Consider the following 123,490-nt stretch of genomic DNA (forward strand, 5'->3'; position numbering starts at 1 on the left):
AGACTATGCTTCTAACTGTACAACGCAATTATGAACAAGGAAGAACCGGAGCAGAATGGTACAGCATTTGCCTTGCATTCATTCAAGCTCCACGGAGAGCTGGGAACGAACGTCAGTGAGCTCTATGCACTGTTGGTCTGATTTAGTGTAAGGCAGCTTCCTATGTACATGAGGACATAAGAACATTACTAAATATGGCCAATGGCCCATCTAGTCCAGCCTCCTGTTTTCACAGCGGCTGACCAGATGCTCCAATGGGAAACCCGCAAGCAAGATGCAAGCACAAGAGCAGCTCTCCTCTCCTGCGGCTTCCAGCAACAGGTAATTCAGAAGCATTTCTCCCTCTGACTGTGGAAGAAGAGCAGAGCCATTGTGGCTGGTAGTTGCTTCTCTCATATCTTACAGATTAAATGCCCTCCAGTGCATCCAAATAAAATAAATAAGGCGCCAGACACTTTGGGCAATTCCACTTTTCTGTCTTCTGCTTCCGAGGTTGTGAAACTAGATCTAACCACTACAACTCTTCTTTTGGATTCCTCATCATCATCTTGTTATTGACTTTTTCTCTCCTCCTACCTGGTATCTGTTGCCTTGCCTGTAATTATAGTATGAGAGCATCCTGGGGGAATGGATCTGGTGCCTGAAGCCTTGCTGCCAGAGACCCTTGTGGGAGTCAGTCTAGAGGATAGGGGAGAGAAGGAAAATGAACTAATTCCCTCTCACTATCATACAGTATATATTAAGGCTTAAGCACATAACAGAATCTTTGGTGGAAGATTCAGGACACATAAAGTACTTAACATAGCACATAGTTAAACTATGGAACTCATTTCCACAGAAGGTAGTGATGGCCACCAACTCAGATGGCTTTAAAAGAAGATTGTGGAGGCAGTGCATAGCCAGTAGTAGTAGCCTTCAATAGCCCTTTCTTCCATGAATTTGTCTAATCCATTTTTAAAGCCACCTTGGTTGGTGGCTACTATTGCCTCCAGTGGGAGTTCCAGGCCATGTGTGAAAGTGTGGAATTACGCACTGTGGCAATCCTGTTAAAAAAAAAAAACAGATCTCTGCATCAAATTGTTACCGGTTTACTAGAAGTATGTAGGGTCTTTGTGGTATGAACAAAGCCTGCAGTGTTATTTATTTACCCTCCGGCTGCCTAATCATTCCCAGTTCATTTGTGTTCTGACACAGAGCCGCCCAAATTGATACAAGCCATCTTGTTAGCTGCCACTACTTCTGTATTTATAAATAGGCAGCTGGAAAGCACTCTTGTAAAAAGAGCTTTTTTAAAAAAAATTACTCTGGTAGCATCAGCCAAGGTTGTAGTATGAGTGGGTGAAGAGTGAATCACCTACAAGGCACAAGGTTGTAATTACAAGGTAAAGCTGAATGGAAATCAGTGTTTGCATAGCATTATAAGGGAATAAAAAGGAGGAAAACTACAAAATATTAAACCCATATATGCATGTGTATACATAGCATGCATATACCAGGGACTGATCCTTTCGCTGCTCACCCCACCCTTCCCTTCAGAGAGGGCTTTTCTGCAGCAAAGTTTAACATCACAGAGCAGTTTGACATACCGCTCTGTGAAGCACCCCCACATTAAACAGCTTGCCTGGGTTGCCCCCTGCCCCGCGCTGCTTGTTTGCCTCTCTGCCATCAAGCTGCAGTGGCCAGCTTCACGTTTGCAATAAGTCAGAAGGTCTGTGCCCCTCGGCAGCAGCAATGTATTGCACCCATGTTTTAATCAACTGCTACTGTGGGTAAAAGCCTCAGTGCCTAGAACTTGCCGATCGAAAGGTCGGCGGTTCGAATCCCCGCGGCGGGGTGCACTCCCGTCTTTCGGTCCCAGCACCTGCCAACCTAGCAGTTCGAAAGCACCCCCGGGTGCAAGTAGATAAATAGGGACCGCTTACTGGCGGGAAGGTAAACGGCATTTCCGTGCGCTGCGCTGGCTCGCCAGATGCAGTTTTGTCACGTTGGCCACGTGACCCGGAAGTGTCTCCGGACAGCGCTGGCCCCCGGCCTCTTAAGTGAGATGGGCACACAACCCTAGAGTCGGACACGACTGGCCCGTACGGGCAGGGGTACCTTTACCTTTACTAAAGTTTATATACATTTAAAAAACAAGAAGGGGGTTCCCAATACAAGTAACAAAACAAAACCACAGGAATGAAATTAGTAAATATGTCTTTAAGTATAAACAGGGACGCGGGTGGCACTGTGGGTTAAACCACAGAGCCCAGGGCTTGCCGATCAGGTCAGTGGTTAGAATCCCCGCGACGGGGTGAGCTCCTGTTGCTCAGTCCCTGTTCCTGCCCACCTAGCAGTTCAAAAGCACGTCAAAGTGCAAGTAGATACCATATTTTTCGCTCTATAGGACACACTTTTCCCCCTCCAAAAATGAAGAGGAAATGTGTGTGCGTCTTATGGAGCGAATGCTGACTCGTTGGCTTCAGCAATAGCAACACGAAGCCTCCGAAGTGCAGAGGGAGAGCACCCCCCGTGCTCCGGAGGCTTCGCGTTGCTTTCGCTGAAGCCCCCGGCGCGCAGCGCGAACTCCTGCTGTGCTCTGGGGGCTTCAGGCAGCTATCCACAAGCCTTCAGAGCGCAGCAGGAGTTCCCACTGTGCTCCGAAGGCTTGAGGGTAGCCACCTGAAGCCTGGAGAGCGAGAGGGGTCGGTGCACACCAATCCCTCTTGCTCTCCAGGCTTCGCTTCGCTGGAGAGGCGCTGCACAGTTTTCCCTCTCTGTGCAGCGCCCCTTCAGCGAAGCGGGAGGAGAAATGGAAGGGGCTCCGTTTCTCCTGCCACTTCGCTGAAGGGGCGCTGAGCAGAGAGGGGAGAATTCCCCCCTCAACTGTTCTCCTGCTCCTATGGTCTGGTGCATCCTTTAGAGTGAAAAATACAGTAAATAGGTACCGCTCCAGCAGGAAGGTAAACAGCGTTTCCGTGTGCTGCGCTGGTTCACCAGAAGCGGCTTAATCATGCTGGCCACATGACCCGGGAGCTGTCTGCAAACAAACGCCAGCTCCCTCGGCCTATAGAGCGAGATGAGCGCACAACCCCAGAGTCAGCCACGACTGGACCTAATGGTCAGGGGTCCCTTTACCTTTACCTTTATAAGCAAACAACAAAGTCACTATTAAGTAGTGGGTTGACAAAGCAGACGACACAGAGATTTCTCCAATTGGTTCTTTATAGTAAGCTGGAACGGAACTGAACTGAACAGCTCAGCTAGCCTGCTTTTATAGGCAGCTGGCTGTCAACACTGTAACAACAACACCCCAGGGTTTCTTGCCTAAATTAACTGACATGGACCTGAGTGAAAACTATATGCACAATACCCCTGGTGGCCAGGGTGAGAACTTCAATACATAACAGTCACAGTATGTAATTATATACCTGGGCGGTCCAACTTTTCATGCCAAGTGAACCGCAAAAGTACTTTGACATGGAACCTGTGGTCTGCACAATGCCTTGTTGCATGTGAGGGGTGGGGAGAGGCCAAAGTTTGACAATCCCCATAGCCCTTGTGCTGCCTTCCAAAAGCTGACCAAGTGAGGCACTGGGCTTTGGGAAGGAGGTGTGAATCTCTGACAGGGTCCTAGTCTTCCCTCCTCCTTTCCAAAGCTGGGAAAGCACTAACTAGCTTTTGGGAAGGAGAGAGGAGAATTCCAGGAGCCAGTCAGAGCCCTCCCTCATGCCGTAATCACAAAGCAGCGGGAGGGCTGAGGGTGTGGTTAGTTGTCAAGGGCCACTGAAAAAGGCTTTGAGAGCAGTTGAAACACCCTGTTATATACAAATATGTAATTTACTACTGGGTGAGTGTATAAAAGAGTGCTTGCTGGTGAAAATTGACTATTATTGGACCACAGTAATTGGAAATCACAATATTCATAGCACCTTCATTATACAGCTTTCAGTAAATGCTGAATACCCACCTGTCTTTTGACACTTGAGAGGTATATTTTTTTGGACCCACCAGATTTTTGTAATTTTAAGTTGCTTTAAACAGTTTTTAATATTGTGTGATATCGTATCTTAATATTCATGTTGTTTTATTTGCTATAACCTGCCCTGGGACCTTAGGGTGAAGGGAAGATAATACATTGTAACAACAACAACAACAACAACAGGCATCAGAGCATCCAATAGAACTCAGCAGGGTTTGACATTCTCCTGAAAGATGGGGAAAATACTAGAAAACTGAGGGAAAAAGGAGTCTTTAGCTGTCATTCATACACATTTTCTATTGGTTGAAAAAATATGAAGAGTTTTAATGATGGAGAATTTGTCTTATCATCTGGAGAATAGTTTTGTTTACTTGCCTTGCGCTGTTTGAATCATTTCAGTTTATTGTATACAATGAACTTTTTTAAATCACATGGTGACCATGACTGGTCTTTCTTTCTTTCTTTCTTTCTTTCTTTCTCTCTCTGCTACATTCATTGCATTATGTTTATGTATGATGACAGTATCTTTGGCTTTTTCTAAGGTGGATATATAAACACCTGGGTTGTATCTTTATTTATTTATGGAATATCCATCATTACAGGGGAACAGTCAATTCAGGACCATCTTGAAGCTGGTGCAACGCATCTTTTGACAAGGCTGCTGACACCAATAGAACTTGCAAATCCTGGTTTATTTCTGGGCAGAACTATCAGTTTTCCCACAATAAACTGACCCTATGGGGAAATCCAACTTTAAAAACTGGGGGAAATTGTATTATGGAAAAAAATATTATCCTTAGATCAATTAGTAGATGAGAATGATTTTTAGTTTTACACGTTACCTTAATACAGTATAAAAGTATTGCTTAGCGGGAATAGCACAGTAGCAATGTTTATAATTGCAACACATGCTAACATATTGGGACTGGCAGCTTTTATAGCATCCAAGAAACTGGACATACTCAAACACTTGAACCTTAGAGGCTAAAAAACCAGCTATTACTTTGTATAGATATTTGGTATCTTTTCATCAATTTTTTATTGAATGCTTGCAGATAGGATTGCCAATGCTACATTCTGTACAGTATTGATAGTTATGCCCTGTATTTCAGGTTTTTTTCTTTCTGACAAATTAGGGATCCTCTCCAAATGCATGTGTATGAAAGGGTGTCTGAAACATCATGTATTGAAGCTGTGGATAACCAAGCACCAATTTAAATATTTATGTGTCTGTGTCAGTGTTCGAAACTTTAACTGTTTTAGGCACTTTTTGTGACAGGTATTTCATTAGTGTGAGCAGTTTCTGAGCTCTGAGCGCAGTACCAAAGATTTCAGATTAAAACTGCAGTGGAAGGAAGGAGGACCTTGTTCTGCCTCCCCACTTCCATCTACTCTCTGAAGACTGAAGAGACCCTCTTAAGAATATTAGGAGGGTGGGCAGGGGAAGGACTAGAGTAGACCATGTGAAAAATGAACATATTTTAGCTGCAGTTCATTCATTTTCAGCTTTGTAGTCTTGCTATTAAAAAGGACGTCTAGACATTCCGTTGTTGCGCCCACAACCTGGCTTTAAGTGCCATTTAGCTCCTAGCTTTTATATCTCGGTTTCTATTCTAACATTGGTCTGTGTTGTACGCGACAAATTCCAGAGAGGCCATCCTGTTAGGCTGCATTAAACTGTAATGGGTTGCTTTGAAGCCACTTCAGTGCCAGATGGAAAAAAATCGCCCCCCAACAGCCCCCCCCCCCAGTATTTTGCGAGAACAAAGGTGGCAACCCAGTTGCAGAAGACCGCCCCCCCCTTCAAACCCTGTCAGGGTGGAGAACTCTGTCTCAGCTCCATTCCTTTAGCGCCCCTTAGTTGTACGGTGGAGAAGCCCCCCCCCCTTTTGAGTAACGATAATACCCACAATACACCTCACTCACTCAAGTCGCTCTCTAGCCCGCCATCCACCCTCTAAGACCTGATTGGCTCAGACGGGGGAGGAGTCGGAGAGAGGATTGGCGAGAAGGGCCAGCCAATCCCCGGGCGCCGCCACGCCCCCGCTTCCTCTGCCATTGGCCATCTCTTCTACCTGGGCCCCGCCGAGGATTGGACTTGTGGAAGTTCCCCCTCCCCAACTCGTTCTCGCGCTTCAGAGCGGGGTGGGCGGGGCTGCTGTACGTTGCGGTGCCCGCGGATTGGCCAGTGCCTCACCTGCGGGGCACGGCTATTGGCCGTGCGCGTCTCCCCCTCAGCCCACTCCCATTTGCCGCCCCGCCCCGTGTGTGCCGCCCGATTGGTTGTGGCGGCCCGGCCCGGTATCTGGGTAAGATGGCCGCGGTAGGAGAGTGCTCGGTCTCTGTTCCGTGGAAGTCGGTTTCCCTCACTCACGTCGAGTACCCAGAAGGTAAAGCCTCCAGCCTCCGGCGCTTCGCGGAGCCTGTTTTCTTCTCTCAGCTGTGGGTGGGCCTTTCGCCCTACGCCCAATTCATATCCGTGAAAAAAGGCGAGGTTTGGGCTTCGGGGAGTTCCTGAGGGGATCGGGTGGGAGCTGCCAAATAGTGAGCCATTGACTAGCAGCGCTGTGAAGCCGGGCGGCGGCGCATGCGCGCTTCGGCTGCCGCTCTTTGCGAGATAGTGTACTTCGGAGGCTGCAGTGCGCATGCGCGGCACCCTTTCTGCTTTGGATTTCTCGTCCCAAAAGTGCAGAGTTTGGGGGAGGGGGGGAAATCACCTTTACATTTATTGTATTTATTATGGTCCCGCTTCCGATCCCCTATTGGCACCTGCCTCTTCCTGGCCGGTTCCATCTAGATCTATTCTGTTTTATTGGAGTTAAGTTTTCTTTTGACATGCCTCTTTGTCACACCAGTTACCAGATGCTACTTTTGCAGGATCACAGACCCATTCCTGGAGAGATCCTTTTCCTAACACACTTGGAACACAGAACGCTGCCTAATATTGGGCCAGACCTTTGTTCTTTCTAGGGCAGTGCTGTCCACACTGACGGGCAGCAGCTCTACAGTGTTTCAGGTGTGGAGGGGGGCAGAAATGTATTTTCCCGAACACTACTTTGAGATGCTGTTAAGGATTGAAGCCAAGACCTTACACATGCAAAGCAGGTGCTCCTACCACTGAGCCAAATGCCCTTCCTCCGAAATAAAATAAGATTATAGTCTTTGTGCTTTTAAATAAAGGGTGGGATTCAACACAATGCTAAGGTGATTGTTTTCACAATGCAGGGGGAGGTGCAGAGGAGGGGGAACCTAGCTAGCAAGAGTCCTTGCACTGATTTCCACTAGTGCAGTAGTTCTTAAAGGGTGTGGCGTGCCATACTGGTGTGACAGGAGAGGGTGGCAAGTGTGGCAGGAAGATTCAATGACAATCAAATAAACATTTAAGCATTTCAGTGTAGAATATTTAAGTATAGTATCGTATAATATAGCATCAAAATGTTTTTTTAGATATACAACCAGAGACAGTATCCATGCCTCTTTCCAAGAGCATTGGCTATTCATCTACCATTTTCCACAACATATTGTTGTGAACGGGGATTTTCAACTGACAGATAAGAAACAGCAGAAAAGAGAAAGGTTTCTTTATGTTGATGAGATGAGAGTTTATTTGTCTCAAATTAGACATAATATAAATGAGATTACTTGGCAAAAGCAAGCTCGTACCTCTCATTGAATTTGTATAAATATGTAAGGTACATATTAAAAGGCTTGTTTATAATTATATTTTGGGAATTATTTCTGTTCTTATGTAGTTGCATTTTATAATACTTTCTGGATGTCCCACAATCAAATTATAAAGTAGTTGTGTTGTATGTTTTAATCAAGCATTGCTAGGACTCGTTTCTTTTTGTTTTCCAATGTATTTCTTATCAATAAAAATATTGGTGTAGCACAAGCAAATTTTTATTCTGAAAGTATGACCCAGAGAAAAAAGTTTGAGAAACACTGGAGGAGCAGAACAGAGTAGTTGAATCTGGTCCAAAGGGGTGATTGAAATAATAACTCAGATCATTGTCTTGTCTAGCTCAGAACTGTCTACACTGACTAGGAGAAGTTTTTGAGGGTTTCAGCCAGGGACTCTTCTCCCAGCACTAACTAAAGGTGCTGCATGTGGGAACCTGGCACCTTCTGCATGCTAAAGATGTGCTCTGCTACTGAGTTGTGTCCCTTCCAAATAACATGCAAAGCTGTGTTATTCAGAGTCAGACCCTTGATCCATCTAGCTCAGTATATTGCTCATACTGAGTTGAGGAACCTCTCCTGATTTTGAAAGAGGGCTCATACCTGGAATTGTCTGCATGCTAAGCATGTGCTCTGTTATGCTTTTTTTCTAGGAAGCTTGCAGGCATGATGCCTCCCATCATGTGACCGTGCAGCCATTGGCATTTAGAAGCAAACTATCTCTGAATAATGGGTTTCTAAATGATCAACAGGATAAACCCTAATGGTGCAAAATTGTATTAGGGTCAGTGGCTGAGGAAGGGGGTCGCAGTGGGTGCAGGCCGCCCCGGGTGTCATCACTGAGGGGGGTGACAGAAATATGAGATAAAGAAAGGACTCACGAAACTTTTTAGTTCAGTCAAGAAACTTAATGAAACATGGGCTGGCACTAACCACGGGGCCTGCAGCATGCCCAAGTGACACGTTTCTTCTGGGAGTGACATGGTGGCTTGGGTGCCTGCAGTCTCCACACTGCCTGAAATGGCAGCTTCAGGCAGCGTGGGGCTTACATCTGCCCACTGCCTCTCCCTCAGCCGCCATACAGCTGAGGGGAAGGTGGTGGAGAGACTCCGTGCAGCTTGCCCTACTTCCATGGGCAGATCGCCCCAACCCTGGCTGCAGGACGCATGCACCATACCAGGTGCCCAAGTGGCTAGCTACACCAATGATTAGGGTTTGGTGTTTTGTTTTGTTTACATTTTTTCCACATATCTTTTTCAAGGAACTCAAGACAGCATACATGAATCTTTTCCATCCTATCAATTTTGCCCTCAGAACAACTCTGCATTGTTGTCGTTTGACTGAAAGATAATGACTGGCCCACGGTCACCCAGTGAGATCCCAACACTCTTAACCACTGCTATGAACACCTGGATGTCTCTAGAGAGCACTTGAATAGGAACATAGGGAGCTACCTTATACTGAGTCAAATCATTGGTCTAGTATTGTCTATACCACCCTTTCTCAACCATGGGTTCCCAGATGTTGTTGGACTAACAACACTCATCATCCCTAACCACTAGTTCTACTAGCTAGGGAAGATGGGAGTTGTAGTCCAACTGAGGACCCAGGGTTGAGAAATGCTGGTCTATACTGACTAGAAGCTACTCTCCAGGATTTCAGGCAAGGAATCTTTCACAGCCCTACCTGGGAATACTGCTGAGGATTGAACTTGGGACCTTCTGCATGCAAAGGAGACTCCCCACTGATTTTGTAATGTATCTGTAAAGCTTCATTTGACTGTACATTTTATTGGGATTGTCCTGCTGATTTCAGGAGACTTGTTTAAGGAATAATTTATATGGCTGTATTAGTGTGCATGTCGCTTTTCAAAACAAAGCCTAAAATGTTTCTGCTTTACAAGTTCTGTGATCCATCTCTTGCCTGGCATTTAATTTTTAAACTTTAAAAGCAGCTACAGAATGTTCTGATTTTGATCAGAACTGGGATGATGAAAGGAATGTGTTAGTTAGTTTCCTTGATCTAAATCCCCTCCTCACAAAAAAACTGCTATTCATCCTGATGAGCAAAATAAAAATACAGGCAACTGTATCACCACCACCACCACAATGGGGGCATGATAGCATATTTTTTAAAGTGAAGGGAAAGGGTTAAATTCAACTGCTTTAAAGTAACAAAATGACAGGATGACCAGTAAGAAATCTGCATCATACACACCAAGGGGTAGGGGGAGGAATCCCTGCCCCAAGCCACTTGCAGTCTAAACTTCCACTTTACATGTACCAGCAAAATGTACCAAAGGACAGATGGGAGTGAATGGAGGGGAATGCCAGGGGAAGCTTTGCATCTCCAGATGTTGCCTTACTAAAGTTCCCATCAGCACCAGCCGCCAATGCCAGGGATTATGAGAATTTCGTTCAGTAGCATCTGGAGGGCCACAGGTTCCTCACACCTGACTTAGACTATGTGTGTGTTGTCTCAGCTTAGGGAAGAGGTGACTTTGAGAAGGAGGAGGAGGGAGGCATTCTGGGAGTGAGTTCCAGGCATAGGGAACAGCAATGTAGGATGGGAGGGTTTTTAAGAGAGCAGTAGAAGATCATTGGGTGGCAGAGTTAGGATCAGCTTGTACGTTTGTAACTGGATCTTCCAACCTTGCTAGCCTGTGGCCTATTTATTTATTCATTTGAACTCTGAATATTTCAGTAACTCAGGGCTTTAAATTCTGACATGACACAGTGCTGCCATTTGCTCTCTTAAGTGCCAGAGCCCAACCCTAAAATAGTGGAAAGTGCTTCTGAGAAGGTTTGGAGTGCATTTCCCCCGAGTAACCAACCAAAAGAGGTCTCTTTGTGTCCAGGCTTCCATACTAGGGTGTGGTATTTCCAGGCAGACCTGCAACTTGGTATTCTTGTTTTTTTCATTTCCAGACACTAAGCACTGTGGGAGTTAGACGCATTGTGGTAATGGGGGGGGGGGGGAAATCACATGTATTATTTATCTCTCTTTCTGATACTTGGCTCCCTTACCTTGTGCTTCCTGCATTAAACTGGGATTTCTTTCCGCCTGGCAAGCTGACTGTAGAGGAGTATTCTAGAGTTGTGTGCGTGCTGCTGAGAAAGCCCACTCAATTCCCATGATTTTGGCACGGGGGTGGGGAGAGGCAGAGCTTCTGAGTGAGAGAATGTATGGCTTTCAGGCCAGCCCAAACTCATCCTTTGATTCCCCCACGCACTCACACGCACACACATCCATTAACTAATGGAATTATTGGATTCAGTTTTTATAAAGATTGCATGCTGGAAGACAGGGCAGGAGATAAAAATCTCCAAAGCCGCACCTTATGTACTCTGAAAAGCATAGTTCGGCAGTAGAGCAGCTGCTTTGCATGCAGAAGGTCCCAGGTTCAATCCCACCCTGGGGATGCTGTGATGACATGCTGCCAGCTTGTGTAAGCCATAGTGAACTAGTTGGACCAATGTTAATGCCTTGGTTGAGGCCACTTCCTAAAAGCAGGTGAGATATCGGGCTGTTCCTTATATACAAAGAAAATGGAAGTAAATGATCATAGGCAGCATCCTCTTCATATTTCTAACCCAGGGTATATAACGCCAGTGGGAGCCAGTAAGCTGCTGAATGCTTCTTAATGGAAACTGCAAGAAGGGTGAGTTGTGGTTGTGCTTATGGCATTCCCATGGGGCATCTGTTTGGCCACTGTGAAAACAGGATGTTGGACTAGATGGGCGCCGGCAATATTTAGCAGGGTTCTCATCAATGCCAGCCAGCATTGCCAATGGTCAGAAATGACAGTTGCTGCCAGCCATCCCTTGATCCCATATCTCTAATGAACAGATTGATCAGCTGCAGATTTACCCCAGTCTGAGTAAGGAGAGCCACATAGGTAAGCAGGTTTTCATGCTATTTGCTGCACCAAGGACTACAGAATGAATTGGATGAGCACAGCTGATCCAAACTTTTTTTTTTGCGTACATCCTTAGGATATGCCTCCCACACCACATCCAGTGCATTTTGCATTCACACCCACTTAAGAGTCATGCAGCATGGATATATAGCATCTGTGCTCTGAAAGGCATTCTGATTTATATGAGTGGCGACCCAACAAGTGATCCAGTTAACCCCCAAAAAAATTCTTTTCCTGGATCAAAGTGAAAAATGGCTTAAGGCCAGATTTGCACCAAGATCCAATTACAAGCCTTTTTGTGAGTGGAAGTAATATGGCATGTGCTTGGCCACATCTGCTTGTTTCCTCCTTGAATGCTAGTGCACGTGAGAGTAAGAGAAGCTGGTAACTGTATCTGGAGAGCTTCTGGTTTCTTTGATACTATTTCTAATTCAAAGAATAGGTCAATGAAAATAGTGAACACACAGCATGTCTGTGGTGTTTTAAAGTTCTGAGGCACCAGGCTGGCAAAGTTTGAAATGGAACCTGCCTTTTATTCAGGTAGGTCAGTGATGGTGAGTCCATGACCCTCCAAATATTGTTGGACTCCCACCTTCCACCAGCCCCAGCTAATGCAACAGTCAGTCTAGGGATAATGGGGGTTGGAATTTCACATCATTTGGAGGGTCACAGGTTCCTCACTCCTGAGTTAAGAAGCAGAATTCCCTACTGTGTTTAAGAGATGGAATAAGCCTCTTATGTACAGTTCTGGTCCTGGTTGCCTTGCCTCAGAAAAGGGCTACCAAAATGATCAAGTGACTCCTCTATTAAGATATTAAACTAAAAAGTTGAGTAAGAGGAGACATGAAAGAAGTTTATAAAATTATGCATAGCATGGAGAAAGTGGATAGAGAAACCACAGGAAGGGAGAGTGCTCGAATCCTTTTTCCAGGTGTCCCACAGACACTATGAGAACAGGTTGCTAGACTTGCTAGGCCATTGGCCTGATCGAACCGACTCTTACGTTGTGTTAGAAGAGTCATTCCCCATAAAACGGGAAATAATGCCACTTCTTAGGCTGGGGTGGAGAACTTGTGGCTCTCAGGTTGTTGTTGCACTCCAACTCTCATCTGCCCCTTAGTCAGCATGGCCAGTGGTCCAAGCATGATGGGAGTTGTAGTCCACTAACAGCTGGATGACCACAGGTTTTAACCACCCCTGCTTTACACCACCCAAACTCTTTGCCTATATTAGCAATCATAAACAGCTGCCTTGTAAGGGAAATCAGCTTTAAGACACACAAGGATTAGGATTAAGGGAGAAGGGAGGGGTTCATTTTAAGGCTGTCTATGGAATTTGTAGCTGAATAAATTCTTAGTTGACAGCTCCATCCCTTGGCCACTGAGCTACATGCCTGGGAAAGCCAGACCCCTCTTTAAGCACATCAGAGTTCAGATGCTGATGAACTGATTGAAGCCGAGTCAGGATGATGAAAAACTGACTTTGTACTTTCTACACCAAATCTATGCCTAATGAAGGCACCAGTCAAGCCTCCCTGGGAAGAGCATTCCAGAAAATGGGAGCCACTGCAGAAAAGGCCAATTCTCATCTTTCTACCCTCACATGAAGAAGGGCCTCAAATGATGAACGCAGAGTCTTTGACAGTTTATAGGGGGAGAGGCGGTCCTTGAAGTATTGCAGTCCTGAGCTGTTTAAGACTTTTATACGTCAGCCAGTGCAGTCAGGTCAGGATCAGTGTAATATGCTCAAACCATCTTGCCCCACTGAGCAACTTGGCTGCTGAATTCTGCACCAGCTTAAACTTCCAAACCATCTTCAGAGGCAGCCCTATGTGTAATGTGTTGCAGTAATCCAGCCTAGAGGTTATTAAATTATTTTTTTTTTGCAACCCTCCCCCTCATTAAGATGTTACCTCAGCCAGTTCCATCAGAGCTCGTTGTACTTTCAGTCAGTCAAAAAAAATATGAAAAAAATGAATGGTTTGTAAAAGATGAAAAATCCTGACATCTGAAAAAAGAACACAAGCAAATGAGTTTAATAGCATTAATTATTATTATTTTTGAACAATCTTAAATTTAAGTAACAGAAGTGGCATTGAATTTTGTGGCTTAAGTATCTTAACTTTCACCCAAGGTTCCAGCTCTCATGCCAGTGGAGAGCCTTGAGAGTAAGTACACCTGCTGACATTTCTAAAGCCTCTCCAGAGAGGAGGGGTCTCTTGGAGGTCTCTGGGGAGCTCTGAAGGTGAGAGGTTTAGACTGCCTTCACCAACATGGTGCCATCTAGATATTTTGGACTTCCATCAGCCCTAGCCAGCAACTAAAGAATATAAGAATGTAAGAAGAACCGTGCTGGATGAGACCAAAAGCCCATCCAGTGCAAATCTTCTGGAAGTCAGCAGGTTAACAAAGGCTAAGAAGTGGCTTACAGTGGAATTCTTCAAATCAAGCACCAGATCACAATCTGTGGTAAGATTCATTTAGACTGCGTACATACCGTACACCATCTCCCCCACCCCCAAAAAGAGTCCTGGGAAATTTAGCTTACCCTCCCACAAAGCTACAGTTCCCAGCACTCTTTACAAACTACAGTTCCTGGGATTCATTGGAGAAAAAGCAAATGTGCTTTTAATTCATGGCATGTGTCCAAACCATGATATGGCTTACATGGTTCCCCTCTCTAGCCACCTTCCCTGAGAACCCCCAGAGGCCCATCCCAAACAGCAGGTTCTGAGGGTGTAACAGCATCCCAAACCACAATTCATCTTCTCAGATGTAGCACCAAGCCACAGCTTACTGTACTGTGCAAACCAGCTTCATTTGCTATATTTAGGCATAATTATTGTCCTAAGGGATAGAAACTTGTCCCTAGTGTTAACAAAAACCTATGTTTTTTTGATGTTGTGTTCTGCGCTCAGTATGCACTTTGTAGATGGGAAGCATTGACCCCATGTTTGTCCATATATGTGTACATAGGTTCTGCATTATGCAAACACCTAAGGGCAGGAGGAGGCATCTATGGGGTCATCCCCCAGGATAGCAATTAGCAAGCAGAGACCTTAGGAGTGTTTCTTGGGGCCAGAGTCTGCCTGTAGGCCACCTGTTGTATCCTGGAGCTGCAGCATGAATCTTCTGCTCTGGCTCGCTAAATTAATTGGTCCCTGCTGCGGAGCCATCTGCGCCAGCTTCCTTGTACGGAAATTATGGTGTGTGTCTGTGTGTTTTCACTGAGACTCATGTTCTGTTTATGCTGCTGCATGGGCAAATGAAAACCCTCTCGATCCCATGCCTGTTGTCTGGTTCTGGTGCTGAAAACATTTTTAGCTAGCTCTGTAAGACCCACGGCCTGTTGTACATTCTAGAGCCCCTAGAGTAGACAGGCATGATCCATGAAAACAAAATAAAGATCATTGGTCCATCTAGCTTTGGATCCAGCTTTGTATTACCTGCACTGACTGGCAGTGGCTCTCCAGGGTTTCAAACAGTCTCTCTGTTGAATATTGAGATGCTGTTGAATATTGAACCTAGGACCTTCTGCATGCAAAGCATGAGTTTTAAGATATAGATATGTCTCTTCCCCTAGAAATAAAAGTATCCTGATGATTATGGATAAAAGGGATTTTTGTGTGTCAGAGGGGGGCATAGGAATATAAACAGGGACATAGGAAGTTGCCATATACCGTGTCAGACCATTGGTCCATCTAGCTCAGTATTGTCTACACTTACTGGCAGCACCTCTCCAAATGTTTCAGACAGAGAGCATGATGTAATAGATATCCTTAAAATATCAAATTACTTTATTTGAGTCCACAATGCATTTGATGACATGCCTGGGATTCCCTTCTAGTCTGTTTCCTGCTGATGTTCAAACTTGGACCACTCCTCACAAATTTTTAAAAAAGCAGAGGTGAGAGGGTGGCCGTTAGAAAGTCTCGTGCAGTTGGACAGCCCCCCCCCCCGTGCTTTGGACAACAACTCACATCAGCCCCAGGCTCCCATTAGTTGAATGGTAAGCTATCAAAACTGTAATGTGAGTATCTTCCTGGGTCAGCCTTTACCAACCAGGTGCCCTCCATATTATAAGACTGCTGCTGGGAGAATGGCTGTGCTGGCTGGGGATGATGGGCCAATGGCTTCAAGTTACAAGAAAGGAGATTCCAACTAAACATCAGGAATAACTTTCTGACAGTTCTGCCAGATGACCCGTTGAGGTACTTTCAGTTCTACAGTTCTGTGATTCTATGAATGTACGAAAACAATACTTTCTGGGGAGAAATAAAGCACTAGGCAATTTCCCCAAAATTTTTCCATCCTTGGCCAACCTGGAACCCTTTAGATTTTTGTCTTACAACTCATAAGCTCATAGAATAGAGTTGAAAGGGACCCTGAGGGTCATCTGGTCCAACCCCATGCAATGCAGAAATCTCAACTAAAGCATCTGTGATAGATGGCCGTCTCACCTCTGCTTAAAAACTTCCAGTGAAGACGTCCAACACCTGTCAAACAGATCTTACTGTCAGAAAGTTCTTCTTAATGTTTAGGAATCTCCTTTCTTGTCATTTGTTCATTAGTAGCAACAAACAGATGTTTGCAAATGAAACATCAGGCCAGGCTTGGCAAATTTCAAAGTTTTTAGTTTTGTTTACCAAATGCTGATAAAATAAAACATGCTAAATTAGATTATTCTCTAGGAGAGGGATGGGGAACATCTGTGGCTCTCCATATGTCATTGGAGCCCAATTCCCTGACTAGGTAAAATTCACTTTCATTGCTCCACCCACTTTTGCCTCTGGCCCCGCCCAACGCTGGAATATGGCCCTCAGAAGGTTGCACAGAAGAGAATGTGTCATTCAAACTGAAAAAGACTCCCCATCCCTATGGTTTAGACCAGAGCTTTCCAGACGTTTCATGTTGGTGCCACACTTTTTAGACATGCATAATCTCGCAACACAGTAATTCAGTTTTACTAGCAAACCGGAGGTTAAACTAACCCCTTTCCAGCCCCAGGAGGAGCACGGGGAGCGTTCACGTGAGATACCTACACACTGCTGGCAACACACTAACGTGTCACAACACACAGTTTGGAAAGCTCTGGTTAACACAATACTGGACAAGATGGACCAATGGTCTCATGCTGTACTAGACAGCTTCCTCTATTCCTTTGATGCATTTAAGAGGTGTTTCTACTCAAAAGTAGTTCCCATTGAGTTTAGGTGGACCTAACTTCCAGGTACTTGTATGAGTATATCTCAGAGGTGCAGAAAATTTGGCACTCCAGATGTCATTCAACTCCCAATTCACACCAGCCCCAGCCAGCAATGGCCAACAGTTGGGGATGTTGGGAGTTGTAGTCCACCATCATCTGGAGGGTAATAGATTCCTCATTACTGGTGTATAAGAATGCAGCTACAGCAATCTTCATGTGTTGGCCAAGCTTCCATATCTTTACAACAGCCCTGTAAGGCAGGCCAGCTTTACAGTTTTAATGTAGCAAGCAGGTGACAAGGTGGAGGGAGGCTGAGGATGGGAAGGGGGAGAGGACGGCTTTCAGGGCCTCCCCAAAAGCCTTTTGCCAGGGCGAGTTTCAAACCGGCAGCCTTATGTTCCTCTGTGAATGGAAAGCTTTGTACTGATGACCCTGAGATCATTGCCCTTTAAAGCAACTGATATCCTGTACCAAGTTATCATGCAACCAAAGGTTTTGCCACAAGCAGACATCCAACAGGAAATGGTGGCAGCCGGGTGTCTGGGTAAGAAGGATGTGGTTTGGGTGCTGTTCATCTATAGGCTCTGTTTTTCATATTTAGACTATGCTGCTGCGGTAAACCTCATAGTTTCCTCTGGAGTTGGAAGGAACCTGTTCATTAGGGCTCCCTCTCTTTTGTTCTCTCTCGCTCTTTTTTAATTGCCTTATTCATAAAGTACAGTGTTACTAAGTTTTTAATCCTCGCAGCATCCCTGTGAGGTAGGTCAGGGTGGAGGGAATGCAGCACTGGTGCAAAGTCACCAAAGAAGCTTCAAGTCTTGTGTGGGGATTTGAACTCAAGTCCCCCTTAGTTCAAGTCCAGGGTCCTTGGGCCTTTCTCCCCTCAAAGCACAACTCCTATTACATAGTTGTCTAAAGACGGTTAAACTTAGTGGCCTGTAGCACACCTGCTTGTGGTTAGTTCCATAAGTTGCACACGTACTTGAAAGTAAAAAAACCCCCAACCTTTACAGCCAGGCAAGATTACCTTTTGGGCAAGTTTTATCTCTTTTTGTCTACTACCCCAGGTGACTTCACCGGATTTATTCTCGCCCAAGCAAGCCTGAGCCCAATTTTCATCATATTCGGATTCATCACACTCATCGTTTTCAAGAGAGAGCTTCACACGGTGAGTCCTGCTCCTGCTTCTCTGCCCCCCTCCCCAAATCTGGGTCTAGCCTTTTGTGTTCCTGAACTCACATCTCCTGCTGGGGCCTGGTAGCATCTGCTTTCCTTTCTCTCGTTTCCCCTTTCCTGAAATTGTCCCCATCACTCCCTTCACCTTGACCATCCCATGACTTTCCTTTCTCTTACATCTGTAATTATAACTATTATTAATTCAATTTCTTACCTGACTGTCACCATCAGGTCCCAAGATGGGTTGCAGCAGTTTAACATTTGGAATGAAAAACAGTTTAAAACAAAATTACAGGCACAGAAATAGGGTGGGTCCTTAAAATATGCCTCTTGTCAAAGGCCACGTTGAAGAGGCTCACCTTCAGCATGTAACAGAAACTGTATTGTGACGGTGCCAGAAGCACCTCTGCAGGGAAGGAGTTCCACAATTTAGGGGCTGCCACAGACAAGGGCCTCTCCTGGGCTGCCAAAAGGGTGGAGGAACTACCAAGAGGGCCTCCTCTGGCAATCTCAATACCCTAGAGGCTCTCTAGGGAAAGAGGTGGTATTGACAATACCTTGTCAGTTGTGCCCAGTAACTGAATAGAATAATAGAATTGTAGAGTTGGAAGAGACCCAGTTCCTGTCGTGCTGGAATCTAAATAAAGCATCCATTACAGATGGCCACCCAACTTCTGCTTTAAAACCTCTAAGGAAGGAGAGTCCACAACCTTCCGAGGGAGTCCATTCCACAGTTGACTCTTTTGACAGAAAATTCTTTTTGATGTTAATCGGAATGTCCTTTCTTGTAATTTGAATCCATTGGTTCAGGTCCTACCCTCCAGAGGAGAAGACAAGCATGCTCCATCTTTCATGGGACAGCCCTTTAGATATTTAAAGATAGCTATCATATCTCCTCTTTCCCAGGCTACACATACCCAGCTCCTTCAACCATTCCTTATAAGAGTTGGTTTCTAGAGCCTTGATCATCTTGGTTGCCCTCCTCTGCGCTCATTCCAGATTAACATGACCTTCTCCCTGCAACTGTTGGCTACTCATGTATACATCAGGGATTTCCTTTGTGATTTTCTCTTTCTTCCATTTCTTATGCATGCCCTTCTTAAATATCAGCTCACCTGTAAGCTTATGCACACTGGTTTCTTTAAATGCCTCCCACTTTTCTGTTTTGTTGGAGTTGTCTTCATAGATGAGTTCCAGAAGGATAGATGCCTTTAGTTCTATTGCAGCAGAAAGAGGAAAGACCCTTTGACACTATGAGGCAGGGGTGGGAAAACCTCAGCTCTGGGAGCCACACCTCTCCTCAATTTTTTTTAAAGCCTGACTGGAATGGAAGAGGAGGGAAGAAACTTCAACCTGTGTTTTTTACAGTGAGGCCAAAGGTTCAAGCAGTGCAAGAGAGAGAGCCATAGGTATGTTGCCATCCAGTGGGCAGCCATTCAACCTGGAGCACCAACCTGCTCCTTTATAGCAGCTAGTGGTGAACAGTCATAGTTATCCATAACCATCAATTGTCTAAATAGACCCAATGAGATAGCAGTACGTATGTTGCAGCAACATGGCAAGCCAACGGAATAAGAGCAAGAACCAGCTGACATGTTCGTGCATGCGTGACCTGGTCCTGGCTGTCGGCCAGAAGTGAGGAACAGGCATAACAAGAACAATTGTAGAAACCAGGTACAGGGAACTTTTGTCCCTCCAGATTTTGGGGTTGAGCTCCCAACTCCTGTCAGCATGGATCTCATTGTGCCTTGGCACCAGCAGGACTTGCTCTCAGTGCCCATCAACCAATCAAATGCTGACAGCTACCCCTGGTGCTATTGGGAGTCATTTATTCCAGTGGGTCTGCTTTGAATAGGACAAACATTGGATAGAGCACAAGGTTTCTGAACGGCTCCCTGTTCTATATGTGCCTGCTCACCTTTGGAGGTCATCATCTTTAGTTGCCCCTGGCTTTGAAGGTTGGGCAGGTGGTGAGAGGGTTTCTTCTCCTGTGTTGGCGCTCTGGTTCCAGAATCCCAGGGACATTGGCCACCTTGGTGAGTCTCAGATGCAAGGTTAAAAACAATTTGATGCCTTTGGGAGTTGTTTATTGGCCAAGAGAACATGTCAAAAGAAACCTTGATGGGACTTTGGGGCATATTAAATGAAATTAATATTCACAAATCATATCATATCAATCATTCATATCATTCAATCGTATCATAGCATATCACATATCATATAATTGAATCAACCAATTGTTTAGAATTCATTGCATTTCCAATTTAACCACTTGCAGTTAGAGAAATATGCAGTTCACCCTTTGAAGTCACATTAGCTGAATATTTGAGAAGGCAGAGATCACTTTACATCAACATTCTGAATCGAGTTACCGTATTTTTCGCCCCATAGGACGCACCGGCCCATAGGACATACCTAGTTTTTTTGGGGGGAAATAAAGGGGGGGAAATTATTTTTCCCCCCCCAGGTGCGGGGCTGGGGCGGGGGAAGCCCGAGCTTCCCCCAACCCCAGCCCCCAGAACAGGCTGCTGTCCGCTAGCCGTGGGAGAGCTGCGCGAAGTCGCGCGGCTCTCCCATGGCTAGCGGAGCGCTGCGCGAAGCCCAAAGCTTGGGGCGTGCTGAGCTCAGCGCGCCCCGAGCTTCTGGGTGCAGGCAAGCTCTCCGCTAGCCGTGGGAGAGCTGCGTCTCCCACGGCTAGCGGATAGCTTCCTGAAGCCTGGAGAGCGAGAGAGGTCGGTGTGCACCGAAATCCCAAAAGCAGGAAGATATTTGCCCATCTATTTCACAGGAATTTTTTTTAACAACAACAACAAAACAGTTGCTGCTGAACTTTATATATAATGTTTTTATGTTATTTAATCAAATTATTTGGTATTGGACTCTATTATGATGCTTATAGAGCTTATTTTAAACCAGAAGTAGCCTAATGAATTTGATTTTTCGCTTTTAATGGAAAGGTGGGATGATAATGCTTTCTAAATCCCTAGAAGAGTCAAAATAAACAAATTATCCTCTGTGCAACAACCAGTTGATCTCAAAAATCACACATCCCTTTTTGTCCTTTTGCAGATCTCTTTCTTGGGGGGCCTCTTGCTCAATGAAGGTGTGAATTGGCTAATAAAGAATATTATCCAGGAGCCTCGTCCTTGTGCAGGTGGAGTATTGCTGGCAGGGAAAGGGCGCAACTGACTACAGACCTGGGCATTGTTAATGAGGGTAGCAGTTGTCATCCACTGCCTTTGCTTATGGAACGATAAAATAACTCTACATTTTGTTTTTGCTTTTTTAAAAAACGTTTATATTTTTCACATTACAGTCAACAGCAAAATTCAGTAATGAAAGCAGCCAGCTAACAACCAGCTGACTGGGAAACTTTGAGAAAAATCATTGGTGTGGGCTTGCAGATAGCAGCACATCAATCACCAAAGCAGACTTTATTATACAATGAAATGCTGCTGCTGCTTCTCTGCCATCAGATTGCATTGAGTGCGTCATCCATCTTCCCTGTAGTAACAGAGTATAAAAGTGGATCTATTTCCAAATATTTACATTTTTATTTATTCATTTATTTACTGTATTTAATAAGATTTATACACCACTTGTATTGTTAACAAACACACCTCAAAGTGGCCTAAAAAGAGATAAAACAGTAGAATCATAAAAATTATAATAATTTAAGACTTTTGTAAAAAAACATTTTTTTAAAAAAACCAAAACGTGCATTGACTTTCTGAATATCTGGGTAGGCTTGTCTAAACAAAAATGGAGCTGCTGCCAGAAGCAGTACAGTGAAGGAGCCTGCCTGATATCTCCAGGCAGGGAGTTCCAAAGTGTGGGCGCCGCCACGCTAAAAGATTGAATTCTTACAAATGCAGAATAGGTCTTATGCAGTGCCTGTAACTGTGGCAGTTCCGCTGATCATTTTTAACTGTTCAAGTTGCTTTAGTGTAAAACGTCTTTACCGCTTCAACTGCTTTGGGGGCAGCTGGGAGAGCACTTCCTTCAAGGGGTTGGGGCTTTCTATAGCCAGCAGGTAAGAGGTAGCATCTTCCTCCACATCCTCTGGCAACATTTAACCCAAACATATACTCTTGGGGAGTTGGGCCCTTCTTGATCGCAGGGGAGGAGAGCCAAGCAATGCTCCTACAGTCCAACTAACATTTGTGCTTCTTCTTCCTCCTCCTCAGAAATCCACACATCGGTTTTTTCCAAGTACGCCATGCCTTCCAGCCATTCCCAGTTCATCTGGTTCTTCTCCATTTACTCTTTTCTCTTCCTCTATTTAAGGTGAATAATCCCTTTTTCTTTTGATGCTGGTGGATAGGGTGTTCCAGCCTTGCTTTTAATCTTATGTAGAGCTCAGAAAAGGGGGCTCCATTTACAGTGGCCTCTTCCTTTTTCCATTCAGTTAGGTTAGGCTCCCTTTGTCCCTGACCACTGGCCATGCTGGCTGCAGGGGCTGATGCGAGTTGGGCGATATCTGGAGAGCTGCAAGTTCCCCATCCCTGATCTAAGAAGAGGCACCCTCCTTCCTCTCGTGAGGGAATGCCGCTTCTACCTAGAGGCATCCTTCCATCTCTTGCATGCAGCCACGAATGCTGCTTCTCAGATCAAGGATATGGAACCTGCAGCCCTTCAGATGTTTGTTGGATTATAGCTTCCATCATCCCTCACCTTTGGTCTCGCTGGCTGGGGATAATGGGAGTTGGAATGGCATCGTAAAAGCAACAAAAAGCTGGATTTATGGTGTGAAATCAGTATGTTTTAAATGAACAGGGGGAATCTTTGTGAAGCTTTAAGTGGATTATTTTTATTTTTATTTTTGCTCTGCCTTTGATTAAAGTGTTTTAAGAAATTGATCCAGCAAGCACAGAGTCTGCTGACTTTTTTTGGGGGGGGGGGGGAATCCATCAAAGTTTCTAGTCCTTAAAAAGGTGAGAGAATCTTGAAACACATTAAGGTATATCTGTATGATGCATGCACTTGCCGCACAGGCACACATTGAGATCTTAGACATTTACCTTAAGGTACCATTTTAGGTGTAAAAATAAAAGATATTTATATGTGAACAGGTCTTGAAACTTAGGATTTTTTTTCTGTGTTGCATAAAATCAAGTATCAGGCTCCTTGGGGGTTTTTTTAAATGAAGGATACAGGGCGGAAGTGTGATAAGCTTTTTCTTTTTTAAAAGTGCAAGCTCTAAAGTATCTATGTGGGCTTGAGCTTGCTGGATTGTGATTTGGACGTCTTGCTTGTTTAGTGAGAGGTCATTTCAGTTAAATATTTTTGTCTCCCAGAATGCATCAAACGAACAATGCAAGGTTCCTGGACTTATTGTGGAGACATATCCTCTCCCTCTGCCTCTTAACCGTGGCCTTTCTCGTCTCCTATAGTAGGTAGGTCAGTTCCATTTTGTTGGATGCTTTCTTGGGGCAGCTCTTGGTTTTGCTATTGGGACTGATGCATTCATTATTAATGGTTTAAAAGCTTCAGTTGTTCCTGGAAGCAATGCAAGAACTCTTTATTCAAATAAATGTTTCAGTAAATATGCAGCTGGGTATTTTGATGGTGGGTGGGTGGCATTTTAAAATTATATTTATTTCTAATCTCTTCTCTTAGCATGAGAAGAGCCCTGCTGGATCAAGCCAATAGCACATCTCGTAGACCTTTTGCCTGACATTGCTACGCTGTGCATCTTTCTCTTGCTGTCCATCACTGGTGGATGCTAGAAGGGCAGATAAATGCTCAGCATTGCAATATCAGAACAAATTATCTTCTGCGTGGTGAAGAAGGAGAGGGGCAGGAGCTTAAGACTGGACTCCCATTTTTTGCCTCTGGTCCAAAGTACAATTCCACTTTGAGTAAGCAGTGAAATGACCATATAAAAAAATATGTATTTTTTCCATTAACTCTTCAACTTGGGTCCAGCCCAGATTGCACAAGTCAATCCCATAGTTTGGTCATCTGTGCTGTTCCTCAAACTCATGTGCTGTCTTCCCCTGCTCTGCTGGTGTGCTCCCAGCTCTCTTCTCCACTTCCTGTTTAGCAGTAACCATAGTTTTGTCTACAAAGTGATTTGAACTGTGACTTTCCAGTTCCAGTTTGGAGGCAAACTGTGGTTAGTGGTAGCCACTATTGGCCTCATTCATGTACCACATCAAGCTGTATGATTAACTATGAACCAGGATGGGAAGGTGGCCCTGATAGCCAAGCAATGAATTAGCTGTCCTTGGGGGGAAGCGGGGATAGGTGAGGGGTAAACAGGGTCTTTGTGAGCTTCCCTCTTTTGAGAAAAGATGACGGTTGTGCTGTAACCAGCTGTCCAGTATGCTCTCTTCTTGATGTGCTTTCATTCTGTTGCAACACACACAGAGTCTATCTGATGTACCACTCCTGGAGCCAAGTTGTATATGGAGGGATTGTGGGGAGCATCATGGCGATAGTTTGGTTTGCATTCACACAGGAGATCTTAACACCATTGTTCCCAAGGATAGCTGCATGGTAAGTCCCCCTTATTTGTCCCCCCCCCCACCTGAGACCAAATTGCTGCTCTGGAATCTTTCTAAATTGAAAGGCAGGTCAGAAATCCTTTGAGTTTTATTGGGCAGCGGGTGGGAGAAGCTCCTTTGTATGTTGGGCTGGGGTCCCTTCACATAGAAATCCAGTATGTCAGGGAGAATATAGTACAGAAGGAAACTCAGGTGGCTAAGTGCAGAGTTAATTGTCATGTATGATGCCTCATAGGAGAGTAAATAAAATAAGCTTATTTTTGAGCACTTGCTATCCGGATTCTGCTTTAGCGATGAATACCTCAGTTTCAATATCACAGCAAACCATAGTTGAATATTTGTTTTGGTGTCTGCCAACCATGGCTTGTCAAATTCAACCAACCAGCAAACCAATCAGTACTGGAAACCATGGTTGGAGGTGCAGTTGCCAGCCATGATTTGTGCTGTGTTGTTTTCGATGATCTCTGAATTGACAAGCCATGGTTACCTCCATCGCTTCACCTCCAAAGGTTTCTATACTATGGGCACATGAGGAAATCTGGGGGCTGAACAAAAATGAAAGCAGGTAAGCAGCCGTAAGCCATAGTTTACCTGCAACGTAAGGAAGCTCAGGTCATGGATTGTGTTCCAGAACCATTCTTGGCACAGAGCTTGGTTCTAATACACTCTCTGAATTTAGACCTTAAGGAAGTCACCACTGTCATTTGGCAAATCCCTTATATTTGTCAGAGTGAGGGAACGGAACCTGGGACTGAGTGACTGTTCTTTTATTCTTAAGCAAAATGTAATTAGACCATCAACTATCCCAAGTGTATCAAATGCTTTCATTCAGAATCTGCCTTGTTTTTTGCTATGTTGATTCACTTACAAGAATTAACAGACTTTACAAAAAATAAGTTTGCTGAATTCTTGTTCTCTGTCTCCTTATTTTCTCCCCCTCTCCCGTCTCCTTCTTCTGCCAAACCTTTCCACTTCTTCCAGGCCATTATCAGAGTTTTTCTTAATCAGAGACACCAGTCTCATCCCAAATATATTATGGTTCGAGTACACAGTGACCAGAGCAGAAGCCAGGTGAGGATTTCATGCACGATTGGGGTTGGGAAGGGTGCTGCTGAGAGGAGACCATTATTCCCTTCTGAGAGATACATTTCCTTGAGGAATAGGGGTTCTCCTAACAATTCTGAACACCCTGAACAAGCTACAGCTCCCAGAATTCTTTGCGGAAGCCATGACTTATGGAGTATCATTGTGCTTTAAAAGTATGATGTGGGTGTGATTGTTCTATAGAAATCTCTTCCATTCTTGAGTTACTAGATTTTATTATTGACTCCTTGGTTGCAGGCTTGAGTCTTTCCAGCTGGGAGGTGCTGGGGACTGAACCTATGGCCTTCTGCACACAAAGTGCACCCTCTGCTCTCTGAAATCAAAAGTCTGGGCAGGGCTCAAAAAGCACCTTGATAAGATTTGAACCCACTTCCTTTTTAAATTGCAGGAACCGACAGCGTAAGCTGGGTACAAAGCTCCAGTGAATATGGAAGGGAGATGTTAGGAACTGGACTGCACGAATTCTGTAAGACAAAAAATAAAAATAAAAATAAAAAAGCAAGGGCCAGCATTAGAGAGAGAAAGAGACCTGTACAGAGCTGGAAGTGAAGGAAGGAGCCTGTTAAGAGATGGACCAAAAGGAACGGAGGCAGGGACCACCACACCCTGAAGACCAGAGGCCTTTTCCAGCTAGCCGGATCCACACTCTGCTGCATGCCGAGGACCATTCAGGAACCAGCGACCCATTTATATACCGCAGCTGCACAGCATCTGACCGGGAGGGTGGGATCAACCCCTTCCCCTCACTCGGCCATTGCACGTCTCTTGCGCAGACTCCGCTGATGCAAACAGAATTGCTGGAGGGAGAGAACTCCAATGCGCCTTCTCTCCCCCCTCCCCCCCACCTGTCCCTTCATTTCAGCAGGGCCTGCGCAAGACACCCTTTTGGGTTGGTTTTACCTGTGAATTTTGAAAAGTCTGAAACAGGGAAAGGGGGGGATATATTTAGCGTTTTGTCGGTGGGGGAGTCAAAATATTATATGTCTGTGACTCCCCCCCCAAATTGATTTCCCCTTTTGCAGCATGCAATGTACACACTATTTATTATTCCTTTTGAAATAAAAACTGGTTTGCGAAAAGGGGGGGTGGGGACCCTGTGATCAAGTGTTTTGGAAGGCAGCTGATTCATCTCCCTTTGGCAGGAGTTGAGAAACGTGGATCACTGGAGCAGAAAACAGGGGGAGCCTTCTTTCTGTTAGTTTAAAACTTTATCATGACTGTTCAGGGGCATCTGGGCCAATCCCAACTGCACTTTGTATTGATTTTAAGAAAACTACACTAGTGATGTTTCTGCACTGTGTCAGCACAATACAAAAACTCAATAGTAGGGCTGGGTGATATATCAATATGTCATCCAAAACCAGTTTGAAGTCCGTATTGTGATATTGGTTTCATCATTTTTGACCTGGCAATATATCGCGAATTATGATGTGTGTTAGGGCTAGGCGATATGTCAGCCAAAACAGCTTTGAAGTCTATACAGTGGTACCTCAGGTTAAGAACTTAATTTGTTCTGGAGGTCCTTTCTTAACCTGAAACTGTTCTTAACCTGAGGTACCACTTTAGCTAATGGGGCCTCCCACTGCCGCCGCACTGCGCTGCTCAATTTCTGTCCTCATCCTGACCAAAGTTCTTAACCCGAGGTACTATTTCTGAAGTGTCTGTAACCTGGGGTGCCACTGTATCGTGATATTGGTTTCATAATTTTTGACCTGGCAATATATTGCGAATCATGATGTGTGTTTGTTCGCTATGCAAAAATCACAATGCGGGAAAAACCGTGAAGCCAGTCAATGCCTCTACATGCATTCATCCATATTGCAGACATCGTGATGTATCAGTATATTGCGATGTTTAGCTGGTGATATATCACAATGTTTAAAACCAGGTATCACCCAGCCCTACTCAATGCTATCTTTTTATTATTATTCAGATACCTGTACAAATTGTTTTGTTTTAATTGTTTTATTATTTTAGAGCCAACTTCACCAGTGACCCTATATTTTCCTTCCTTTATACTTTCTACCCTAATCTTTTTTTCCTTCCCCAAAATACTGCTGCAGACTTTCTTACTGGTAGTTTAAAATGCAAAAGAAGAAAGCACCATCAAGGCATCACTCATTCCCTTGGTGGTTTCAAATTTATCCCCAAGTTGCCCCCCCCAAACTTTTAAATACTCAATAAAATGTTTTTATGGTCGTTTTTGGGTTGCCAAGTGTGTTTGTTTGACAAGTGTAGCTATATGGAGAGACCTCTCCTCCACACATTGGTAGAAGCCTGAGGACATGTGCCTTGCCCACAGGTTTGCCTCAAACCCATCAAAATATGCATCCAGCTATATATACAGCCAGCCATGATCCAAACAAACATCACAATTACTTCCCCTTTGAAATCAATGAGCCTTCAGGGAGTTGAGCACACCCAATTTACATTGCTTTCAACAAAACGTAGGCTGAAATGCTGTGTTTCTTACCTGGGAGTAAGTCACATGAAACTCATTGGGATTTACTGCTGTGTAGAGCCATGTAGGATATGTGCTGCTGATTGCAGGATTATGTACCCAGTATATTGCTTCTACTGAATTAACTTTAGGTGGATTACGTGCCTAGAGAAATCTACTCTGATGCACAGGAGCCTGTTCCTGGATTGGAGTGAAAATATATGGGGCTAAAAGAATCCCCATGATGACCTCTCTTGGTATCCACAAAACCTCTGCACCCTCCCCACCCACTTTGGCCTCCTTTCAGAAGAGAGCAAACACAGCCTTAAACAAGTACATAGGCGAGAGGGGGCTATGAAAATGACACTGCTCTTTCCTACTCTCCTTTTCAATTGTTCAACTTTTCCAGACTAAGATCAAGACCAGAGCTGCTAATCGCAGTCTTGAAAAAAATCCATAGAAGTGAGAGAAAGGTCGTTTCCAACTTCCTGTGTCAACTTTATGGACTTTGGCACCCTGGGTTGCAAAGTAGAAAAAGCACCCTATACACAGTGCATGTTTAAAAACACAGAAAAGGGTCGGTTTGAGGAACAGATCTGATACAATGGGGCAGAAGGCGAGTGGAAAAACCCAATGGTGAGAGGGGAATAGAGTGGCTGATGGTTCCTGGAAAGAGCTACTTCTGTCAGCCAGCACAGAGAGGAGGAAGCTAGCTTTCTTTGTGTCTAATAATGCACCTACAATCTAAGCATTTACATGTTTCACTTTTTTGCTAAGCACAAGTGAAGAAAATACACCATCTTCAGTACCAGTATGCAGAAACAAACAGCTTAAAATTTCAGTTTTAATTGGGTTAAGTTTACACACAATACCAGTGAGCGTTTTTAGGCCCATCCATACATATATTACAATTTACAAGCAGATCATGCAAACATTCATCAGAAGCATTATAAAATTACATGAACCAAAGATTCTGCAGTGCTTTGAGAAAGCACCTGTTCTAACATTCCAGTATGCTAGAAGCTACTGCTGAACAGCTTGGGCAATGAAGATTTTATCTTTTTAATACCATAAGTGATGGGAAACCAGCATACATTAAGTAGTTTGGCAATTCAAAATGTAATTGTTTAGCTCTTGAGAGCTCAAAGTACATCTTGACAATCCTTAGAAATGAACAACCCATCAGGTAGGCCTGTACTAAGATTGCAGGGACATTCACGGCTAAGGTAAGATTCAAACCCTAGACTTCTGTTCATGCTCTCTCCACTTTCAATAATTTTACATGGAACACTGATGTATAAATATCAGGGTTGGTTTTTTAAAAAAATATATCATATTTAACACCTGAATCTAGGCACTGTAAGCTTCAAAGAAGTGATGAGGTTAAAACCATTAAAACCACAAACATACCAAATACAGTTTAAAATGGGGAAACACATGGCAACATGTAAACAGTCCTACATTAACACAATCTCCCTTTCTCCCTAGGAGTGGGCAATATAAGGCACTTGTAAAACAGGAGGATTTTCTTTAATCTCAACCTCCATAAAAGCCAGTGGCTAGTCCTCATGACTGCCAAGATGCCTCTTGAACACATTGACAGCAGAAAATGGTATTCTATAAGGGAAACAACGCAGATCTCTTCGGCACAAATCCAATACAGACTTGAGTGGGCTTAAGCCTTTAAGAGCACAACTCTGTGCTGCTGCCTCTAATGTTTCTCTTCTCATGCCCAAAGTGATAGGAATTTATTCAGAACTTGGCATATGGCCTGTGTTTGGCCTTGCTATTTTGCCTTTGAAAACAGGGATGGGCAACCTGGAAGTGCCCCTCCCCCCCAAGATGTTGGACTTTCAACTCCCATCACCCCTGGCCATGCTGTCCAAAAACACCCAAAGGGTCACAGGTTCCTCATGCCTGTTCTAAAAATCTTATCAAGGCAAAAAGTTTGGTGCCAATTCCACACCTGAGCCAGATTTGAGAGATCAAGTAACAACCACAAAAGTCATCTCAGCAATTACAAATTTAACATGTTTATTTTGGCATAAGCTTCCTGGACCACAGTTCAATCAGATGCAGGGGAAGACTGAACTGGCAAGCAGGCGCTTGTGGTTTGTGTGCAAATGGGTACATAACGCTTGCTAACCTGCATCTTCTGCAGTTGAAATGGACCATAGTCCACAAAAATCTCTTATTATAATGAAACTTTTTCGACTCTAAGGTGCTATAAGTCATCTGGAGGGCTGCATGTTTCCCAGCCCTGCCATAGTATCAAGAGGATAGAACAGGGAGGTTGGAGACACACCCCCCCCGGCAGATTCTTACTTCTAGCCAGGCCCCATCCTTTCTCCCCGACTACTTGACTTCTCACCAGTTTCTCGTAGATTTTACCAAGACCCAGCAAATCCTTTAGACTGCTTGATCTTCGCATACTTCTGTGTCAGGTGGGGTGAGGTGTCGGCAATCTACAGTGAAAATGGCCAGAACACCTACTTCTTCAACAACGAAGAGTGCTTTATTATCAAACGATAAAATGGGTGGATCTGCAGGGGATAGGAACCTGTTACAGCAGGGGGTGCTCCCATCCTGATGGATTCCCAAAACACACAAGGATATTAAAAAACCCAAGCAAACACAAAACGGAGATCTGAGCTGTGGATGGGTGTTGAGGGCATAGAAAACAGATAAAGCTACACTGCAACGATCCCCTCTCCAAGCTAGCAGCAAAGTAGAAAGGCGACCATATTTCCTTGGTTTAAGAAGCCCACCTCCCCATCATAAAGCAAACCACCCCAAGCACACAGGATTGGCACAGAGCTGCCGGACCGAACCCAGGGGGCTGGACTGGATGATCCTTCCCAACTATAATTCTATGAAGAGGCCATGAGGAAACGCAGCTGGTGACAGATCCAGAGGCGGCCTCAAGTTAATTTCAGTTCCTTCTCAGTGTCTAAAGCAGGGGTTGTCAACCTGGTCCCTGCCGCCCACTAGTGGGCGTTTCAGGATTCTAGGTGGGTGGTAGGGGGTTCTACAGCACAAGCTGAATCTTCCTTCCATCGAGCACTGGTGGGCAGTAAGGAAATTTTACCATCAAGAAAGATGCATTAGTGGGCGGTAGGTAAAAAAAGGTTGACTACCCCTGGTCTACAGGGAAGCAGGAATTCCCTGGCTGCCCTCTGGACTTGTTTGAGGTGGGAAGCAGGCTGCCATTCCTATATTCTTGTTTTCACAGCAAAAACAAAATGCAGGTATGACAAGAAAAAAACCTATCCCCCCAATTCTGGGGAAGCAATAAGGCACTTCATGATCACAGGATAAAGTCTGTCTGTTCCAAGCTCCTTTCAAAACAAAAACCAAACGTATTTTTATTTTAGCTTAGTTTGTTTGTTTTTTGGCCTAGCAGTCCTAGAACCACAAACAGGCCTCACTCCATGGAGATCAGGGATGTAAGACACTCCCTGCAGCTGAAGCCTTTGTGCAACTGTCTGGATTTTGGAGCCTCCAAGGCTTTAAACCGCAACTCCCCCCACCTTTAAAGTTTAGACCTGGGGTTCGATTTGAGGAGCAGCTGCATGTCCAAGAGGGCCTTCTCTAGGTAATGTGCCATCCGGGCTGCATTTGTTTCGGCGCAACTGTTGAAGGCCGAGATGGCAAAGTTGATATGTTCGTCCATGGGGTTGTAGCAGATCCCGTAGCCATCTGGGACCACTGGGCCGAAACACATTACGCAGTCAGTCTTTGCGGGGACCTACAGAGGAGGGGGAGGAGACATATTCATTTGTATCAGTGGTCCCCAGGCTCTTTCAGGACACCACCCTGCTTGATTCCACCAGACCCCCCCCCCATAAAAAGCATTCAGAATAGCGGCTTGCACAACCCATAAAAGATCATAACACAGTAAAATTCAAAACAGTAACAATTAGCTGCACTTTTATTCAAAATCTAACTAAGGTTATTTAGTTTAATTCAACAAGTCCACATGTCCCTCCCCCCCTTGATTAGTCAGGCGAGCTGCTGTTTACCTGGCTGGTGGAGAGCTTGAAGTGCATGGCAACAGCGTACGCAGTATCCATAAACAGTTCGGGCATGCTGACAAGGTCCTCAATGGCCTGGAGCTTCAGCCCCAGGAGGTGGCGATCTATTGCGTCCCCTCTAATTGCCTAAAGGGTTGAAAGAAACGCATTGCAAAAAGCTACACCAACAAACAATGGGCAGCAATGCTCTCTCTGCAGCCAGATACAGCTATAGCACCCAATATTTTATTTTATTTTATTTTACTGCACTGCATTTTTATCCCATACTTTCTCCAAGGAGCTTAAGGTAGTTCTCCCCCTCCTCATTTAATTCCCATAACAATCTTGAGAGGTCACCTGAGGATCTTCATGGCCAAGTGGGGGAATTTGAACCCTGGTAAATACTTTAAATAGATTTTTGAAAAAGGGATAGTAAAACATCAGCAGGTGGGGGCTATCTGGGCAAACAGATTTCCAGCAATTGGTGGAATTCAGGTGCCTTCCACGAGGTGGGTGCCACTGCAGAGAAGACTCTACCAGACAGATTTGTGCAGGACAGGCATGGCCACAAGGGCTTTCTCTGACAGTTAAAGTGGGCTAGTTGGTCTAAATTGGGGCAGGGGAGAAGGCTCTCTCCTGGATAACTTGGTACCATGTAGGGATATGAAGGGAATCCAGTAAAAGTTGGTCCTGATCTGCACCAACCTCCTGAACAATGTGTGAATTGGTTTGGGTGTCCACTCAGCTGGATCCTCACCCACCTTATGGATCACATAGGAGGTGATCCAAGGGCTACCTCTTTTGTTGTTTTCTTGTTTTATGGAAGTAATTGCAAGCTCACTAGCAGGCAAGACTCCTGCTGTGACACACTGAAAACTCTTCCTTCTAGGCACCTATTGGAGCACCAGAGAATCTGCTCTGTATCAATGAAGGGTGACTCATTAAGGCAAATGGGGCATTATAGGAACTTACCATGTCAGTGTAGGCACGATGAGCCTGGGTGGCTTGTCTCAGTAGTTCCACCTTCTCCAGGTCCTGAGGGAGGAATGAGAAAGAACAGCTGCCGAAAACTACTCCATTTCAACAGCCCACCTGCCTAACAAGAGTTCCAACTCTTTCATTTATTTTCCATTCTGCATTTGTAAGAACTCAATCTTCTATTGTGGCAGCACCTAAACTTTGGAACTCCCTGCCTACTGACATCAGGCAGGTGCCTCCACTGCACTCTTTTCGGTGCATGCTAAAAACATTTTTGTTTAGACACGCCTACCAAGGTATTTAGAGGGCCATGGGTGGTGCTGTGGGTTAAACCACAAAGCCTAGGACTTGCCGATCAGAAGGTCGGTGGTTTGAATCCTGCGACGGGGTGAGCTCCCGTTGCTCGGGCCCTGCTCCTGCCAACCTAGCAGTTCAAAAGCACGTCAAAGTGCAAGTAGATAAATAGGTACCGTTCCGGCGGGAAGGTAAACGGTGTTTCTGTGCGCTGCTCTGGTTCGCCAGAAGCGGCTTAGTCATGCTGGCCACATGACCTGGAAGCTGTACGCCGGCTCCCTCGGCCAATAAAGTGAGATGAGCGTCGCAACCCCAGAGTTGGTCATGAATGTACCTAATAGTCAGGGGTCCCTTTACCAATATATTTAGAAAGTCAATGCAAGTTTCAAACTGTTTTTAGTCTATTGTTATTTTAACTTTTTCAGAGTCTAAGATTATTGTTCATTTTTCTTACTGATAATTCTATTGTTTTATTATTTTTGGAAAACCACTTTGAAGGTTTTTATTTTTTAAACAAACAGAATGGATACCCACAGCAGAGGTGCACAAAAGGATTGAGGCTCGCAGAGTGTTCCTGTAAATTTGCTAGGGAGAACTCTGTGAGAACACTCCCCTTGTGCCCTGACAGGAAGAGGGTGTAGCTATTTATCCTTCTCCCTGCCTGGGCACACTCTCCTTTCTGCTCTTCTTCACTCTTCCACTCTTCTCCAGCAAAATGAGAACATCTGCTAGGGGGAGCTTGTTGAAAAAAAGTATCTTAAATGGTTCCCAGAATGAGCAGATAGTGGGAACCTGTCATATATTGTCAGGAATTTCATTCCACAGAACAGGGGCAACCACACTGAAGGCCCTGCTCCGAGTTACTGCACAGCAAGCTTCTGAGGTCTTTTAAACTAGCAGGAGAAGCTCTCCTGCAGACCACAGTGACCTATTGGGTATATAAAGGGATAATCCTTTATATACCGAGTAGGTTACTGTGGTCTACAGGAGAGTTTCTCCTGCTAGTAACCTCTGAAGTACAGTAACCTGGTCCTAAGCAGTATAGTGCCTTATAGGTTAGCAGCAACACCCTGAACTTGGCCTGGTAGCCAAGGTAACTTTTCATACATCTGTGCTGACTGTTCTTCATCAAGAGTATTATTTTTCCAGTAAAAAGGGTCATCACAGGAAACCTCTCCCTAGACCCTTTAAAGCTCAAATGGTCTTTGGGTAACATGGGCTGTCCCATTGCTCGTTGTCTGTCATATCGCCAATCTCAAGCTAAGATTGTTTCTGTGATTGATATGTGGTGAATAAAAGATGTTTATTGTGCGATCCTAACCATGTTTACACAGAAGTAGGACCTACTGAATTAAGTGTGGATTACGCCCAGGTAAGTGGGGCTTGGATTGCAGCCTCTCTTAGTTTTAATAGCCATATCTCAGTTTACTATTAATATAATATACAAAGCAGCTTACAGTGAAAAACAAAGATATGGTATACTGAATATGAAACATTAACATTTTCATAAAAATAGCAAGGAGAACAGGTATGTTCCAGCAGAACAGTTTCTGGGCCTCTGCTGCACCCTTAGGGGTTTCACTTCCTTTGGTAACCATGAAGCAGGACTTCTCCTCTCTATGATCACATTTGGGCTGCTCTGGTTGCCAAGGACAACAGTCTCTATGGTAGTTCTAATTGCTACCTGTGTTATCACTGGCTGGCTGACAGATCTTCTTTTAACAAATGAAGCCTTTATTCATAAGGCTCTCATGCAATGGGGAACTTCCCTCTTCCTCTCCATGGGGAGGGGGGAAGCCATCTAAGGGTCAATATGGGCAGCAAAGGAATCCGCTTTTCCCACCTGCTTGCCAGAATCATCCATGGCTTCCACAAACTTGAGAGAATCTACGGAGGCAGAACGGATCGTGTCTGTCCGGCCCAGGCGGAACATCCGGAGTGAGGCACTCTCATAGGTGGAACAGGCCTCCCCATACATCCTAGGAGGAGGTTGACAGGAAAGACAAGCAGAAGAAACAGCCAGCAGATCTGAAATGACTCTCTGAAGAATTTGAGAGAACGTACATCAGGTGAGCCCTGCTACATCAGCCCGAAGGGGACCCATCTAGTTCCAGCATCCTATTCTCACAGTAGCCTGTCAGAGAGGGTTCTTTTACGGGTATTTTTGAATACCCCACAATTACTGGGGTCCCATTCGTATCCTTTGCTGGAAGTTCTCAAGAAGGTTTCAATTTGAGGCCTTTCAAATCTCATTACCGCTTATTCTTGTGCCTTTCTTTTTGCAGGGGGCGAGGAGTGTCACAGAACCTTTGGGCCTCTGCAGCTGCCTGTCGCATCTCTGAATGAACCCCTGCTCCTTCTGAATCTAAAACTGAATGCCTTGGGGTGTGGGACCGAAGGATGCCTCAGAAATTGGGGAAACATTCCTCTATGGAATTTGGAACCCGCTGGCTCTAGGCAAGGAAAGTAGCCCTCCAGTCCTCTTTCTTTGGCCCAGGCCACACCTAATGCCTTGCTTTGCACTATCCAGGAGTTTTGATGTGCCTGGAATGTGTCCTTGACATCTGATAACAGTCCTTGCTTACCTTGTTAGAGGGTAATAAGTGTGTTACACTACACTACTACACTACACTAAGTAAGGTAAAATTATCATTTGTTGCTCTGCCACTTTCCTTTCAGCATGCAGCCTCCCAGAAGGAATTCAGCCTTTGGGCTGAAATTTTTTCCCTAACCCTGGTTTTAGTATGTTCAGACTGCAAAAACTGTCAAGCAGACCCAAGAAAGTTGATGTGAATGTTCTGATTGCTACTAGAAAGTAAAGTAGAGCACCTGTCCCCTTCCCTGTCACCTACCTGTAGTAGGCCAGCTGCAAAGCAATCTGGATAAAAGCATCTGGACTGATCTTTTCCGACTTGGGGAAATTCTTCCCAAACTGATGGAAGACAATTGCACTGATATCCAAGTCTTGCACCAGGCTGCAGAAGGACAGAGGAAGACATGCTTTCTTGAGATGTTTATCAATAGGCTGGAGAGCTAGATGCTTCTGCCAATATCCCTGCTGGTATCTCCATCAGCTACTGCTCCAGCTGACACCAATGCCTCCTGCCTGCTACACATTTAACTTGAGAGGACTAGGAGAATGACCGGCCCTTTAAAAGACTGCAGATTACTTCTTTCTCCCCCACGTCTGTGCTACTGCATGCAACAGCAACAAAAAAGATAATTACTCTGAGCCCATTGAAAAGATCTTCAAGATTCTAAACAGCCCCTCACAGGAACTAGAAACTTGATTCCCCCCTCTTCATATTTGCTTTAAGAAGGTGGAAGCTGAGATAGCCAGTCTCCATCCTGTGTTGGCATGACTCTGGGGAAGTCTTTTTCCTCTTGTTCATTCCTGAACCTGTCTCCTCTGGAAAACTCCTATTGTGCCCCATGGATAACTCACATGTTAAGGTTCTGTTTCGCTTTCTCGATATCATTCTTCACTTCTGGGGTGATGTTAAACCGGAGTTTCTTGGGCATCGGCAAGGGGACCATTGGCGATCTCACCAATTCTGGTTTCTTTCTACCAAAGAACAACCACCAAAGAGATGTTAAGAACAAAAGGTGGTGTTTTCAGTTATGAACATCACATCCTATACAACACAGCAAAGAACAGGATCCTGGATGCATAAGGCCCTGCTTCATGTGCCCCCTCCAAGGGAGGCGTGGAATGTGGCAAAAAGAACAAGGTCTTATCAGTGGTGGCTCCCTGGCTGAGCATTGCCTTCCCCTGTGAAGTGCACTTGGCACCATCAATATTAGGCACCAGGCAAAGATGGTCCTGTTTACCTATGCATTTAGGTTTTAATTGGGATTTTAATGGTATGACAATGGAAGGCAGGGGGAGAGAACAACATGTCTTGTTCATGTCCCTTACAACTTATAATATCCTGAAAATGGCATGGCTCCCTGGCACTCCATAAACAGAAGCACTGTTTTTATGCGTATGATGCAACATTTTGCTGCAGGCCCATTTGTGGGAATAATATTCATTCACCTTACAGGGCTGGTGTAAGGCAGGGGTAGTGAACATCAGCCCAGGGGACTGAAGTGGTCCTCTGAAAACACCCCCTCAAGATCTAACAAATATGGAGAGCAATGGCTAAAAAAGATTTAAAAAATAAAAATAAAATAAACACAGAGCTGGAGAGGGTGAAAAGGTTTAAACCTTTCCACCACGCCCAGAGGCCTGGTCATCTGTTGCATGTATCCCCATCTGCACACATGAGGAATGGGAGGCTATGCACAGTCTTGGTGGGTGTTCGTACATGTAAGTTTATACAGCAGGTCTCCTGCAGGCTTCTGTGGCTGTGGGGTGGCCAAAGCCACTGCTGGCATGAGGCCCCCAAACAATTGGCCACGAATGAATGCAGCCCTTGGGCCATAAAAATATATATACAACCCCTGCTATAAGAATTACTATGAAGTAATATACGGTATGTGCATTATATAAAACAGTGGATTCCAAACTCCCCCCCCCCCCATGGACCACTTGAAAACTGCTGAGGGTCCTGGCAGACCTCTTAATTATTTTTTTCTGCCTACATACTAGATGCTGAATGATTTTTAATTGTATATTTATTGCTTCTTTGATTTCTTATACATCACAGTTTACTGCAATTTGAATTCCATAGAATTCCAAACTGTAATGCAATGAGATACTGGTACAGTAAGCCCGCATCTTATACGCATTTAACTTGTGTGCATTCAGCTTTATGTGCTCGGCAATTAAAAAAATTAAGGGGGTTGAAAGTAGGTAGACTATATGTGCTTTTGGCTTCAGGTGCGATTCCTGGAATGTAATCCTCGTGTAAGTTAAGAGCTTACTGTACATAACAGAAGCAATAGCCAGAGTTAAAAATGAATATGAACACTTAATGTGATGCATGTGCCGTCTCCTGTCTTTGGCTAGAAATCCACAAGTATGCCATGGACCACCTGAATGCAGTTTGCAGACCACTGGGAACCCATGATATAAAGGATAAGTATTATCATGAACAATCAATCATGGGCACAGCCACTTACATTCCCAGGAGGAGAAAGAATCACATTCACAGAGAAACAAAAGAGACTTACGTATAGTTCACAACATGATCTAGTAGGGCGACAATAGGGGGACCCTCCGAGGGGGCATGTTCGTACACCAAACCACAGGAGCCATCCTCGGCCACAATAAACTGCAAAGCAATTTTTGAGACAGTGAGAGAAGGGCTGCATGGGTGAACAAGCCAGAGATGAGGGTCAAGGAAGCTGATAATGGGGATCTTTTCTCATATTATGTTATGCCAACCTTTATTTATGCCATGATCTACAGTAATAAACTATAGAAAAAGTTCAGCCTGACACAGCTTTGATAGATGATAGATAGATAGATAGATAGATAGATAGATAGATAGATAGATAGATATGGAAGGGGAGTGATTTGAGGGAAGAGTTGTCTCAGTGGTGGAACTTCATTCATCCCTGCTGTCTTCCTACAGTGAAGCTAAAACAGAGTTTTAAACCTTCAGTGAAGGAATGAAACTGCTATAGGAAATAATTCTATTGCACTCTAGCCACACACCCCAGCACCCACCTGAAGCGTTTTATCAAACCAGCGGTTCCCACTGTTCCAGCGACTGCCCCCACCGTGCAACATCTGGGCAGCCACACGGCTCCTGTAGATATCGTCTGAGACACGGGGCATTGGTGCATCCAGGCAGACAGTGAAGATGCTCTTTTCAATTGAACGCACAGACTCTTTGTTGGTTTTGTCTGGAGAAAAATGTCGGGAAGGACCAGAAATGGTGCAAAACATTTTACCACACATTTCTCTACATGCATTCAAAAACTGTTTATGATTTTGTCTTAATATACACTTTTTCTTTTTACAAGTAAATTCCCCTAATACAATGCAATTCTGCATGCTTTTTTAAAAATAATTTAAAAAACCAATAGAGCTCTTATTAGTGCACATTTTAGCGTATGCATTTTACAGTCCATCTCTGTATCAGAGCTATTTTCAACTATTTTTATATATGGAATTGTTTTTAAATGTCTGCATCATTGGTTATATATGGGATTGTTTTTACATTTTTATGGTTGGGACTGTGTGTGTGTGTGTGTACACACACACACACACACACACACACACACACACTTCAACATAAAATACAAGAAAGAACAAACTACAGTAATCTAGGTTGGAATTGTTTTTATTGTGTTAATCCACCTGGAGACCCAACGGTGGTTAAGAAATTTATTGTATTTAAACAATTTATATACCACTTGACTACTTGTCCACCTAATGCAGTTGGAGAACTGCATCAACAAACTCTGAGATGGACATGTTTTCAAGGATAACTGTGTTTGGGCTTGCATATTGTTCTGGGAAGTGGGAAGGAGGCTGGGCCAAATTTCAACCTTCACCCCCACCTGCTAGGGAGGTACACTCCCCTTCCCTAGTCTGGCATCTCCTTCCACAAGGGTGAGGCAGCCAGTTCAATGGCATGGGTACCATTTCAAAAGACTGACCCTTGATGAGGTTATTGTAGGCCTTGGCCCAGGTGTTGCGATGGTTGGTGGTCAGGATCCCAATTGGCTCCTTGTTGGTTTGGAGGGAGGTGTTCCAGATCTTCTCCAGCTGAATAAATATCTGGTCAGTCGTCAGGGGGCTGCCGTCGCTGCTGTAGACATCCAGCTCAAAGAACTGGGAAGAGGGGAAGAGAGGAGAGAGAGTCTGGTGCCTGGCACTCATATTTATTCATTCAAAGTAGAGCAAGTGAGGATCACACACATAAAATGCTGAACTCGGTCCATCAAATGGCTGACCCGTTTCCCCCCTACACTTACACTTGAACTTGAGGAGATCCAGTGAAACTGAATATTGAAGGACAGATAAAAGGAAGCCCTTCACACAGTGCATACTCCCAAGCATCTGAAAGACCACCTCCTTCCCTACAGACCCTCTTGGATGCTGAGATCAATAGAAGGGACCCTCTTGGTGGTTCCTCTGCACTTAAAGGCTTGGGGGTGTCAGTGCCCCAAGGAAGGGCCTTCTCTGTGGCAGCCCCTAAGCTGTGGAACTCCCTCCCATCAGAGGTGCACCTGACACCCTCATTACACAGCTTCTGGCAAATGCTGGAATAAATATGCTTTTCTTTGCCCTGGCTTTTGACACGAGGTACAGTTTTAAGACCCACCTTACTTATGTGAAGGTCAGTTATTTTAAATTGTTTTTAATATTTTGTTTTAATGCTGTAGCCTGGGACCTTAAGGTGAAGTGCAGAAGTAGTAAATAAATAAAGCTGTGCTATGGAATATTCTCCCACATGAAGGTAGAGATGGCCACCAACTTGGATGGCTTTAAAAAGTAGACAAATTTGTTGCATATATCAATGGCTCCCAGTCACAGGTGGTTATTCTCTGCCTCTATGGTTGGAGACAGCAATGCTGGGAACCACAGGAAGGGAGAGTGTTGCTCTTGTGCTTGAATCCTGCTACTGAGTGTCCCATAATGGGCATCATGTTGCTACTGCGAGGATGCTGGACTAGATGGGCCACTAGCCTCATTCATCAGGGCTCTTCTTGCATTCTTATTTTCATTATTGTTTTTGGAGTAGTAAAGTACATCATAAAACTCAGATGTGTGCAGAAACTAGTAAGGGCATTCCAACCTGCTTATTAGGCTGCTTGTGTGAACTTATTTAAAAATGTGAACTAAACAAAACCCTCCAGCAACCCTATGCCTACCCCACCTTTATACAGAGATGGCACAGGGAATGTGAAGAAAAAAGGAGCATGTGGTCTAGTCCCAAAACTTCAAATTAACTGAGAGCTGCCTGCATACCTGGAAGTTGTGGACTACAGTGATATGCGTTGAAGGCTTCTTTCCTTTTGCGTAATTCACAACAGAGTCCCGTTTGGGGCCGGGGATACGGCAGGAAGAGAGGATTTGGTAGTATTGGTTCATGCAGAGGGGTTTCCCACCCAGGTATTCCACAGGAAGTGTCTCACTGGTCAAGGAACAATGAAGAGAAAGAAGATTCAAAATTGTTGTTGTTGATGATGATGATATGCTGTCTGTCTGACTGGGTTGCCCCAGCCGCTCTGGTCTGCACAGCTTCCACCAAAATATCAAAACACAAATAACCTGAAACACTGAAAACCTCCCTGTACAAAGCTGCTGTAGGATGGCCTTCCTGGGAGGCTGTTTTGTGGAGCCAGGCACAGCTCCACAATCAAACATTCAGTTTTGTCACAGGGATGGGGAAAAAACATCACTATGGCTCTGTTCTTGAAATCAGGACAATTGACTCAGGGAGGCCATTTCAAATTTCAACAGATCAGATAAAGGTGTGTGTCTGCAGGAGTGTTCACATGTTACATTCAGCAAGTGTACAATCTGCGTCCACAAACAGTTGAGTTGTACACTACTACAGTTATTCACCTGTAACATTCAATGAGTGTACAATCTGTGTACGCAAACATTTGAGCTGCACAATTCAACAAGTGTACCCTCTTTTGCACAAAAACTTGTACCTATGTGGAGACATTGTGTACCCATGTTCTGTGTAATGTGTGAACAAGCCTTAGTGTGTATAAGACAGTCAGGGGGATTATTTATTGCATCCCCCCCCATCTTTTTCTCCAAGGCGCTCAAGGTGAACTACATGGTTCTTCCCCTCCTCATGTAATTCCCACAACAACCTTGTGAGGGAGGTTAGGCTGAGAGCAGCACCAAATTTAGGGCAGTGCAGGCAGGGTGCCAAGTCAAGGGGGCACAAAATCCGTAACTGAGAAGATCCATTTGGAGGTGCCAAATTTTGCCCTCGCAAAGGGCACCATGTTACAAAACATTACCAAAGTCCACCCGCTGCTGAGAGGCAGTGACTGGCCCAAGGCCACATCCAGTGAGCTACATGGCTGAGGGAGGATTTGAATACTCCTGATATATTCAGAATTAAGTCTTGCCCGTAGTCAATTAGATTAAGACTAAAATCCTAACACAGCTGAAATACATACTACTGAAAATAACAGTGTATTGCTATCCTGTTTTCTTTTGTTGTTTACTCTCATGCAGGAGTTTGAATTGTGGGGCAGAGATCTGCCCTTTTGTACCTAAGCATCATGCATACAGATACTGCAATACGAACATATATTTATTTAAAACGTCGTGACCCAGCACTCTTCAGTCAAAAAATAGCTCCCAGGGTGGCTGATGGTGATTAGTTATAAGACAGTCTCTGCCCTCAGACTTACAATCTAAAGGGCACAGAAGGAAAGGAAAAGGAGAGGAGGGAGGGATGGGGGGGGAGTGAACCACTGGGAGGGTGGGTGGGAAAGAAGAGGCAACTCACTTGTCAATCATGGTTTTGAAGTCCAAAGCCCCCTCAATCAGCTTCGCAGCAAACCTGCAAAAAGCAGAAAGCAGCGGGGAAGTGGAGATGTAACACAGATTAAACAGCAGGAGTGCAAGAGCTCTTACCTTATGCAGATCCTCAGCCAGCAGCCTTATACTTAAAAACACCTGGAATCCCAGTCTAGTTTATACATTCCGTAGAATCACACAATAAAACTGTCCCATTTTTCAGGTCCTGCTGGGTGGGTGTGCCTGTTGTATGTCTGAACGCAGCTGCATGATGGTCAGTGGGGATGGAGTGACACAACTCCCCACATGTAAGAGCTGTTCGACAGTGGAGCAGATTCCCAAGAGAGGTGGGGGGATCTCCTTCCTTGGAGGATTTTAAGCAGGGGTTGAATGGCTATCTGTATGTTGGAGTTGAGAGTCCTGCATTGCTGGGGGTTCGACTAGATGACCCTCGGGGTCTCTTCTAACTCTACGATTCTGTGATTCTATGTAAAAACCCAGCATGGTTCAGTTTAGATTTCTTTCTGATGAAAATGCATCTCCCCCGCAAACGCACACGTGTGTGTGCGCGTGTGTGCACACACACGGTGGTTTCCCCTCCAAATTCCTACAATGAAATAACATTTAAAGAAAAGAAAAAATCCAAGGAGCCTTATCTGAGAGGATCTACAAAAATGCAGGGCAATTATCTTAACAGATAAAACTATTTTTAGCAAAAGAGGCAGCTTTAAAAAGCTATCAACATATTTACTAAGAGTTTGAATCCATTTATTTTTTATTAGAATATAAGATATAGGTACAAAAAAGAGAGAACAGGAGCCATTTTCAGCCAGAGGGCCACATTCTGCCATGGGTTACCTTCCAGGGAGGTGGATGGAGCGAGAGAAAAACGTGGGCAGTGCAACAGATGTGACTGTTCTAGCCTATGTTCTAGCCACAATAAAGTCAGAAGGCTATATCCAACACCATACTTAGATAAGACCCACAAAAGTTGACAGAAATTAATTTGCATGTGCCTACCACAAATGAAATGTAGCTGAACCCAACCCAGAATACATACACAACCCAGAATACCCAGAATACACACACAAATAACATTGCTCCACCCTCCATCCAGGAATTAGAGAGGCGTTGTGACAGTTCCGCAACACATTCCAGGTAAGTAGCTGCACTCAAGGGGAGTGGGGAGGAGAGAGTAGCAGCCTGGAGGGGTGTGTGTGGCTGAGGGGGAGTCTCAAGGGCCTCACAAAGAGATTTGGAGGGCCAAATTTGGCCCCCAGCCCAGATATTTGCCACACCTGGTTTTAGGACTATCAACTGCCTTCACTGACGCAATCAAAAGCAGCAACATCCACAGCCACCTGGGTTACCTCAATAACCTGCTGAATTGCAACACCTATCCTGCAGGTGGAAAGAGTTCTGAACTAGCAAACAAATCACCACTGAACTCAGCCAGGACTTACTTACAAGCAGAAAGGCCTAAGACTGAGAGGTCAAGCTTTACTTACCGTATTTTTTGCTCTATAAGACTCACTTTTTCCCTCCTAAAAAGTAAGGGGAAAAGTGTGTGCGTCTTATGGCGCGAATGCAGGCTGCGCAGCTATCCCAGAAGCCAGAACAGTAAGAGGAATTGCTGCTTTCACTGCGCAGCGATCCCTCTTGCTGTTCTGGCTTATGAGATTCAGAATTATTTTTTTCTTGTTTTCCTCCTCCAAAAACTAGGTGCGTCTTGTGGTCTGGTGCGTCTTATACAGCGAAAAACACGGTACTTTCAAATAAACACAATATGCCATTTGGGCTAAACATCTACAGATTTTTTTTAAAAGTATCACTGCTCCTCTCTTCATTAATTTATTTGGGATTGAGCATCAAGGTTCAGTATGTTCTGGGGCTGAACCCTGGGGGCAGATTTACCCAGGACAGGCAGCCTTAGACACTGGAGTGTCAACACAAAGAGGCAGAGGATCTTTTATTCCACTGGTCCTTGCTCTTTTCTCTGATTGGGCAGTATTTATAAACACAGCAGGAGAAAAGATGAAAGGTGAACAGAGGCTGATGGGGGAAGTGTGGGAAAGGTGATCCTGTACAAAGGTCAAGGCGTCCTTACAGGGAAAGGACAACACAGATCCCTGGGGCAAAGGTGCAATTAAATATATATTCCATCCTGCTACACCCAGAGAAGCTGCCCTGCTGCATTTCATTCCAGACTCACCTTTGGTTAATTGCTCCCGCACTTTCATCTACACCCTGAAACATTCCACCTCCACAGACTGTGAGCTCAGGTTTCCCTTCCCCTTGACACTGAATCTGCAAAGTTAAGTCTGTGCACCCAGCCCCAAAAAGTGTGATAGTGTGTGCCAAAAATAAAAAGGAAATGAGTGTGTGTGTGTGTGTCTGTGTGCACATGGGTAGAGGAACATTGATATGGGATTGCAAAGCAGCCGGGCGGGGGTGTATGTGATATTTAAAGTACATTGTGTTATACCCGGAACTGCCTTTAAAGACAGTTCGGAAACTTCAGCTGGTGCATAATTCGGTCACCAGGTTGCTCACCAGGGCAGGATGTTTTGAGCATATAACACCAATCCTGACCTGGCTGCACTGGCTACCAATTAGTTTCCTGGCCCAAGTGCTGGTTTTGACCTATAAAGCCTCATGTGGTTCAGGATCAGGACCCCATACCTTACAGACTATGTCTCTCCATATGAACTGGCCCAGTCCTTGTAACCGTCATCTGAACCCCTTCTTTGTGTGCCTCCTCCATAGGAGGCTCACCTGGCGCCATATCTTCAGGTGCCAGGCAAAATCACTGCTTTTTAACTAGGCCTTTGGCTGTTAACTACCTATGGCCTTTTAGAGTGCAAGGAGTGGTTTTTAATGTGTTTTCCCCACTACCCACCCATCCTGGTTTTAATGTATGTATGTGGTGGGTTTTTCTGCTATGTCGCTTTGAGTGGCCTGTGTTGGCAGGTGCTGGGACAGAGCAACGGGACCTCACCCTGCCGCGGGGATTTGAACTGCTGACCTTCTAACTGGCAAGCCCAAGAGGCTGAGTGGTTTAGACCACAGCGCCACCCATGTCTCACCTCTGGAGTGTACCTGCTTTCTGCAGACAAGCTGATCATCCTCCATGAAGCTTCATCCTAACAACTCTCAGCATCCTGAACAAACCACAGTTTCCAGGATTCCTTGGACGAAACTACAACTGTTTAAAGTGGTAGGATACAGCTTCAAATGTATGCTGCGGATGGTTCTTGGTTAAAGATAGGAACAGTGTTGGCTTCCAAACTTTAAGCTGAGGCCACATTAAGGAAGATACCTGCTGAGTAAACCACAGAATCATAGAACTGTAGAGTTTGAAGGGATCCAAAGGGTCATCTAGGTGAACCCCTTGCAATATAGGAATCCCAGCTAAAATCACAGGAATCCCAGCCCAAAATTCTGTGTTTGCCAACCAGCATCTTTCAGGGAGCCCGAAAGCAGGGCATGGAGCCTTACTACCACCGTTACCTTTCAGTAGCTGGTATTCTGTGATAAGAGTTCACAATGCATAATTAAATCAGCATCCTATTTTCAAACACATCTTGGAACCTGAACCTCCAATGTGGTCACAATTACCTTAGCTGCCCTTGCCGATCCAGAAAATCCTGTTTGGGCAAAACTACTCCAGGACTGGAATGTACCACCACAGGCAGCCGATACTCTAGATATGCAGTTTTCAGCCACCAGTCAGAAAGCTGGGATGAGAACAGATAAGGTATCATTAGCCCAATGGCATTTGGGAGTAGGGTGTTTCACTCAACGTGTTGTTATCAGTGCACGGGTGGGAATCGTTGCCGGCTAGCCCCACCCTGCCATAGTGTGCCCCGGATGGCCAAAACTCCATGGGTGGGGCTAGCTGGCACCGCTCCACTTCCCTTAAAACCCTGTGTGAACAAGACTTTTGGAGAGGGAAAGGGTCCTTATAAGCTTGAATATTGGCTACAGGCTAATCTAGCTGCAGAATGGAAAATAAAACAGGCAGGTTTTTCCATACAATATGGGCCTCGGTCCTCAACCCAGAAGCCCAACATGTTTTGCCTGAACTGAAAATGATAAGAATGTCTTTTCTAAGTATAACACAGTTTTTATGTCTTTACTGAGTTTTTCCTAGTATAAATAGATTGCTACTGGTGGCGGAGGGGTTCATTCCTTCAGAGTTCTACTTAAATTTTTTTATTAGTGTTCTAAGAGAATTGGCAATGTATTTTTTTTTGCCGATTCCTGACATTTTGCTTGTGTTTCACACACATGTAGACACACACAAACACACACATTATGAGAAAAAGATTATGATAGAATTTACAGAAATTTATTAAAACAAGAGGGAGGAGAGTATAAATTAAAACAATTTAAGGAATTATCAAGGAAATTAACAGCATGGTTACAATATCATCATTTGAATGAAGTATTTAAGAAAGATAGGATATGAGGGTTTGGGGAACAAAGATCAGAACTGGAGAGAGACCTGTTGGAATGTAATGTAAAAGTGTTATCTAAAAGGTATAAAATATTATTGGAATGGGAAACAAAGGACGAGGAAGCAAAATCCTCAATGATGCACTGGGCAAAAGGTATCAGTCATAATATAGACATGGAGGCATGGGAACAATTGTGGAATATGGATATAAAATTTACAGCGTTATAGTATGAGAGAAAATGATATGAAAATGATTTATCGTTGGTATCTAACCAGAGGCGGAGGAATGGGGGTGCAGCCCACCACAGGTGGCATCACTGAGGGGTGTTTGTGACAAAATGAGATTTTTTTAAAAAAAAAATAGGGCTCACTAAACTTTTTAGGAGTGACGTGGTGGCTTAGGTGCCTGCAGGTTCCATGCTGCCTGAAACGGCAGCGTGGTACTTGTGTCTGCCTACAGTGGTACCTGGGGTTAAGAACTTAATTTGTTCTGGAGGTCTGTTCTTAACCTGAAACTGTTCTTAACCTGAGGTACCACTTTAGCTAATGGGGCCTCCTGCTGCCATCCTATTCTCATCCTGAAGCAAAGTTCTTAAGCCAAGGTACTATTTCTGGGTTAGCGGAGTCTGTAACCTGAAGTGTCTGTAACCCGAGGTACCACTGTACTGCCTCTTCCTCAGCTGCCCTACAGCTGAGGGGTAAGTGTCGGAGAGGCCCCAAGCGTCAGAGAGGCTCGCCCAGCCCCACGGGCAGATCGCCCTGCTCCTGGCTTCAGGACACCACCCCCGCACCAGACACCTGAGTGCCTAGCAATGCCGCTGTACCTAACACTGAGTAAACTGACAAGTGTTGGAAATGTAAAAAGAAGGTTCTTTTTATTATATGTCGTGGTGTTGCAGTAAGGTTAAAGCTTACTGGGAAATGATATAATGAATTGAAAATGATGTTTAAAATAACCTTTGTAAAAAAAAAAAAACCAGAAGCTTTTCTCTTGGGAATTATAGGGACAGAATTACGTAAACTGTATAGAAATTTATTTATGTATGCGACTACAGCAGCAAGAATGCTACTTGCCCCAGGATGGAAAGAAGCAGAAGAACCAACAAAGGAAGAATGGATACAAAAACTTATGGAATATGCAGAAATGGTGAAATCAAGATAACAAACGTTTTATAAAAGAATGGAAATGGTTTATTGAATATTTACAGATAAATTGGCAGGATTATTGTAAACATTGGCAGGATTATTGTAATAACCTGCAGTTTCATACGAGTATATATTTAAAGTAAATAATTAAATGAGCAAATTAAATGAGTTTGGATATGCAGAAGATATTAAAAAAATAAATTTAAGGAACTGCAGAAAGCGGGGGAAGTCAAACCATGAAATGTTAAAATGGTTGTAAAACTAATGAAATGTATAAATTTGAAAAGTATTAATAAAAACTTTTTTAAAAGAGAGAATGGGTGGAGAGGAAGAACAGGGGATGATAACATATTAGGGCCTAGAAGATGAAGATGGGAAGACCTGGGGGGGCGGGGAGAACCCAGAAAAATTGCAGGGTGGAGAAACTACTGTCCCTTTCTGCCTATTTTGCCTCTCCCCTTGAAAAATGGTTTCTAGTTTTTGTTTCCAAAGACCAGGGTGGGGGGTGGGGTCCAAAAATTTGTGTGTATGGAGGGTGGAAGTGATTCCCCCACCCAATTTTCCAGTTTTTTTCTGGGCTTTCACATCTCTACCAGCAGAGCCGGGGGGGGGGGGTGCTCATTAGGTTCTAATGCAATTTGCACAACTTCATTTCAAACTGGACAAGGGTGCTGTATACCTTAACAACTCTAGCCATTGTCGGTCCCCCACCCCATTTCCCCCTCCTTATAAGAACATAAGATAATGGATCAGGCCAGTGGCCCATCTAGTCCAGCATCCTGTTCTCTCAGTGGTGAAAAAGGCGCCCCAAAGGGAAGCCCATAAGCAGGACCTGAATACAAGAGCAACACTCTCCCCACTTGTGATTCCTAACAACTTGCACTCAGAAGCATTGCTGCCTCTTCGGAGGCAGAGCATAGCTGGCATACAAATAAAATGATTGAATGTTTGTTTGATTGATCATGGCTGGCAGCGATTGATAGCCTTATCCTACATGAATTAGTCCTATCCTCTTTTGAAGCCATCCAAGTTGGTAGCTTACATTGGCTCCCAGTACATTGAAAGACCTAATTGGTTCCCAGTACTGTTTCTGAGCACAATTCAAAGTGTTGGTGCTGACCTTTAAAGCCTAAACGGCACAAAGTTCCACAAGAGTTGGGTTCTGTGCATGGAAGAGGTCTTGGGAGGGCAGCAGCCCCTGGGCACAGCAGCCACAGAGAACTAGTGATTTGCTGCTTAATGCTGCTTAATCTATTGCTTGTTGCCCATGTTCCTTGCTGTCTCCCTGGCATTTGCAGCATGTAGCAATTAACTCAGAAGCAGAGAGTGAGCCCTGGAGCCCATTAATTACCCTGATGGAGAAGACCTTGAGCACCCAGCCCACAGGCCCTGATTGCACCAGCAGTGTACAACAAAGCCCCTAGGTGGGAGGATGGTGTGCTGGGAAAGGGACATAGGCATCGAGATCTGTAATGTGAGCCAGGCAAGGCTCATCTCCTTCTCTGTTTAACCATTACACAGCAGGCCGCTCAGTGCAGTTTTGTATGGGCCCGAACTGCTATAAAAACTATCATTCCCCCCCACAATTCTACCCATCTCCAGTTTAAAAGAAAAAAAAAAGAAGAAAAGAAGGGGGGGAAAGCCCTAAACGGCCTCGGCCCAGAATACCTGAAGGAGCGTCTCCACCCCCATCGTTCTGCCCGGACACTGAGGTCCAGTGCCGATGGCCTTCTGGCGGTTCCCTCATTGCGAGAAGCAAAGCTACAGGGAACCAGGCAGAGGGCCTTCTCGGTAGTGGCGCCTGCCCTGAGGAACGCCCTCCCATCAGATGTCAAGGAAATAAACAACTGACTTTTTGAAGACATCTGAAGGCAGCCTTGTTTAGGGAAGTTTTTAATGTTTGATGTTTTATTGTTTTTAATGTACTGTTGGAAGCCGTCCAGAGTGGCTGAGGGGGCCCGACCAGATGGGCAGGGTATAAATAATTTGTTGTTGTTGTTGTTGTTGTTGTTGCCATCACTGCCTCTTTTGGGAGTTCCAAAGTTTAACCTTGCACTGTGTGAATAAGAATATTCTCTTCTCTCTGTCCTGCATACTTCCATCATTAAACTTCACTGGATGTCACGACTTATAGTATTATGAAAACCTCTCTACCTACCTACTTTTTCTGGCTAATTAAACAATCAATGGCCTTTTAAACTGTGTGTGTGTGTTTTTGCTTATTATGTTACGCATTTTTTTGTTTTTATATTGTAAACCGCCCCTTGATCCTTGGATCAAGGGCGGTCTAGAAATTTTTAGTAATTTCAATAATAAAAACAACAACTGCCTTCCCCAGATGAAAAAGGGACCACATGACAGCTTTAACACCTTCACACCTGCTACAGCAGTCTTGACCTCCTCCAGCTGTGACCTACCCAGTTCTCATGTTTCCGGGCTCTTCTCTCCAGTCCTTTCTGTAGCCTCTCCCCAACACCGCCCTGTTTCAGAAAATCCTGCACCAGCTCCCTGGTGTGGCTGAGTTCCTCCTCGCTGATGATGGGCTGGAGCGCAGACAAGTAGCGGTCCAACGTCTGCTGGAGAGGCGGGATGGGGAGGCGAGGCAAGCTCTCCTGGTGGGCGAGGTACCGGCCCGGAAGTTTCCTCAGTGCCACCGGCCTCAGCAAACCTGATGGCTTTGCCTGAAAATCCGCAGGGAAAAAAACATATGGTCACTTACTTTATAGCAGAAGAGGAAGCACCTGCCTCCCTCTCCAAATGCACCCATTTCACAGGCCTCACTGAGGTGGTCCACCTTTGTACTTCAAGACAGGGCTCACTAAAGAGTGGTTCACCATACTCTGTCCCTAAATAATGGGAGGTGGGAATGGTTTATTACCCTCTCAGTAAATATTGCCTGACTAAACAGAGACATGATGCAACATAATCCAAAACCTTTGGCCATGAGGCATTTTCACTGGATAATTTGCCATCAGAGACCAGAGGCAGATCTTTCTGTATATGTGCAAGGAAACTGAGCAAGATCATTTCATTGAAGCCAAAGGGTGCATTCCAGTGCATGCTTATTTGGAAGCTAGTTCAACAGAATAAGCTGGGAATTGCTTCACAGTTAAGGATCAGGGAGGTTAGTTACTGGGCAAAACAGGATTTCAGACTCTGGGAAATCTGCACTAATGCATAGCATGTGTAAGGACACCAGAAGAACCCCGCTGCTGAATCAGGCCTCCAAAGCCCAAATAGTCTGGCCTGCTATTCTCATAGTGCCCAACCAGAAGCAGGACCTAAAGACAACAGCAACTCTCTCCCCAACTGGGATTCCCAGCAAATGGTATTCAGAGGCATATGGTCTCCCACAGTGGAGATAGGACATCTTGCCCTTAGTAATGCCAGTCCTCAGTTTTCTTCCACATTCCTCTTTTATACAGTAGTGTTTAACTCTGGGCCTGAAAGGAGGTCATGTATCACTTTTAAGAGATTAGAAGCGTAGACCATTGTGACAACCAGCATGTTTCAGTGGTGCTTTACAAACAATTTAACCTATCTTTATTTATAAAAAATACATAAATAGCACAATTTCATTAGAACAAAAATCAAAGCAGTACGCAACAGATATATGCACAATATTTTTTTAAAAAAATCATAGATCACCAGTTAACTGTAACAGACTTGTCACTTTCTCTCTCTCTCTCTCTCTAATTTAATTTTCTGTTTTACAATTTAAAATATTCATTTAAACATCCTTAATTGTTATGTACTAAGCTTGGATCCTAGAACAATGGGCAAGTAGGATCCTAGAATGCAACAACTGATTGGCTTACAGGAAAAGACCAATCAGGCTCCAGGAGGGAAGCAGAATCAGCCAATCAGATTGGACTCATTGTGTAAATAATGTATATAAAAGCCTGAGGTTTGGGGGGCAATTCAATGACTGTTTTACAAGCTGCAATACAGAGCATGAAATTACTACAGGACTCAGAGTATATATCATTAACATATCAATGACTTCCCTTCTTCTCTTTCCATGGTTCATTTTGCATATCATAAATCTCTGCATACTTTACAAAAACTAAACCATTCAGTATTCCATTATTGCATCCATCAGAACTTATTTACACTGTTGAATTTATCTTAATGCTGCCAACGTTTTCAGGTGTACACTCCCCCCCCCATATATTCAATAAACCTTTCCAATCTTCTCTAAATGTATGTCATTGTTCTCTTTTTCTGTACGTTAAGTCTCCAAGATGCACATATTCTATTAGCTTAAGTTGCCATTCTTTAGTTGGGACCTTACTCGTTTTCCATTTTTGGGCTAACAAAACATGGGCCACAGCAGTAGCATACATAAATAACCTTTTTTGACACCTGGGAATTTCAGTCTGAATAATCCCCAACAAAAAGGACTCTGGGGTTGTTGTTTTTTTAAAAGGACTTTAAAACCTGTTTTTTCAATTCATTATGGATTATTTCCCAAGACTTTTTTTACCCTTTTACAAGTCCACCACATATGAAGGAAGGTTCCCTCAACCTCTTTCCATCTCCAGCATTTTTCAGTCTTATTCAGTCTTATACATCTTAGCAAGCCTACTTGGAGTTAAATCAGGTAGTTCTCCTTCAAAGAATAACATTCTGTAAACTTCAAATCACTTTTTCTAAGTTTTTCCCAGAGGTTAAAATCTGTATTCTTCCCTATATCTATTGCCCAGTGTGTCATAGAGGCTTTGACAAGCTCGTCTTTTGTTTCGCAATCTAATAACAGATTATACGTTTCAGACAAAAGTTTTTCTTTGTTTTGTAGAAGTTCTTTTTCAAATTGTGAGCTTTGGTCTGAAAAAACATTTTTCCTGTCTATTTTAAACATTTCACATAACTGATGATATTGTAACCAATCTGTAACATGGCTCCTTACATTTTCCATTGATTTCAGTTTAGCTTCCCTCTCTGTAAAGTGCAGCAATTCCCTGTAAGTTTCCCACTCTCTAGCCGTATTAACTCTCTTAATTGTAACAGCCTCGATAGGAGATAGCCATAAATGTGTTTTCCTTTCCTGCAGATTTTTATATTTCTCCCAAACTCTATACAGATTCCTCCTAAGAATATGATTCATAAAACTTTTATAAATTTTCACCTTCCCATACCAAAGACATGCATGCCAGCCGAATTTTAAATCATAACCTTCCAAGTCCAGGATGCATTATCCAATGTAATCCATTATTTTAACCAACACAAACAGGCTGACTCATAATACATTAGCAGGTCTGGCAGGGCAACGCCTCCTCTTTCACAATTTTATGTTTAAGTCTTGGATTTCCCCACTTCCAGATGAATTTAGAAATATCCTTCTTCCATGCTTTGAAGCAGCCTGAATTATTTACAATTGGAATTGATTAGAATAAAAACAGCATCCTGGACCACAAATTCATTTTGATAGCCGAGATTCTGCCAAGCAGGGAGAGCTGCATTCTCGCTTTTCTCTACGTTACATCTGACAATATAGAAAAGTCTTCAACAAACATTTTAAAAATCGATGCCAAAGACACCTGCTGCATTCATTTCCTTCTAGTCAACTCAGATTTTCTATGAAGCTAAGGTTATTTTGGAGAGACTTTAGCACATTTTTCTAATAAAAAAAGCAATTTTTTAAACATTTACTATTTTAAAATTATTTTAAAAGATTTTTTTACACCTTGCCCCATCATCTGCAATTACAAGGGTGATGTTCTTGTTTAAAAACATATTATTAAATTTGCACCCCATCTTTCCTCCAAGGAACTCAAGCTACTATATACGGTTCCCCCCTCCCCAATCTACGCTTTATATTCACAACAGCTCTGTGAGGTAGGCTACTCTGAGAGGGTGTCAAACCCAGTGAGCTTCACGGCCAAGTAATAAATCTAAACCCTGATCTCCTAGGTCCTAATCTGACACCCTAACAACTGCAGCAAGAGGGACGCGGGTAGCACTTTGGCTTGCCTAGGGCTTGCCGATCAGAAGGTCGGTGGTTTGAATCCCCACAACGGAGTGAGATCCCGTTGCTCGGTCCCTGCTCCTGCCAACCTAGCAGTTCGAAAACACGCCAAAGTGCAAGTAGATAAATAGGTACCACTCTGGCGGGAAGATAAATGGCGTTTCCGTGCGCTGCTCTGGTTCGCCAGAAGCGGCTTAGTCATGCTGGCCACATAACCTGGAAGCTGTACTCTAGCTCCCTTGGCCAATAAAGTGAGATGAGTGCCTCAACTCCAGGGTCGTCCGCAACTGGACCTAATGGTCAGGGGTCCCTTTACCTTTACCTAACCACTGCAGCACACTGGCTTTGCATGATAATACAGGCCCACTTTACAAGATTTATTTATTTATACTATTTCATGAAATTTATGCACCGCATGATTGTAAGAAACCTCAGAGCAGTTTACAAAAAAGATAAAACAATCACTAAGAAAAATGAACAATTCTATAATTTAAGACTTTCAAAAAGTTAACAATGGACTGAAAACGGATTAAAACACATCAACTTTCTAAATAATTGGGTAGGTCTCGCCTATATGTTTTTAGCAGGTGCTGAAAAGAGGACAGTGAAGGTGCCTGCCCGATATCAATTGGCAGGGAGTTCCAAAGTACAGGCACTGCCACACTAAAAGATTGAGCTCTTACAAATGTCATGAGCATTATCACAAACATGTGTGCGACGTCCTTCAAATATTAAAAATGGGCTATATAAGCATTTTATTATTAACAACAACAACATTATATATATATATGTGTCGTATATGCCAGTTTGGTGTTGTGGATAGAGTATCAGGACTTGGGAGACCAGGGTTCGAATCCCCACTCGACCATGAAACCCACTGGGTGACCTTGGGCCAGCCACACTCTCAGCCTAATCTGCCTCACAGGGTTGTAGTGGGGTTTAAATGAGGACTAGAAACCAGAGACCAGGGTTCAAATCCCCCCACTCAGAGAACCGAAAACGAGCCTCTTTCTGTTTTCTCCCATTCTTTGGCTAAGAATCCTCCTGTACTTTTTAAATTAGAGAAAAAAGATTCTCCTGTTTGCATAACTTCGCCCCCCTCCTCACATGATCTGCCAAAGAAAACCACACATATCTTGGAGACCAAGAGTGCTCTGCCAAATAAACACACCCACTAGAGAGGGAGAAATCAGGAATGTTCCTTCTCCAGAAAACAAGCAACAAGAGTTACAGGACACGAGTTAATTCTTCCTTTCCTCCTTCCAACAGCCCTGCCCCTGGATCTTCCCCGAAGTCAGACCCCCTAATCCACCTACCCCTGCACCCCACCCCCGCCAAAACCCCCTCTTCTTCCAGCCACAGAATCTGAGCCCTTTCCTCGCAGCTGTACCCCCAAAGATTCAAAGACAGCAGAGAAAGTCACTTACCATGTTCCTCGCTAGGAAGGCAAGCATTGCACTGTACAAGTTTGCACCACCCCCTTTTTTCTGCTTAAGAGTCGAGGCTTTGCCTCGAGGCCAAAGTCCTGAGCTATTGGCCTTGGAGAGAGCAGAGGGCAGGGAGCTGCAGAGTGCAACTTCAGTAGCCCAGCAAGAGGCACCCACCACCGCAGCTGCAACAAGAATTTGCAGCTGCTGTGGGGAGGAGCTAGCAAGCAGCCATCTTTGGAAAGGGCAGCAGCCCCCCTAAACAGAAAGGGGTAAGGAAGCAGGAGAGGCTCCGCCATCTTCAGGTTGGGCACACTCCCCCCGCCCCCCATATTTTGGGAAACCGCTGCGTAGTGTTACATGCAAGGGAAGTTTACTATTGGTTGCATACTGCATGCTTTCCTGGAAGTAAGCCCTAATGAATACAGCTAGACTTACATCTGAGATGCACACACGTTTGGGTGTATCCAGCTGAGTTGCAGTCAGTTATTTCCATTATTTTCAGTGGGTATACACTTGAGTAGGATTTAACATCAGATGCAACACTAAATAGTGCCCCCTGTAAATTGCATAGATATTATGATGGTTTTAATTTAATCATAAATGAAAAATAATGTCTGCAGCTAAGTTCTACTCAAGAGTTGACCCAATTTAGGGGGTGCATTCTACAGATATTTGATGTTATGCATGCTATATTTATTATTATTATTATTATTATTATTATTATTATTATTATTACTACAGTATTATTATTACTACAGTATTATTATTATTTTCAAATAGGTTTTTATTGCAATGCCCCCCCCCAAAGCAAACAAGCAGTACTAAACAGGAAGAACCCTAAAAACGTTATAAATGTGGTGCTTCATTTATTATTATATTCCTTTGTTGCAAATCACGCTGGGGCCTTTTGAGAAATATAAATTTCTAAAAAAGAGAGAAAAGAAGAAGACAACAAATATACATTTCTTAAATAAATAAATAAATAAATAAATAAATAAATAAAAATAAAAATCTTACAGGTATTTACCAGAAAGTGCCCCTGAACTGCCACATCGCTATCATCATCATCATTTTACAAATCACTTCACGGTCTGAGGCCATCAAACCAATGTGCAACAAACTAAAAATTCTACAAACTATTAATACCATTTCAACAAACTGTAAAAACAAGGAGCTGTCCCCAGTGCTAGTCCTACTCAGATTGAAATGAATGAATGTAGCTTACTCAGGTGCATTAATTTCAAAGGGTTTACTCGGTGTAGAACTTAGTTGAATAAAACCTGATAGAAGAGGCCTGCTGGATCTAGTCCAGCATCATGTTTTCACAGTGGCTACCCACAGATGTGAATCATGAGTAACGAGGAGGTGTTTTGCATGGGTGTTTTAGCAGGCAAGGTAGTTTTCCTGGGGGGGGAGGGTCAGAGAGATAAGCAGCAGGGCACTGGTTTTGTACTGCAGGAGTTGAGGATGTGAAATTATTTGAGGTGACCAATGAGGTACCCTCCAGAAGTAGTTGAGTTACAATTCCCATCATCCCCTGCTGGCCATGCGAAGAGAGTCTGAGGGGACTTGGGAGTTACAACAATTTCTGGCTTTCTCCTCTTATACTGTTGTCCTTGAATCCAACAGTACCAGTTAGCTGCTGGATCAGGCCAGTTGCCCACCATAAGTTCTTAAATTTTGTTTGCTACCTTTATCATCTTTTTCCAGGAATCACAAGTGGCAAAACTTGCTATAGCACTCAAATCCAGCTCACAGATTCCAAAGAGGCATTTGATTGGTCCCTAGGATGTTGGACTAGATGGGATCCTTTGGGTATGATGCAGCATGGCTTTTATGTGGTGTAGTGGTTAGAGGGTTGAGGTGACCCAGGTTTGAAATCTCAGCTGACTGTGAAGCTCCTGAGGTGATCTTGGTCCAGCCACTGGCTTTCAGTTTAGCCTACCTTAGGGGGGGGCTGTGATAATAAAATGAAAGCAGAGACAACTAAGCTGCATAGCTACAAGTTCCTCAGAGAAAAGATGGTATGAATAAATAGCTATGCCACATTTTCCCACTTGAAAATCCACCTGAGAACTCAGAAGCGGCATTCAAAGCGAACCCAGAAGTTATCTCTACAGAGAATGAGCTGCTATATCTAATTTTCATAAGTCTATGCTTACCTTAACGCTCCCTCTGTAGGAGACCTCAGAGAGAGAGAGAATGCAGAATGACACACTATCTGAACTTCCGGCCAAAATGGAAAGCCAGTCTAGATCATGATCCTTTATGGGCTCAGTAGCATCGTTCTGAATAGTATTATCTCTATGATACAAGACCTTCTATATGTTGCCTTGGAAGTTAGAGTCGGGGAGGGGGCGGGGGGGAAATCTCAGCTTATTGTCAAACCAGAAGTATGTTCTATACCATTTTAATTTATCTAGATTCCAGGGGCGGGAAGAAGCTAAACCGCCCTTCCTCAAGATGGATGCACAAGGGCGCGGAAGTAGGGCAGAGAAGTGTTCGATGTAGAGATATAAATGCAGAGAGACACATGTAGAGGGACACGATAGTATGTCTGTCTTTTAAAAAAAATGAAATTTTTTATAAATTCTAAATGGTTACTCTTAACTGTTGTTTTTACTGGAAATTTCATTGTTTTATTCTTTTAATAAACCGCTTTGAGGTTGCGTTCTTTTTTGAACAATCAAACGGTATACAAATGCTTGGGGAACTTGTAATCCAACCCTGTGTAGGTCGCGGTGCCCTTTATCAAGATGGCAGCGTCAGGTTCACTCCGCCCGCCCCCGCCCCTGCCCAGCCCTCCTCACAGCGACGGCCCCGGTGCCCGTATCCGATATGGCGAAGCGGCGGTTATTTTCCAGTGTCAGGTGGTGAGAGGTGAAAGGCGGCGGCAGCGGCTCGAGGAAGATGGCAGAAAGCGAATGGCAGCCAGGTAAGGAAGAGAGCCACCCAGCCTCAGCCCCACCTTGGAGAGTGGCCTACCTTTCAGGGTTGTTGTAACTCCTTTCCGTGTCACGGGGACTTGCTCGCGAGTAGGGTTGCTGTGGGGCTACTCAGAACCGGTTCACCCATGAGGCAAGGTGAGGCGACAGGATGCACCAGAGCAGCAGATCCCCATGTCGATCTTTCTCTCTCCCCCCTTGTTTCTTCACTTGCCCCTTCCCTGGTGCCATTTTGGGGTCTGACTCAGGTGGCAAAATATTGGGGCTACTCAGGGTAAGCCGAATTGTTGTTGTTGTTGTTCTCAGGGTGAGCCTGAGCTGCTGCTGCTACATTCTATCCATGATAAGTGGGTGTTGGCACCCCATAACTGGAACCAAGCCATGAGCTCTCCTAACCCCACTGCTTCCAGGGTATGTCCCCAAAGCGAGAGAATGGGCATTAAAATGGCAAGTGCAGATACAGTATACGTAGTGTTGCATGGCGGGGCAAAATGCCGTAAATAAACCCTAATGTCACACATGCTGCGTAATGAGGTTTGTCCAGGAAAGAGATCTCAAAGATGTAGCGAGGAGCTCAGTGGTGATGTGGACCCAGGGGTGGGGCATCTGTGAATAGCTGGGGGGTGAGGTGGGGCGAAGGGTAAATTCCATGCTCAGGATTGTTAGAAAAGGTGCTGAAAATAAAACTGCCAAGATCATGATGCCATTATGTAAATGTAATGCATCGCCACATTTGGGATACTATGCACAGTTCTGCTCACTTCACCTAAAGAAATGAAATTGTGGAGCTGGAAAAGATTCAGAAAAGGGTCAGTGAAATTATCCAGGGGGTGAGGAAAGGTTGCAACGTTTGGGACTTTTAGGGAAAAGGTGAGGAAGAAGCAACTTGACAGAAGTTTATAAAATGAGGAACGGCATGGAGAAAGTGAAGAGAGAAAAGTTTTCTCCCCTTCTCTGAACCTTAGAACTCATGGGCATACAGTGCAGCTAAATGTTGGAAGATTTAGGACAGAATTTAAAAAGTCCTTCACACAGCACATAGTTAGAAACCCTTCCTGTGGTTTCTTTCAAATAGCACTCTGAAGCATTACCGTCTCCAAGCATGTCTTGCCAAATGTGGAGGCAGAACTAGCCATTGATAGCCTTCTCCACCATGAATGTGTCCAATCTTTTTTTAAAGCCACCCAAGTTGGTTGTCATCATTGGCTCTTGTGGGAGAGAGTTCCATAGATTAGCAATGTGCTGCATTTAGAAATGCTTCCATTTATCTGTCCTGAATCTTCCAGTATTCAGCTTCATGGGGTGTCCATGCAGTCTAGTGCTGTAAGAGAATGAGAAAAACTTTTCTCTATCCACTTTCTTCATGCCTTGTATAATTTCATTGAGTGCTTCTGCCTGGCTGGGATGGGTCCCTTGAACTCTGATAATGGCCCTTGCTTGCCTTGCTTGAATGGATGGAAGAGAGAGATACATGTGCAGAAACTAATCACTTATATGACAGTAGAATTTACATTTGTTGCCCTACCCACTTTGGCCTGTGGCTCCACCCACCACTGGCAGGCAGACCCTGGGAGGTTGTCCAGACGGGAATGCAGTCCTCAAGTTGAAAAGGGTTCCCTAGTTTCCCCCCCTAAACTTCAGGGTTGTTGTAAAGTTTATTGGAAGAAAGTGGGATGTCAATATGGGCAACGATACTCCACTGGTAACCAACTGCAGATTTTCATTTAGCAATGTTGGGTTTAGAGTATCAGGACCAGGTCCCGCCCTATAGCCAGTAAGGTCATCAGGTGACCTTGGGCCAGCATATCTCTCCCTTAGACCACAGAGGGCTCTCATGTGGCTAAAACGCAGAGAAGGCAAGAATGTGTCTGGTGGTATAAGATAAGATCCACGCGCCGGATGCGATTATTTTGGGCAATGAAAGATACAGACTGAATGGCTTTGATGCTTTGACACTCTGCAACCTTACTGGGAGAAAACTTAAGACATTGGCTGTCGCCTTTGTGGTTGGGGACCGAAATCCTCTCTCTGTTCCCTGCACATCTTGCCTCCCCCCTCCCCCCCTGCTTTTCTGTTCCACTTCTCCTTTCCACGATTCTTGGCTCCCTTGCAGCAATGTGACTACATTCACCTTGTTTTGCTGGAACAGGAATGTAGAGCAGAGCCATTCATCCTTGAGAGCCCTCAACTTTAGAAAGGGAGCCTCCCTCTGTGCAGGAGCGGGAGGGGATCAGGGCACTTTTGACAAGGCGCTGGGTGAGGGGAGTGCTTACCTGCTTCCTGGCTAATGAGGAAAAATGAACCAAACCATCTACCTAGTCTGCTGGTGGTGGGGAGGAGGCTGAGTTCCTGCTGACTTTGCAGCTTGATAATCTGCATTCTCCCCACCCCCCCCACCCCCTTCCTGGCACTCATCCAAAGGCCTCCAGGGACTTTAGAGTGCTTTGCAAGCTCTAAACCTCCTTTGAAAGCCATCCGTGCCAGGGGTTTCTCTCTGGGCTGCAAGTTTGCTCCACTTTTAAGGCCAAAGTGATTTGTGGAGACAGCTATCTGAAAAGCAAGGGCGTCCTGTTTGCATTTAGGCCCCTCTCCTGAGAGCGGTTGCGTTAAATTTTACTTGCATGTGCTAATTTATAGAATCATGGAACTGCGGAGTTGAAAGGGACCCCATGGGCCTCTGCGAAGCAGGAATCACAGCTAAAGAATCCCTGACAGATGGCCTTCCAACCTCCAATTAAGGAGACTCATTTCTTGCAATTTGAATCCACTGGTTTGGATCCTGCTCTCTGGAGCAGCAGAAAACAAACTTGCTCTGTCTTCCAAGTGCCAGCCCTTCAGATATTTGAAAATGACTATCAGGGAACAGTGGAACAGATTTCCTTGGAAGCTGATGGACTCTCCTTTACTGGAGATTTTAAAACCGGTTTGCTCGCCACATGTCAGGGATTCTTTAGCTGTGATTCCTGAATTGCAGGGGATTGGATTAGATGACCTTTGGGGGATCCCTTTCAATTCTCTGTTTCTGTGATGCTATAAGGTCATCCAAGTTGGTAAGGTCATCTTTGCCTCTACTGTGGGGGTGAGTTTCACAGCTGAACACTACTGAGTGAAGTACTCTCCTTTATCTGTCCTGAATATTGGATTTTAATCATGCTCCACATAGGGAGTCAATACGATAGATAAGTGGATTTTAATAATGGCCTGAAAATATATTCTTTAGAAAGGAACTCACAGTTGAGAACATAGCAACATCTTCACAGTCCAAATGGTTTGAATTCTTTCTCCTTCCAGAATCCCCCGAGGAGGCAGCACTGCCTCCTCCCCACCGAAATTTCATGATCCCCAAGAAGGAAATCAACATGGTTCCCGACATGGGGAAGTGGAAACGCTCACAGGTACAGAATGTTTGGTATATTTCTGGGGAGGTACCATTGGCATGTGGGTTGAGCAGGAAATAGTTCCTGCTGAGGGGTCACTTTGGTATCTCGGCTGTACCACCTGAGACTGAAGTTGAGAGGGGTCTCCCATGTTAAATCAGGGGAGGGGAACCTCTGGTCCTCTGCATGTTGCTGAACTGCAATTCCCATCGTCCTTGGACAGTTGGCCATCCTTCCTGGGGCTGATAGGATTTGGAATCCAACAAAATTCAGAGGGCCACAGATCCACCCCCCTCCAGGTTAAATGACACTCCATGCTTTCTCTGCACATAGAAAGCTAACTTGTCTGGGAGAATGGTCCCACTTAGTCTGTGGCAGGGACCTAAAAAAGCCAGCTTTCTACTTTCAATTCTTTGCTGCTGCAGAAGACTGCTGTCTGTCAGCACAGAGTTGCTGGGAGGTTGGAGAAGAGTGGCAAAATCTCATTTTCCAACATCCTTCAGTATTGTGGCAGTGGAATACTTTTAACTGACAGCAGCCTGACCCAATCAATCTCTGTCACATTCCTATCAATTTTGTATTCCATAAGAACATAAAGAAGGGTCCTGATGGATCAAGCCAAAGACCCATTTAGTCTTGCATCCATTAGATGTTGTTATTGCTTATTAATCGCCTCCTATGTATGTCCCAAGGCGATGTACAAAATATAATAAAAATATAATTTAAAAACCACAGTTCTCACAGTGGCCAGTCAGATGCTTTTGGGAAGCCCACAAACAGGACCCAAGTGCAACAGCAACACTCTCCCTGGTATTCAGAGGCATCTTGGCAGTGAAGGAAGAACACAATGGCCATTGATAGCCTTATACTCCAAAGATTTGTTAAAGCTCCTGTTATAAGAACTTAAGAAGAGCTTGGTTATTGGATCAGGCCAAAAGGCACCCATGATCATCCCTGACTGCTGGCTTTTCTCACTAGGGATGATGGGAATTTAGTCCAACAACACCTGGGAAAGTTGACAAAGGCTGATTCAGGGGGACACTGCCTCTGACAATGGAGGTTTAATGTAAGAACCTAAGCAGGGCTCTTTTGGATCAGGTCAGTGGCCCATCCATTCCAGCAGCCTGTTCCCATAGTGGCTGACCAGATGCCCATTATGGGACATCTGAAAGCAGGACCTCAACACAACAGCAACTTTCCCCACTTGTGATTCCCAGCAACTGGCATTCACAGGCACCCTGCTTCTAACAATTAGCCATTACAGCTAATTCAATGTGATGACTCTTAAAATTTGCAGTTGTTTCATGCCAAATGCTTGTACCTCATTTACTCAGTGCTGATTCTGCTGGCCATCTTGACTGCACTGGTGGAAAAGTGGGCAATCAGTCTTAAGAAACGTGCCTTCTCCCTGGCAGGCCTATTCCCCATGGATCTCTCTCTCCCCAGGGCGGGATAAGCAACATTGCTGGATTTTTCATGGAATGTTGTCTGGCTAATGCTCCATTCTTGCTTTCCCTCTCTCTGATATTATTATTATTACTACTACTATTATTATTATTATTATTATTAAAATAGGCTTATGCAGACTACACAGGCTTCATTCTCAAGCTGAATGAAAGCATCAAGGGCAAGAAGCTGACCTGTGAATACAAAGTCTCTGAGGTAAGCCAAAGTGTGAGGGCTCCATGCTCTTCTCTTTTCCAGTCCAGGCTAGCTCTTTTCCACCAAGCTTTTGAATGGGCTAATTTTTATTTATTTTTTGGCTGCTGTTGCTGAATTTGTATTTTATCCAATTCTATTTTTTAGTTCTGAGTTTGATTTTGGGGTTGCTTCATTTATATATTGTTTCCCAAGGCCAAAAAGTCTCCAAGCATTTGGTGCATCTAGCTCAGAACTGTCTACACTGCCTGGAAGAGGCTTCCCCAAGATTTCAGGGAGGGGATATTCCCAGCCCTACCTGGAGATGCCAGTGAGGATTTTGTGTGCAAAGCAGATGTTCTGCTGCTGAGCAATGGCCCCTTCCCCTGAGAAATAAAGCAAAATTTTAGTCCTCATGGTTCTGAATAATGGCCTCGGTTAAAGCTTTCTTATACCGAGTAAGACCATTGGTCCAAATAGTTCAGTGTTATCTACGCTGGTTGGCAGCAGCTTTCCAGGGGTTGCAGGCAGGGGGACATTCCCAGCCGTACCTGGAGATAGCGACAAGGATTGAACCTGCAACCTTCTGCATGCAAAAAAGAAATTGTGCTGCTGGAATCAGCCTTGTACTGAGTCAGAGCGATGGTTGTCTGTATCAGTACTGTCAACACTGGCTGGCAGTGGCTCTCCAGGGTTTCAGGCAGGAGTTTCTCCTAGTCCTACCTGGAGATTGAGGAATGAACCTGGGACCTTTTGCATGCAAGGCATGAGCTTTAAGACTTAGATGTGCCTCCTTCCCTAAAAATAGAGACTCTAGTCCTCATAGTTCTGAATAAAAGGCTGGATTAAACAAACACAGGAAGATGTTTTAACCTGAGTTGGACCACTTGTCCGTCTAGTTCAGGCAGAACAAATGATGGCTCTTGGCTTGGAGATAGCATGATGCTGTCAATTTCCCCCATTACTCTCTCCTCCTGCTGCTCCTGCAATGCTTCAAGGGCTAGAAAAGCTGCTGGACTTGGCACTTCCCCACGGCCTTCTGACACAGCAAAGGATTGAATTCAGACTTGGGAGACTAGAGGATTTCTCACGCACGAGGCCTCTGGCAAAGTCAGAGGAGTTGCTCCTGCTGTTTTTGTCCTTTGTCTACTCTTAAAGGAGGAATTCCTTCCTGGAGTATGTGCTGCCCTTTGGAGCGGCAGCATTGCAAGCCCCTACCCCCCATCATTCAGGAACAGAAAATCCCCCACATCCCAAATGAACATGTTTAAAAAGTATATACAAGAGGATCTGCAGGGCATCTTCTCTTCCTGAAAAGAGTTGGTTCCTATTCACAGCACTAGCTAGCCCACCCCACTTCTTGGAACTCCATTCTGTACGCTCTTCTGAGTTTCATTAGTGCTAATCTTTGTGGGATGTATGAGGGAAAGGGTTGCCTCATTAGTTGTCCTTTTTTATTAATAAATAATAATAATAATGGTGTAGTTGTTGGAGTTATATAGACCTGGGAGAGACCAGGGTTCAAATACTCCCACCTGGCCTTGAAGCTCACTGGCTGTGACCTTGAGCCAGTCACTGCCTTTCTCAGCCTAACCTACCTCACAGGGGTGTTGTGAGGATTAATTGAGGAAGGAGGGAACCATGTGTGCCACCTTGAACTTCTTGATGGAAAAAAAGGTGGGATATACAGTGGTACCTTGGTTTTCGAATGTGATCCGTTCCGGAAGATGGTTCAAGTTCCGAAACGTTTGAAAACCGAAAACTCAATAGCTGACAGCTAAGCCTCCGCATCTTGCACTCAGCGGAAGCCACATGGCATGTTCAACTTCCAAGATGTGTTCGAAAACTGAAGCATTTACTTCTGGGTTTACAGCATCCGAAAACCAAAACGTCCAACTTTTGAAACGTTTGAAAACTGAGATACCACTGTAAATGCAATAGATGAAATAAATAAATAAGAAATAGTAAGTTCTGCCAATGATCAGCTTGGGATGTGTGCTGATGTTTTGAAACATTTGGTCTCTGGTGAGCAGGATGTGTGATGTGTTTGTGTCTGCCTTCTGCCTAAGTAGACTCCTCTCCCTTCTCTTGTCAGCCAATTGAAAAGCTGATTGATCTCCTGAACACGCTTGACAGGTGGATTGACGAGACCCCACCAGTGGACCAGCCATCTCGCTTTGGGAACAAGGCTTTTCGGACGTGGTACACCAAACTGGACCAGGTAAAGCAGTAAGTGTGTGTCTGTGTCTGTTTCTGTGGTAGTGAATGGAGTTGCCCAATTCTCTTCTAGCTTCATTTTCATAGAATTGTAGAGTTGGATTGTGGAGTGTCATATCATTGTAGTGTGTCCTATGATTCAGGTATTGCCTTAAAGCCATTTGCTTTTGCTTGGTTTCCTCTGCACACGTTCCTGCTTGTCAACAATCTTTTTAAACTGTGGTGCCCAGAACTGGACACAGTATTCCAGGTGTGATCTAACCAAGGCAGAATAGAGTGGTACTATGGCTTTGCTTGATCTGGATTTTGTTCACGGCCAAAGGAAATCTTTTTATTTTGCTCTTGCATTGAAGGGGAAAGGGTTCTACCTTTGGCATAGTTTGACTTGCTTATTTTCCTGTGTACATAAAAGCACCTAGATATGCCTGTTCTCTTCTTCACCACCACCTGGTAGTCTGATTTGGTACTTCCTAACAAGAGCTGTACCACGTTGGCTCTGTTTTTTACTTTTTGTGTCATATAATTTATACAGTGGTACCTCGGGTTACATATGCTTCAGGTTACATACGCTTTAGGTTACAGACTCTGCTAACCCCAAAATAGTACCTCGGGTTAAGAACTTTGCTTCAGGATGAGAACAGAAATCGTGCTCCGGCAGCGCAGCGGCAGCAGGAGGCCCCATTAGCTAAAGTGGTGCTTCAGGTTAAGAACAGTTTCAGGTTAAGAACGGACCTCCGGAACGAATTAAGTCCTTAACCCGAGGTATCACTGTACACCACTTAATTTTGTTTAAACCCCCAAAGCTGTTTACAACAAGAATAAAACAATAAAATTATCAGTAAAAACAACTCTTAAAACATTAAAAAAATAAAAGCAGCAATAAGCTTGAAACCAATCCGAACACACACTTGTGTTATACATGTCTAGGTTAGGCTTGTCTAAGCACAAATGTTTTTTGCAGGTGCCAAAAGCATTCAGTGAAGGTGCTTACCTGGTGTCAATAGGCAGGGAGCTCCAAAATGTGGGCACTACCACACTAAAATGTCTTGCAAATTGGCTCTGAGATGCATGGTGAATTATTATCAAGGGATAGCAGCCTCTTTTCAGCAAACACAATAAAAAATATTTTGGCGCCTTTAAAAAAGGAAAAGAAAAGAGACTAGCAGATTTTTTAACTCATAAACTTCTCCCCCTTTTTGATTAACCCCTCCTAGTGGTGAAATCTCCCTAATTACATTAAAGGAGGAGCTGAAAGCTGTAAGAAAAAGGGGGTGGGGAGAGAGAAGGGCAGTGATCTGACGCTTCTCAAAGTTTGAGTGTGGGAATAGCACCTGACCAACCTAACACCCTGGCTGTTTGTTCCTTTAGGGGGCTGAGAACCTGGTGGCTACTGTGGTTCCGAGTGAGCTGTCAGACGCCATCTCCGAAGTGGCAGTGTACCTGAAGGAGTCAGTGGGCAACTCTACTCGTATTGACTATGGGACAGGTATCTGTCAGGGGATGAGCAGACTGACCTGGAAGCTTTTCCCCACCCTCCCTGCTTCAGTAAAGGGGCCTGGACCATCCCAGGTGGCCTGCTGGATGTCCTGGAAGCTGCTCTGCTGATGCCTCTGGGAAACCTGCAAGGTGGACAGGCTGTTCCCTGGCAACCAGTATTGAGCAGCAAAATGCCTCTGATTATAGAGACACCCATCTAGCCATCAGGGCTGATTACTGTTGTGGGGTGGTCAGCACCCATCTTTTATAGCATCCTGCTCCTAAAGGGATTTCTCTCTATTCCCAGCAAGACTCAGAGATTGGAGAGGGAGCAGCAATGGGCTCTTTGGGCTCTTTCTGCTCAGACGTGGTGTTACAAAATCTGTTTTGCTTTCAAAATAGCACCTTCTTCTGCAGGAGGAGGCTTTCTTAGATTTGCTTGACTGCTAATGTGTAATAAAAGCAACGAACATTAAAATGACTGCTGATCTTCAAAATGCCCACGAGCAGGGCAAGCAGATTTGGTGTGCCAGTTAATAAATGTTTAAAAAACCCCACCTCCAGGCAGGTCTGTTGTCTAGTCGGTTGCAAAACTGCTGTTGGTCACGAGGTGGTGCTATTGTATTGCTGTTAAAAGTGAAGATTGTTCAATGGCGGTTCTCACTTTGTATGGCAAGCCTGCTGTTTTTCCTTTTGAGGTTGATAGTTATAAAGGTTGTTGATTTCTTTCCTCCTCTTTTTTATTGAATTTTATTGAAAATTTTCAGTGGACAAAAAAGGTGAAAGAAATGAAACAAAAACAAAAAGGTGCTTGAAACTGTAATACAATACGGTACATAAGTATATAAATAATGTTATTATTCCAATGAGTATACAATTATTAACAAGTCATTATAATTTTTATAAATGCATTCCAAATATCATTATATTTATCCACACACAATCTGTATCTTAAAAGTAGTCCATTCATATATTTCAAGAGTTGTCATATCTTCTATCCATTGATCAAAGGGGGCCATAGTATTAGCTTTCCAGTGTCTTTTGGCAGAAGTAAGGGCGCATAGAGTCCATCCACGCTGACCAGTTGTCAAACCCCATATCATTGGTATGTGGTGTAGAATAATATTTTAATCTGACAATTTTAATTTCCACCCCCTCCTCCAAATAGAATTTATACATCCTAATACTTACCTCCAAGGGATGCGGATGGCGCTGTGGGTTAAACCACAGAGCCTAGGACTTGCCAATCAGAAGGTCGGCAGTTCGAATCCCCATGACGGGGTGAGCTCCCGTTGCTCAGTCCCTGCTCCTGCCAACCTAGCAGTTCGAAAGCACGTCAAAGTGCAATAATAATAATAATAATAATTTATTATTTATACCCCGCCCATCTGGCTGAGTTTCCCCAGCCACTCTGGGCGGCTCCCAATCAGTGTTAAAAACAGTACAGCGTTACATATTAAAAACTTCCCTGAACAGGGCTGCCTTAAGATGTCTTCTGAATGTCAGGTAATTATTTATCTCTTTGACATCTGATGGGAGGGCGTTCCATTCCGGCGGGAAGGTAAACGGCATTTCCGTGCGCTGCTCTGGTTCTCCAGAAGTGGCTTAGTCATGCTGGTCACATGACCCGGAAGCTGTATGCCAGCTCCCTTGGCCAATAAAGCGAGATGAGCGCCGCAACCCCAGAGTCAGCCACGACTGGACCTAATGGTCAGGGGTTCCTTTACCTTTACCTTAATACTTATCTCCAAAAAATCGTAGGTGGATAAACCATGCATTCCTTTTTATAAACAATATCACTTGTTGTGCTCTAATTGCCAACATTGTTGTTAAAATCTTTATATAAATGTTAAATTAATGAAATTGGGTGGTAATGAGTGCATTGAGTGTGGTCTTTGTCTGGTTTTGGTATAACAGCAATATTTGCTTGATTAAACATCGTTGACAGAATTCCCCTATCAAATATCTCGTCATATAATTGGCAAAGTTTTGGTGCTGAAAGATCTACATATATTTTATATTGCTCAATAGGAAATCCATCTAAGTGTTTTACCACTAGCTAACTATAAAATTGTTTTCTTGATTTCTATTTCAGATTTTGGGTTTATGAATAGTTGTTTCTGTATATCATTTAGATATGGTATTTTTTTTAAAAAAACCCTGTATCTTCATTCACTATTTTCTTTTGATTGTTATATAATTCTGAATATATATATTTAATAATTGATTATTAATAGTGATTGAATTTTTATATACTTATTGAATTGAATTTTTATATAATTTTTCTATTGACTTTTTCTATTTTTGGATATATAATGTAGTTCCTAAAAACTCCAACAAGTTCAGAAATCCTGCAAATACTAAGCTGATCCATTAAATTCAGTTCTGTTAGACAGAGTATGCACATAGTTCCCAGATTGGGAATAAGCCTCAATTCTGTCAACAGAAAGAATTTTTTTAAAGTGCTTGCATGAATGAAACAAAACCTTATAGATAGCATTTTATTTTTTTAAAAAAAACAAGTTGCAAAAAAGAAAGTAAATAAAATGAAGAACCGCACCACAAATAGCAATGAAAAAAAGAAAAGAAGAAGAAGAAACAAACAAAAATACAAGAGAAAAAGCAAAAAAATTGACCTGCTTGACTCAAGTTTGTGACATCCCTTTATTCTTAACAATGAAATTACAGGTCACTCTTGAGAAGATAATAATATTAATAAAAAGAAGAAAGGGGGGAGCCATCTTAAAATATTTTACAGAATAGAAAGGAAAAATGCCTAAGCACTTAATTCATGACAAAATATGCTTCAGTATATGCTTTCCTGCTTCCTGCATTTCTGCCCTTGGCGATTGAAAGGGCCTAGCAGGCTGTTTACCTAGATCCATGCCTCACTTGCCCCATACCTGACATCATGTGTGTGGCAGGTGGGCTGGAGAAAGCAGGACTGAGCTTTCCTGTGCATTAGCTGACATGCACAGGGTTCAGTCTTGCTTGGGGAGCTTCTCTCCACCTCCCCATCATCAAGTGCCATCTTTACCAGGTTAGGCAGGACAACCTGCCATCATTATTGTGCCAGATGATTGACTGGTGGGTGAGATAAAGATTTGGCCTCCCAGGACAAAAACACTCACTTCCCCGTCTTAAACAATGTTGCTTATATGCTTGTACTCATCCTGTGTTTCCCAGCTCTCCAGATTAAGATTGGAAGCTCCTTCAGGCAGAGAATTGTCTCTCCCCCACCTTAGTGTGTGTGAAACTTGGTGTAGCCCCACATTCATAGGTGTCTCTCTGCATAAATGGTTGAGAAATGCTGCCTTCTTCACTACAGATCCTCTCAGGTGCTGAGGTCGGCAGAGGGGGCTGTCAGGGAGGGGCTTCACTGTGGTGGTCCCTAAGCTGCAGCACTCGTTCCCTACAGAGGTATGCCTAGCATCTTCATTGCACAGCTTACAGCAAATGCTGAAGACGCACCACTTTATCCTGGTCTTTTGATACTTGAGGTGTATTTTTTTAGGACCCACCTTATTTCTGTGATTGTAAATTGTTTTAAACTGTTTTTTAATATTGTGTTTTAATAATGTCATCCACTCTTGGACTTTAGGGTGAAGTGTGGGCAATAAATAAATAAAGGTAGCCATGTTAACATGTAGCCCTCCAAAGCATCATGCAAGTGCAGAGTGTTTTCGTCCCTTGTCCTGAAAATTGCTCCCCTTCCTGTCCTTTCATCTCAGGTCATGAAGCAGCGTTTGCCGCCTTCCTCTGCTGCCTTTGCAAAATTGGAGTTCTCCGGGTGGATGACCAGCTGGCCATTGTCTTCAAAGTGTTCAACAGGTGAAGCTGGTGTGTGTGTGTGTGTGTGTGTGTGTGTGTGAGAGAGAGAGAGAGAGAGAGAGAGCGAGAGAGAGAGAGAGAGAGAGAGAGAGAGAGAAAGGGCTAAAAATCGACCCTGTGGTATCTGGGTTTTTAATAATGGCTCAGCCCAGCAAAGGACGAAGCCTCTGCTACAGTCTTGCATGAGAGGGATGGGGGGAGGGGAGAGAAGAATAAGTAATCACTCTCACCACCTTATGGTCAAGAGGGCAGTGAGAGGCTCAAAGGCTTTGTAGGCAAGGCCTCATGAGAGCACCTTAGAGAGGCTTCCCTGTGGACTAGTCATTTATTTAATAGAATTTAACAATCCCCCTCTTCCTCCAGGTATTTGGAAGTCATGCGGAAGCTGCAGAAGACCTATAGAATGGAACCAGCTGGGAGCCAAGGAGTCTGGGGCTTGGATGACTTCCAGTTCCTTCCCTTCATATGGGGCAGCTCACAACTGATAGGTAACCAGGGAAAGCTTCCCCACTGCCAACTCCATCAGCTCCCCAACCAGGGCTTATTCCATTAAAAAAGAAAAAGAAAAAATAATTTTTCAATCAGGCACCCTAAGGCAAATTGCACCCTCCTTTTCCACATTTCCTCCATTGCCTTGCATGGGAAGTAATGGTCAAAATGATCTCTCTGTTACCTTGCATGGGGGTCCTCAAACTGTCTGGTGGGAGAAGCAGCTCCCCCCCTCGCCCTTTGCCAGGGACCCTTAGAATGCTAGCCTGTTGATACATCTTCTCTTCTGTGAAATTTGTTCCATTGTGGCAAAGGGGTTGAGGGATGGGCCTAATTTCTCCCTTTCCTTTGCTATTTGTAACTCTGATCAAAGCTCACAGTACTGCCAACCTCAAATATTACCCGTGCTCCCTGTTAACGAGTGATCAAAAGTGCCCATTTTGTTGCTGGTTAAGAGAGGACCCTGCTTCTGTTGCGAAAGAAGTGATGATGGGCTTGTACCTAGAACAATTCTCTAACCCCCAATTTGTCACACTAAGCTGGGAGGATGGGGTGGTCCCTATAAGCCTTTGGCATCTAAATGGAAACTGCCCTGAAACATAATGCTTCCTTCTCAGATCACCCAAACCTGGAACCTCGACATTTTGTGGATGAGAAAGTGGTGAATGAAAACCATAAAGACTTCATGTTTCTTGAGTGCATCCTATTCATTACAGAGGTGAGACTGAGTCCCACCCCCAATCTTTGCTACTGAATCATTTTATGAGATTTTTCAAAGATGCATGCTTTTGTAGATTCCTGCATTGGAGGGGGTTGCACTCAATGACCCCTGGGGATTCCTTCCAACTGTGCAGTTTTATGATTCTATGCCAGATCATATCTGGGCTCCTTCCCTCCACTTCCTAACCCTCCTATCTGCGCTTTGTGAGATCTCCTTTCCAACATTCTTATGGGCAAAGTTCCAACAGCATCAACCTCAAAGCACATTAGCAAAAGAGAGAACCCCAAAGACAGAGAACTCAGGAAGCTGAGAGAGAGAGAGGAAGGTAGAAGCAAAGGATAGGAATGTACCCCTGCCAATAGCATGAGCTTCTTCGACATCTTGGCCACTGTAAGAACAGAATCCTGGACTAGATGGGTCTTTGGGCCTGATCCCTTATGCTTCCTGGCGCCCGGTGGATACCTAGTTCTTTAAGGCGTCTGAAAGGAATTGAAACTGCTGACATGCTAATGTTATGGTACAAATTACAGTGCAACAGCATTTGGAATAGTGTGTAGAGTTCTGGCCCTCAGCCTCCAAACGGATGTTGTAGAGTTGGAAAAGATTAAGAAAACAGCAACCAGAATGATCAAGGGGTGTGTGTGGAGTGACTCACCTATGAAGAAATGTGTATAGAGAATGTGTATAGCCAAATTTAAATGGGGGAAGGGCCATAATTCAGTGGTAGAGTACCTGCTTTGTGAGCAAAAGGTTCCAGGCTGAATCCCCAGTGGCATCTCCAGGTAGAGCTGGGAATGTCCCCTGCCTGGAACCCTGGAGAGCTGCTGTCAATTGGTGCAGGCAGTACTGAGCTTGATGGGCTAATGGGCTGATTCAGTGTTCTTCCTTAATTCAGTCCTTTATTCAGAACCATAAGGACTAGAATCTTACTTAATTTTTTGGGGTGGGTAGTGCCGTGGTTCAGTGGTAAAGCTTCTACCTGCTTTGCAGATAGAAAGCCCCAGGTTGATTCTCCAATGACATCTCCGAGTAGGGCTGTTTCCTGCTGAAACCCTGGAGAGCCTCTGCCAGCCAGTGTAGACAGTACTGAGCTAGGTGGACCAGTGGCTCAACCCAGTATAGAGCAGCTATAGGTGGACCAGTGGCCCAACTCAGTATAGAGCAGCTTTCTGTGTAAAGCCTTGCCCTAGCAGTTTGCAGAGGGCTTCATGGTCCTCATTCCATAGCGTCTTGTGTACGGATGGTGGTTGTTCCTGTTTAATTTTTTAAAACAAACATTGGGGAAGGGAAGGAAAGAAATGATGTTGCATGACTTGCCTAGGGCCACCGAGCAGGGTGGCTCTTTTCCAGCTGGGCCTGAGTCCAACTTGCCCTTTTTTGTGGATCATGCTGGCTTTCCTTGAGCTTAAGACCCACCTGATATTTGCAAACCCTGCCCTTAGGGGTGCAATGGAATGTGCTCCCTCTTCCCTCTCCTCCTTGCTACTTTGGAGAGCATTCACAATGTTCTGGGCTTGGGTGCTCTCCCAAAAGAAACATCATTTTAACAAAGGTTATCTTTCTCCTTGGTGGGCATTTTCCTTTTGCCTGTTCCTGCGCTAGGCCACTAGATGCCACCAGAGTACTATCTTTGGCGTCTGCCAGCATTGAGAGCCCTCTATCGGCATCTAGTGGATGAGCATGATCATTGCAACACCAACAAAATAATATGGAAGGAATTTTATTTACGTGTTCTACCCATAGAGGGGAAACAACCCTCTAGTTTCTCCTTCCAAACTCCATTGCTCAATAAGCACACTTGGCTGATTGGTTGAGCCCCCTCAAGTTACAGCTGTCATACCAAAGCAATCATTTGGGGGGAAATATGACTATTACCCCAGTCTCTTGTTTCCCTAAACAGGGCACTGTTCTGATGTCAGCTACTTGCCATGAGTTTGGACCTAGACATCCTGGTGGTGCTGTCTGGGTATTGCTGGACTCGTAACTCCAATCATCCATGGCCATTGGCCATGCTGGCTGGCAGTAGGGGTGGTGGGAGCACTGGGGAAGGCTGGGTTGGTTGTTGGATTTTTTATTTTTATTTTTTGAAACTTCCCCCTTGCCTCTAGGTATCTTCAAATGCTAGAACAGCACCCCTTTCAAATCACACCCCTCGTTCCCCTGGGGTCGGGGAACATAAGAAGAGCCTGCTGGATCAGGCCAGTGGCCCACCTAGTCCAGCATCCTGCTTTCACAGTGGCAAGCCAGAAGCCCACTAGTGGCAGCCCAAAAGGAGAACCCAGGGCCAAGAGCACTCTCCCCTTCCTGTGATTCACAGCAACTGGTATTCAGAAGCATTGCTGCCTCCAACCACGAGGGTAGAGCATAGCTGTCATGGTTAATAGCCATCAAATAGCCCTCTCTTCCTCCATGAATTTGTCCAGTCATCTTTTAAAGCCATCTAAGTTGGCAACCATCATTGCCTGTGGGAGCTAGTTCCACAGTTAAACTCTGTGCTGTGTGAAGAAATCCTTTCTTTTGTCTGTCCTGAACCTTCTAGCATTCATCATCGTTGGATTCTTGTGACTTCTACTGTTACGAGGGAGGGTGAAGGCGACGGAGCAGATCCAAGAGCAGGAAAAGCAAATGTTGGATTGACTATTTGCAAGTTCTGCCCAAGTTGGCGTTCTTTTGAAAAAATCCCAGAGAAGGGCAGGGCAGCCCTTTTCCCTATTTCACTGCCTCCCAAATTTGGAGGTTTTTTTGGGGGGGAGGGCAAGGGAGGCTGGGCTCTGGTTTCAGCTGGTAAGGAAGCAAATGACAGGAAGGTGCTGTGTTGAGCTTGCCCCCCTTTCCCTCCCTCCCCGCCAATACCTCCCTCCTCATTTTTTTTTAACCGACAGAGGAACCTTTTACAAAAGGCTTATTCTCTCGGGAACGGAGAGGCAGGAACGCAGCGTCTGTGAGTAATTTCCTGCTCAATATGGCTGCCCTGACTCACTCCGTTCCCCTGGGGTCACTGCGGGTCTGTGGCGCTCCCGCTCTCTCCCCCTCCCTCTCCCCCCCCCCCTCTGCTTGCCTACTTTTCTTCTCTCCCTTTGTGGCTAGAATGAGCCACAGGGTTCTCTGCGTGTGTGTTTGTGTATGTGTGTTAGTTTTTTCCTCCTCCCTATTCCCCCTCCCCTTTTCCTACTTCCAAACAATAGCAAAAGGGCTTCAGTGAGAGCAGATGTCGGTTTGGAAAAGCTGTGCCCGCCTGGGTGGGGTGTTATTTGTGTTCTAGTTCTTTGGGGCGCACAAGAGTCTGGTCCTTGCAAGCCAACCTGCTTTTCTTCATTTTTTTCAAGAGGCAATACCCACTTTGAATGCCACCAGCAATCTGTCTGAAATTTTAAAGCCTCGAGGGCCAGGATGTTGGTGGTCAGGAGGGGACCAGCTTTCTTTGCACTACACACACAGGGTGGTGATTGTTACCAAAAAAACCCAATGTGAAGCCCACGAACAGGACCCTAGCACAAGAGGAGCTCTCCTCTCCTGCAGTTTCCAGCAGTTGGGTATTTAGAAGTACTTCGGCCTCCATCTGTGGAGGCAGAGCATAGCCACTGTGGCTAGTAGCCATTGATAGCCCTCTCCTCCTCCATGAATTTGTCCAATCCTCTTTTAAAGCCAACCAAGTTGGTGGTCATCACATTTCAGTTGCCAGCATTTCCAAGATGGGCTAGGCAGGTCACCTGCCTGGAGACCCAGCTTAGGCAATAATGAGCTATACAGACCAGTGATCCTGGCTTGGTATGGATAGGATAGGGTAGGATAGGATAGGATAGGAGGGTCATCTATTCCAACCTCCTGCGGGTCAGGAATATGCAGCTGTCCCTTATGCAAGGCTGATAACCTTGGTGTTATCAGCACCACATTCTAACCAACTGAGCTTCTTTTTTCCTAAGTTCAGGGACTTCCTAAACCCAAAGCCCATGACCTGTGAACTGCGCTGTGGAAAGTAGGAGAAACCACTGTTGCAACTTCAGTAATTTCCCAAGTTCTTGAAGATTAGGAGCTTGCAACAGTAAAGGTTTGCCCCAGTGCAAAGGCATGCTCTTTTACTTTCCTTGATTTTCCCCATCCCACCTCCTCTCTTCGGAAAATGCCATGGCTGCAGTAAAAGGCATAATGCCCCTGAATGGCCATAGCTCAGTGATTAAAGGACCTGCTTTGCATGCAGAAAGTTCCAGATTTAATCCTCACAGGCACCTGCAGGTAGGGCCAGGAGAGACACCTTGTCTGAAACCCTGTGCCAGCCAGTGAAAATGGCCCTGAGCTTGATGAGCCCTAGTGGTCTTGCTTCCTGTGGACGGCGCTGCACTGTGCTGTCTCTTCAAAGAAGGAAACTTAGTACAGTCGTACCTTGGAAGTTGGAACAGAATCCGTTCCGGAAGTCAGTTTGACTTCCAAAATGTTCGGAAACCAAAGCGTGGCTTCTGATTGGCTGCAGGAAGTTCCTGCAGCCAATCGGGAGGCCGTGGAAGCCCTGTCAGACATTCGGCTTCCAAAAATAGTTCACAAACTGGAACAGTCACTTTTGGGTTTGTGGCATTTGGGAGCCAAAACGTTTGAGAACTAAGCTGTTCGAAAACCAAGGTGCGGCTGTATTTTAACCCACTGAGGGTTGAGCTCTTGACTGCTATCATGAGGAATTCTAGCCAACATTTTTGTTCTGAGAACTTAGGCGCACACAGCCCGTCCTTCTGTATGCAAGGGGGAAGTTTCCTGGGAAAATTTTGGCCTATCTTATTTTTTCTGGCGCTCATGTACACTGACAGGAAGTGGAACTTAACATCCATTGCAGCTGTTGGGGGAGGACAGAGGATATTCTTTTTGTGGCTTCCTTTCTTTTTCATTCTTACCCAGAGTGCTTCAGTGCTGAGGTCACCAGAGTCTAAACATATGACTGAGCTCTTTCTCTCCCTCTACTCCCAAACATCCCTGTGTGCTCATGAACATTCACCCACCCACGTCTTCCTATATACATAAAACGGCAAGGCTATTGCCTTGTAGCCCCCATTGGAAGGTTTGTAGTGCCTCATCACAATCCTGGATTTGCAGGAAGGAACAACTCAGGCCACAAAAGTGAGCTTGCATGGGATGAGAAAGAAAAGCTTTTCTTTAGGAATTCTTTAGCTGTGATTCCTGCATTGCAGGGGGTTGACATAGATGCCCGTTTGGGCCCTCTATAGTTCTACGATTATTTGAGGGGTTAATGTGGAGGGAATGGCCAAGGACTTGGCGAGCAGAGGATCCGCTAGTATATATCTATATGCATAGACAGATGAACACACAGACACACACTGTGGGATACTTTTTCACTTGTACAAACCTACCTGTAACAACATACCGTTTGGGCTTCCTGCACTGGAGAAGTAAGTTCAGAAATGCAGTCTCATCCCCTCCTGCTTTTAGGGGATAGCCATGACTGTTTTGGCAGTTTTGGATTTTGGAAGGGGGAGGGGGAGGAAGTGAGGTTTTCTTCAAAACACCCCTGCATTGTCAAAAGTTCCTTATTTTCCCAAGTTCCTTTTTTTGGCCTTGTGGTTGATGATGTCACTGAAGCTTCCCACAAGAAGTTTGCCTCCATTCCCCCTGCCTTCCCTTGAGAGTAAGTTGCATTTTCTGGGTGTGCCCAGAATCTATTTCTCTCTTCCACCCCCACTCCCACTCCAGTCCCAAACTGAGTCCCCCCCACCCTTGTTTTCCCCTAACCTTATCTGTGGGTTATCTTGTTCTCTAGAAACTGCTGTATATTTTTTTAATGACTTATACCTCACTCTTCCATTAAAACAACAACCCCACTAACAGTCAAAGCAAAACATCTGTCAAACCAACAATCGGTTTGTTGTTGTTGTTGTTGCCATTGTTGCCCAGAACATTAAACGGACACACAATTTAAAAACAAAGCAAAAGCATCCTAAAGCAGATCAAAACAATGCAATCCATTTTAGAGTTAGAAACATTCCTAAAGCAATTTCAATTAAAACTAAAACGTTGTTAAAAAGATTAAGTTCAGCAACAATGTTTATAAAATATATGAGTAGCAGAAAACCATCTAGGGTGGTGGTTCGATGACAAGAGAGTGAAAGGACTGCTAAAGGAGGATAAGGAGACTGTGGCAGCGATGCTTTTGAATCTTAGTTGCTGGCAGGCACAGGAGGGGAGAGTGCTCTTGTGCTCAGATCCTGCTTGCAGGTTTCCCAGAAGAGGCATCTGGTTGGCAACTGTGAGAACAGATGCTGGACTAGATGGGTCAGCAGGGCTCTTGCGATGTTCTTAAAACATTCTAAAAGCAATTATGAATTAAAGAAAAAATCCATCCAATGATATTGGGATTGTCAGGAGCAGTCTTTTTCAGCCATCAAACGCCTGGGTAAACAGGAATGTTTAAAAATTCCTCTTGAAAGCAGAGGGAGACAGGATGCACCTTGTTAGGGAAGGCATTTTGCAGTGGGAGAGCCAACACCAAAAAGGCCCCATCACAGGTCAGCATCAGGTTTTGCTTCCATTCTGCATAGTAAATTTAGGTGGCTATAAATGATGGTGATAAATAAGGAGAATAGAATAATTGAATCATAGTGTAGTGTTTGGGTCCCTTCATTGCAGGAAGTAGGACTAGGGTCATGATGCCTGGGGTAAGGAAGAGGATGCCTTTGTGCACATGTCAGGAGGAGGAACAGCAGATACCAGTACTGGAGCCAGGCTAGAGGGGAATGGTGTAAGCACCAGAGCTGCCCTGCCCTTGCATTTCTGCAGAGCAGATTTCATCGGCCTGGATGATGGCATCCAGTGTGAAATAAGGAGTGCAAATCAAGTAGCTGTGTGGTTAAGGACATTGGGGACATCCTGTCCAGTGGTGGTCTGGAACGGGGTGTGCCAGTGCCTTGTGGTGATGGCTTGTCTGTGTCTTGTCTTCCAGATGAAGACAGGCCCATTTGCTGAGCACTCCAACCAGCTGTGGAACATTAGCGCTGTCCCTTCATGGGCGAAGGTCAACCAAGGCCTCATTCGCATGTACAAAGCAGAGGTAAGGTCAAAGCAGAGGGAGGTGGGCCTGGAGCAAAACCTCTCTCCAGCTCACGTTGTGGGGTGGGTGGGTGGGTGTTGAAAGAGGCCCCAGCCAAATGTTCTCTTTGTCTTCTTCCCAGTGCCTGGAGAAGTTCCCTGTGATCCAGCACTTCAAGTTCGGCAGCCTCCTCTCCATTCAGCCTGTTGCATCTTAAGGAGGTTTTGGAGGGTATTCTTTCCCCCATTTCTGGAAAAAAGAGAGGGGGTCAGAAAACACTGGAGAGAGCAGGGTGAAGGGCCAGAGCTCTCCCCATTCAGCCCCACCCCCGGCCCTCAGGCAATGCAGTCCATTCATTTCCGCGGATTATTTTTTTCCAACTTTTGGGGGTGCGGGACAAACCACCAGGAAGATTTTCTGACTCTCTTAAAGACCCCTCCCCCTGCATTTTGAAGAAGGGAAAACCAGCCTTGGAATGTGATCCCATGACTTTTAACACTGGACCACAACAGTATGTGCCCTCTCTTTCGCTCTCCCTCCCCCTGCACAGGCCTATCCTTTGCGCCCATTGCTTTTGTTCTATTTTATATCTATATTTTTAAAAGCTTGCTGTTTTCAGTCTGGGGAATCCAGTCTGATATCATCCTGAGGGGCTCCACATTTCCTATCTGAGGCCTCCCTAAATGTTTTTATTCCTGGTTGCAAAAGTGTAAGGGGGCATCTGTGTTCTCCCCCCCCCCCGTCATCTTAGTTGTGGGTCCTGCCTACATCATCAAAACCTGTCTCTAACCTACTTGAGCTGTGGCTTGGCTCCTTCGCAGAGAAACTAGGGGCTAGTAGTTTAGGGAGGAAATGGGGTGCTCTCCCTCCCATTTCCAGTACTGTTGCCAAACTAAATGTGTTATGCTTTTGGAGAGAGGCAGGACCATCAGTTCAGCTTCAAGCTGGTTCAGATGCATCCCATTTCATGATCCCCTTGGAGGCAACATGTTGTCAAGTGCTCCCTCCTGCAGGTTCCTCGCAAACAGGTTCACAGAACGTTTTTGCAGGCACCAACTCAAAAAAAAACTACCCTCCATCCACATACAAAGAGGGTTTGTCTGTCAGGGGGGCTGCTGCAAAGCTTTTGGGTGATCTTTGCAATAAAAAACAAAAAACCAGAGAGGTGTTCAAGAACATGGCTGTATGCTCCCCTTGCAAGGTCTGCTGGGCTGCTTCAGAAAGACCTGGGCTTTACTTCATTCAACCCAGGCAGCACTCAGGGCTTTTTGCTACACTTGGCAGGGCTCTTAACAATTTGGTAGAGTGCTGCCTGGGTCCTGTACAGCCTTGAGTCCTACACCGTGCAAAGTTTTGTGCAGGTGATAATTAATTTTGGCTTGTATTTTTACAGAGGGTTGCTTGAGAGCTCCTTTTCCTAGCAGCTGGTGGAAGAACTGAGAGCCAAAGGTTTGCTAGGCTGAGCAAAACTGGTTTGAGCTCACTGGGAACTGTCCCAGCTCTAAACTAGGCAAAAGACCTTGCCGTGTCCTGCCTTGGTGTTAATCCTTTGCTTCTTTCAACCACAGGATCACCCTTCTCCACAGCCAATTACTAAATTCTGATGGTAGGTTATTTTTTATTTTGCTCATTGGAGATAGCCTTTAAAAATAATTTTAGGCATTGCCAAAAATTGCCTTTATTGTCCCCTTTTCCAATGGCTGGACTTCCTTTGGCTGGCGGGTTCATGAGTGTGGACCTTTGCGTGTTCAGAGGTGGCTCCACCTTGGCTGAACACTACCTCTGCTCTAGACCTTGTTCTAATCTCGGCACTCTTAACTGGTTCCAAGGGAATGGAGCATTTTGAAGGTCTCCCTTATTTCTTTTCTTTTGGAGGCTTGTGTGCAAGTTCATGTTTAAACAGACCCCAAAAAAGGAGGTTTCAGCCACTTTGTATGGACTCCACACCCTACTCGTATCCTGCTGTGAGTTTGCAGCCTCTTTAACTCTTGGTGTGGAGCTTTGTGAGAGAGATGTGCAACCCTTCATACGTTGTTTTACTCCCAACTTCCATCAGCACAAGCTGCGAGTCCTAACAACATTGGGTAGGGTCCCGCCCCTGATCTAAGTGGTAGGCATGAGAAGGAAGGTTGCACCCCCCATTTGCATATCCTATATGGAAAAACCAGCACAAAGCCATTATATGTGTAATAGCTGGAGATGAGCTTTCTTTTAACCCATCCAGTTAAAAATCACACCCCTTTTCCACATTAAACTCCCCACACACTTAGTTGGAGATAGACAACTAAGAGTTGGCTTGAGAGAGAGTGGTTTCACATTTCAGGGACTGAAGCATTAATGTTTTGTTTTGCTCTCGCCTCTGGGTGAAACAGGCTTGGCAGGTTTTGGAACTAAAAGCTTGGCAAACCTGTTTATCTAAGATGTGTCTGCCAGGGCAGCGGGCTCCCTTGGCCGGCTTGCAAATTGGAACAGGATACTTCCCTGTTAATGTATACACACCACCCTTTGAGAAGGCACTCATGAATGCATCAACCATTAGTGGTGTAACAGCTGCCTCCTCTTTCGTCTTCTGCAAAAACCTGGGTCCTTCATTGCAGCTCAACTCCTCCCATGGACCACCCACCCTCCTGTTCCTTGGGCATGGTTTCTGTCGCCTCTGCTGTCTGTTGCAAACACCCCCCACCCAAGAAGCGCATGTAACTTCCCTTGGCCTAGAATCACCACCTGACAAGGCTCTCTGCGCATGGCACTCTTTCCTGACTCCTCTGGTTTCCTCTAGCATTGTGGTTTGAATTAAAAAGAAGAAAAAGTTTCATGTTTTGCATCTAATGGCTGTCGTGGTTTGTTCGGTGTGAGGGGTTGGTACAGTCGTATGGAAGGGGATGGGGCAGATTTTTTTTTTCTTGCAGCACTGAAAGCCCTGGGTTCAATCCCTGACATTTGGACCAGCCCAAGGCATTCTGCTGCTTGATGCAAAACAGAAAATGCTGCTCCCCTGCCACTGCCTCCTTCTCTGCCCCCATTGCTGCTACTAGTGCCTCATCCTCTGCTGCCACCTGAGGCAACTGGAGGTGGCCTCGGGAAGCCTTGGTGCATTGAAGGGGTTGGTGATGAGTGACAAGTAAAGGAGGCAGCAAGTACTGCGCTACTTGGGAGCCCAGATCTGCCGCTCCTCCCAAATGCAATTGCCTTACTCTGGATAGAGGGTGGGTTGGCCCTGCATGACATCTCTAGGTAGGTTTGGGTAACACCCCTGACCCTGAAATCCTGGAGAACTGCTGCCAGTGTGTGTAGACAGTACTGAGCTAGATGGACCAATGGTCTGACTCTGTATAAGGCAGCTCCCTAATGCTCCTATTTAATCTAGCCTTTTATTCAGAACTATGAGGACTAGTTTATTACTTTATTTAAAAGGAAGGGCCATAGCTCAGATGTAGGACACCTGCTTTGCTTGCAGAAAATCCCAGGTTTGATTGTGACCTGAATCTTCAACTGCCAGTCAGTGTTGACAGTACTGAGCTAGTTCTGATTCAGTATAAGGCAGGTTCCAATGTTCCCAAGAAGGGCTGTAGTTTAATGGCAGAGCATCTGCTTTGCTTGTGGAAGGTTGCGGGTTCAGTCCCAGACAGCATCTCCAGGTATGGCTGGGAATGTTCCCTCCTTGAAACCCTAGAGAGCTGCTGCTGGTTTGTGTAGACATTACTGAGCTAGATGACCAATGTTCCCATTATCCCATTAAATTCAGCCCTTTATTCAGAACCTTGAGGACTAGAATTTTACCTTTATGGCAGTTGTTTTCAACCAGTGTACTGTGGCACCCTGGGGTGCCTTGAATGATGGAGTGCCGTGGGCAACACAGGTCCTTGTCCCTTTTTCCTTCCCTCCCTGCTTTGATGCCCTCTCGCATCTCTGCCTCCCAAAGGCTTGCACAGCTGTTTGTTGCAGCAGCCCTGGCTACAAGCTCTCCAGGCGAATGGTGCCTCTGGGGCTTGCCAGGGGGTGCTAGCTGCCAGGAGCTGAGGCAGCCTCGGAGTAAGCAAGCAAGTGGGCGAGGGAGCCCAGCCAGCCAGTCTGCCAGCCTTTGCTATTGGGCATGGACAGAGAGTCCATGCCCCTGTAGGGCAGTGTGAGAAGGCACCTCTCTTTGGGGCAGGGGCGGGGGCAGCTCAGAGACCAAAGAGAGGAGAGGAGGCTGAGGAGCTGGAAAAGGGGTGAGGGGCTGCCAGCTCTGCATGCAAGGGGTGACATAACTGAGCTCCTGAGCACCATGGATGTCGCAGAAAGAACGTAGTTGGTCAAGGGAGCCATGGACTCAACAAGGTTGAAAACCTGCTTTAGGGGATGCAAAAGGCTGCAGGTTCAATCCTCAGCATTGCCAGGTTTGCCTGGGAATAAAACCTCAAACCCAGTTTGATCTGCTCCAAAAACAGATCAAAGCAGATTACCTTTAACCCATCTCAAACTTGAGGCTCCACCCATTTCCCCCTCTGCCCGTGCCCACTACAGTACTGCAGTGTGGGCCCTGGGATTGAAAGAAAGTCTCCCAGCCTAGTTTAATGGAATGTTAATCCTGTAACGGACCTTCGTGTACTCACCATAGAATAGTTGCAAACCAGAACACATTCTGAGGACCAGTCCCTGCCCTGAAACGCTTACAAGCTAAAAATAAGCCCTCTCTATGCCTTAAAACAGAAGATCTGCAATGTGAGGGCATGGCAGGAAAGTGTGTGTTGTGGAAGGCTGAGCTCTGCCTGTCTTCCTACAGCTTGCCCTGTCAGGCCTTATTTCCTTGTTTGTTTGTTGAATTTATAGCCCACCTTTTTATCCAAGGAGCTCAAGGTGCTATACATGCTTCTCTCCCTCCTCATTTAATTCCTAACAACATTGATAGGTAGGTTATAGGCTGAGAGGCAGTGTTTGGCCCAAGGTCACCTAGTGAGCTTCATGGCAGCGGGGTGGGGGCTGAACCCTGGTCTCCTTGGTCCTAGTCTGACACTTTTAACAGAGCCTTTCTCAACCTTTGGTCCCCATATGTTGTTGTACTACAGCTCCCAACATCCCTAGCTAACTGGACCAGTGGGAAGGGATGATGAGAATTGTAGTCCAACATCACCTGGGGACCCAAGGTTGAGAAAGGCTCCTCTAACCACTGTACCACACTGGCTCTTTTCTGCCTGCTGCTATGCTCAGCCTCCATTGTGGGTGGCAGCGATGCTTCTGAATACCAGCTACTGGAAACCTTAGGAGGGGAGAGTACTGTTGTGCTTGGCCACTGTGGGAACAGGATTCTGGACTAGATGTGCCACTGACCTCATTCATAGTCTGCCTCTGCTGTTGGAGGCAGTAATGTATCTGAATACCAGTTTCTGCAAATCACAAGTGGGGAGTGTTCTCAAATCCTGTTTTTGGACCTTCCTGTTGAGGCATCTGGGTGGCCACTGAGAAGAGGATGCTGGGCTAGATGGACCATTGGCCTGACCTAGCAGGGCTCTTCTTATGTTACTATGTTTGAAGCAATTAAACTACTAAATGTAACAGCTCTAGATAAAACTGTATGCAACAGTTGCATAGTCTTTTTAACATTCCTCTGGGGTTGATTTACCGTAATTAAAACTGAAATTTCAACAGGAATTTGATCCAAAGGAGTGCGTTGCAAAACATTTAGAAGACTTTTGGAAGAATTGTTTACTTTTTCAAGCCCTTCAATCAAGAGTTCCAAGTTGGTTTCATCAGTCATCGCTATCAGGAGGCTATCAGGGAATAAACTCTCTGAAGGTTGCAATCTTAGGTCTGCTTACTCAGGAGTAAATCCTATTTATCTGGAGCTTTCTTCTGTGCAAAAACCCACATTGACCTTTTGAGCTGCAAATGAGTCAAATCCAAATTGCATTTTCCACTGTTTGTGGTGCTGGTCATTGCTTTGGCTTTAAGGAGCAAACTGGTTTTTTTTTTTTTAAAATGAACTGTTCAAAACAAGAAGACCCCATAAAGTAGGGATTTATTTCCTGGTCAAACTACAGGGAGGAACCAATGCATATGGGATTTTTACAAACAGAAAACAGAAAGTGCTAGATAGCCTATTTTCCTAGTAAAATAAAGCACGATGCCGTATTTATGAATCCACACTCCTAGATGCCACCTGGCTTCTGCCCTCCTCAAGGCTGGCTTAAGAGCATGGACAGGCAACAGAACCTCTATAATAGCTCAGTATCCAGGTTCAATCCCCAGTGGCATATACAGGTAGGTATGGGAATATTCCCTGCCTGAGAGCCTGGAGAGCTCCTGCAAATCTGTATAGACAGTACCGAACTAAAAGGACCAATCGTCTCTAACCCTAAGTAGGACAGCTTCCCATGTTCTCATTTAATCCAGCCCTCCTGAATAATGATGACTAGAACCTTTATTTTTAGGGGAAGGGCTGTAGCTCATGCTTTGCCTACAGAAGGACCCTTGCTAATTCATCTGGGTGTCATGGGCTACCATTTTTCTGCTTTCCGGGTTGTGTGGAAGACATCTAAGCCACTTCTTAGTCTCCTGTTTTAAGGCAAGGGTGGAAAAAACAGTCAATTTCTTTGCAATCCTTTTAAAGCAATCAAAGTAATCGGGTGCCAAAGGTCACCTTTCTAGACCACATGGAACAGCCTTAATCATTAGATGTAGCTATCAGGAATTACTAGCTACAGTGGAATCAGCTGAGCAGCTCATCATGCCATTGGCCATGAAAACCCCATGCCTTCATCCTATGTGTATCCAGGAGGGTGAAAACACACTCTTTGCATGCTCAGATGTCTGTTCCTACTGTTATTAATTTGCAAATCCTTGTAGCTTGGGGGGCTGAAAGCAAAGATTGAGCTTGTGCTCCCAAACAAATTACCCCCCCCATTTTTTAAATCCCCCCCCCCAAGGATGAGTTCATTTTATCTAGCTAATTCAATCACTGTTCTTTGAGAGAGAGGCCTGAGAGCAGTGTTTGGAAACCAGGAACAAAAATCAAGAAAGCGGTAAGCCAATATGAGGGGAAGATGCTGGGGAGAGGGCAAAATTTGCCTGTCACCTCCCTTGCAGCCTGAGTGTTACTGACATCATGATTAATTTATCAGGTGCTTATGAATATGCATATAAGGCTGGGTTTGGGCTTTCAGGAGAGAGAGAGACTGACTCTTGTCAAGAAGCAAACTCTGTTCCTGCACAGCCTGCACCACTGTGCACGTCTGTACCCATTTGTCTGTGTTATTTAAAAAATAAATAAATGGATTTCACTGCTGAACAGGATCTGTGCAAAGCGCTCTCAAGTCCATGGTGGGAGCAAGCGAGCAAAGCATATTGATGCTTTGGGAGGCACCTTTGGGATGCACGTGGTGACGCATGGGGGCCTCCAGTGTCTTTCATTCTGCGTCTGTTGCAGCATCCAGAAAGTAACTTTCACCCTGAGAAAAGAGGAGATGCTTGATTTCCCTGGAGGAAGGAGACGGGAAGAAGAAGAGGGGGTGCATTCTCAGCAGCTGCAGTGGCGTAGCGTGGGTTGTTAGCACCCGGGGCAAGGCAAGTAATTTGTGTCCCCTAACCCGTGGATTTGTGCCCCCTAACCCATGGATTTGCGCCCCCTAACCCTAACCCCCAGATGTTGCGCCCGGTGCGGCCGGCCCCCCCTGCACCCCCCACGCTACGCCACTGAGCAGCTGGAGCCTCTAAACACACACCCCGCTAGGCATCCAGGCCTTTGTCCCCCACATTTCCCCCTCTCTCACAAACGCACACCTATACTTCTATAAATTGGATTATTCTAATTAAACATTACAGTTCTTTTATTTCCCAGAATACACCTATAGGTGAGAAAGAAAGGGAAATGGTTGTACCAAAACCACAGGAAAAGGGAGAAAAATGAGATATATTTTACACAAGAAGGAACTGAACAGATTTACCAGTTTCAAAATGCATATTTATTTTCCCTCTTCAACAGAATGCATCCAACAATATATTGGGTTTTAAGAATTAGGAATACATCATTCTATAATAGTTAACTGATTTCTGATTTTAACATTTTACATAGTTTTTAATTGTATGGTTTTATCTGGAATTCTTGTAAACCATTCTGTTTTTAACACACACTTTCTTACCATCTCACCCCGCCCTCCTTCTGAGAAGACCATATGCCTCCTATGTCACCTTCACAAAAACAACAACCCTGTACAGTAGGTTAGCTAGACTGATGACTGGGAGCGGCCGCAGAGACCACATAACACCGGTCTTGAAAGACCTACATTGGCTCCCAGTATGTTTCCGAGCACAATTCAAATTGTTGGTGCTTTAAAGCCCTAAATGGCCTTGGTCCAGAATATCTGAAGGAGCGTCTCCACCCCCATCGTTCTACCCGGACACTGAGGTCCAGCACCGAGGGCCTTCTGGCGGTTCCCTCACTGCGAGAAGCCAAGTTACAGGGAACCAGGCAGAGGGCCTTCTCGGTAGTGGCGCCTTCCCTGTGGAACGCCCTCCCACCAGATGTCAAAGAGAACAACAACTACCAGACTTTTAGAAGACATCTGAAGGCAGCCCTGTTTAGGGAAGCTTTTAATGTTTGATGTATTACAGTATTTTAATATTTTTTGGAAGCCGCCCAGAGTGGCTGGGGAAGCCCAGCCAGATGGGCGGGGTATAAATAATAAATTATTATTATTATTATTATTAGAGGCTCACAGATTCCCCCCATCTCTGCCTTACAGACTGGAACACACATGTGTTTGGAATGGCTTTGAGTGGCCCCTGCTGGATCAGGCCAAAGGGGGCCCTCTAGCTTGGCATCCTGTGTTCAGTATGGCCAACCAGATGCCTATTACAGGAAGCCCCCAAGCAGGACCTGAGTGCAACAGCACTCTCCAGTTCTTGTGTCCCCCCCCCCCGGTACTCAGAGGTAGACTGCCCTGGATGTGGAGGTTCTGCTATGACCATAGACTTCCCTAACAAAGGACAATAATGATAAATGTCAAAGCGATAAACAACTACCTGACATTCAGAAGACATCTTAAGGCAGCCCTGTTCAGGGAAGTTTTTAACGTGTGATATTTTACTGTATTTTTGGTTTTTATGGAAGCCGCCCAGAGTGGCTGGGGAGGCCCAGCCAGATGGGCGGGGTATAAATAATACATTATTATTATTAATAATAATAATAATAATAATAATAATAATAATAATAATAATATGTTTCTTTGGCTTTGATGAAAGAGGAAGAACAAGCAAGAAGAGATCCCTTGCGTGGAAAAGGAGAAAATGCTATTGTGAACAGAGAGAAGGTGGAATTGCTCAACACCTACTTGCTTCTGTCTTCACCCAAAAGGAAAGCAGTGCCCAACCTGCTGATAACAGAATAAAGGATGCGGGGGGGGGGGAGCTGTAGCCCAAGATAAGAAAAGAGGTGCTAAGGGAACACCTAGCTAATTTAAATGAATTCAAATCTCCAGGGCCCGATGAGCTGTACCCAAGGGAACAAAAGGAGCCTGGGGATGTCATCTCTGTCTATAATCTTTGAGAATTCTTGGAGAACAGGTGAGGTCCCTGTGGACTGGGTGCGGGCAAATGTTGTTCCCATCTTCAAAAAGGGGGGAAAGAGGACCCAAGGAACTACTGACCTGTGAGCTTGACATGAATACCAGGAAATGTCCTGAAACATCATTAGTCGGTCAGGCTGTGAGCGCTTAGAGAAGGATGTTGTGGTTATTAAGACCCAGCATGGGTTTCTCAAAAACATTATGCCAGACAAATCTAATTTCTTTTTTTGTTTTATTTTGATAGAGTTACAAGCTTGGAAGATAGGGGAATGCTGTGGATGTGGTGTATCTTGATTTCAGAAAGGCGCTTGTCAAAGTCCCACATGATATTATTGCAGAAAATCTGGTAAAATGTGGGCTGAATGAGATAACTGTTAGGTGGATTTGTAGCTGATTGCCTGATTGAACCAAAATGGTGCTCACTGAGAGTTCCTCACCATCCTGGAAAAAAGTGATATGTGGGGTGCCACAGGATTTTGTCCTGGGCCCATTGTTGTTCAACGTCTTTATAAATGATAGATGAAGGAATTGAGGGGATGCTCATCAAATTTGCACTTTACACGAAACTGGGAGGGATAGGCAATGCCACTGAAGACAGAATTGGGATTCAAGATGACCTTAACAGATTGGAGAACTGGGCCAAAACTAAAAAGAAGAAGAAAGAATTCCAATAGGACCAATTTTAAGGATCTAACCTAGCAGTTCGAAAGCACGTCAAAGTGCAAGTAGATAAATAGGCACTGCTCCTGCGGGAAGGTAAACAGCATTTCCATGCACTGCTCTGGTTCGCCAGAAGCGGCTTAGTCATGCTGGCCACATGACCCGGAAGCTATATGCCAGCTCCCTCGGCCAATAAAGCGAGATGAGCACCGCAACCCCAGAGTCGGTCACGACTGGACCTAATGGTCAGGGGTCCCTTTACCTTTACCTTACACTTAACAGGAATAACCGACAGCACAAATATAAGATGGGGGACACCTGGCCTGCCAGTAGTACTAGTGAAAAGGATCCAGTGGTCTTAGTAGGCCACAAGCTTAACATGAGTCAACAGTGTGATGCAGCAGCAAAAAATGCTAATGCTGTTCTAGGCTGCTTCAACAAATCTAAGGAAGTCATAGTACTGCTCTATTCTACCTTGGATAGACCACACTTGGAGTTCTGTGCCCAGTTCTGGGCACCACAGTTTGGGAAGGATATCGACAGGCTGAAATGTGTGCAGAGGAGGGCAACCAAGATGATAAAAGGTCTGGAAACCAAGCCTTATGAGGAACAGTTAAGAGAGTTGTGTATATTTAGCCTGGAAACGAGGAGACTGAGAGGAGACATGATAGCCATCTTCAAATATCTCAAGGGCTGTCACATGAAAGATGGAGCCAGCTTGTTTTCTCCTGCTCCAGAGGGTACGACCCAAACCACTGGCTTCAAGCTACAAGAAAGGAGATTCCAACTAAACATCAGGAAGAACTTTCTGACAGTAGGAGCTGTTCAACAGTGGAATGGACTCCATATTAAGAAACCAAAATCCCTCTAGAGGGGGTTTTGGGACATTACAAGAATGGCTGGAGGAGGGAAAATTCAGGCTGAATTGGACAGAGTCTTTGTTCTCTTGGGAAAGTTACAAGGCCAAATTGATGTTTTGGCTACAAATGTTACAACTCTGGACTCAACTGTAAACAATATTATTGAATCTGATAAGGATTTGAATCAGGAAGTTTATTCAACTGAACAAAAAGAGAAACTTGACAACTTTGAGAATTTGGAGAAGGAAACATATGTTGTCCCTGAAGAAAAGGAAGGAGGAGTTGTAATTCTGCAGATGATGAAGGAGGACTTGAGGCCTGACATGATGGTAATGAAGGAAAATAAGAACTTGATGTGGAAAATCTGGCCTGAATTGGAGATTGAAAAAAGGAGAGATCTCCTTATGTGGAGATCTGAAGACCTAAGGATTACAAATTTGCTTAAGGTGGAGGTTGGAGCCTTGGGGACATTTGGACTTGAAAGGAGTAAGAAACAAGATTTGGGCTCCACTTTTAAGTATGAAGGACTGGTTGGAAGAAACATGGATCCCGTAGGGCCAGAGCTTCTCCAAGATTTGGTGTTCAATTTTAAGGACTATCAAAAAAACCGGCAGAGAGGAATTGAGAGAGAATTAAGAGCCTCGGATGTGAGATCTCCAGGCTAATACTAGATTAAGACTGATGGACATTTGTTGGGGACTGAAACCGGGAAAGGGTGGGGTGGGGTTTGGGAATCCAAAGGGTACATAATTATAATGTGTTCTGTTTTTATTTTGTTTTTGTAATGTGTATGAAAATTGGGAAATTCGTGGAAGGGAATTTGGGTCGACTTTAGAAAGAATGTTTTAAGAATGTGTATTGATGTATAAGTATTGATGTTTAAGTTTGGATAAGGTAAAATTGGTTTTTTAAAATGAACTAAATTAAATGAAAATAAGGTTAGCAAAAATAAATTGAGGAAATGGATGAAAGAGAAAAAGTAAAATAATATGTTAAACTAAGTATAGAAATAGGTTAAAAATTATGGATAAGGATTTGCTGAATTAACAATTTGAACTGGAATACAAGAAAGGGAGGTATGAGGAGGTCAGGGAAATATGTTATTGAAAAATAGGTATTGTGAAATTTATGTGTTTTTAATCTTTTTTGCTTTTTCCTTTTTGATTCTTTTTTATTGTATTAAATGTGAAAATCTTAATAAATATATTTTTAAAAAAACAAAAACAGTGGAATGGACTCCCTCGGGAAGTGGTGGACTGTTATGTACTAAGCTTGGATCCTAGAACAATAGGCAAGTAGGATCGTAGAATGCAACATCTGATTGGCTTGCAGGAAAAGACCAATTAGGCTCCAGGAGGGAAGCAGAATCAGCCAATCAGACGGGACTCATTGTGTAAATAATGTATATAAAAGCCTGAGGTTTGGGGGACAATTCAATCACTGTTTTACAGGCTGCAATAAAGAGCATGAAATCACTACAGGACTCCGAGTATATTTCACTGGCGACGAAGGTGGGATCCTGCTGAGCTGTCTGCCGCGCACCGCACACAGCCGCCACAGGCAACATAGCATCGCACTGCGCATCCAGGCTACAGCTCCAGGACCCAAGGACCCAGAATGGCGACAGACAACAGCTTCATGCCATTCAGCCCAGCCTCAGGAGACTGGGAAGAATACGCCACCCGCTTCCAGTTCCTCCTGGAGCAAAGGATGTCACCGATGCAGCCAAGAAGAGGGCGACATTCTTCAGCGTCTGTGGAGAAGAAACATTCGAGATCGCCTGAGCCCTCCTCACTCCCGCAAATATTGCGACTGTCCCCTACGACATGATAATGGAACGGCTGAAGGGGCACTTCTTGATACAGCCCTCAGTGGTAGCGTGTCGCAACGCCTTCTACACAAAGCGTAGGCCCCCGGAGAAACCATAACCGGGTATGTGACCTCCCTCTGCCAGGCTGCCCGGCTCTGCAACTTCACAGAGTTTGAGAACATGCTCCGTGACCACCTCGTGGGTGGCCTGAGGGATGAGAAGCTACAGCGGTGCTCTACACCAAGAAGAACCTGACGTTCCGGGTCACCCTAGAGGCGGTTCTAGCAACTGAAGCCTCCGAGAGGTCAGCGCAAGGATTCCAGTCAAACATGTCTTCCCAACCGAGGGTCCACCATGAGGACCTCACTGACAACTCAGAATCCGATCGGGAGGATGTGCACCGAGTGCAGCAGCACACACAAGCCACCGTCCACTATGACAGCCTTGTCCGGAAGAGGGGAACTGCGCAAGCTGCAGGGAGAGCCACGAGTGGACGACTTGCTGTTTCCACAACGCAGAATGCCGACAATGCAGAAAAGTGGGACACATTGCCTGGGTGTGCCATGCCCGCCCCGCCCAATGCCTCGAACCAGATGACCGACCCAAGAGCCCCAGGCAACTCGACGGAGATCACAGACTGTCAGGTATACCAGTTGTCTCATTCTAATGCGGAAAAAAAATACATAGAGGTACAGATAGAGGGAGCCCCGTGCCGCATGGAGCTAAGTTAGCTTACTGGGGTTGGCGTGGTTTGGGCCACTGGGGCTAGCCATCACCGGAGTGATACGCACCAGCTCACACGTGGATGCCATCTGCAAAGAGTTTCCAGAGGTTTTTGACGGGGCATTGGGACGATATACAGCCCCCGCCCCCGTTGGCCTACAACTAGACCCCACCATACGGCCCATCAGGTTCAAGGCCCACTGGGTCCCGTTTGCCCTTAAACCCCGCATCAACGAGGAATTAGACTGGTTTGTGGAGCAAGGAGTACTCAAGCCGGTGCCTAATGCCCCCTGGGAAACCCCGATCGTCACACCCGTCAAGCCCAACGGCTCAGTCTGCATCTGTGCAGACTACAAATGTACTATAAACAAGGCCCTTATGGCTCATACATACCCGGTGCCAGTGGTCAGCCATGTCCTCGCCACCCTAGTGGGGTCTAAGATTTTTGGCAAGCTGGACCTGGCCCAGGTCTATCAGCAGTTGCCGGTGGACGAGGCCAACGCCGAGGCACAGACGATTGTAATGCACAGGGGCGTGTTCCGTTTCAAGCGGCTGCAATTTGGCATCAGCTTGGTGCTAGGCATATTCCAAAATCACCCCCTTCTTCGATGATGTGTAGATCGCTGGGACCACGCCGGGGGAGTTCGGGGACCGACTCTGCACCGTCCTGCACCGTTTCCAGACGGCCAGCCTCAAGGTGAAGCGGGAAAAGTGTCTGCTAGGAGTACAACAGGTGGATTTTCTAGGATTTATGGTGGACGCAGATGGAGTCCACCCGACCGGCAACAAGGTGTGGGCTATTTGTGATGCCCCAGCACCTAAGGGTAAGGCGGAACTCCAGACCTTCTTGGGACTATTGAACTTTTACCATGCCTTCTTACCGCACAAGGCAGCGGTAGCGGAGCCCCTACACAGACTGCTAGACAAGAGGGCCCTGTGGGTGTGGGGGCAGCGCCAGGAGGCTGCGTTCCAAGCGGTCAAAGATCTGCTCGTCTCGAACTCAGCCTGGTGCACTTTGACAAGAGGTTGCCGGTGGTGCTGGCATGCGACACCTCGCCCTATGGTGTTGGCGCCGTACTAGGTCACCAATTTCCAGATGGAAGAGAGGTGCCAGTGGCTTACTTTTCCCAGACTCTCTCCACAGCCAAGAGGAACTATTCGCAAATAGACAAAGAGGGCCTGGCAATCGTGAAGGGAGTAAAGAAATTTCACAATTTCTTGTATGGGCGCCCCTTTACCGCCGTGACCAACCACAAGCCGCTGCTTGGCCTATTCGCCCCAAGAAGCAGACCCCACAAGTACTGTCACGCCACATCCTCAGGTGGTCGATTTTCCGCACCGGCTACCAGTATACACTGGTCCACTGGCCCGGGAAGTCGATGGGCCACACGGATGCCCTCAGCAGACTGCCACTACCTGAGACCAGCCCTGACCCAGCACCTGCACATGGGGTCATGAGCCTGGAACAGCTTCCTGAATGCCCCATTCAGGCACCAGAAGTAGCACGCCACTCCATGAAGGAAAGGGTCATCTCCCGGGTCCTGGACTGGGTGTGGCAGGGATGGCCCAGTAGCAACCCTGGGCTGGAATTTGCAGCCTATACGACCCGCAAACACAAACTGTTAGCCCACAAGGGGTGCCTGTTATGGTGAAGCAGGGTGGTTGTTCCCCAGCCTCTGCGCCAAAAGGTCCTCACAGCCTTACACGAAACACACCCAGGGAGGGCTGCACAAAGGAATCCCAAGGGGATAGCAGAAGGGTGAGGCCCATACAGCAGGAGGAGCAGGTAAGGGAGGCAGAACTAGGAAGTCCAGAAGTGACCCCCGAGGCTGAGCAGCCACAGACACCAAAACCACGACCGAGTGGACCAGCAGCGCCCAACCCAATGGCCCTGTCACAGCTGGCAGCCCCAGAACAAGAGCCAGAACCAGTAACCCCTACCGAGAGACACCCGAGACCACAACGCATACGTAGGCGACTGGCATACCTCAACGACTACGAATGCTAACCTGGGCGCAACGGGAACTTAGAGGGGAGGGGTGTTATGTACTAATCTTGGATCCTAGAACAATAGGCAAGTAGGATCCTAGAATGCAACAACTGATTGGCCTGCAGGAAAAGACCAATCAGGCTCCAGGAGGGAAGCAGAATCAGCCAATCAGACAGGACTCATTGTGTAAATAATGTATATAAAAGCCTAGGGTTTGGGGGGCAATTCAATCACTGTTTTACAAGCTGCAGTAAAAAGCATGAAATCACTACAGGACACCGAGTATATTTCATGGACTCTCCTTATTTGAAGGTTTTTAAGTAGAGGTTCTCCTGCCAACCTAGCAGTTCGAAAGCATGTCAAAGTGCAAGTAGATAAATAGGTACCACTCTGGCGGGAAGGTAAACGGCGTTTCCGTGCGCTGCTCTGGTTCGCCAGAAGCGGCTTAGTCATGCTGGCCACATGACCTGGAAGCTGTCTGCGGACAAACACCAGCTCCCTCGGCCTATAGAGCGAGATGAATGCTGCAACCCCAGAATTGGTCACGACTGGACCTAATGGTCAGGGTGTCCCTTTACCTTTAAGCAGAGGTTGGATGCATTAGTTGAGATTCCTGTATTGCAGGGGGTGGACTAGATGTCTCTCAGGGTCCCTTCCAACTCTACGATTCTGATTCTAAGTGCTTTAATTTCTCAAAATATATGACTGTGGCCCTCAGCATACTTGATTGAAATATTATTCTTGTGCTCAGAAGCACATTATCACTTTGATTCATCCAAGGTGTTAGCACATATGGGAAAGGGAGACACCTAAATCAGTGTTCCCTCAACTTGCTGCCCTCCATGGGCTTTCAGCTATCAGTCACTCTCAGCAGCCAATGCAGCCAATGGTTAGGGGTGCTGGGAGTGCTAACCAATTCCTAATTGCAGGTCTGTAGAGAAGTTTCATCCAAACTCCCGGACCACTTTCATTCATTTGATCTGGAAAGTCGGTTTTTTTGTTTTTTTTTTTTAAAAAATGCAACTTATATGAGAGATATTGTGGGCGGGGTGGGTAAACTTTTTACTTTGAACATATTCACTCCAGTCTTAACGGAAGCGAAAATCCCGTTTGCTTCCAGATTCCCCCAACCTCACCCAAACATCCTCCTGCAAAAATGTGCTTTGGGGGTGGGAAAAGAACGCCCCGGTCCTTTCTACCTGAAAAAGCAAGTTGCAGCCTTTCCCAGAGCTGGACGCTAGGAGGAGCTCTAGCAACTACCTTAGTTAAGCCAACCACCTAGAGGCGTCCAGCCCACGCCGCTGTTAAAAAGATTTTAGTTGGAGGAAAAACAAACTATTATTTTAAAAAATAAATCCCGACTATTCAAAAAGGGGAGGAAACTACAAATTTTGCTTTAAAAAACAAAAACAGGCGATTAGTTGTGATAAAAACCAACCCTATTACAATTTAGAGGTTTTGTATAATAAAGTTATTTTTTGTAAAAAACGGAAACCTCAGTTTTAAGGAAGATCTTTTCCCCACTTTAAAGATTGCGTGTGTGCGCGCAAGGTAGGAAGATCTTCACAACAGACTTTCAAATGCAAACGCGGTTGGTGCAAAACAACGGAGAATAAAAGCGCCCACCGCCCCGCAAAAAAACCCCACACCTAAGGTAAGGCAGCAATTTCTTACCTTTAAATTTGGAGCAACCGAAGAACAAAAATACCCTCCCATCCTATGAAGCTGCTCTGGAAGCCGGAGCTTAAATAAAATTAAAATTAAAATCATTCTGAGGTCGGCCTGCAGGTGGTCAGAAAATATTTTTATTACCTTCATTCATTTGGTTGGAAGAGGGGTGTGCGCGTGTATCTGTGGAACACACTCATATACACCACCAAGTGGCACAGAGCAGAGATTAACCAGCTATAAAAAAAGCAAAACCTCAGGATGCCTAAAACTTCAGAAGTACATCTTAGACACAAGGGAGCAAATGGCATTTTAAGGTTTCCCTGCAAACGCCTTGATTTAACTTTCCAAATATATTCATCTTTAAAACAAAAAAACCAAGCTTTGAGATTACTTGGGAGTAAGCTGCTTTGCTGGTGGCTTGGTTTTTTTTTGGAGAAAACATGTTTGGGATCAGGGAAAGCAGACTGGGTTTTTCCTCCTGGTGTTGAGAAAATTTTCTACAGTTCTCTGTCCCTTCCCTGCTGATGGATCCCCTACAAATAAGAGAACCCATATTAAAAAGTATTGGGTGATGAATTAAACTCTCCCACCCCAAGGGAACTCTGGTTAAGCAGTTGGAGTGAGCAAATGTTTTGCCTGTATCTTGTGATAAGTTCAGAGTCTTTCCACAAAAGGTGTAATGTATAAAAAAAGTTAACCTCACAGATGTTTCAGGAATAAATCTTCACACATCAGTTATTGGATTTAGAAGTCTCAAAGAATACTCTCCTAACATCCTGACCCAATGCTTATTTAACTCAGATCAAGGGAGCAGCCACTCCAAAAATGTGTATAATAAGAAACTTTACTTGAGAGTAGCCACTTTTGTAATTAGTGAGTTGTATTCAGTGCTGGCTCTGCTTAGAGTAGCCCCACTGAAATCAATGGACATGGATACCCTTGGTCCGTTAATTTCAGTGGGTCTTCCCAGTTAAAACTCAGGTGGATATAATCCCAATGAGATCTAACTCCAACAGGGAAGGGGAGTTTTGAATCTGGCTGCAAACTTTGCTTGATACCAAGTCTTTAAAAATTGCCATCTATAGCCAGTCTTTTTCAGGATTGAGTTGTGAAGGTACACACACTTCAACATTTTTTATAATTGGACTTTTTATTAAGATTATAAATTTAAACAAATCTGAACAGTTTTACCCGGTGATATACAATTCAGTATGCACACACACAAAAATATACAGAGATACAAAGAGGGGAAAATAATGCTTAGGGACGCGTCCTTTAATACACACAGTGCTTTAATGTGAAAGCTGGATGCCAAAAGCAGAAAAATCCACCTTTTTACAACAAAAGGTTCTTTATTTTCTCCCTTTAATAAAAAGAACACAAAGTTTATTTGAAAGAAAAAAAAAGAATAGGGTTACAGAAACACAGACCTTGTTTTGCACATAGGACCAAACAATTGCTGGTTGCATCAGGAGAGTTCAAAATATTTTGAGAAGGGGGAAAAACAAACCACCCACCACATTTAAAGACATGAAAATAGTGTTAACACATTTACTTGTGACATTCACACACACACACACATTTGGGGGGAAGGGAGGGAGGCAGGACCTGTGAGAGCGCTATGCATGATGGGTAAAGTAGTTGAGATCTCATCACTCCCCACCTTTCCTCCCCCAAACTTTTTTTTTTAAAAAGAGCAGTGTTGGACAGAACTATATACTTCAAGGAATGGCAAATAATACAAAAGGGGAAAGAGACCCTCACATTAAATTAGGCTACATATACCTAATCACATCATCCAGATTTCAACCAGGAAAAGTTGTACACTGTTGATGTTTTCAACTATTTTTTTTATGTTAGCAAGTTTTTATTATTATTTAGGGGGGGATTTCATAGAACTGTAAAGTTGGGAGGGACCCCAAGGGTCATCTACTCCAACCTCCTGCAATGCAGAAATCATAGCGAAAGCATCCTTGACAGATGGTCAAGGAAGGAGAATCCACCCCCCACCCCTGTCTGTTCCACTATCCCAAAACTCCTATGAACCCCTAGCAGGAACTAGGAAGGACCACCCCACCTTCCCCTTATAAGAACTCAAGTGACTACGCAGGGAAACATCCCAGCCCCATAGAAATGTGTCTGTTTTGGGGGACAGGAAGAAGAAAAGCTATAGAAACCCACCCCTTTTAAAATGCATTTTGGAAAGTTTAGATTGCTAAAGAAACACAGCCAGTTTTCTAGTTTAAACGTTTTTTAAATAATAATAATAGTAATAGTAGTAATAATAATAATAATGCATAAAAGCCCCCCATTCAGCCCATAGTTCTGCAGACTATTCTGGGCTCAGCTGAAAAAGGCAATGTGTCAAGTTCTACAACACTTCTTGTGGGAGGGAGATAGGAGTTGCTTCAGGTATTGAAGTTCTCCCCTAATTTTGGAGAGTCACAATTCAATGGCCAGAACTACCTTTTCCCTAGAGCACTTTAACCTCGGGTGTAAACTCTTTTCTCTCTCACACAGCTTATTCTCCTTATCCATCTTTTCACCTCCTGCATTCCTCCCCTCCCCACCAATGTTTTTGGGGGGCAAATAAAAATGAAATACAATAAAGCCTGGAAAGAGTTAAAGAAAAAAACGAAACAACTCAACACCATCCAGGGGGTGTGGGGGGGAAAGACACAAAAGAACTCTTGTTGTTGTTGGGGCTTTTTGTTTAAATAGGTACTATTTCTTCATCATCTCTGGAAAAATAAAGGCGCAAGAATCTTCGAAGTAAATTCTATGGTACAATTTAGAAAAAAAACAAACATTCGCTTGGCTTGTCAACTGCCCCAAGCCACCCCCCTCCCCACAACTTCAGTCTTTGTTTCAGGGTCTCCCCAAGCTCCCCACCCCCACCAAAAGAGCCAAGCAGCAGGCATTTATTCCTTCCCGCCCCGTCGGATCTTTCCCCCTCCCGGCTAGAAGGCCACGATTGCCCGCGTCCAAGCCCCCAAGCTGGCCAGCGCCTGCTTGCTACACAGTTGCCCGTTCAAGGGCTGCTCGGGGTCCGGCTGCGGCGTTTGCTGGGGCGCCTGCTGGTGGTGGGTTTGCTGCTGGTGGTGGGCTTGGTAGGGGTGCTGTTGCTGCTGCCGGCTCACCAGCCCGGTAAAACCGGAGCCGAAGATGGAAATCAAGTTGGAGATGTTGGACGAGTCCTGGGGAGGAGACGCCGTCGGGGGCGCCGTCAGAAGTGGTGGCGGCGGCGGCGAAGGAGCCGTCGGGGGCTGCTCCGCGCTGAAATCCTCGAAGCGGGCGCGCTTGGGGCAGGGAGCGAAGGCGGGGTGAGACGGAGGAGGGGGACCGCCACCGCCCACACCACCAATGGGGGTCGCCGTCCCCACGACGGACCCCCCTCCTCCTCGTCTCCCACCGCCTCCTGCTTCTTCTCCTTCCTCCACGGCCTCGTGACCAGGGTAGTATTTGCGCTTGTAGCCCGGGCTGGGGGGGACGCCCATCACCGCGGCGCCTGGGCTGCCGCCGCCGCCGCAAGGACAGGGCGAGCAACAGTCCTGGTGCAAGTAGCCGTTCTCCACCGTGGTCACCACGTGCGTGTCCAAGTCCAAAACAGTGGTGCGGCTGGAGCAGTGCGGAGAGGCGGAGGGGGACGGAGCCGGGACCAGCCCCGACGGCACAGCAGAGCCTGTGCTGACGCTGTTGCTTCCGCTGGAGAAGTCGCAGCTCCCCGGCACTGCGTAAAGCAGCCCGGGCGCCGGCGGCGTGGCGGCGCGGTGGTAGAAAGCCAGAGGAGAGTCCCTGCAGAGCCCCGAGAGGGTTGCCGGGGGTTGAGCGGGCGGCATGAGCGAAGGCAGTCCGGCCAAAGGTTCCTCGTCCTGGGCGCACCCGGACATCTCCAGAGCAGACTCGCCACCCCCTCTAGCCAAGGCGCAGCCCCGCAGCTGCCCGTGCTGGAGACCGTCGTCCGCCTCGTCGGCTGCCTCGACGGGCAAGTGGAGAGGGCTGAAATCCGCCGAGATCTCGCCCAGCGAAGCGGGCGTGCCTGCTCCTCCGACGGGCGACATGGCCAGGAGCCCGCCTTCCTGGGGGTGGTGGTAGTGGTGGCTCTGCTGGCGGCGGTAGAGCTCGGCGTAGCGCTCGCTCAGGTAGAGCTGCCGGGCGTTGCGGAGCACATAAGAGACCAGGAGGTTCTTGTGCAGCTTGATGCCGCCGCGCTGCGTCCGCGAGCTGTGGATCTTGCGCAGCGAGAGGCTGATCAGGCTCTGGGCGTCCAGGGCGCACTCCATTCCCGTCCCCGGGCCCACATCCACCCCGAGCCCGGCCTGGAGCGGGGCTCTCTCTCCGTCTTAGCAGCCCGGCGCACAGCTCACCATCCCCGGGCAGGCGCAGAGCCGCACCCCTCCTTGCGCGCTCGCTCTCTCGCGCTCGCTCGCTCTCCGCCCTCCACTGTCGGCCGTGCTTGGTGAATGCAGCGGGCAATAAGCCCTTGCTTAGCCGACCCCCGCTATTTATGCACTCTCTTCGGCACCGCCCCCCGGCCTATGGGAGCACGGTTTTCGGCTCGAGTGGCGGCCCGCGCCCGCCCCGCCGAGGACCAGCCGGCCAATGGAGGCGCGGCGGTTCCTTTGTGCTATTCAAATACCTAGCAGGCTTTTTTGGCACGGCTGGAAGGTTCTCTGGAGAGAGAGAAAAAGAGAGAGAGAGAGACAGGAGCGAGCAGCGGGGAAGCCGGGCCAGCGGGGAAGCCTGGGTGGGATCAGAGCCCCCGTCGGGGATGGGTTGAAAGGTCCCGATCCACGGATAGCCCTCCACCCACCTAGAGTGTGCGCGCTTCCACGGACGCCTGGCTCCCCTTCTCAGGTGAGGCCCTCGCCATGTGGACGGAGGGCGAGGGGGAGGGGCCTCGGAGGGGGAGGGGCCTCTGGAGCCAGCGATCCGCCTCCGTTTCTCTCTTCCCCTCCGCTTGGCAAGCAGGTGCAAAAGCGTTGGCACCAGAATGGCTCAAGAAATGAAAAATTTATTCAAGGGATGAGTCCAGATCCTGGAAACAAACAAACACAGGTAGAACTTTAAAAAGATTTTTTTTAAAATAAAAATGAAAGTGATTCTCTAGGGAATATCATCATTATCATTTACTTTGTATTGCTATTTTCTGTGCAGGTACATGGCAAACAATTTGGAGTGCGCCAATACTTTCTTCTAGAATAACTTAAGTTGCATTTTCCTTCAAATTCCATTGTATGTAACAAAGCTCTGGCACTGGAAACCACTGACCGTACCAAGTGCAGAAAGCTGGATTCAAGACACCCTACAAGTAGCAGTTCATGAGGCAGGAGAGCGGGGGAATTAAAGAACAAGACTTCCAAAAGATATGGAGTGACTTTCTGGAGCTCTTTGTTGAGGACTTTCCAAAAACTGGAGATATAGGAAGCTGCAAGCAAAGGAACTCATGGACCCCAAAACTTACCTGGGCATAAAAAGAGTCTTGATGGATCCTGACAAAGTCGGCCCACTTAGTCCAGCATCTTGTTCTCACAGTGGCCAACCAAATGCCACAACAGGAAATCCACAAGCAGGACCTGAGTACAAGAGCCCTCTTCTCTCTTGTGGCTTCCAGCAACCGGTATTCAGAAACATTTATTGCCTCTGACTATGGAAGCAGAACATAGCCATTGTGGCTAGTAGTCCTCTCCATGAATTTGTCTAATTCTCTTTGAAAGCCATCCAGGTTGGTAAGCATCACTACTGCCTGAGGGAGTGAGTTCCATAGTTTAACTATGTGCTGCATGAAGAAGTACTTTTATTTTCTATGTCCTGAATCTTCCAATGTTCAGCTTCATTGGATGTCTGTGACTTCTAGTGTTGTGAGAGAAGGAGAAGAACTTTTCTCTATCCTTTTTCTCTCTGCCTTGCATTATTTTATAAACTTCTGTCATGTTTCTTCTTACTGGTCTTTTCTCTAAAGTCTAAACTCACCTTATAGGGGAAGCAGCAGGTAAGGGCTCCTCAGAGGGGACCATTGAAGCAGCATCAGTACACACCTGTCTTCATCCTAACTTGAACATAACACCCTGAACAATGTGTTGTGCAACGTTTCAGATGATTGCATGGCAAACAGGAAAATACTGTAATAAAAAAACCACTATTTTACAGAGGAAGAAAACTTTTGAGGAATTAGAGGGCAGATTTTGGCACTACCTCAACATTCTTCCTGGGATGTCTTCCTCTTTAGGGTGTGCTGATATCACAAATCCAAATCAGTGTGAGGGGCTGATTTCTAAATGGACAAACATTTTCTCCACACTCAGAATGAGCAAACACTCACTCTGAATGGGAAAACTTTTTTGCCTCCCTTACCCTCTAGAAAATTGGTGAAACTGCACAGCATGTTTTCAAGGGGAATACCCTTTTACAAAACTGCCTTTGTTTCCGAGCGAGGCTATTCTCTCTGCTTGCACTCCTGGCTGTTGCGGCTTACACCCACACATTATGAGAGTGCAAGTTTCCTACATGGAAGTGTTGGAAATGCTTCTAGTGTGTGCTGACTCTGAGGACTTTTGGCCCCCCTGGGGGTGCAACGCTCCCCATCTTTATTCATATTTAAGGAAGCTAGAATCTTCTGTAAAGCCACCCATTTGCTGGCCCGTACTGTGGCTGCACGATATATACTTCTTCCCAACCAATTGCTGTGGTGCATAAATCCTTCTGTGCAGTTGTTACCAGCAGCTAAGTATTGGGGCCTTATGAATGAGAAGCTATATTTGTGTTGTTGTTGTTTCCAGATGTCATTCTAGACGATCAAGTCATTTTGACAGTTTCCCCCAAGGAGAGCAAAGATGTCTTAAAATGTCTCTTTCCAGGCAGAGTCTGAGGGGTGAAAGACCATGGCTTTTTATTTTATTTTATTAACCACATCTGCTAGCTCTGTGTTGGCAAGATCCTTCACATTTCCCAATATTTTCTTCCGGGATATATTATTCTAAGAATGCAACCCTGTCCGTACCCTGCCCCCCCCTTAAGCTCCATTGCATTCAATGGCTATAACTCTCTAGAACCTACAAAGTGCTTTTTTTAAATAGAGTGTGGCCTAAGAACAGTAGGCTTAAGAGGAGACACCTGGTGTGATTTACATTTTGAGGGGCAACTCCCCAATTTTCACTTTCCGAAAGGATCTGTGAACCAAAACACAGCTATCCTTTGAAATTCACACTTCTCCAAATTTCACCAAACGAACATAAAAAATGGTGTACAAAATGCATATATTAGCAAAAATAAGATATAAATTTGCACTATGCTAGGGAAAAATAAGACCTAAGCATGCTTTATGTAAGGGAAATGGTTTTGCTAATAGGTGTGCATTAGGCAAAACTGCAGACAAAATGGGTGTATATTAGGAATAAGGCAGACTAAAATGCTGATAACTTTTTTTTTAAAAATGCAAACTGATGTAGTAACGTGGCAAAGTGATCTTAAGGCAGGAAAACTGAGGGAAAGAGGGAATTCAAAATGGGAAGCTTCTCCGGTCTTTAAATGACTGCTCTAACAGATTAATTGGCTTCCCAGTGTACAGGTTCTACTCACAAGCAAGCTGGGTTGAGTTCGTTCTCCATTTTCTCCACACCCTGCATCATATATATATATGGGGGGTCCTATATTTCCCCCCTAAAGTGGTAAGCCCCAAATGTTGCAAGCTTTCCTTGCAGTGGAGTTGCTCCAGTCCACCTGTGAGTTAAATTAACACAACAGATTTTTTAAAATTCCTCCTCCTCTTCTTCTTCTTCTTCTTCTTCTTCTTCTTCTTCTTCTTCTTCTTCTTCTTCTTCTTCTTGTGCTGCATGTGGGAATTAGCTTACCAGTGCCAGGATATTTTCTTGGTGAACGGTTCCCATAACATGAGTGAGTACAACCTTATCAGCCATGCTGAGTAAATTATCACTAATCTGCCAGTGTAAAGGCAGTGTATGTTAAGCACACGTTTCACCTCCATTTATCACACCAACTGTAATGTTTGGATCTTGCTTGCCATTCAACTCGCACCTAACAACTCCTCTCTCCTGCATGCCTGCCTACTAAGATTTCTCTTCACCTATCCAAAGAAGTGGGCTTGAGTCCATGAAAGCTTATGCCTGTTAGCAGGCGCATTAGCCTTTAAGGTGCCACAGGATTTTTTTGTCATGTTCCAAGTCTGGTTAGTCACACCATCACAATATTTGCATTTAGGTTTTCAGTTCCTTTGCTGATGATCCCTAACATGGAATCTGCCCATTTCATAGCTGGGTAAACTGCATTATTTATTGGGTTATCTTCTGTGACCCAAACAACTGTGCGGCTCAGACCCCCATCAACATTCATTGATATGTCTTTATGCACTCTTAATTTCTTGCCAATTCATCCATTTTATTGAGGTTTTTTGGGGGCCAATCTTTTTTTAAAAAACTAAAAACAAAGACACCTACTGTTCCCCTGTAGGTCCCAGGGTGGGTTACAACAGTGCTATATTAAAAACAGTTAAAACAAATTAGAGTTGCAGGAATGGGGTTTGACCTTCTTCCATTGTGAGAACTGTCCAATTCAGTTCTTTCTCTCTGCTTCCTTTAACCACTTACTAATCAATAACAGGACCTTAACACTACTATTGGTGGATGTCCAATGAAACTGAATGCTGGAAGATCCAGGACTGATAAAATGAAGTTATTTTTCATGCAGTACAGAGTAAAACTATGGAACTCCTTCCCACAGGAGGCAGTGATGGCCAGTCACCTAGGTGGCTCTAAAAGAGGATAGGACAAGCTCATGGAGGAGGAAGGAGAAGGGGTATCAATGGCTACTAGCCATGATGGCTATGATCTGCCTCCACAGCTGGAGGCAGCAATGCTTCTGAGTCCCAGTTGCTGGAAACCACAGCTGGAGAGGAGAGGGTGGTTGAGCTTTGGTCCCGCTTGCAGGTTTCCCACAGGCGTCTGGTGGACCACTGAGAGAACAGGATGCAGAACTAGATGGGCCATCCACAACTTCTAAGCTTTCTCAGTAGCCTTTGCTGAGGAACTTTGTCGAAAGCATTTTGACACTCCACGTATACAATGCCTACCAGATTGCCTTTCCTTTGGGGAAGGGGCCATAGCTCAGTGAGCAAAGTACAGTGGCGCCTCGGGTTACAGACGCTTCAGGTTACAGATGCTTCAGGTTACAGACTCCGCTAACCCAGAAATAGTACCTCAGGTTAAGAACTTTGCTTCAGGATGAGAACAGAAATTGTGCGGCGGCGGCACAGCAGCAGCAGGAGGCCCCATTAGCTAAAGTGGTGCTTCAGGTTAAGAACAGTTTCAGGTTAAGAACGGACCTCCAGAACAAATTAAGTTCTTAACCCGAGGTACCACTGTACCTGCTTTGCATGCAGAAGGTTTGATCCCGGCATCTCCAGGTAAGACTTGGAAAGACCTCCCTGTCTGTAAACCCAGAGAGCCAGTGGTGGTCATTGTTGACAATACTAAGCCAGGTGGACTTAACATGTGACATGTACAAGGCAGCTTCCTCTGTTAGCTAACCCAGCCCATCATCCAGAACTATGAGGTCTAGCATCTCAACAAAGGTAACTCCTGAAAGCCTGTAAATCCACTGCCAGTCAGTGTGAAGCAATAGTGAGCCAACTGGACCTGTGGTCTTGATATACAAGGCAGCTTCTGTGTTCCTACAATGGGAGGTGTGGCAGGATCCTAGTCCTCCCGCCAGAGCTCAGCTCTGGCACAAACTTGGATCCAGGGTGCTGCAGGCTGTCAGGAAAAAAGCGTGCTCTGAGATCCTCATTTGACTGCAGCTGTTGCCTCCTCCCCCTGGGTTACCAGAGGCCCCTGCAGGAAGTCCCTCTGCAGTGTGACAGCTGCCCTGCTTCCTTCCCAAAGCTGGAGTGTCTGCTGTTAGCTGCCCTCATCCTGCACCCTCCCAGTTGAGCGGTGACTGTATCAATTTCCTGACTTTGTGTGTGGTGATAACCATCTCCTGGCTCTGTCGCCCAGGTCCCTTCTAAACTCCTCAGGTTCTCTGGTCCGTTCCACCCTTCCTCATGAGCAGGACAGCACATATTTTCGCATGTCCGTAGGGGTGGCGCCAGTACAGTGGTACCTCGGGTTACATACGCTTCAGGTTACAGACTCCGCTAACCCAGAAATAGTACCTCGGGTTAAGAACTTTGCTTCAGGATGAGAACAGAAATCGTGCAACAGCGGCGCAGCGGCAGCAGGAGGCCCCAGTAGCTAAAGTGGTGTCTCAGGTTAAGAACAGTTTCAGGTTAAGAATGGACCTCCGGAACGAATTAAGTACTTAACCCGAGGTACCACTGTAATGCAGAAAATGCAGTTCAGGATTTAAGACTCTTAGTTCCCTCCACCCTTGATTGCTACTTGTTTGTAGTTATTTATTGATTTATTGCATATCTGCTCCACCTTTTGCTCCAAGGAGCTCAAGGTGGTCTACATGGTTCTTCCTCCTCATTTAATCTCCAGAACAACCCTGTGAGGTGGGTTAGGCTAAAAGGCAGTGACTGGCCCAAGGTCACCCAGTGAGCTTCATGGCTAAGTGGTGATTTGAACCCTGGTCTCTCCCAGGTCTTGGTCTTTGACACTCCATTTGCTATGCCACACTAGCTCTCTGGTTGTTTATTATTCTCTTATGAGGATAGGTTACAACATTTGGGACTTCCCTTCTTACTCTTCCCCTCTGTCGACAATACAAATGTGTAAAAAAAAAGAAAAAGGAGTTACAACATTTGAGGGTTTTTCATTTAGAATGTTTCATTTAGGGTTTAAATGGGATGCGGGTGGCACTGTGGGTTAAACCACAGAGCCTAGGGCTTGCTGATCAGAAGGTCAGCGGTTCGAATCCCCGTGACGGGGTGAGCTCCCGTCGCTTGGTCCCTGCTCCTGCCAACCTAGCAGTTCGAAAGCACGTCAAAGTGCAAGTAGATAAATAGGGCGGGAAGGTAAACGGCGTTTCCGTGCGCTGCTCTGGTTCGCCAGAAGCGGCTTAGTCATGCTGGCCACATGACCCGGAAGCTGTACGCCGGCTCCCTCGGCCAATAAAGCGAGATGAGCGCCGCAACCCCAGAGTCGGCCACAACTTGACCTAATGGTCAGGGGTCCCTTTACCTTTTTACAGGCATCTGGCTGTTTGGCATCCATCTGTCCTAGGAGACAGGGGAAGAGTGAACCTTTGGGAATGAAGTCAAACTGTTGGAAGGTTGCAGTGCCTGTCGTGGCTGTAGAGACAGATATGAGAGAGGCATGCTTTCTTGTGTCCGGTTGTGCTGCTGCAGATGCACCAGGGCGTTTCTTCTCTCTGTGCACCTCCCAGTGGTCATTCCTTGTTTCAACACTGTATTGGATGCTTTAGTTGAGATTCCTGAATTGCCTGGGGTTGGACTAGATGACCCTCAGGGTACCTTCCATTTCCATGATTTGTGATGGGAATGTGGGCTTAGGAGAGCACAATTTTGTTTGAGGTGCTTGTCCTGCTATGGGATCCCCAAAATCTTCCTGACCCAGCACATGTGGAAGGTGTTGATGCATCACTCCTGGCCGGTGTAAGTTGCCACCACATCTCAACACTAAGCCTAGCAGACCTTCAATAGTATTGGATGTCAGCATCACATCATCCCATATCCTTTTGGAGAGGTGAGCCATTGCCATAGCTGCCTTGCCAATACAAACGTTAAATATGTTGGAGTTCTTGTTATTAAATATACCAAGAAAAAGCACACCAAGAACTCAGGCCAATGTAAGTTTCAATAGTGGGAGTAGTCCCTACTCACAAATAAATAACCAATTTTAACAAAAACTGATCCATTCAAAAGTATGTATTCTGACAAGGATTACAAACTCAAATAGAGGATTACAAACTCAAATAGAGATTAATCTCTATTTGAGTTTGTAATCCTTTTCAGAATACATACTTTTGAATGGATCAGTTTTTGTTAAAATTGGTTATTTATTTGTGAGTAGGGACTACTCCCACTATTGAAACTTACATTGGCCTGAGTTCTTGGTGTGCTTTTTTCTTGGCCTTACTAATATAGGCAACTCCTCGCTTACTCGGGGTTTACATTCCAGGTCCCCCCACGCATAAGTGAAATTCTGTAAAGTGAGTACCTTCCAAACACACTTTAAATGCCCTCTCTGCCACTTTCTCTCCAATCCATACCAAAAGAAAGCTGTATCAGAAAATAGCCACAACTGGAACTGAAGCTCAGGGGCTGACAGGAGGCTGAAGGATGTACAGGAAAGCGGCTGCTATGCTGTTAGGCAGGGAGACTGAGCAGCATAAACAAAGTCCTGCTGTGCCCCAGGTCTCTTCAGGGCTTCTTTCACCCTCAGTGACATCCTCTTCGAGTTCTGGGGAGGGTCTCCTCACAAGCCACAAGGACTCTCCAGCTCTCACCATTTCTGGGTATGAATTGAATTATTTAATTATTTCCAGGCACCACACGTATATGTGGTCGCATGCAAGTAGAATGCATGTAAATTGGTGTGTGTGTGCCTGTGTGCCTGTACACCAGTCCAGCTCAGTGTTGATGGAGAGGTTGCTAGTTATGATGGAGCCCAGGTAGATAAAATTGTCTACCACAGGGGTCAGCAAACTTTTTCAGCAGGGGGCCAGTCCACTGTCCCTCAGACCTTGGGGGGGGGCAGACTATATTTTGAAGGGAAAAAATGAACAAATTCCTATGCCCCACAAATAAGTCAGAGATGCATTTGAAATAAAAGCATTCTACTCATGTAAAAACATGCTGATTCCCAGACCATCCACGGGCCGGATTTAGAAGGCGATTGGGCCGGATCTGGCCCTGGCCTGGGCCTTAGTTTGCCTACCCATGGTCTATCACCTCAAGCATGTGGTCACCAATGCTGATACATGGAGTGCTGGAGATGTCCTATCCCAAGATATTGATCTTCATCACCTGTAGAGCTCCCCCAGAACACACTGCCAAGGCTGCATTGTCTGCAAACATCATCCCTCGGATGAGGACCTGCCATACTTTTGTCTTGGCATGGAGACATGGCAGCTTGAACAGACCCCCATCACTCCTTGCATGGATGTCAACACCGTCTTCAGTCAAGGTGAAGGTGTATAAAAGCAACAGGGAGAAGAATATGCCAAAGAGAGCTGGGGCAAAAACAGCCCTGTTTTGCACTCCTCTTTATAGGGGAGGTGCCTGAGGATGAGCTGTCATATTGGACGGTGCCAGGCTTGTCCTTGTGGACAGACAGAATCATCTTATGGAGCTAAGGTGGGCATCCTATCTTGTTGAGCGGTGTGAAGAGTCCTTCTTGACTGATGAGGTCAAGGGCCTTTGTGAGGTCTAGGAAGGCGATGTACAAGGAGTATCTCTGCTCCCAGCATTTCTATTGCAGATGACACAGTGGGAAAATAATGGTGGCTGTTGACCTCTGAGCGCTAAAGTCGCATTGTGACTTGGACTTCCTGCGAGTGGTAGTTGTTACAGTCATGGCGGTCACCTTTGTTCTTGTAGAGCAGGGTGGTCCAACTTTTCATACCAAGTGGGACGCAAGAGTACTTGGACATGAAACCTGTGGGCTGCACAGTGCTTTGTTGCATGTGGGTTGGGGGAGTGAGCCCAAAATTTGATGCCTTCTTGTTGCCTTCCCAAAGCTAGCTACGTGAGGTGCTGGGCTTTGGGAAGGCTGCATAAATCTCTGGCAGGGTCCTAGAGCCCTTGCATCCCCTTCCCAAATCTGGGAAAGTGCTCGCTAGACTTTGGGAAGGAGGAGGGAGAACCCTGTCAGAGCCCTCATACCTCCTTCCCAAAGCCCGGCACCTCTCTTACCTGGCTTTGGAAAGGCAAGCAGGAGGGCTGGGTGGGTGGGGGGTCAAATGTTGCTGAGGGTTGCCAAATGTTGCTGAGGCCCTCTGGCCATACATTGGATCACTCTGTTGTAGAGGGTCACAATGCTGGAGTTGTGCGTGTTTTGTGGCATGAATCCTTGTTCCCAACACTGCAAGAAGAGGCTGTGGCGGTGTGTCATGAGGGAGGAATTGAATCTGGCTTTTGGCACTTCTGTTGGGATTCCATCCTGTCCTGGGGCTTTACCTGAAAGTTGATGGTGCTCATCAAGGGAGCGGGGGGACGACGACTTCCAGCTTTTCCAAAACAGGCAGAGTCTGGATACTGTTGAGTCCTGTGTCATGTTTTCCCATGAGTACAGTTTCTTGATAGTTCTCTGCCCATCGCTTCATCTGCTTTCTGTGGTCTGTGATGATCTCTCCAGACAAGATTTTCAGAAGTGCACTTTTCCTGACTGTTGGACCAAAGGCTTTCTTCATGCCTTCATACATTTTGTGAGTGCTGCTATTGCCAGCAGCGAGTTGAATGTTCTGACACAGCTTTAGCCAGTGGTCATTGGCACATCATCTGGCAATCTGCTGGGCATCACTTCTTGCCTTTCTCAGTGCAGCAAGCAAGGACACAACAGCCTCACGTTTTGCAGCTATATCAGGCCGCACGTTCTTCATGCTGGCCTCAAATCAGTAGTTGGGGATCTACTGCTCTCTTTTGCCAAAGGAGGACATAGCTGTGTTGTAGGTTACCTCTTTGATGTAGTTCCACCTTACTTTGACACTATCTCTGGGGCAGTTCAGTATGCCTTGTTGAATGGAATCAGATAGAAGTGTTCATAAAGTTCAGGTATGACTGTTCTGGCAGTGTTGATTCGAGGCTGCACTTTCTTCTTTGTGCTATCTATCCTCTTTGGCTGGAGATGAATCTTGCTCACCACCAGGGAGTGATCTGTGTAGCAATCAACATAGTGGGAGTGAATGATCGCCTAGTGACTATCAAGTCCAGCTGGTGCCAGTGGCCTTGACCTTGGACATATCCAGGACATTCAGTGTTTTGCCTTGATAGAGAAGATAGTGTTCGTGATGCAGAGGCTGTGATTCAAGCACTGCTCAAGCAGTCTTTGTTCTTGTTCATGGTGCCAATACAAAAGTGACTTATGTAGTTGCCCCATTTGTGATGATCGCCCCCAACTCTGGCATTGAAACCTCCCAGCAGAAATAGGTGTTCATAGCCTGAGACCCTCCTGACAGCCTAGTCTAGTTCCTTGTAGAACTTGTCCTTGGTTTGTATGTCAGAGCACACAGTGGAAACATAGACACTCAAGATGTTAACCGGATTGGAGGTGGTTGAGAGGCGGGGGGAAAGTAAGTATTCTGAGCCCTCAGTCGGCGGTTCTATCACTGACAGAAGGGAGTTCTTCATTGTGAAGCCTACATGGTTCTTCTGGATGTCCCCCTTGCCAGAAAAAGGTGTAGTTTTTCTCTTGGAGGCAGCCATTTGAAGTGAGTCTGGTCTCCTTCAAAGTGGCAACATCATTGTTGAACATTTTTAGCTCATTGTTGTTGATCTGCAGGAGGACAAGCCAGGACGTATGGTCCTGACATTACAGCTTGCTACGTGCAAGAGGTTTGTTTATTTTCTTTTCTGCCTGGTGCATGCACCCATTGAAGCAGGTGGACAGTGGCAGCTCAGCAATTTATTGTCCAAGGGCTGCCTGGCTTAAGACGGGTAGTAGCTGATCAGTAAGTCATGATTATCTCTCCATCGAAGGCAACCTGTAGCACTTGTACCTTACAGCAATCAGGTTGGGCTTATAACCCATAACTGCTGCGTCCAGGATGCTGCCTCTTCCTGGGGGGAGGGGCCAAGATGGCGACGAAGTAAGACGCGCTTGCCGGAACTCCCCTTTCCAGTTCATGCTGTAAGTTACTCCGCTCCTATTTTTCTCTGGAAGTTGGCACGATAATGTTTTGATGATAACACCAGGAACTCACCCTGTGGAAGCTTGCAAAGTCAGCGCCATAAATCTCCTTAATGATCTTCACTAACAACCTGATTAGCTGTAACTTGGGCAGGCACCGGCCATGCTTCCCTGGCCTTCCACCAGCTCTTGCTTGGCCTTTGAAGGACTCTTAGATAACCGAGCCGCTCAAGGGGTTTAGCATGATGAACCTAAAACGTGGTCATACCTCTTCTGTGGAAGACCTTTCCTTTAATGCCTCAGAACCTATGTCTAAGGTTTCGAAGCCTACTGGGCTGGATTCACCACCTAAGACCTTAGAGCCTTCTATCTCATCATTGGAGGAGTTTTTCTGCAATCTTGTGCCTCCTTCGCCTGTTACCTCCAAGCAGTTAGATTGCCTACATGATCCTGCAATGACTCCAAACAACCTTTTAAACACCTCCAAGCAGGTAGACTGTCCATATGACCCCGCAACGACTTCAAATACTCCCTTGCCAGGAGACAAATCGCTGTTGGATATAACCTCCAGCCCAGATGGCCTCTCTCCCCATCCTGACCCTCATTGTAAATCTTTATGTGATATAGTACAATCAGTGGAGCTGAGGACTTTGCAGAAATATTGCCTGCACTTGGCTGACGAAATAAAGGTGCTATCAGCTTCCATCAATATGTTAGAGGGAAAACTAAATGCCTTCACCAAAACCCCTGCCTCGATTTTGAATCCGCCATTAAATCATCAGGGACCTGATAATCATGAGGCATAGAGCCTAAGTAGGGGGCAGCAGCTAGTAAACCTCCAACTCACCCCTAACAATATATGCTTGAACATCGCTCACTCCTGCTTCCCCTACTATGCCTGGAGAAATTGTAAAGCTGCTGTGATCTCATTGCGAATGTTGACCAGGTCCTACTTGGCCCAGGGTGATCTCCTATCATTAGAATGGCTGCCAGAGACTCCAAAATTTAAGCGCTTGTTGCTCAAGTTCGACTCTCCCAGGCTTCCTGCACTTTTGAGCAAACTTCAAAATTGCCTCAACTGGTATGGAATCTTCCCACAAAGATGCTTCTTTAACAACTGTAGGGGCATTATTGGGAAAATCCCAAACTCAGCAAATTTGGTTAGCCGGCCTACAAGGAGGATTGAGGATTATGACCGGAATTCGCAGCAACGGACCCTTCCTATGAACCCCTCCCTACGATTTACTAGCCGACCATCCCACCGGCAAGAAGGGACTGCCTTAAGGGGTAGAGCTTTGACGGGTCCAGCCTTGGCCATTATAGATGCTCCTAAAGATTGGCAGACACAAGCCCATGTGGACCCCCCTGCAGCGATAATGATCTCCAATCCTCAAAATGGCTGCATTCCTTGTGCTGATACCATGACGATGCAAGAGACACTGGGAGATCCAGTAGCCCTTTGGACAAACACTGAGGCAGTGGCAAGGCTAAACAAGCTACTGGAAGCTAACCGAAAAGGACGTCTTTCTTCTGTCTTACATAGTGCTTTTCCATCAACAAGCCTCGATCCTCTAGGCGCGACTCCTGCAACTACAGAGCATACGGCAAACGACGAGTCTATGGACTTGTCGGCTAGTAACACCCCCTCGTATCAAGATTCTCTCTTACAGCGATCTATAAATTCGCCCCAGCCACTGGCTGTTCCTGTGACATGTGACAACTTGCACCTGAAATGCAAACAATCAAAAATCACTGCCTTTTTTCACCCTACTGCCCCTTCACGCAGCGTGCACCCCCATTTGGATTCTCCAGGATTAACCACGCAAGAGAAATCATGACTTGAGGGAAACACAAAGCGGCCTCTTACACTACTGTCATGGAATGTGGCTGGTATTAAATCCAAACTGACAGATCCATCATTTGTTGCCTATATAAATGGCAGCCACATCCTTCTATTCCAAGAGTCATGGGCCTGTGAGGACTTCTATCAAACAGGATACAAGGGCTTCTACCTGAATTTCACGCAGAACTCGTTATCACATGGTAGACCGCAAGGAGGCTTGGCTACCTTTGTTTCCTTAGCCATAAATCTTCAGGCCGAAAAAATCGACATCCAGTCGTCACTCATGCTGATTATAAAGTTGCAAACAGCAGAGGAAACGATAGTAGTGAACAATATCTACCTATGTCCAATTTATAAGAGAAATTTGGTTGATCTGAGATGGCAGGAAATCCAAGTGACATTGGAAACGCTTTTTGATAAATACCCAGAAGCCACTTTTCTGTTGGCGGGAGATTTTAATGGTCGCCTGTCACATACTGACCAAATCTTATTCTCTAAATTTAACAAGTACCCTTCTTCACCTCTTATGACTACAGATCTTTTACCAAGGAAATTCAAAGATAACATAGCCACTTACGCAGGTTTCAAATGCAGGCAAACCTTGCTGGCCCTCAATTTCCTTCTGCTAAATGGGGCAGTCAGCTCGGACTACCCTGCCGAATTCACCTATTGGTCAGGTTCACGTGCATCCACTATTGATTTTGTATGGATATCTCCTGACCTTACCCCAAAAATATCCAGCTTTAAGGTGGATACAAGATTGGAGAGTGATCACTTCCCTCTAGAAATTTCCTTGACTCTGGCTGATGAACTTGATAGGCACTCCTTTGTGCACCTATCAAATGATCATCTGGAGATAAGACCTACAGCCCTTAAATGGACCTCCAACTCGGCCCAGCAGTTGAACGAACTTCTCTGGTCTGATCAGCTCCAAATAAAAAGGGCTTCCCTTATGCAGGCGGATGAGCCTCTACCAATATATGACGATTTAGTAGAACTTCTAAAACCAACATTAGCTTGGTCCCCCACAAAGCATGGTAAACAGTTTTTCCACAAAAAATGGTTCGATGAGGAATGCAAAAACTTCAAAAATCATCTGTATAATGAATGGTTGGCATACAGAGCATCAAATGACCCCATGCCAAATAATCGCCTTATCACCCTCAGGAGAAGTTACAAAGTCCTACTAAAGGAAAAGAAGCTCGAGGCAGAAAGAAACAATTGGAACAACCTTTTGATAGCTGCAGAGAATAGAAATCCAGCCTCTTTTTGGCAGTTAATTTCCAGATACCTGGGTAGGCCGCTTGCAAGAATAGAACCCCACATCTCAGCGGACACTTGGGAAAGATACTTCGCCGATCTGTATGCAGCCCATGATGCCTGCGGAGATACGGTGGAGCCGGAAGCACTGCCCGATTGGGACCCAGTTACATGCCCTGAAGTTGAAACTCTCATAGATCGATTTAAAGCAGGCAAGGCCCCCGGTGATGACCTTATATCTATTGATGCCATCAAAGCAAATAAAGATTGGTGGATCCCACTTTTAGCAGCACTTTACACGCATATAAACAAAACAGCAAAATTTCCCTCAAGCTGGAGCTCTGCGTTGATTGTATTAATACATAAGAAAGGCCCACGTACAGAGCCGAGCAACTTTAGGCCAATCAGCTTGCTAAATGTCATTGGGAAGATTTACTCGGGGTACCTGCTAAACAAACTATCGAAATGGATGGAGGACGACAATATCATTGCCGATGAACAGGCGGGTTTTCGCCCTGGAAGATCTACCACAGACCAAATATTAACCTTGAATCACCTGGCGGAAAAGTATGCCGGCAAAGCCCCAAAGGTTCTTCATGTGGCTTTTATTGACCTTAAGCAGGCATTTGATCGAATCTCTAGAAAGCAGCTATGGACAAAACTGGCTGCTACAAAGATCGATTGTCGTCTCCTTCATCTGATTATTAGCCTCCATACAAACACCTTTCTGAGAATCAGGCTAGACAATAAAGGCCTAGTCTCCAACCCTGTTACCACCACTAGAGGGGTAAGACAGGGTTGTCTATTGGCCCCAGCATTGTTTAGCTTTTACATTAACTCACTGGTGACTCACATGGCCAATGATGCTTTCCACCCCCCCAAATTAGCAGGCCGATCTCTGAATGTTCTTCTGTATGCGGATGATGCCACACTTCTTGCCAGATCCCCTATTGGACTGAGGAGAATGTTGCAAGCTCTACATGAATACTGTGATCAGCATGAGCTCCAACCCAACTATGCTAAGACCAAGATCATGGTCTTCTCTGCCCGACCGAGACTCCATCGATGGTCGATGAACGGGATCCCCCTAGAGCAGGTTAACTGCTTTAAATATCTGGGACAAGTAATACGGTCAAATAGGTCTTTTCTGGCCCATAGAGACTATATAACAACTAATGCATCTAAAGCAGCCATCCAGATTAGATCTCTATATGCTAAGAATCAGGCTCAATCAGTGAAGATAGCTTTGAGACTCTTTCAAATGAAAGTCCTCCCTCTTCTTTTGGTGGGCATCTCTTTAGGCTCCCGTAGGGATTTTTTGAAACTGGATTCTATCCAAACGCGATTCCTTAGAGCCATCCTTAGGATTCCCCCCTCGGTAGCGGGTGCGGTTATGAGATTAGAGGTTGGCTGGCAAGCTCTACGGTATGTGGCCTTGAAGACGAAGCTCTGGCTATGGCTCAAGCTTTGTTTTAAACCAGTGGGTATTGCCCCCTTGATATTGAGGGATGATTTCCAATCATCGTGGGAAAGGGAGGTCATTAACGAGGTTCAATCCTGCGGATTGTCTCACCTTTACTTTGAGTCTATGATGTACAATCAAGCTAGAGCTGTGATCTCCCGGAGACTGAGTGACATTGCCAGACAAGAGGACATAGCCCAGGTAAAACCAGGGATGTTCCTAGGGGACCAGATTTATCCGACCATACCAGCCCCCTACCTTGCAGAAATCCACTATGTTGAATACCGCAGACTTCTTACAGCGGCTAGATTAAATGTCCTTGACTCTGCAATATTGTGGGGAAGGTACAGGGGAGTACCATACGCCCAGAGAACCTGTCATTGTGCCATGGGTGTGGTTGAGTCCACCGAACACATTCTCTTGACTTGCCCTTCTTATGCAGAGCTTAGACAAAATTTTATAGACCCACTCCTATGTCAATTTAGCTTCCTACCCGGAGAAAATCAGGTTTTGCACTTGCTGAATAATGTCACTAGAGCTATACCTTCCTTGGTGGCCAAATTTCTTTTTTTAGCTTTTAAGCGTCGCAAGACTATAATTGACTGTATTGATATGGGGCTATCTGTTTAGCCCATTTTAGTGTTGGCTAAGTTCTAAAATCTTCCTGGATGTTTTAACTGTGTATTGACAAATGTACTTTTTTCTGACTGACGGTCCAGAGCGCAAGCTTGGAACATGTATATGGCGGTCCTGGGTGGCCTAGACAACACAATATCCCTCTCTGCCTTGCTGATGTGGTCCATAGGAAAGCAGAGCAGTACATTGGGCACTAGCTTGGGTGCTGGAGTTCTTACTGTTTTGCAAGGACTGCCGGGGGGGGGGAGGGGATGCTAAAAAGATAAAAGGGAAAATTTATGGTTCAGCTTGGGAGTGGGAAGATACTTTCACTTTTGGGCTGAACTAAGAAACTGCAGGTGTGACCTTGAACAGATCAAAAGAAAAGCATTTAATTGTGGGGAAACTTTCTGGCCACTGTGAGAATAGGTTGCTGGACTGAATTGGCCATTGACCAGATCTAGCAGACAGGCTCTTTTTATGTTCTTATGTCTTTGATTCAAAACCTGCAATTTCTCTTTGCTGGCAGACACCATGATCAGAGCATCTTCAGCAAGGAGGGGTGTGTGTGAGAGAGAGAGGGAGGGAGGGAGGGAAGGGTGCCCCTTTTAGGTATTTCCTAATCTGTTGAAAAGGCCATCAACTGAAAACAATGAGCCAATCTCCCTAACAAAAAAGGGAGGCTCTGCAACTTTGCAGAAATGGTTAAGCCAGCCTCCAGAAGTACTTTTGGAACCTTTCACACTCTCTTGCTCATCCCTCAAAAGTTCTAAACTTTTGATGTGTAAATGGACTTGAGGATGGGATAGAACTGATCCCTTCCCACACCAAGAAAATGTAAAAAAATGTTAAATTGAACAATAATTTGTGCTGTGGCAATTCTTTGTTTCTTTATTTTTTTAAAAAAATTAGTGGACCCTGTTCTCTAAGGCTCTGAAGCAGCTAAGGCAGGGCAGGGAAACTTGTTGTTGTTGCATTCTCCAAGGAGATCAAGCTGGCATGCATGGTAGTCCCCCTCCTCATTTAATCCCTAAAACAGCCTTGTGAGGTAGGTTAGGCTGAGAGGCAGAGACTGGCCCAAGTCTCCTTCGTCTCTATCCTTTTCCCTTTTGCGTCATGTCTTTTCAGTTTACAACCCCACGAGCGGGTACTCTGCACTTGATTTGAATTGATCTGGTGAGCAACTTACGGTGTGTGTGTGTGTGTGGGGGTGCTTTTTCAAGGAAGTGCTTTTGGTGCTAAATAGGTTTTTTGGGAAACCATCACAAAGTGATCAGCTGGAACTGTTTTAGGTGTAAATGCTAGCTCTACCATGCAACAGCTTGCTTGCTCCTAAAACACTAATTCAGATTTTTAAATGCTGCACTAGCAAAAGATCCATCATGCTGGCCCTCTAGATCCCCACTCCCCTACCCCTGTTTTTAAACTGTTATTCAACAACAACAACAACAACAACAACAAAATGATGACAATAAGCCACAAAGATCTGAACAATCCAGTGCAGGCTGGTCCATTAGGGCAGTATGGTGTAGTGCTTAGAGTGCCAGAGTAGGACCTGGGAGTCCAGGGTTCACATCCTCACTTGGTGATGAAGCTCATTGGGTGACCTTGGGCCAGCCTCTGCTTCTCAGCCTAACCAAACTTACAGGGTTGTTGTATGGATTAACTGAGGAAGGTGAGAACCATGTGTGCTACCTTGAGCTCCTTGGAGAAAAATTGTGTGATATAAATGCAGTAAGGTAAAGGGACACCTGACCATTAGGTCCAGTCGCGGATGACTCTGGGGTTGCGGTGCTCATCTCGCTTTATTGGCCGAGGGAGCTGGCGTACAGCTTCCGAGTCATGTCGCCAGCATGACTAAGCCGCTTCTGATGAACAAAAGAAGCGCATGGAAATGCAGTTTACCTTCCCGCTGGAGTGGTACCTATTTATCTACTTGCACTTTGACGTGCTTTCGAACTGCTAGGTTGGCAGGAGCTGGGACCAAGCAACGGGAGCTTACCCCATTGTGGGGATTCGAACCTCTGACCTTCTGATCAGAGGCTCTGTGGTTTAACCCACCGCGCCACCTGCGTCCCATAAATGCAGTAGTGAAGGATAAATAAATATAAATAAGATCCGTTTACCCTCAGCCAGCCTCCACCTTCCTACCTCCTTATTTACAACCAATCTAGGGCATTGCAATGGGTTCAGTTTCGTACTCCTCCTCCGTCTCAGGGCTGTCGCTTGCAGAAAACCTATGAGACAAAACTAGAATTAATTAGCTCCAGTGGTGGATCTTTATGCTCCGGCACCGGGGGGGGGGGGGGAGGCAGGTGGGGCGGGGCAGAGACCAGGTGGTGGTGTGGCGTGGTGTGCGTCCTGGGGGTGTGGTGTGCCACCCGTAGGGGTGTGGTGCCCAGCGCTGGGGGGGGGGAGCCGCGATGGCACCCCGCTCCCCCCGCACGCCTCTTCCTCCGCCAGTGGTTAGCTCTTCCACTCAGTGGCTCCATCCACCACTGGCTCTGGCATCAGTGACCCCTGGGCTTTCTGACTCCCACTACCAGCACCACCAATGGGCACCTGACTCCACTGGAAATAACCGATAGATTTCACTGTCCTGGTTTCGGAAGCAGTACTTATTCCAGTGAGTGTTGCATAAGGGAGAGACAGTGTGGCATAGGGATTAAAGTATTGGCCTAGGACCTGGGAGACAAGGGTTCAAATCCCCAGTTTGACACGGCATTCACTGGGTGTGACCTTGGGCAGGTTGCTTCCTTTCAGCCAAACCTACCTTACAAGCTTGTTGTGAAGAGGGGGAGAACCACCTTGGAGAAAAAGGTGGGATAGAAATGTATCAAACGAACGAAAGAAAACGAATGAATAGGAAAACAATATGAAGGGGTTTTTCTGATCACCAAATTTGATGCCTAGAAATGGGTAAATGAGTGTGATCTTCACTTGGAGATGTAAAAGAAGTAAAATCCCACCAAAATGTTGCAGAATGGACCTCCACATGTTGGGCTAAAGCCCCAAACAGCATAATCAGTGGGATGGGGAGATGGGAAATATAGATCCAGGATCAGTTGGAAGATTGCAGATTAGCCAATTTTGCTCTGAGTTGCAAATAATGCTTCTTTGGTGGTATCAGAGTCTTGTGAAATGCTCTGCCAACAGAGGATTGAGCGGGTGCTCAAAACTTTTCTATTCTTTTAGGCTTATACAGGCAATGAAAAGAATACATATTTCCAGAATAGGTGATTTCTGATTTTAGAATGTTATATGTTTTTTACTGTATGGTTTTAGGTATGACTGCTGGAAAACTGTCAATTTTTTAATTTATGAATAGAGATGTAGAAATATGTTTATAAATAAAAAGACATGACGAACTTAGGTTCATTAATATATGTGGGTATATTCTGAATAGGCCTTGGGTCATATCATACATTTAAATCACATTCTCTCCTCCAATAACAATACTGGGAACTAGCTTGATAAGAGTGCTGGGAATAGTAGCACTGTTAAGGGTATGCAGTTTCCAGGATTCTTTGGGGTGAGGAATGTGCTTTAAATGTGTAGTGTGTGTACAGCCTTTCTGAGTAGATCCAATATATTGGATTTGAGGTGGAATTTTTATTTCAAATTTCTAGGTGCCACTCTGCATAAAGCTCTCTCTCTGTGTAAATGTGTGCGTGTATGTAATATTTTCAAAGTGCCAACTTCAAATGGGAATCTCCTCACAAATTTTTTTTTTTTAATATTCTGTTTATGAACCACTTCCTTTAAAATACCATGAATCAATTTCACAGTAAAAAAACCAAAAAACTTCAACAAGGAAAAAATCACACCTCTGTATGTAAAAACTATTACAATGGTATCTCGGGTTAAGAACTTAATTCATTCTGGAGGTCCATTCTTAACCTGAAACTGTTCGGTACCACTTTAGCTAATGGGGCCTCCCACTGTCGCCACGCCACGGCCACGCAATTTCTGTTCTCATCCTGAAGCAAAGTTCTTAACCCGAGGTACTATTTCTGGGTTAGTGGAGTCTGTAACCTGAAGCGTCTGTAACCCGAGGTACCACTGTACAAACAATTTATGAAACCTTTGTTTGCACAAGCAGGTACAACCTGATGGGAGTGGTTCAGTTTCTTGTGAGTGGCAATAATAGTTTTGTAACACACAGAGTGGTCCTCTATGTACCAGCTACCAAATAATAATACAGTCGTACCTTGGTTCTCAAACACCTTGGTACTCGTAAGCTCCTGCAGCCAATCGGAAGCCACGCCTTGGTTTTTGAACAGTTTTGGGAGTTGAACGGACTCCGGGAATGGATTAAGTTCGAGAACCAAGGTACCACTGTAACTGAAGAAGAAATCACTACAAGTTGTTTTGGAGGTTTAACCTGACATCAAGCTAGATTTAAACTTGTTGGAGCCACTGTTGTCTTCTGTCTCTTACATCATGGATGTTGGCTTATATTACGGATCATAGAATTGTACAGTTGGAAGGGACTGCAAGGGCCATCTAGCCAACCCCCTGCAATTCAAGACTCTCACTACTGATTGCTAATGCTAGGCCAGGCGCCATCCACAGACAGCAACTAGAACTGACTGCCCAGTCTGAGAGATGCCAAACTGTCCTCTCTTTTATGGGCTTCTGTGCCCAGTTCCACAAATGGGCCAGCCAAGGCTCCCCTTTCACCTAAACATCTGGATCAGGAAAGCCGCTCCCACTCCCAACCTTAACCCTGCCCAGAGGGTGGGTGGGTTTGCCTTGGGTCCCCTCTCAACTAACTTCTGGCAGTGGAGCCAGGATGTGGGAGAGGAACAAAATAGGAAGGAGGAGTTCTGGGATCCTTCCAGGGGGGTCAGAAGGTGCTGTGGTTGTCACCAGAGGTGCCCTGGCTGGGTCCCACCCCCCTAACTGGCAGCTGACATGCACCCTGGGAGGCCCTGGTTCAGAAAGTGGGTGTCGTAGTGGAGGTCAGAGGCTTGGGTAGTGGTAGCTATACCCCACCGTGCACCCATCTCCTTGAACCCATCTGAGCCAAGTGTGGGCATGTTCTGTATTACAGTGGTACCTCGGGTTAAGAACTTAATTTGTTCCGGAGGTCCATTCTTAACCTGAAACTGTTCTTAACCTGAAGCACCATTTTAGCTAATGGGGCCTCCTGCTGCCACTGCGCTGCCACCACGTGATTTCTGTTCTCATCCTGAAGCAAAGTTCTTAACCCGAGGAAGTATTTCTGGGTTAGCGGAGTCTGTAACCTGAAGCGTATGTAACCTGAAGCATCTGTAACCCAAGGTACCACTGTGTTATATTAATACCATTGCTTCAAGTCTGTCATGGCCTTTGGTTAGAACAATAAACTTACGATAAATATATGATTAAAAGCTATCCCATATATGAAAAACAAAACCTCAAAACAATTTCAAATCCAGTACATATACAGGCTGGCATAAGGATCTCGGCTTAAGTCTTGCTGAAAAGAAAGGATAATTCATATTTAAGAACTTTTTGATACTTTGCAATATTTCCCTTGGCCATTTAATTAAACAACAATTTATTCATTCATGGAGCTGTGTGGCCATGGGCATAGCCAGGATTTTTTTTGGGGAGGGGCAGGCTTTATATTGAGGAGGGGCAGACCCAAGTTATCTGTGATGCAATTGGTTATTTTTATTTATTTACTTGATTTGGGGAGTTGCCCCCCCAGCCTACGACAATGTGTGTGGGTTTTGTTACAGCCCAACCCAAGCTATTGTCTACCCTGAAATAAAACCCACTACATTTGGGCAGGCCCGTTCCAAAGACAGCTGTGTGGATTAGCATAGTGATTAGAGTCTTGGGCTAGCACATTGAGACCAGGGTTCAAATCCTCCCACTCAGCAACATGAAACTCATTGGATG

General features: G+C 45.4%; 4 protein-coding genes across 7 annotated transcripts; 2 read left to right on the forward strand and 2 right to left on the reverse strand.

The window, feature by feature from the left end:
* The first annotated feature begins 6,106 nt into the window (after window positions 1-6,106).
* Window positions 6,107-27,754, forward strand: DOLPP1 (dolichyldiphosphatase 1). Of its 2 annotated transcripts, XM_053374791.1 has the most exons (9): window positions 6,229-6,351; window positions 11,240-11,303; window positions 17,834-17,934; window positions 21,012-21,096; window positions 22,130-22,229; window positions 23,240-23,338; window positions 24,315-24,443; window positions 25,433-25,522; window positions 25,944-27,754. In XM_053374791.1, the coding sequence occupies exons 2-9, from the start codon at window positions 11,276-11,278 to the stop codon at window positions 25,978-25,980; spliced, it is 669 nt and encodes a 222-aa protein (XP_053230766.1). In that variant the 5' UTR covers window positions 6,229-6,351; window positions 11,240-11,275; the 3' UTR covers window positions 25,981-27,754. The 2 variants fall into 2 exon arrangements, with proteins under 2 accessions (XP_053230765.1, XP_053230766.1); XM_053374790.1 differs by lacking the exon at window positions 11,240-11,303 and having other exon boundaries at window positions 6,107-6,351.
* Window positions 27,755-30,275: 2,521 nt separating this feature from the next.
* Window positions 30,276-55,916, reverse strand: CRAT (carnitine O-acetyltransferase). The gene is made up of 14 exons (XM_053374785.1): window positions 55,672-55,916; window positions 50,694-50,957; window positions 46,290-46,408; window positions 42,661-42,714; window positions 41,151-41,316; window positions 39,836-40,010; window positions 38,898-39,076; window positions 38,399-38,499; window positions 36,726-36,845; window positions 36,133-36,255; window positions 35,124-35,259; window positions 32,981-33,043; window positions 32,018-32,155; window positions 30,276-31,743 (listed from the first exon to the last, which is right to left on the reverse strand). The coding sequence occupies exons 1-14, from the start codon at window positions 55,696-55,698 to the stop codon at window positions 31,528-31,530; spliced, it is 1,881 nt and encodes a 626-aa protein (XP_053230760.1). The 5' UTR covers window positions 55,699-55,916; the 3' UTR covers window positions 30,276-31,527.
* Window positions 55,917-58,469: 2,553 nt separating this feature from the next.
* Window positions 58,470-80,555, forward strand: PTPA (protein phosphatase 2 phosphatase activator). Of its 3 annotated transcripts, none has more exons than XM_053374786.1 (10): window positions 58,472-58,609; window positions 61,911-62,014; window positions 63,572-63,658; window positions 65,730-65,855; window positions 67,220-67,337; window positions 71,059-71,158; window positions 71,522-71,646; window positions 72,265-72,365; window positions 79,309-79,416; window positions 79,538-80,555. In XM_053374786.1, the coding sequence occupies exons 1-10, from the start codon at window positions 58,585-58,587 to the stop codon at window positions 79,610-79,612; spliced, it is 969 nt and encodes a 322-aa protein (XP_053230761.1). In that variant the 5' UTR covers window positions 58,472-58,584; the 3' UTR covers window positions 79,613-80,555. The 3 variants fall into 3 exon arrangements, with proteins under 3 accessions (XP_053230763.1, XP_053230761.1, XP_053230762.1); XM_053374787.1 differs by lacking the exon at window positions 58,472-58,609 and adding an exon at window positions 58,653-58,757; XM_053374788.1 differs by lacking the exon at window positions 63,572-63,658 and having other exon boundaries at window positions 58,470-58,609.
* A 17,370-nt stretch (window positions 80,556-97,925) lies between these two features.
* Window positions 97,926-101,497, reverse strand: IER5L (immediate early response 5 like). The gene has a single exon (XM_053373871.1). The coding sequence runs from the start codon at window positions 100,932-100,934 to the stop codon at window positions 99,612-99,614; it is 1,323 nt and encodes a 440-aa protein (XP_053229846.1). The 5' UTR covers window positions 100,935-101,497; the 3' UTR covers window positions 97,926-99,611.
* Window positions 101,498-123,490: the final 21,993 nt, after the last annotated feature.

This window comes from Podarcis raffonei, chromosome Z (genome assembly GCF_027172205.1).
Source record: "Podarcis raffonei isolate rPodRaf1 chromosome Z, rPodRaf1.pri, whole genome shotgun sequence".
NCBI lineage: Eukaryota > Metazoa > Chordata > Lepidosauria > Squamata > Lacertidae > Podarcis > Podarcis raffonei.

What these genes read in the sequence shown, in the direction of transcription:
- PTPA (XM_053374786.1), top strand. Translation starts at nt 58,585, where the DNA reads ATGGCAGAAAGCGAATGGCAGCCAG. An exon ending in AGAAAGCGAATGGCAGCCAG is followed by an intron (nt 58,610 to 61,910) that starts GTAAGGAAGAGA and finishes TTCTCCTTCCAG; the next exon opens with AATCCCCCGAGGAGGCAGCA. An exon ending in GGTACACCAAACTGGACCAG is followed by an intron (nt 65,856 to 67,219) that starts GTAAAGCAGTAA and finishes TTGTTCCTTTAG; the next exon opens with GGGGCTGAGAACCTGGTGGC.
- DOLPP1 (XM_053374790.1), top strand. Translation starts at nt 6,276, where the DNA reads ATGGCCGCGGTAGGAGAGTGCTCGGTCTCTGTTCCGTGGAAGTCGGTT. An exon ending in TCACGTCGAGTACCCAGAAG is followed by an intron (nt 6,352 to 17,833) that starts GTAAAGCCTCCA and finishes CTACTACCCCAG; the next exon opens with GTGACTTCACCGGATTTATT. An exon ending in GGAGCCTCGTCCTTGTGCAG is followed by an intron (nt 21,097 to 22,129) that starts GTGGAGTATTGC and finishes CCTCCTCCTCAG; the next exon opens with AAATCCACACATCGGTTTTT.
- CRAT (XM_053374785.1), bottom strand. Translation starts at nt 55,698, where the DNA reads ATGCTTGCCTTCCTAGCGAGGAACATG. An exon ending in CCCGGAAACATGAGAACTGG is followed by an intron (nt 46,409 to 50,693) that starts GTAGGTCACAGC and finishes TTCTCATCCCAG; the next exon opens with CTTTCTGACTGGTGGCTGAA. An exon ending in ATCGTGCCTACACTGACATG is followed by an intron (nt 32,156 to 32,980) that starts GTAAGTTCCTAT and finishes TCAACCCTTTAG; the next exon opens with GCAATTAGAGGGGACGCAAT.
- IER5L (XM_053373871.1), bottom strand. Translation starts at nt 100,934, where the DNA reads ATGGAGTGCGCCCTGGACGCCCAGAGCCTGATCAGCCTCTCGCTGCGC.